We start from the raw sequence: 140,051 nt of genomic DNA, 5'->3' as shown, positions 1-140,051 counted from the left end.
CAATTTTCCATGAAGCTTTGGCCATATCTAGTGTTGGTTGAGACCGCCAGGTTAGGAACCAGTGATCTACAGCACATAAAGTAAACAGGAAATAGAAAGTAACACATTCTTGTAAGTCTTAAATGTAGACTAATGTCACATCCCATTGTGATGTGAAGTTGATCAAAGTTATAGAATAATTGTCCTGTCACCAAAAAACATAATGCCAGTTATACAGAATTAATTCAAATTTAAACCCTGACTTCAAACACTAAGACGTATATTTAATACCGTCCAAAGTTTCATTCTCTATAATTTCTTTTATCTAAAAAGACATACTTGTTGAAGAGATATATGCAATTAAAAAAGAAAAACAACAGAAAATATACAGTGTAGATTTGAATACATTTATTGATCATACTTAAACAAATAGAAAAGCACATAATTGCATATTGCATATGCATAAAACTGATTTTTTAAAAACATAGTTATAACATGTAGATTAGTCCTTGTCTTCAGGTTTGTCCTGTGTGTTGCTGCTGTCTTCTGTGTGTGAACACACACTCTGCTGTGTTTTCTCCTCCAGGCTCCTCTTGATAGTCAGCTCTCTCTCAGCCTCCTCAACTTGTGGAGCTTTGGCCTCCTGGATGTGGAGCTTCCCGTCTGGAGCCAGGTAGCAGGTGATGTCTTCAGGGTTCAGGCCTTCAGGCAGATCAAACTCCTGTCTGAACTCCTGGCGTCTGTAAGAGTAGCAGCCTTTCTCGTCCTCCTGCTTCTTCTTTGTCTTCCCGCTGACTCTCAGCTTCCTGCCCACCTGCCTCACAGACAGCTCTTCTGGGGAAAAGCCCTGAGTGTCCAGGGTCAGACCAAAATGTTCTCCCTCTTTCTCCAGCTGGTAGGAAACCGGTTGCACAGCCAAACTGGTTTGGAAAGGCTCCGTCTCCTCCAGGATCTTGTTTTGAAGTTTGTCCATCAGCTCCAGACTGCTGCGGAGCTGCTGAAGGTTTCTCTGCAGTACATCCTGCTGGTGGAGCAGAGGTTTGACCTCTGGCCACAGACTGCGTACAGGCCAGTAGAAGTCCATGAATGGACTGAGGGCAGACTGGAATCCATGAGAGCACAGCATCTTCACTGTGTGTTTAGTGTTGAGTCCTCTTGTTGTCAGATGAAACACTGTTTAAGTGTCTGTTCTCTTCTGTGTTGCTTTCTGTCTCAGCAGTGGGACTGTCCCAGCTTTTATATTCTAACTGGAGGAGCTCCAGAGGCTTCAGGAACTTCCTGTCATTACCACAGCTCTCCACTGGGTGAAGTTGTTATTCTGAGGTGCTGATGTCACTGGATCCTTCATGTTTGATCTAGAAGTTTGATGTTTGAAATAGTCTTACACATATAGTCATTAGCACAAATAAAGCATGTATGTGTTGGGTTCAAATCAACCAATTAAGAAAACATTTAAAAAAATAAAATAGATACAGTTTTTGTAAGAAAATACAACACATGACCCATGATCTGAAGCAGTAGTTCCCAGCCTTTTTCCTTCAGTGACCTGTTTTCTATCATTGAGTAAACTGACGACTCCTGATTGAGTGACAATTTTATTGATATTATATATTAAACTGAATGCGCAACAATAACAGTACAGAAGAACGGATAACCTCTACAAATAATCCAAACAGTGAAGTGGATAGTGAACTTCTCCCTGATGCTTGGTCATTGTTTTATTAGCTCTTTTCCTGTTTCAACTGCAGGGCGAGGCTGGCAGAGTGAGGGGTCTGTAGCTTGTGTTCTAGTTTCCACTATGTCCTTATCCTGTGTGATTTTATTACAGTTCTTTTACAGAAATTAACGAAATGCTGAAATATAGGCTTACTGTATGTTTTAAAAAGAAAGAAAAGTTTTGTTACATGCCTTACAATCAAGAATGCCTCGCAATTTTCCATGAAGCTTTGGCCATATCTAGTGTTGGTTGAGACCGCCAGGTTAGGAACCAGTGATCTACAGCACATAAAGTAAACAGGAAATAGAAAGTAACACATTCTTGTAAGTCTTAAATGTAGACTAATGTCACATCCCATTGTGATGTGAAGTTGATCAAAGTTATAGAATAATTGTCCTGTCACCAAAAACATAATGCCAGTGATACAGAATTAATTCAAATTTAAACCCTGACTTCAAACACTAAGAAGTGTATTTAATACCCTTCAAAGTTTCATTCTCTATCATTTCTTTTATCTAAAAAGACGTACTTGTTGAAAAAATATATGCAATTAAAAAAGAAAAAACAACAGAAAGTATACAGTGTAGATTTTAATACATTTATTGATCATACTTAAACAAATAGAAAAGCACATAATTGCATATTGCATATGCATAAAACTGATTTTTTTAAAACATAGTTATAACATGTAGATTAGTCCTTGTCTTCAGGTTTGTCCTGTGTGTTGCTGCTGTCTTCTGTGTGTGAACACACACTCTGCTGTGTTTTCTCCTCCAGGCTCCTCTTGATAGTCAGCTCTCTCTCAGCCTCCTCAACTTGTGGAGCTTTGGCCTCCTGGATGTGGAGCTTCCCGTCTGGAGCCAGGTAGCAGGTGATGTCTTCAGGGTTCAGGCCTTCAGGCAGATCAAACTCCTGTCTGAACTCCTGGCGTCTGTAAGAGTAGCAGCCTTTCTCACCCTCCTGCTTCTTCTCTGTCTTCCCGCTGACTCTCAGCTTCCTGCCCACCTGCCTCACAGACAGCTCTTCTGGGGAAAAGCCCTGAGTGTCCAGGGTCAGACCAAAATGCTCTCCCTCTTTCTCCAGCTGGTAGGAGACCGGTTGCACAGCCAAACTGGTTTGGAAAGGCTCCGTCTCCTCCAGGATCTTGTTTTGAAGTTTGTCCATCAGCTCCAGACTGCTGCGGAGCTGCTGAAGGTTTCTCTGCAGTACATCCTGCTGGTGGAGCAGAGGTTTGACCTCTGGCCACAGACTGCGTACAGGCCAGTAGAAGTCCATGAATGGACTGAGGGCAGACTGGAATCCATGAGAGCACAGCATCTTCACTGTGTGTTTAGTGTTGAGTCCTCTTGTTGTCAGATGAAACACTGTTAAAGTGTCTGTTCTCTTCTGTGTTGCTTTCTGTCTCAGCAGTGGGACTGTCCCAGCTTTTATATTCTAACTGGAGGAGCTCCAGAGGCTTCAGGAACTTTCTGTCATTACCACAGCTCTCCACTGGGTGGAGTTGTTAATCTGAGGTGCTGATGTCACTGGATCCTTCATGTTTGATCTAGAAGTTTGATGTTTGAAATAGTCTTATGCAGATATTCATCAGTACAAATAAAGTATGCATGCGCTGTGTTCAGGTTAACAATTTGACAATAGAACTTTTCTTTTAATATAAGATGTTACCCTATCTTATCTGTCATATCATTTTTCAAAATATTATCCATTCATCTCATTTGCTAATCTACATGTCACATTCTCTCTCTCTCTCTCTATCTGTCTTTTTGTTTTTTATTTTACAATAAGGTTACATTTTAAATATTCAGAAGAACTACACAGTTCCAAAATTGGTTTTAAATGTCAGAGACAAAGATAAAGGGTAGATAGAGAGAAGATATAAGGTCAATGTTTTTGACTAGATGAAACACGTAAAACAGCAATTTACAGAATGTAGGAAACTACAAAAGGATATCAGTGAATAATCTTCTGATAGAAACATTTTTTTTCTTCTGTCTATCATAGATCCACTGATTAGAATGGAAAATAATACCACAGTCAACCAACCACTTGTTACTTCTGAGGGAAAACTGGAATCTTTTTCATGGGATGTTTTTTAGTTTTGAGTTTCTCAGATGAAACAACACAATGTTCCTTAATATCTCATCATCAGACTGTCCAAACTTTTCGTGCTCTTATGCAAATACTGTAGTTTTTGTCTGATCCTCTCCACTAGATGGCAGCATCTCCTTCCATAAGCATTCATCAACAAACTGATGCCCAAAACCCAGCAACTTACCTGCTATCTCAGCATTTTGCCACTAGTTGTCATCTTAGTTTAAAAAAAAGGCTCCCTTAATTTACCAATACACGAAGAAAGAAACTGCACCGTACATTGCTACCTTTGATTTTACAGTAATAATGTGTTAGTTTCTTACTAACACATTAATCTGGATGCATAACACTAATAGAATAACACTTGTTTTATGGTTTACACAGTAGAGTCACTCTCAATTAATTTTCCATTGTTTTGTAAGATTGTAGACCCAACATGCAATAACTGTGAACTGAATATCATTGCATTCACTTAATAATAGTTGTTCACACCGTTCTTCTACATTTTTTCTTCACTTATTTATTTTATCCAGAGAGTGTATGGAAAAGATTGATATGGATGACTGGGCTGAGAAGTAGGGCAACATCAACACAGGAGGCAGGATTTAAACCCACAGACTTCTTTTCAACATATAAGATCTTTCAAAAAAAAAATAAATAAAGAGAAAAAAAAACAGATGATGAAACCTGGACTGGCAAACACAGCGCTTTGCTGCTCTGGGATATTGTGTCAAGGCTGGTGTCAATATTTTTGACACATAAAGAGAATATATGAGTTTTTTGAGGGGGAAGAGATTCATTTTTTTGTTGTTAGGCGTTCACCTTTGGATGAACTCCCCAAAGTGAAGGCAAGATAGAAGTGAGGCGCAGGTGGAGGAGGAGGAAGAGGAGGAGGAGAACGAAAGGTAAGGAAAATAGAGGAAGGATGAGGAGGAGGACGAGGAGGAGAAAGCAAGACTCCACTTCATGTAAATCATCTGCATTGTTCTCCTAATGCTGCTTGTATGCACAGAAACACACATATATTGAAGGAGCACACACACACACACACACACACACACACACACACACACACACACACACACACACACACACACACACACACACACAAAGAGAATCTCAAGCACAAAGTCTCACTTCCTTGTTCCTGTCTTAGTTTGTCCCTCATAGAGATGGTTTTTAATGCGCCATAATCCCCCTCTTTCCCCTGAACACATAAAAGAGATATCCTTCTATCTGTGTAAGTGGTTCTGACGGCCACCAGCTCATCACAAACACACAACGCACACATAGACGCACGTACAGCCGCCAGCTCATCAACATGCAGTTATTCCTTTGGCTCTGGATCGCAGGCTGTTAATTGGCTGCCAAGCAGAATGTGTGTGTTTCCCTATGTGTGTGTGTGTGTGTGTTTGTGTCTGTACTGCAGAGCCGGGGGTTGCTTAGAAATTCCCGTCACGTCTCCGAGCCTCGATTAAGACGTTGCTCTAGTTTTGAACAGACAGACATGTGGGGAGGAGGGGTAGTAGAGGTGGAGTAGGGGGAGAGGATGCAGCAGGGGGGGGAGAAAGATGAGAGAACGCCAGAGGAGTGGGAAGAGAGAAAGAGAGGTGATGAGGCGGGACTCGGCAAAGGAGAAAAAAAAAAGTGAAGGGCGAGTGAGAGAGAGGTAGTGAAATGCTGCAGTGGTCCTGGAACTGATAACTCTCCTGTACTGCTTTCCTTATCTGCATTATAGAGTTGCAAAGGAGGAGGTGTTATTTCAGGCATCTACTGTGGAGTTCCAGTAGGAAGAGTCATTTGGCATTGGTGTACTTCCAAAGCTTGGAAAGGTGCGAAACTCTTCGCGTTGAATCTTCTGTACAGAAATAGGAACACAATATCTGGTTCTCTGATAGAAAATCAACTTTACAAGTGTGTCTGCACAATGTGTGCACCACTAATAATATTTAGAAACCTGGTAAAAGAGTCCGGTACATTGGTACACTTTTAGGTTTTGGGTCAATTTTGGACATGTAGTCCAAACAAGTCCCAAGTAATTTTTTAATGGGCAAGTCTTTTCAACTGACGTTATGTCAAGTCAAGTCAAGTCCTTAGTTAAGGCAAGTCCGACGTCAAGTCACTCCCTTAGTACCTGTATAATAATGGTATTATAGAATGATATTTAATAGAATGTGTATTGTAATTGTTGATTTAGTAAAATAAACCTTTTTAAACAAACAAGTAGTTTTATTAAAGATGATTTATTTTGTAGTTTAGACTGGCTCCATAGAGCATGTTGTTTTCCAAAGAGCTTGACTGACAACCAATCATGCCAATGCTATTCCCAGTGTGTGCTTGCACACATGACACATTATTTTCAGTATCATATATTTGACATTTAAAATGAAAACATAAAACGAACACAGACAAACAAAGTCATTTGCGTCATCATGCCTCACAAGTGAAGTCAAGTCAATGCGTTGAGTCTCAAGTCATTTTGGATGGAATGGGCTTAGAAGTTTGGATGTGGAATGACTGTTCCTTTTCATCTTTCTACCCACAGCTAATGTTGGTATGTTTTAACCATAACTACCGGTGTTCCCAGACCTTAACCAAGTGGTCATTGTTGTAACCATGACAATTAAGCCTTTTAACTCTAAAGAAGTAGTCATTATAACCTCCATAAGTACAACCAAGTTGTTTATGTGTCTAAACCCAACCAAACCTTTTACATTTCTCCCACCTATCGCACCTTACCCAATTTGACCATAGCATTTGAGATAATAAAAACTATTTTAAACAATACATTTTGTTGTTTACTCCAAAGGACTTGTTGCGTATGACAGATTGCAAAACACCAGCAGCCTTTGTGACATGAGTCAGCGTGCATGCTTACAGAATCATGTAAGCCTGCACATGTTGGACAAATGGACGTCATCTCATGTCAGAATGTGTCAGTGTCCAAATTCCCAGCGGCAGCATGCACTAACTCTCCAAACTGATCATATTCAATCCCCAGTATGACATAATCCAGCAACTGTGCCATGACTACTTCTTCTGTTTGTATGGCAGATTTTGCGTGTGCAGCAGGTGTCAAATGACTCAATGAATCATGGATATTGTCATTTTTACAGTCATATATCATTGAAAATATTAAACCAGATGCATTGTCTTTAAATTATCCAGTATATCCCTGTGTTTATATGTTGAGGAATATTGAGGATTTAAAAAAACAACAACAAGTGCTTTCAGAACCAGCAGCTTCTCCCACTCTGCAACTCTACAGTATAAGGGACAAAATGACAAAATAAAAAAAAAGTTAAAGAAGATATGAGGAAAACTATGACAAGCTTGGTATGACAATATATTAGAAAAAATAAGAAAAAGTGAGCAAAATAACTACACAAAAATAGACACACACACACAGTGGCATGGAGCGAGCAGGATGATAATTTGAAGGTTATAGATTCTGAACTTTCGGTGTATGCCCTAATGAAGCCATGAGAGACCATTCAATGTTTCTGGGTCACACACACGCATCGAGTCACACAATACACTCTCTCAACTGAATGCGCACACTGTACACACATACACATCTACAGATTTCACTGCAGATCTGCTGTTATGTAATCATGCCAGATACAGAGAGACGGACAGAGAGAGAGAGAGAGAGAGAGAGAGAGAGAGAGAGAATGGAAGAGAGGGGACAGTCACCCCAGCCTAATCAGCCACCAGCCGACACACACACACACACACACACACACACATGCTTTTCACAGCTGTCTGTCAGACACTGACTGCAGCCATGTTGCTCTTTCCCAGCTGCAGCATCCATACGGCTTGTTTTGGTTTGTTGTTGACAAGTCATCATCAGTATAAATATTTTGATTTCAACTAGAACGTCTTTATTATTTATGCCTACTCACATGGTGACAGTAGACAACAGCGGCTCACGAGTTCAGCACATGCAGTTCCTTAACCAATGATGTTAAAACTGGTCATTAGTGTGGAATCAGAAATCAAATAATACTATCTTACCTAACTGGCCCCATGTTACATTTTTTACTTTCTGTTCTCCACTTAAAGGTCAGAGAACAGGGTTAATTTTAAAAAGCCGATAATTATATATATATATATATATATATATAGATATATATATAGATATTATATTATATATATATATATCTATATATATTTTTTTTTGTGAATGCTTTTGTGTTTTCTTTGGTGATCTTTCTTTTTTTTATATATATATTATTAAAAGTGACCCTGTACTTTTGTGTACTCTCCCCCTCCCTGTGAAAGGTTGTGTGTGCAAGTGTGAAGGACTGTGATCTAAGTGATCTCAAGGTGCTATCATGTTTGTTTGATGGAGGATAATTAAATAGGTAATAGAAACCAGCCTGCTCTCATCACTATCGATTCATTTGCAGCACACACACACACACACATGCGCAGGCACACGTACACATGAACACACACAAGCCCGATACTCTAAAGCCCCTGGTCTCTAAGAAGAGATGTCTGATACTCCCACATCAGCTATCAACAACCTTTCATGTTTTAATGGGTTTGTTTAACCTAATCCCCATTAGCCCCCATCCTTTAGCCCCACACCCACAGATTCCTCAGTGTAGCAGCCCAAATCCATGCGCCCAGTCCTTCACTGAAAAGTGTTTGTTTGATGAAAATGGAGCAAATAATCCTACAGAAGACCGATCCTCCATCGCCAGCATTCTCTTTTCTCTTGATCCATGAAGCAAAGCTGAACCGCAGAGGTGATCAGAACTCAAAGGGGGGTACACATCTTGAAATTTCACTACAATCATTCTAAATAATAAGAATGTTGCCGTAAGTCTTGTACAACAAAGCCAAATTTGGAATCTCACAAATGTGAATGAAAATTGTTGTGAGTGTGTCTTGGCGAGAGCAGACTAAACTCCAAGGTCCTCATTGCATCATCATCACCGTGGTGATGGAAGCAGAATTTATTGCTAGTGAATATTTTTTGGAGGCATTCCCTATAATGAGACTAGATGATTATTTGTATTAAGATAAAATTAAGAGTGAAGTAGCAGTATTTTAAAAAAATGACTTAACAGCACAAAAAACAAAAACAAATAAATCAATTTCAATTCTCTCCCATCCTGCTGTGGTGGCCACAGATGTTTCAGTGTCAAATATGTTAACACCTTGACACAAAATTGTCTCCATGGATTGACAGCACTGTCCAAGTGATTAAGATAAACAGACCAATTTTGTGATAATGTTTAAGAACAGCTTCAAACTGTCACAGCCATAAAGCAATTTGGGTTTTGATATTTGATATTTACATTTTTACATATACTCTGTGTGTGAAATTTCGTTTCTGTGCTAAAAAATAAAGTGCCTGTTGTGTTTTTCTTTTCCAAGTGCATCATTTCATTGAACACGAGCATCATAAACCGCAGCATGTTTCGCTGCTCCATGTGCGCCTTTGTTCCCTACATGTGTGTGCCTTTGTTCTCCGTAATGTGTTTTGTTTGTCTATGTATCTGTATGACAATGATTAGCTATGATGGATGCTAGTGACCCAATAATTGTGACAAGGACACAACATTAACAGTGAAGCGGGGACAATGGCAGTGCAGCTGCGTGGCCACTGCATTATTCAGACGGGATGGATGGATGGAGAGAAGGGGAAGGGGAGAAAATGGGCGGTGGGAACAAGAAGGGGACAGGAAGAAAGGATGAGGCGAGGGAAGGAAGGTGGGGATGGGAACGAGGCGATGTATGGAGCAATTTATGAATAGAGTGGTGGAGGGAGGGAGGGACCGCAGATGGACGTACAGTACAGATGGACGGTTGTAATGTGGGAGGAGAATAGGCGGATGGGATTGGGGATCAAGTGACAAAAAGAAAGGTGAAGTGGATGTGTCTGCAAGGGTGGTACATCATGTGAGTGATATCACCTGGGAACGAGTAAAACGTGTCATTTAACTGTAAAGCTTTAGATAAAAATCTATGAATTGTGCAGGGAAATTCATGAAGTTCATTATACAATATATCTAGAATACAGGAGATTCATTTTGTAAAGGTATACAAGGCTTAATCTACTTTCTAAATGTCACCATTTAGAGTTAAGAAAATCATTAATTTTATTCATGGGATACAAAAACACAGTGAATGTGAATTTTCTAACCATATCCTTAAACCAAACAGAATCAGCTGATAATTTACTTCAGTGTCGTGGCAATTTTATAGTGACAGGATCTGAGAAAAATACATATTTGTGGCTAAAATATAGTGAACTCACTTTTCAAATAATGAATATTTATGCCATTAACTTTCAAAATATATGTATTCTAATTTGTGTCATTGTCATGGAATAAGCTGCAGCAACTGTAGCAACTAATCATTTGACCTAATCACCACCGGTTGGCCAGCACGCGCACATTTCCAAGCCCCCACCCGTGCTGCCATAGGAACTATTAATGGAAACACCATGGGGACACATAGATAAAGCCTCTCATTGCCTGAGTACTGATCTGTAATCACCGCTGTCTTTTAACAAGAAACAAGACAAACTGGCCCCTGAGGACTGTTTTTTTGATCCTCAAGCAGTATCTGTCCACTCAATCTGTGCAAGAAACATTTGATCCACGTTTAAAATCTCATTTTTATATCGCTGTAGACTTAGAATTCAAATGTTTCGTCCCCTCTATAAAGAACCCAAAAGAGACTGACCTTCAGTGTCTGAGTAGGGTTTCATTATTTGAATAATTAATCATGTGGAGTCAAACTTACTTGTGAAAATGGTTAAAACTTACTTATTTGTGCTTTTGTTGATAGAGGATCAGATTAGGATGCTCCGGAGGTTCGGCATTGCCGTTCCTGTATTTGGTCCTATCATAGTCTATTTTAAGTTTTGTTTCTATGTTAAAATTTGTTCCGTCTTGCCTTTGGTGTCAGCGAGCTGATAAAATATGCATGGTTTGGACTTTTCACCTTTCCGATTTTTATTCCTTGTATAAATCAAAGGAAAATGGAGCCTTTTATGGTTGGAGCTCATCCATGTTTGATGTGCAGCCAGGAGGGAGACCTAGATAATAGAAGCTATCAGAGACATACAGCACTCTGTGTGTGTGCATGTGTGTGTGTGTGTGTGTGCGTCTGTGCAGTGTGGTTTCTTTCAGATTCTGTTTCATTCCCTGGCATTAATGGACTTGAATGTATTACGACATACACTTTCCGAAGGTCTGACACTGAGCTAAACGGGTTCACACATGCACACACACGCACACACATACACATGCTCATAAACATACATATATATATGGCTCTATTTAATACCCATACTAAAAATTTGACTGTAGTACAATGCAACAACATGAGCTAGTATCAGGCGTATAAGGTCAAGCAGTTAGAAATTTCATTTTCTTCTATTTCAGACAAATGTTAAAGCAGATAGACATTTAAATTGTGGGAAATGTTTTCATCTTAAACTTATACATCATTGATTCAGTCCTTACCCATTCAAATCATCCATTCAAAGTAATTCAAACATTCATTGATTTTTCTGCCAGGGAAAGTACAAAATAAGAAGAAAACCCCTCTAGGGGCCTATCACTGAGGGGAAAGCATAAAGCGATCACAAAGTACAGCAAATGATTCATCATCAGCTGTGAATGATAACTGATCATCTGCTGGAAAGAAACTTCACTCATATCTCTATCCGCGCATTATGTTGTAGTCCTCGGCAGCTTGCTCTTGCTGTGGGACAAAATCAATAATCGTTTTAGAAACATGACTTAATAATGACTTATTACACACTGTAGTGAGCACTACTGTTGAAGCAAGGTCAGACTGGGCAACCATTTTTCGGAAGATTTATGTTCATATGCAACTATTTTTGATTAGCCACATGCGTTTTTGCCACCAGGAGTATTTTTTTAATGAACAACAACACACCACAAACAGTTTTATTTCATTACAATATCTTGAGGCAACTCAGACATTGTTAAGGTTGTTAAAGTATTTGTCTTTTATCTTTAGGCAAGCAGCCCATGGCAACATTAGCTGCTGGCCTACCAGCATATTACACCTGAATCCTGGATGGAAATGTTGGCGGTTGAGCTACATTGTCAGAAATGTGATCCTTTGATCCTCAAAAAACAAAACCATCCATCTTGAGTTGGTGAGAATGTTATCAGAGCACAATGCTAAATCAGTGGATCTTCATGTCAAGCCATTTTATTTGCCCATGTTTTAAAATAGTTGTCACAGACATTTCTGCTGTCATCCCCAAAGAATGCTGTCCAAAGCATTAAAATAAAATGCTTGAAAACTCCACAGACGTCACAGTTACAGTTTTTTATACAGCTATTTCTCCAGTAGAGAGTAATTACAATAAAATGTACCTTCTCTGAAATGCTGTGGTGGCAGACACTGAGATATAGATATCTCAAAACTCATAGACTTCACACTGAAAACATCTGCGTGGCTATATACCACAAGGGATATGTATTTTTTTTTTTATGATTTGGGTGAACCAGCTTGCAAAAGTCAGAGCTTAGTTGAAGTATAAAATGAAACACGACCCCTGACCTCATGTGTTAAAGTGTACGCCCAACCCCCTTCACACATTCACCCTACATGAGTGTCACACTGGCCAACGAACGTACCTCACAATTCAGATTAAATACATGGAACTCCATGGAGACGTGGTTGAACTGACAGCCACTTCATTACACATATATGATGCATGACACATGTGTGATACTGAGCAAGATACTTGCAAATGTGCAACAGACATGCAGGGAGATTGACTGCGAAAGAACATTGTTACATGCTCAAATAGAACACACAACACGCACATCCACGCACACACACTTTTTATTGAAATACAATATCCAGGTGATGCATTACAGTCATTAGTGTGTCTATGCAGAGCAAGGTGAATATTAAGACAAATGGGGTGTTTCTCGCAGACACCAAAGACATTCTCGCAGCTATTAACTGCAGTTTATAGATATCTGAGGAAAACCACAAATTTTCATCATGCACAACAGAAAGTAGTGGTCCTGGTTTCCATCATAACTACATAAAATTGCATTTTCATGTCAAAAGTACAGAATGGCTGCTTTACATTTTTTGTGCTCTATTGTGAGCTTAATCATCCTCTTTACCGACACTTTCAGGGATCAAAACACTTGTTATTTACTGATTTGATTTGAAGTTAACTGAATTACATTCAACTGATTGGATTATAATGAACTGAAATGAACCTAATTACACTCCCCCAACCACATTTAATCGGACCGATGAATTGAATGAATGAATTAAACATGTTTATGTAGATTTTTCAATCCACCAAATGACAAAGCTCAACAGATTAACCACTTAAACTGTAAAAAAAACAACCCCCCCATAAAAAAAAAAACAATATACAATATACAAGAGACAAAACTGAAATGTTGTGACTTGTTCAAACTGTGAGAAACATCTGGCCATGCTCACCATGCAGCATGCTTAACCCAGTCAGAATTATGAGTACATACACTGTGCAAGAATCACAGAGACGGATCACACAAGGTTATGTGGAAGCAGCAGTGTTGCAGTTCAATCTGAGAGGAGAACAAAACCACCTTTAATGAAGCCTCCAGTCCATGTATTTGTAGGTGCTACATTCCTCTCCTTACATGGGGAAACTGAATATCCTGTATCCATTATAACACCAACTGGCCACAATGCAGCACTTACATTGCTTCTATTTATTTATTGTACATTACCCATCCATTGTGCACCTGTACAGCAAAATAGAAAAAAAATTAAAGAAATTGTGCTCAATTTGTAACATGCTTTCCCTGACACTGTTCCACACACACATTTTGTACTCTTGCACAGTGCATGCACACTTTTACCCATGCATGGTGAGGCTGATTATGGAGAATGTATGGCAAGCAGACGCTGTGGAGGATAATTCCCTTCCAGCTCTCAGTGGGTAATGTCAAAATAATTATCAGACCAGACAGCTCAGTGGGCAGGCACCTCTTCATTATGTAGCAAGGTTGAAGGGGCTAACAGCCACCAAATGTGGCAGTGCACCATACAAGGTTTGACTTGAAACTCTTCAAATCTTTTTTCACCTCTGTCCCTTTTTGTTTTTGCTGCTCTTCTTTTGCACGACCCTTTCATACTCACAAGGGAGGGACAGCCATACGGCCTCATCTTTCTGTCGTCTTGTGAAGTGTTCGCAGCATGAATTCATTTATTAATTAGTTGCCTTTTGTTAGATGAAACACTGAGCTAAAAGTATGTTATTTGCATATCAAACATCTGCATATGCAAAATTGGTTGTGGGAGGTTTTAATATTTCAAATAGAGATGATTCTTTAAATATATCTTGAATAAGATGTCAGACATTACATTATTTTTTTTATATAATTTTTGGAGCTGCTTCTGAAATACATATACGGACCAAGTAATGAGGTCAATGACTAGAAGAGGTTGCAAAAATCCTGTTTTAAAGTAAAGTAGATAAAGCTTTATGTTCTTGGTTGAGGAAAAATGGACTGACTGGATGATGAAATGGAAATATAATTGCATACGTTCCTGCATATGTTTCACTTTTCATTACTGGTCTGACTATAAGATGAGCAGAGTTTATTGATTTATTTGACAGACCTGACATATTAGCAATAATTACGACATATTTTTTCTTTGCATCACAGCAGTCATTGCAGATGATTTCATCACTTAACATGGAAATGAGTTTGTGAGCATTCAACAGAATCGGGAATGTAATTGCGTCGGATAAAGATGCTTGATAGTTTTCATGGAGAAAATAGGAACAAAGAGTGTGTGCCCAGCCAAGTCAGTTAAAATCTGTGTGTGTGTGTGTGTGTGTGTGCCAGAGTGACAGACCTCATTAGACCAGAGAAATAGCAAGCACATGTGTGTGTGTGTACAAGGTATTTGTAGTTGTTATAAATATATTACCGCCATGGTCTCAGGTTAACTGCACTTTCATCTCACCTTGACTGACCTACCCCACACATATATGGCTCCACATACACAAACTTAAACACACACACACACAGCCATTGCACCAAAGGGACTTCACATTAGGGACATTTCTGCTTGTATGATTGACTGCTTCGAATAAAGGACCTTGGAAAAACATCTGGGCAAGTGACAAATACCTCCCTCTGGCTGCCGTTGTATGAAGGAGACAGATACTGTGGGTGTGTGTGAGAGAGAGAGAGACAGAGAGAGAGAGCCAATGTGTGTGTTGAATTATCTCCAGCACTACACAAAGACCTGCCAGACTGCTACTGCTGTCAAGGTTTCCGTGTGTGTGTATCTCAATGTGTGTCCTTGCCAACCACTTGACATCACACAGCCCTCTCATGGCGGGTTTCTCGGATCAGTAGCAGAATGGATAAGGCTATTTACCAGCAGCTTATTTGGTCCGGGTCAGACCTCCTGTAACGGTTTAATGGGTGTTGAGGGTGGCTGCTACATGAAGGCGAGTGGCCTTATCTGGCCATATGCACCTTGAGCTTGCATCTGCATGAGAAATGATTTTTAAAAAAATTACATTTTGACAACTAGGAGGCCATGACCTGGACATGTGAAGAAATTGTGTTTTCTTATTAAATTTTATAAGTGGAAATTTGAATTTATATCAAGGACAGTATCATCTCCTCAAACCTACTCGTAGTAGAACTCTTTTTAATGCTGACAGATTGAAAATGGACTGTTCTGTCTCTATATTACACTGAGAAGCTTTTTAATTTAACATTGAAATAATTATATGCTTCAGAGAGCATGTAATGTAAACACTGTCTAAACAATGCAGGGATTTCAAGACCCAATTATGCAAAATAAATAAATCAATTTGAGTTTTTTTTTAGCGAGTTACACTTAGTAAATTTCTTCATAAGCTGATTTGTAGGTGAAAAAAAAAATCACATATGTATTGTAATTTTGTATAGGCAAGGGAATTGTTCACTTTCACAGCAATCTGCACAACAGGCAATCATGGTCACACTAACAGCGGCACACAAATAAGTACTACTTCACCTTGGATGAGGATGATTCCTTTCTGGAAAAAAAAACAATATAACTGTGAGGTGACTGTAACCCCATAAAGCTTAGACTTTCCCTGCAAGTTTCTGCATTTTTAAAAGGCTAGGTCAAGTCTGCTTTAAAATGGCACTGCCATTTTAAATATTCAGCCCACTATAAAAATCTGCACCTGCACCAGCTTTTGACTGCAAAGTACTCCCAGAGCCCATTTCCTGCAGACTCTGATGATAATGTTTTTTTTTTTTACTTTAGATAAACAAACTGAGTAAAATGCCATAAGCAACCCACTTACATCAAACGTCAATCACAAAAACAGTATGTATGCACACACTGTGCAAACTCCTACTAGAGAAATGTATTCATGTAACCCACCTACGTGCCTAGATTCTGTCATACTTACACACAAAAAACCCCCTCATAGAATCACAGACACCCACACAATCACGCCTAAACTGACAGTTAAGGTTCTGCTGAAGGTCATTCATAATGATTAAAGAGGCATCTCTGCAATGATTTTCAAATGACCCTCGGGACGCCTCGACCACTGACACCTCTTCAATAGAAAATTACTTTATCGTGCCCTGGGATACCTGACTTTAGACTGAGACAGTGACGGTCTAATAGACAGCCAGACAGTTAAGCGTGCCACACTGGGACAGAGCTGTAAAAGGCAAACAGAAAAAATGAGACAGGAAGACCTAATCGTCACAAATTGAATGTCATGCAGATATGGAGATGTACAAGCATGTAGCAGTCACGCCGACAGAGCTGGTCGAAACAGAGAGGCAGGTACGTGAAGACATGCATACGTACAGAGAGACAGCCAGGGTCGCCCAAAGCGAGAAACCCGTCCATCCATCCAAGAACAATCCCAGTCAGCACCAGTGGGAATATTGCCCCAATGCAATCCTAACATGCATGTGTGCATGTGTGTGTGAGTATGTGTGCGAACACACACACACACACACACCCTGCAGCTCTTTTCTTCAAGCCGCTGATACAGAGGTTTTGGTAATAGCTGTGCTGATGGTGTGATGGCTAATTTCACCTTCACACACTTTATATGTGTAGGTGTGTGTGTGTGTGTAGTAATCACCTTGAGCCATGCAGGCAGTGGATTCCCAAGAGATCAGCTAGGTTTGATTCGACATCATAACACACATGTACACACACACGCACACACACACAGCCATTTGGTGCTAATATTTACATATAAACTACAGTACTGATCGTCACCTTCACACATGATTCAAGGTTATCACAAATGAAAAGAAGTGTGAATTAGGGATTTTTTTTATGTATTCCAAAAGGAGATTAACCAAATCACGTTCTATTGTAAAACCATAAGAATGATAATGACCATTCACCAAAATTCTGTAGAATGCTAGATAGTCTTGTATAAAGTGCTAATTGTGAGCATGGCTTTCACATATTTGGCTCTTTTGTTAGAGAGGGTTCACACAAGAACATGAGCTGCTGACTTCAGCAGACACATCTGACAGACACACCATTGCCAGGTCTTGCATCATCAGATTTTTCATTTTACAGAATCTCACATTCTTTATCACCATAACCCAGGGATGAACTGTATTCTACTGGATTCTGTTGTCAGCCACGATGCACCACTGACAATAACCTTTCATCAAACAACTCAACACAGATGGGACTGTGTTATTTATGGTGACTTCCTTTAATTTGGAAATATTTGATTTGCTTCCCAGATTAAGAACTGTCTGTGTTCATTTATCCATAAGACTCCATCCATCCCTCCCTGTCTCTGTCTACATAAAGGCTGCTAACTGGCTCCCTTGTTACCCTTACAATTGGTATCTCAACCAATAAACCATGTCTAATTGCATTGCTGGGAAACATCTTTCGGCAATTACATTGTTTGGCTAAAATACAGTATCTCATTACATAGAATCCAGCAAGGGATACAAACACAGACAGAACTTGATCACAACTCCTAACAAAGTATATTACAAAATAAAGTTCACAGTGTGTAGGTTGGTATAACTGGTTAATATAGACAGCAAGCCATAAAACATTTCATCACTAATTGAAACATGTTCAATTCATCATGCATGCATGGCTTTGCCACACAGAACATTGGTAAACATGCAGAACTAAGAATTACTGTATTACTGTTTTATTGTGCTCACAGCTCACAGTGCATGCAGCAGAATGTTTGCCGTCTTAGTTCAGTGTGTTACAAATTTTTGATGACACTCCATCTTATAGTTGTTGAGATATTTCAGTTTGGACCAAACTGCTGGACCAGCCAACCGACAGGCGAGATAGAGCCTGGAGGCATGCTGCTAGCGTGGATAAATATGTGATGTAGTCAATACTTTTGTTCAAAACATATCAGTAGGACACAAGAGCACAGATTGTTACTGTTCTGTTAACCTAAGCACTGCTAGTGCTGTTGACATACACATACAGCAAAGCAACAATTAATACACCCCTTCGTGTGGATGTGATGTGTCACACAGTGGCATTAGCTGTAAGGCTATAATGCAACGAAAGCCACTCAGAGACATTTTTAAAATGTTTTATTGCAAAAATATAGAATTTGATAACACACTACAAAAACATCAGCACAAACATAATACATGACAGTCTCAAAGACAAACCAATAGCACATCAATAGCTAAGTATTTTTACTGTGCTTTTCAAAGAATCACAAAACAGTTAGTCAGTTGTTTAAAACCTTATGTGTGAGTTACCGATAGCATGATCATTGGCGTTGACCTGGGGTACATCGAATAACCGCATACCCGCTTGTGTATGTTGACACTTTGAGTGAAAGATACACATTTTCCCCAAAGACCAAATGTGTCATGACCCAATAAATGTACCTATATTCCACTTCCTGAGAAGTTAAATATACAGTAATTAAGTGGGCAGAGGCCATTGGTAACGAAAGCATTTGCATTTGAAGGTTTACTTTTAGCATAAATCTCAATGTTGCTCAACACACAAACAATGGTCTTTGATACCCTTATACCGGTTGAAAATATTTCCACTTGCAGGATCGTTTGATACCTCACATGCCTCATTGGTGGTTGCCATGACAAAGATGTCACCTATAGATGTGAAATTAATCCAAGCTTATTCCAAGAATCCTTGCAACCATAAACAAGAGTCTTGACATACACAGTTTTGTGCCTTTAACTTTTTAACCAGTGCAGTTGCTCATTGTCTGGAACCAATGAATAAACTGAAAGAAATTTCACACCGTCAAAGTATTGGAAATGCTCGAACAGCTTGTCAAAAGTATTAAAATTGTCCAAGGAACACATTAGAACTGTTACTATCAGGACCTTGGCCCATACACAACCCCACCCACTTTCTTCTTTATTTCTGAGGTTTCCAAAGACACCAACACAATGTTTTCCATCATGTCATCATTATAAAGTGTCTCAGAACCAATAAAATATCAGTGTATTATTTTATGGTTGTTATATGCCCACCCATTTGTGTATGCAAATATGATTTTTTTTGCTATTAATATCAGGTATTGCTTTTGTACGTTTGCTAGAATTCAGTCAAACGTCTTATTCAACAGTTTATGCAGTGCTTTTATTACAGAGCCAATGCAAACAAATGCCAATGTCTATGAACGTAAGAACTCTGCAATGGAAATTTGTTGATTCAGATGTTATATCAAATGTGTTATGTAACTTAATTTGACACTAAACAATTGGCTCCTGCATAAACACTTCACTGCATGGTTGATAGAGTCCCAGCTGACAGTCATTGTAGAGTAACAACACATCAATAAATCTAGTTTCTGCTGGTTTGCTGTGCTCTGTTTCTTCCTGCTAAATGAGAATTGCTTGATAAGAGACATCCAGGATAAAATCATGTCATTGCAAAAGTGCTGAGAATAAATCACTTGAATTAATGGATACATTTTGTGCAGCAACGCATATCAACTAAACTGTATATTTATTGTTGTTTGCAATGACAACAAATCAATACCTGTTCTCACACTTTTGTACTTAGCTGTGGTAAAATGCCACAAACACTGAGACAAAATGTCTGGCTGAAGTTTGTTGACATCAAGGGCTAGTGCTATTGACCTTTGTACAAAATCATATCATCCGCTCACTGTCCTAAAAGATTTCTGTCAAACCCTGTGCTTATGTTCGGAAGGTGTATCGTTGTGCCGTACACAAGAAAATGGTGCTCTACTGTACATCAATGATGCTTTAGCTTTCCATATACTGTATATATATTATATATATAGCTTTGATTTGTTTTGAAAAATATTACCAATGCTTTGTGCTCAACTGTCAAATATTACACCATGGGAAGCATTGAGAATATGAAGTGATATAAACAGCATCAGGGAACACAGTAATTATAGTAATTATATAGTAAATAATGAAGAGAAACTTTAACACTAAAAAGTCAGTCAACTATAGACATTTTAGTCAAACAAAAGGGAAACAGATTTTTCATAAAGTGCAAATTAAATTAGTTCCAACATACACATATCAATGTCTGACATTCTTCTTATTGCCTGTAGATATTGTTGGCAAAAAGTAAATACATAGAAAGTTTGGGCACAATTGGGGTATAGCATTTTGGCGGGGGAGGAAATAATGGTGCTTGAAAGATGAGAGGCACTTATAAGGGTGTACTATTCACAAATTGTTCATGCCCCAGGCATAAGTTTTAAGTTGAAAATCAGGTTGAAAAGGGCGGTTGTAAAAAGCCAATACCATGAAACTTGGGCAGGATCAAAACATTGTGAAACTTCATCAAACGGCTATTATATTCATATGACTGAGGATGTTTTAATCGAAAACATGCTGGGTGGTAAATTAAAAGCACCCAACACAATTACTTTCACTGTACATGCCTTATACTGCAATATAAAAGTTGTACCACATTACTGATGCAGTCCCCTGCTAAATTAAAGATCTACATAGTCACAATAGTCTACATAGAGTATATACAGTATGTTTTATAGCTAAAGAGTTGGTTGCATTTTGAAAATAAGAATAATTCCTGCTTAAATAAAATAAAATGTATATTGTGGTTTAAAAAAGTACAAAACCAAAAATCGTTTGAAAATGTTGCTAAATTGCTACTGTTCCACACCAATAAAACTGCAATATGGTATATTAATGTATACGCTGGAGATAAACCTCCAAAGTGATAAATGTAGACTAAAGAGACTATGCAGATGTTTATCTTTCAAGCAAACTTTCACTCTGGTAGAACATTTCGACTTTTGAAAACACATATGCATATAGAATAACACTTGTGATCTTTGCACACTCACATTCTTTTAGGAAATCAGTCAAGAAGTATGATCTTGATCTTGACAGCAGGTGGAAAATCTTAAATGCCACAAGTGAGGTGGCTTTCTACCACCGATGAGGGCTTTGACTTCTCTAGAACTCAAAGGGAGGTCTGAGTGTCCAAGTGTTTTCTAAAAGTGAAATACCCCTTTAAAACCTTACATTCTTCTTATGTGCTTTTCTATGCTTTTCATACAGTCAAGTGTTACCACCTCTTATAAAACTAGCTTTACAATCTCATTTCATTCCCACCCTTACGCCAAAACACTAGCAGTACACTGTGTATAACCAAGAAAAATATTAGCATGTCATCTGCAAAGAGGGTGTACAGGTATATACTGTCAGAACTCAGTCTCTGTTTAGGTGAATACAGCTGCGAAAAGGGTCAAGTTTTAGCAATAAAGCACTGAGTAGCAACATACCATACCAAAGAGAAGTAAAGAAAGGGCTTGATCATTGACATCATTGTATACCTTGAAACCATACCAGAAGCTCATAATATCAATCCCTGTGCACACTTCTGTATTTTAGAGACAACAGATTATTTATTGCTGTCTCATTTAGGGCCACTGAAAATATTTCTAGGTTTTGCATCAAAACTTGAAATTAAACACAAATCACCAACAACATAACATGAATATCTGATAATTCTGCATACCCTTTAGGGCACTCTTATGTGAGGACACGTGCTGGTTGCCCCCACCTGACAGTGGCCCAGGTCTAAGTAGCAGGAATGCTGATTTAGAATATTTGTCACTATTTACTAATGTGTACTACTCTGAAATGCTTGATCAATACCAATTGTCCACATGATGGTAGACAGAAGAACAATGCTCCCTGCTTTAAATATATAATACATTATATACATGAAAGACATGTAGGCAGAGCTGCTCAGTAGTCCAAGAGAGAGTATTATGACAAAACACAAACTGTCTACATTATTTTTGCTCATTTCTTTTTAAACAAGTATAAATAAATAAATGATTATCAAGTTGATCAATATTGCCTCCTTATTTTCAGCAGTCCTGTAAGAGTGAGGTTTATTGTGGTGTGGCAGACGTGGTGGAGAGAGACTGTGGTGAACTGAATAGATTGCTGAGGGTTTTCTTCGGTACCTGAAGGTTGTGAAGGTAGTGAAGGCTCCATGAAAATCTGAGTGCACTCTTGAGTGAAGGCTGCATTGGGATCCTAGTAGAGATGCCATTAGAATCTGAACAAAGGTGCCATTAGACGATCAGTAAACAGTCCCACCAGAATCTGGGTGATCCTTTCCGTGAGAATCTGAGTGGCAGTTTCATTATTACATGAACAAGTGTTCCATCAGGATCAACTGAACTTTCGATACATTTCCATGGATGAAATTTCCATTGGATTGAATGTCCTGGCTCAATCCTACTGGAAATGCCTTGGAAGATGGTGTGACATTTCCATTGAGACCTGTGTGACTGTTCCATTTGAGTGTCTGATGTAGAGCCTATGTGAGGGTTCATCTGTGTGAAGGATCCATTAGTGACTGAGCAAAGGTTCCAGTAGAGTCTCAGTAGATAGGTCTGCTAGACTCTGAGTGAAGCTGTGTGACGGATTTGAATGTCTGATTTTGTTGCTAGAAATGAAGGTTCCCGAGACTCTGGGTGACAGTTTCACTAAAACATGGATGTATCCAGTATATGAAAGATGAGAGAAAGCTGAATCTCTTACACAATCTGTAGCTTCATTCAGAAGCTAGTTTTAAGGAGCAGAATGGTTCTATTACCACATTCTATCCCAATTTGAGAGCATTTACATGTCAAAGACAAAAGGTCGATGCTGCAACTGAGCATTGTGTTCTGTGTAGGGCTATACATTCAGCCAGAAAAACAGGTATAGAGAACTCCATTGCCTAAAGCCTTTTATCTTTCGCACTTTTCTTTTGTAGGTTCAATAAGATTAGAACCCAGAAGCTTAATGCTGCTATACAGTATGTACTATTGTCTTGCAATGCTTAGAAGATAATGAAGTATATGATGCTGAATATGAGTCTGGACCTTCTGTGAGCTGTACAGCTGGATTACAACTGCAGCCCTGTTGCATGAAGACCTGCCAAATGGTCTACAACAAAATCAAACAACTAAACTCAAAGCACATCAGCATGGCAAAGCTTGAATAAAACGAATGAAGATTTTGCACTTGGTCCATTATTACATGTTCATCCTGCCTGAGAATGGTGTTCAGTTCAATAACTTGTGATGGAACTGTAATTTTAGAGAAAATCAGTCAGTTCAGATCTTCTGGGTTCAGATCACCTGAGACAGGCTGAAAAAAGTTCAATTTGAGCCTGCTGCATGAAACATCCCATATTTGTGATACAGCCAAAAAGTGCTGGGTGCTCTCAAAGCCAGATCTGCAGTCAGTGTCATTTTTGATCTGAGAGAATCCAAACAGTGCAGAGATATTAGAATCTCCAAGATTCAAACAAATGGAATAATTAGAATGAAAAGTCTTCACTTGAGTCCAGTTCAGTTGATCTCACCATCATTTTCCCTTCATCAGCTCAGCTCAGTTCAGTTTGGTTTTAGTGCTGCAATGTCAAATATCCCCAATGACAACACAAGCAAACTCCACACACAAGAACCACAAAAATGTGGATCCTCCAGTTTAGATCCATAAACACTGGGTGTCCTTGTCTGTAGAAAGTGCTTAGCCGCTCTAGGTCCAACAGCAAATCTGAGTATTTTCATCACAAACTAGGTCCATATATTGTGTGTATGTTTATATGTGTGTGTGTGCATGTGTGCGTGTGTGACTGTACATATATGCATCAGATGTTTACAGTAGAGTTGGTGTTCATATGGACTCTCATCTCCTGAATGCTAGTGATGATTTTTTTCTGATGTCCAGCCAGGTTCACTCCTACTCTTCGCAAATCCCTGAAAAATACCATGGAAATAACAGGCACTTACTCATCACGCATTCTGCTGACAGATAAACAAATGTATGATACAAGCGATAACAAATAATTCCACTTAATTTTTCTTAAGGTTTCCTATAAAAGTGTTATATGTAATGTTTGAGACAACTAGCATTTTGAAGCCATTTTCATTTAGCAGTGTTGTTGAAAGTAAGAGATCAACATATAATATCCTCTCAATGCTCAGATACTGCAAATACCCTGATTAAAGCAATTACACAAATATTACTATTATAACACTGATATGACAGCTTCTGGATGGTCTCTAGGTTATGCATTCATAAGTCATATTGATCTTTTATGCAACTATGTCCGTCTTTACTGAAGCTCTCAGTTCTATAAAGGACGCTGCCTTTTCAGAACTTTTTCACAGACTTGCAACCTTGTAATAGATCCTGCATTCTAATTTTGCTTTGACCTTCACAGCACAATTGTTACAATGTTCATTGCTTCTTTAACTAAAAAATACATTTTAAAATTTTAAAAAGGATCAGCCAAAGTTTGTCGATTGTCCAAAATAATATAATTGAATATTTTAAATATAACTATACATGCATAGCTATAAAATATCTGCATGGCTACATGTCCCAGTACTTGTTTATGTATGTATGTGCACAAGTGTTACTTACTCTGACGTCATCTGAGACACTGTCTCCAGTGAAGAGTAACCCCCTTCCATGAAGAGCTCAGTGTAACGACCCATCTTGATAGAGTCAAGCCACTCCCCTACGGTCTGGCTCCGAGAGCTGCAGCCACTTTCTACACTGGCATGCTCCACTAACAGGTTTGAAACCCTGATAGATAGATGAAGATACAACAAACGAAAGAGTAAGACAGTAAGTCAATAAAAGCACAAGATTATGGATGTATTATTTCAGACCGTATCCATTGTCGCAATGTAGTAAAAGTAGATTTTATGTGTACCAGCCCTGCTTTACACATCATTATCATGAATATTAAGGACAATCATTTTGGAGCTAAGGGCTAAGCTCTAAAGTCATGACAGTTACCACTGAGGTGTCATAACACTAGTTATGCACCATCAGGCAAAGTTGAAATGCTGTCCACTAAAAACTCTTTGTTATTCAGCTCACTCTTCACGCTCACAAACAGATCTCCCCATGCTATCAAACAGAAATGTTCATGCTACCTAACAATATTCTCCACGCTGTCACTAGGATTATCATGTGGAGCAAGGACTTGTTGGCGTCTCTTTAATCTTGCTAACTATCATATGTTATTGCATGGGCTGTTAGATATGGCATTGATTTATTTATGAGTGTTTCTATGTGTGTGCGATTTGTGAGTATGTGCTTGAAAAAGAGACAGCAGGGCAAAAGATCTCACATTATTTCATTATCTCTGCAAAGGAAATGAGGTAGTCTGACTAAATGCCTGCTTCAAAGCACTTAGAGCCGTTTCACGCCATTATAGACTAATGCAATGCATATGCATAGCGGGAAAATACTAATTGAATGTTCAAATGTTAGGATAATCAAAAGATACCCCACTGAAATACAATTCACACTAATGCGTAGTTTGAAGAAAGTCAAGTTACTTTCATTTATTTCTCTCCTCTTCTTTGCCAGCATGGCGCAGTTAGTGACTATGTCCATCCTGATTAAATTATGCAGCCACACAAGACTTCAATAGACACTCTATTTACATTTCATCTGAATGATGATGAGTCTATTAGCTTGCAGCGCTGTGTTTAATTCACTTAAGAATGAATAGGTCAATTAAAACAAAAGAAAAAAAAAGCAATCCCTTCTTGAAAAAATAAATACAAAATTACATTTGGCAGTCTTTTACTAGGAGTAGGCAAAATAACTCACTCCTGTTGTGTTGAATACATTCACTTTTTTTTTTTTTTAACAAGAATGCTCAAATAAAAAAGATATTCATATATCAGTGTAACGTTGGCCTTCTACTGGTCCAGTGTATAAGATTTACAGAGCTCAATTTACAGAATATTGCAGAAATTGAATATACTATGCATAACTATGTTTTCATTGGTATATAATCACCTAAAGATAAGAATCTGCCGTGTTTTTACAGTATCCTGGGATGGACAAACTAAACACTGGCTCTAGGTAGTTCATGTTTTATTTTGAAGTTTGTGATAACATAACATGTTAAGATGGCCCACATGTATCCAAGCAACTGTTATCATTTTTTAAAAAAACGTATCAAATTAAAATATGTTGTTGGGTTTTGGTGTGAATCATACCTGTGTGAAGAGTTAACCAATTTTTTTAATGAGCTGGGGTTGCGAATGAGTTTGTCTAGTAGGCAGACAATCTCATCAAACTTGGGACGGTTGCTGCGTTCTCGCTGCCAACAGTCCATCATTAGGTGGTACAGAGCCTCAGGGCAGTCCATAGGACCCGGCAACCTATAGCTCTCCTCTACTGCCTTTATTACCTGCAGACAGACAGGGCAATGGAGAGAGACGGATAGAGGTTAGTTTCATAAAAAGCCATGAAGTGCATGGTGCAATATGTCAGGACAGTTCAAATGATCTTCTATAAATTACTCTCCTTCATTAGGTTGGTCATTTGGTTAGCTGAAAAAAGGAGTGAGATGAAGTGAGAAAATAACACCCAGTTTATGCTGGCAGTACAAAATGTTTGGAGACCTACCGTATGAATGTCAACTTTCCTGTTAACTTTCAACTTTAGCTTTATTGTCCCCAGGAGGAAATTAACTTGCAGCAAGATAAAGCACAGACACACGCAAAACATACACTAAAGCCTACAAGCTCAGTCACACCAAACCTCCAGGCATCATCATTCCAGCTGCCGTTTGTTTAAAACAAGATCTCCCTTACCCAGCAATATTTTATGGAAGACTGATCGTCAGCTGATTCGTCGTGAGTATTTAATACTATGATGGATTGGGGGCAAAACAATTTCCCTCCTATTAGACCTGGCCTTTGGTAATCTGACTTTAAGCTGTGCAGTCACTGAATCTTAGTTAATGTTTAAAACATGGTTTGTTCAAGAGATTCTGTGACACAATTTCGTCTGCACGGTGAGCAACATCGACCGATCTGCTGACTAGGTGTATTTTAAGACAGATTAATGAGGTAATACGATGATGCAACATACACCACAAGATTGGGAATCTGTTCTATCACCATTTTACCCTTTAATGAGGAAGATGACAACGACAGAAAGGTTAGTAGGATGGAAAATAAGAGAACCTTTCCTGCATGGACAAATCCTAAAGAAGACTATGAATCATTCCCAGGGTACGGCGAGGTCAAAACTTTTTTGATACCTGAACATGTAATATGTTTCTCACATCAGGTTCACGACAAACTTCAGCAGAAGTAATGTTATTTCCAATCTGAGTTTTCACGAGCATGATCCAGAATCTTGATATTTGCTCCAGGGAAGCTCTTGCTCTCTATCTGACCCTACGTTCAAAGCTTGATAAAGTCAGCAAGCAAAAACCAACCCGCTGTGAGGAGCAACACTGTTTATTTGATATGCTATAGAAGCTCAGTTAATCATTTCCACAAATAAAAAGAAGCAGCACTGTATCACAGAAATGTTTTTATTTTTTTGGGGAGAGGGGGTGAAATCTAGTCAGATGAATAATAAATAAACCTGGCTAGCTCTGTTAGACCCTGCAGTGGAAAGCAGGCTGTAGTTCTCAGCCTAGTTCTGCCAATGCAAGACACTGGAGGGAATTGATTCGTCGAGTTCATGACAACCTTAACTTGTGTCAAATTCACACAAAAGACAGACGTGATAGCAGTCCAATACACACGCGGGGCGTGAAGGCGCACGTAAGACGAACGAAACCAAAGCGCAATAGAGAAGCACAGCATTGAATCGCTGCTGCACACCAAGAGGGAGAAGAACTACACACAGCCGGCTGGCAGAGAGGAGAGATCAGAGGACAGAAATGAGAGGCTGAGATGGGAGAAAGAAAGAGAAGGCAGACGAGAGAGAGAGAGGCAAGAAAGAATACAGAAAGAGCATTGCATTCTCGAAAGACAAAGGAGAGGACGAAAGAAAGGACCGAGGAGGAAAGGGGGTAGAAATGGGAAACAGAAGGAGAGCAGCTTTGAGAAAGAGAATGTGAGAGCCTGCGCCTCCTTGCGCAGATCAGAGAAAATCCAGCATAACGCTTTCAATTAAACATCAAACGTCTTCTCCTCTCATCCTCCTTTCCTCTCTTCCCTCTCTCTAGACTTCTGTAAGACAGACAGCCTAATAACCAAAAGGAGGAAGGAGGGGTCTGAATCAAGGGATGAAGAGGTCACTGGAGGGGCTGTGCGTGCATATGATGCGTCTGTGTGTGTGTGTGTGTGTGTGTCTGTGGGTGGGAAGCGATGTAGGGCATGTGTGTGGTGACTGAATTGAACGCTACGTTCTAGCTCATGGCCATGTGACAAGATTGCACTTCTCATCATTAAAATGAACTCTTGAGCCTCACTATCATGTAGTAGGTGCTACCCTCTCCTTGCCTTTCCATCAGCCTCTTCTTCAATGACTCACATTTCTTGCTCCCCTCTTCTCACTGATGAACAGAGACATGCAGGTCCATCTAGGTACTTCAACACAGCTAACTCCAAAGCCCCTCATTTACAATTCACACACACACGCACACACACGCAAAGATCATGAATGATGCTGCAATAGGAAAATGAATTGATGCATTTTGTTCACAAGTGATCTAAGAATCTTCATCATTAATGGGTGATATATAGATAGCCTGAGTGTACAGCCTGCAATTTTCCCTGCCACATTTTTCTGCTTAGTGCTGCACCTCCTTGAGTATTCACCTGTTTCACTCTTTTGCTTACGCACCCCTTTCTCGACACCACGCAATGTCTCTCTCTGTGTTTCCATTATAGCCATTCATTCTCATTGTCCACACTTTACAGTAATAGATTTATAATAATAGGTTCCCCACACAACCCTCCCTATTTCAACCCACATTCAGCCCCCTGGCGTCTCACCTACACGTCTTTTTTTTTCCCCCCGTCGATGTCTCTATTGCTGTCTTTCTTATGCACAAATTCCCAAGGAACAATGCTGTCGTGCTAACATTTACTACTCTCCTGGAAGTAAATACTTACTGCATGTAAGCTGAAACGACACACCAAAAAAAAATATCTGTGATTTTAAGCCATTATAAGAACATTTTATGTTGCAAAATCCAAAGCAAATATGAATAAGATAGAGAAGGACCTGAGATTTAAAAATTTCATTCTTGATTTTGGAAACAGCAGTTGAGAAAAAACTGCTGTGACAACTGCTTAACTGCAGGTTCCAAACATCTTAAAGCAGAAGTGACATTTTGGAAAAATACGCTTATTCACTTCCTGGTGGACAGTTAGATGAGAGGGGTCGACAGCACAGATCATATCTGTCAACAGCTAACTTGGTTTTGTCAAGTGGTAACAAATGCACCTCGGAAAGTCACTAATTAACATGTTACACCATGTGTAAAATGCCACACAGGCAGACTCTACCTGCTGAAAAAGAATACGATACAATACCAGGAAAAGGTCCAGAACAACTACTAGGTGAACTTTGTGGTGAGATAGTTTTCTCAGTTGTCCTAGATATTTCATGGCTGTTGTACAATCCTTCTTTCTTTGAATGCACCACCCTAAAGGCGAAACAAATAATTCCACTTGGTGGTTGAATTGTGGTGTGAGTATTTTGAAATAAGATAATCAAATACATCCAACATTCACATCATGATTTTCACAACAACATCCCATCAAACTTACATCTTGATTTGACATCTCCCAGTACGGCCTCTCTCCGTATGACATCACCTCCCACATGACAATACCGTAACTCCACACGTCGCTGGCTGAGGTGAATTTCCTGTAAGCAATCGCCTCTGGAGCCGTCCAGCGAATAGGAATCTTCCCACCCTGTGACAACAGATAAAGCAAATATCTCAGCTTCCCATCTGTTATCTGCAATAATATTATTTACACTGAGAACAGCTCAGTGCCACACGTGTACAAATGACCTTCTGGTGCATAAATACAGCTGCAGTCATTTAAAGTTCTTTGTTACACTAAGATGGAAACCAAGAACAGACCTTAATTGAGACACTTCTGCCACATGTGGTCCGACCCACAATTTCACTAATGAGTACCAATTTAGGAACACATTCATGACACCAAGTTTCACTTTCTTTTACAAATCCCTATCGTAACTGTTGGGGGGGGCCCTAGATTCCCCTACTTGTTTCCCTCATCTTCATTATCGCGCTTTCATTGGGAAGACGGAAAAGTTCACAGGATGGCTGCTGAGTTCCAGAGGAAAATGTGTTTTTGGCTGATGAGTAGTGAAATTAGCTTGATGCAGTATTGATGAACACAGCAGCGGGATATCTCAGGGTCTGATTATTTGAAGGGTGTGAATTATGTTATTCTCGCTTGCTCTGTCAGGGAAAGAGAGCCAGAACGAGAGAGAGAGAGAGCAAGAAGAGATGTAGCCTGGCACCGAGAGGTGAGTGACAGGATATTTGGCGCTAAGGCAGCAAGTCTCAGTACTAATTGAGTGTTGCGGAGACTGAGCTCAGTACTAATTGGCCCTCCTCCTGCAGGAAGCAGCCCGTCTCTGGCTGACAGGATGCCACTCAGCCTGGGACACACGGCTCAATTTAAAACCTGCTGCTGCCGTCTGTGTGTGTGTGTGTGTGTGTGTGTGTCTAAATACAAGTGTGTATCCAGTTTGAGCGAGACTCTTGTGAGTTTTTCCACTTAATTCAAAGTTTGATATACCACAATCGCAGCGCACACACAGAGATACACACCGGATTAAATATAATTGTCCTCAAAGACACAACTGTGTGCCCTCTGTGGCACTGTGTTTATCCTTCCTCTTTCTCTTTCACACTGAAATAATTAGCTGATTAAATTGATTATTAGCTCAGCAGAAAATTGACAACAATAGATTGTTTAAGTTGTTTAATAAGCATAAATGTCAGAATGACCTAATTTACTGATTTAATATGTTGTAATATCATTACAAATTGTCAAATATATCTATGAGACCTGGACTCGTCAGCCAAACCAAGACTCTGGGAAATTGTGACTAGCATTTTAAAACTGATTAATTAAAAATGTAATCTAAAGACTAATCGACAATGAAAATAATAATTAATTGCATCCCTATCACTAATATCCCTATGTATACAAACATGCACAGTCTTACCCGTGTGGTGTATGCAGCCTCTGGGTCATCTTCCAGGACTCGGGACAGGCCGAAATCAGACACTTTACACACAAGGTTACTGTTGACCAGGATGTTACGAGCAGCAAGATCACGGTGGACATAGCCCATGTCGGACAGATATCTGCATTTATCAACACAAAATAAGGGATTGAACCTGTGCCCTGATGAGTTCGGTACTGTATTGTGTGTTTGTGTGGACTTGTTTAATATACCTCATGCCAGACGCAATTCCACGCAGCATGCCAACCAGCTGGATTACAGTGAACTGACCGTCATTTTTCTAAAGAAAAGAAGAAACAAAGAGGACGAAATGTTTAAAATCAGATTAAATGTAAAACAATTCGGTTAATTGCCTGCCAGTAACCCCAGCATGAACACTGCTGGCCCAGGGTGCCCTGTATGTATTTTCCGTTACGTAGCACATAGTAAGTGTCTATGCTGCATTATAATACTGCATTATAAAGTTCTCGAATTAATGCATGAAAGAGGCAACTGAATGAAACAATGTAGTTCAATGCTGATTGTTTTCCCTGCAAAACTGAGTCAATAAAGAAAGGCGAGAGCGAGAGAAAAGAGGACATGTATGACCTCTGCATTGAAAAATGATAGCCAAGCATTCAGTTAATGGCTGCTAAAAGCCACACAGCCAATGATAGCCACAAAACCAATTACAGTAACTTACAACAACTCTGCACGTCCGACATTAATAACTATTGGAGCCTCCTGTCATTTCCACTTCTCATTCCCGGAAATGTAAATCTATAATAACCACCACCATATACCACCATTGCACCTTCAAGTCATTCCTCCTACATGTACCCACATGTGTTCTTGTCAGTAGCTCTCATGCTCTATGGACAAACCAGAACCAAGATTAAAGATTTCTCTATTCCTGCCCGGAGCTCATTGCTACCCTGCTGCCCAAAGTCACACCATGTTTTATGAAATCAGTCTCTGCTACAGACACCAGCTGAGCCGTGTCTCCGTTGAGCATGTCACGGCCATTTTTTTTTCTTTCAAGCCCTGATTTAACTTTCTCTTGGGGGACCTTCAAATCTCCATACCCCAAAATTAATAATTAGCTCTTTCAATAAGCGAGGCAAAGAACTTTTTGCCAAGGACAGAATGTGTTTTCTCTTTGCCATTGCATGCTAGTTGGGGGAAAGTTGCTTAAAAAAGCTTAATACTCCATCTGCTTGTTTCATCTTAGTTATTCTATGTATTTACTTACGGAAAATGTATTGAATGAACAATGTCAGAAGAAGCATTGCACTTATTTAGCATTGGACTTCTACAATGTTGTTGGGCTCATTCCTTTTTTTATTTTTTTTATTCCTTTCATATTGTAATCAAGTGTCTTAGCTGACTAAACTTATACACAAAAATGTAAGCACTAAGTGCTGAAAAAACATTACCACTGAACATAATCCAGGTGTTTGCAGAATTGTTTAACATTAACATTAATTTCACCCGGTGACAGGGGTGTTCCAGAAACACCATGTGCACAGTTGTCTTTGTGGTATAAACAGCTACCAATGAAAGGAAAAGTTTGGCTATACTTCATGCTAAAGGAGACGGTGGCTTTCATACAAAACCTAGAAAAACAGTTAATTCTCTTTTCCTGTGGAAATGTGGGAATCTTTCCCTCCTGTGGAAACCATAAGTTTCCTTGTGTTCCCAATGACAGCTCTCATTGTTGGTTTAAGCCTCAGCTCCTTCCAATCCAAATATAAACTGCCCATCTACAGCAGAACATCACACTTACATGTGAAATGAGATGTTAAGCCAAAGATGTGAGTTATGAGCCTCAGAGTGCATTGTCCGTAGCTGTGACACTTAATCCAGGAGCCGGTCCAGCCTCTGCCTTTCTCATGGCCATGTCATTTATACTGGCCTCAGTACACCAGCCATCCATGTAATTACTTCACAGGGTTGTCTGCGCTGCTCCGCCTGCTGGGTCCCCAGCTACTCTGCCTCTCCTTTGCCATCCTGGATTACTCCCAAAGGCATACACGGCAGTCACGTCAGCAGTTTCCAGTGACCACAGCCCCGTAAAACACTCTTTTGTCTCACAGCATCCTCCCATTTCACACAGTCAGGATTAGAGAACAGCTTGTTCAGGTAAAGGTCTTTTCCAGTCTGTATAGCCTTAACAAGCACACCTACTCCTCCAAACATCACCATGTTATCCGTTCCCAAATTTCCATAATTGCTGTTCTAAAGTATGCCTTTATCATCTTTCAATTGTTTGACCTCATTTCACTCATCTCCCCATTAGCCATCTGCTGTAGGAGTTTACCCCTTTTTCCATGCAGGATTTAAGCCTCATTCGCCAACTGAGCATCTTGCCATTGTAACCAATGAGTAGACTGAAGTGCTCTGGAGAGAGATCACTCAATTCAGAGATTTGCCAGCCTGCCTCTTCATTATTGTTCACCTTCTACACTCAGTGAAGTCCAAATTGTCTAGACAGTGCAGACATGACTCCAGCCTTGAGTGCTCAGAAGTCTTTCATATTTTCTGGCAAAGTGATCCGTCTCACGTCGGGGTTAGTAAACATTTCAAAATGTGTAGAACAAAATCTGACATTCACAACTGGACTCCTTTCAGAATCATTTATTGTTGATCTCCTAAATGTTTTATTGTATGTACTGAGAAATAATACTCACACCAACCTGAACACACAACTGAATAACTCTGTCAGCGTAACCTTGGCTTGCCTTGGCTAAGATTTCACACAAACATTCAGAACTTTCACATATTCTTCTTCTTCTCCAGTTAACTTCTGCTTGAATGTGTAGAATGACGAGGTACTCAATTGGAATAATGATAGCTTCAGTGGACATGTTCTCATTTCACCCCACAGATGATGTATCGTCATAGCGAGTAGCTCTGATAAATACATTTTTCATTCCAGAAGATTAAATGTTTTTACACCTCTGTGATAATTGGCCTCACAATCTAGTGTATCACCAAGTAGTGTCTTACCAACCCTGCCTGTTCAGATCAGTACACTGATCTGTGCCTTAGAGTACTCTTTTAATATCCCCCAAATATACTGCTAGATCAAGTCTTTTCAATTGATTCTTGAGAATCTGTGGTGGTTTTCCTTCCTTCTTTGCCATTCCCTTGCTTATTTTTACTCCCTACTGTCCTACTTTTCCTCTTCTTTATCTACAATCCAATTCCTATCATTTTCATCATACTCTTTCACATACTCTTCCTTCTCATCGCTTTATAATCAATTTACTGCCCTATCCCTAGAGTTTCAATAACTCCACTTTTAGCCATCCCTCCCCCCTCTGTCCTACCTTGAGGAAAGTGTCCAGTGATCCATTCTCCATGTACTCAGTGATGATCATCACTGGTTTGCCTGCAAAAGCAAAACATGAAAACAAACATCACTACAATAACAATAGTAGAAGGGAAAGATAAGAAGTTGAGCCAGAAGTCTAATGTTAGATATGAAGTAGAGCTGCAACTAATGATTTAATTTCTAATCTTTATTATCTGTCATTCTCTCCATTAATTGATTTTGGTCCATAAAATGTCAGAAAATGGTGAAATCTGTCATAGAGGACTAATGAAAACAGAAAATATTCACATGTGAGAAGCTGAAATCAGAAAGTTTGGACATTTTCTCTTAGATAAACAACTGTAGGAGTAGAACCAATTAAGTTTTAGGCTTAACAAACCAAATACAGAATATCACAAAATGTATACTTTGGACATTCCAAGTCTCATCTTGTTCGACCAACATAATTATAGTTCGAGTTCGTGTTATAGTATAGTTTTAGATTCAAAATATGCAACCACTTATCGTGAACTATTTAAGTTTGAGAAAAAAAAACATTAAGTCAATGTTTGGATTTGACTAAATCTAAGTGTGAGCCCTTGAGATGAATTTGTTCCAAAACCTAAAATTAGACTTTTCAACACTGTGTAAATATCATAACATGATACATAAACATAATAAAGGGGAGATAATGAGTTTGGTGTGTGTAATAATCATGAATAATGAACATGACTGATGCTTTCCAGATCCTTCTGTATCAGATACTCAGAATATTAGAGCTTTCTGAAACATATTAAATTTCATTTTATTGTTATGCCTGTTATGTTTATTGTTATGTTACACTCAGTCAGAAAGAGGTCATTTGAAGAGTGCAACTCTTAAGTACAAGTGAGTTTGATAAACCACAGTTGAAGCTGTCAAAGCACATCTGAAGTACAGCTGAGTGTGACGGATGTTGAAAACCCCTGACAAAGTACAGCTTATCGACTGAAGAGATCAGAGCAGAGTCTGACAAGTAAACTTGAACTTGACAAATTGAGTTTAAGTTCAACTATCATACAACCGTTCCCCCAGTGAGATAAAATGTGACATATTGTATGTTAAAAATCATACAGGGCTTAAACCAACATGTGAAACAAGTGTGTACAATCTGACTAGAAGCAGACAACATGCTGATGACTCACTCTTGGTGACCACTCCTTCCAGACGGATGATGTTTGGATGGTTAAACTGGCCCATGATTGATGCCTCCCACAAGAAGTCGCGTCTCTGCTGCTCTGTGTAACCTGCTTTTAAGGTCTTAATGGCAACCTGTATCTCTCTTTTCCCGGGCAGCCTGAGCGGTCCACTGCACACCTCGCCAAACTCCCCTGAGGCAAAGACACAGACCTTGACATTTCAGCCCACCTAGATCTGCAAGAGTCTTGTCAAATGGTGAAACAAACCTTTCATCGCAACGTAAAGCTAAAAGTTTACTTAACACTGTTATGTTAAGTTATGCACTTCTTTAAAAAAAATGAATAACAAAAATTTAGGTTCTATAATTAATCAGTTCTCAATTGAAGCTCGCAAGAAAACAGTAGAAATACAATACATAAGTACAGATTCAGTTAGAAAAAAAAAAAGTCAGCAGCAGACAAAACTGGTTTAATTGACTCTTAAATAATGAAAATATGACACGCTATCATAGAGGTAATGACAAAATAGTTAAATTCTGTACATGAAAAAATGGGCTAGACTTAGACAGAGTGTAAAATACTTCAGCAAGAAAAAAAAATGTCAGCAGCAGACAAAACTGGTTTAATTGACTCTTAAATAATGAAAATATGACACACTATCATAGAGGTAATGACAAAATAGGTAAATTCTATACATGAAAAAATGGGCTAGACTTGGACAGAGTGTAAAATACTTTGTGAAATCAAGCTGGTACAGGATAGGATCACTACATGCTTGACTGAACAGGTTCAGGATGAACAATAATGCATTCTGTGATAAATTTTTCTGGCCAAATGAGCCCCAAAACGACGCTCAGAATAAAAAATCAGTGCATCTGTAGCACACACACACACACACACACACACACACACACATATAGAGACAGGCACTCCAAGTTGACTCACCAGCTCCAATGATCCTCTCTATGGAGATGAACGAGACGTCAATTTCCTGGGTAAATTCATGCACCGCCTGGTTAGGATCTTCATAGGTGAGGGGGTCAATGTAGGTACGCACCCCTGGGAACTTTACTGCAGACACACAGGCATGACATTACCATTTAGATGTCATTTAGCATTATTAACATATATGCAGGGTTTTAATGCATACATACATAATGTAAGAACACATGAGTGGTCCTACTCTATACCTGAAAATGCTGCCAAATCATCAATGCTAGGTGGTAGCTTGACTTGTGAATTTCTCTTATAGAAAAATGTGATATGTTTGATCCATATTTCCTACCTCAACATTCTTTGTAGGTTTTTTATTGTTGTGATGTGATTTAGTATGTGCCCTGAACTCCCTGAACCCTTTATGGTTGTTCTACCTTTAAAAAAAACATGTCTCTGACAAAAAGTACTCACTAAAACATCAAATCTAAAAAAAATACAATGACTCACAACTTGAATAATCCCCAGATCATTGCATTCATTCAGTCTCCTCTTGTGGGAATGATGAGTAATTAACGCTCACTTTGAAATGTTTTATTTTATGGTATGAATCAATATGACACACATGCTGGCACTGTGGTATTTTCCCCTGACTTCTCTGGAGCTGATGTACCCGTCACGGTCAGCTCTGATGCCAACAGATGGATAAGCTAGATACAATGCCAAAAATGTGGCCAAATATATTAAGCTGTCACGGCCTATAAATCATCACAGTTTTGTGTATCCTCTGCCAACATGGCTGCCATGAAGCTGGTTTGTAGCAGTGTCATTCAAAGAATTGCTTCTAGTCCAAAACATTGTCAAATCAACAGAAACACACAAGCGTGGCCCTACAGCAATGAACAAACTCATGTAGGCATGACCGCTCTCTGAACCCTCTACTGTACATGTAGTGTAAACTTTGGATGAACTTGCCCACGCACACAGACACAAATACAGAAAACTAATTTGGGCTTTTTTTAACTTACTGTGACCATTGTGAAAGTGCATCTTCTCCTCTTCAGGATCCTGCTTTGCTTTGCTGTAACCACACCGTCTGAGAGGAAGGAGACACAAACACATCAAAATCAGTGTCATGCCACACTATTGTTATGTCCAAGCTCAGACTAGTGTTTTCTGCCATTGCAGAAAACCTTATAATTACACTTATTTAACTGACAGATGACGACGATGATTTACAAGGGGTAGACAGTACAATGGGAACATCTCATCGACCGTAATTAATTAAATCAATATTGCTAAAAAAGGTGGATGCTTTTAATCAGCACCCTTATTAGCATTGCCTTTATTTAATGACACATTAGAAATCCAGTTTCATAGATGAATTGCATCTGCTGTTCAGTGTCAGCTTGTATATTTCCAGCAGCATCATTTAACAGTGATTTTACACTGATGATGTTACCAAATTCTCCAATTTCTAAAAAGGTAAGAATTTTAAGTAGCACAAATTCCTAACTCGCATTTTATTTACTATATATCTAAAAGAGCAAGCAGTGACATTTACGTTCAGAAAGAAGAAAGAGTAACAGGCAGAGATCATCAGTAATTATACCACAAAATAGCCCAGACACAGAAAAGCAAATCTTGGCCAACACGATCGAAGCACTTGGATTGAAGTGCCACATAAGCTTTTTATTTCCTCATAGGATCTGCTAACTTACATTTTACGGTTTTCAAAAAATATTGCTGAAAATGCTGAAAACGACCACCCTTTTAGACATAAGCAAAGGACTGCAGTTTTCAAAAAATATAATTTTCCAAGAAAGCACTTGTCGACAGATCAACTCTGACTTCTGGCAGAGTCTTGTGCTTTTTCTTTAAAGGTCAGATACAAAATAAAGATTTTTGGTCAAGTCGCACCCCCCAGAAAAACAGAACACAGAGAAATTCTCTTTCTTTCTTTCTTTCTTTCTTTCTTTCTTTCTTTCTTTCTTTCTTTCTTTCTTTCTTTCTTTCTTTCTTTCTTTCTTTCTTTCTTTCTTGTCCCTGAATTTTTCTGTATCTTTATCATATCCTTTTCTCTTATATCAATGTGTCAAAGCATGTCAATATTTGGACAAGCAGTATCAGACAGGACCGAGACACCCTCAAACTGGTATATTTTTTTAAGGTAAACAGATTAATTCACTTTACTGCATCTGTAAAAACCAGAACCAACAAAATGTTTTTTCTTTTTTTTTTGTCTTGTTCTTGAAGACAAAAAACAAAATGCATGAACACATCAACAACACAAACAGGGGTCACGTCCAACTCTTTCCCAACATCTCTCTGTAGGGCACCCAGGCTTGGCTGCAGGGGTTTGGTATGTGCAGCTGGATAGTCTGGGGGAGGGGAGTCAGTGTGTGTATGTGTGTGTGTGTGTGTGTGTGTGTTTTGTACATGTGTGAGTGCCTGATGCCTAAGGGTGTTTAGTTTGCCGGATCCGTTGAGTCAAGGGGTTTGAGCACGCTCAATGCCCAGCCTGCCCTCCAAACTTCCTGCATGTCTGCGTCTGTGAGTGTGTGCGTGAGTGTTAACCCATGCACACGTGCATCAGTGCCTGTGTGTGTGTCTACACATGTGTGCTGCGTCTGGACTTCTACGCCTGTGTGTGCAGTCTGGAGGGTCATGCAGGAGGAGGAGAGGGGGTGCGGTATACAGTGGATAGGGGGGGTGGGTTGCGGTGCCTGTGTCCCAAATCCATCACCGGAAAATTTGGCATTCTTCCCTCTCTCCTCCCCCACACGAAAGCCGTGCAATCCTCGATCTTCATCCCTGTTCAGCTAAACCAAAATCCCCACTGTGCCTTTCTGATTTGCTTTTTAAGCCTCAAAACATCACCAGTGCTCCTGCAGTCTATTCATCGGATCACTTTGTCAGTGTCTTTGTGAAAATAAACGATTAAATTGATGACCTAATAGTTAAAAGGCATGGAAAGATCGATGGACGAAGGAGCAACAAAATGTTTGTATGGACGAAAAAAAAAAGTGAATGAACAGATCCACAGACGGATGTAAGCTCAATAATACAAATGCAAACGCTGGCAATTAACTGGTAATTAACTTTATATAATTATATACATATCACAGAGAAATGTGGTTAAGGGGAGACACTGCAGGTGAATAGGTTAAAATCAGTTTTCTGAAAACTGTATGTTAAAATTAGACATCGTCTGAAGCAAATATTTCTTTATTTGAGTCTGTAGATTTCTCCTAAATTCACCAAAGTGCCTTGTGCCTTCATGCACTTTTTTCGAGTAGTCTGAAACAAGAAATGTTATAGCAAAAACAGCCTGAAATTGTTACATAAGCAGTGCTTAAAAACAGTGTTTTTGCCAGTAGTGTGTCGCAATCAAGTGATTTCACCGTTAATCACGGTTTAAGACATCATGGTTTTGTATCCGTAAAGGCTCAGCTACACAGTGTTTATGTGACTTAAAATCAGTGAAGTAGTGAATTAAGAGTTGACCTTTCAGTGCAACATAAACCAATGCCAACAAAGCAGACAAAGGAGAATTGCAACTGCTCACTAAAACGGCATGTAATCCCCTCGAGGGCATAAGACCTTCATGAGAGTTCTCAGCGTCCTTTTGTTTCATTTTTTACTAAAACCAAGACCAAACTATAAACGCTTATGCTATTTTATGAATCTATAGTGTGTAAAAAGATCCCATGACAATTTAAATGAAAGGAATTCATATAATCATGAAACCGGGAAACTGGGATTTTTCCTCAGACTATAATCACACCATCCAATTCTCTAATCTCTAATCTCTTTCACCCGTACTAGTGTCTCACCTCAAGGGGAAAAAAAATGTTTGCTGAACAATAAAGTGTTTAAGGGACTTTCATGGACATAAAATCACAGGAGTACAAGAATTTGTCTTCTCAGCACTTGTATGTTTACTCAGGTGATGCTGTGCTTTGTGTGTGTTAGGAAGCTTCCTTTGGTAAATACAGTATTTGCATTTGTGTATGTTGTGTGTGTGAAAAAGATATCAGGAAATTGGTTATACCAATTACAAGACAAGGTTAAGTGAAGGTCATACGAGCCTGGGGGACAGATACAACATCAACATGATTATGGTGTAGAATATATGGAGCACAGAGTGCTGAATGCTAATGTGTAACAGCAAAGCTGTGTCACCAGCCTCCAATGGCAATCCACTGGCTGACCATGAGGCTCTAACCTGAAAAGCAACCCTTAATCCTGGTATTACAAAACTCAAACCTAAAGCCATCTACAGTATCTAATCCCATAATGCTGCTCAACAGCACAGACATATCCGGGTCAGAAATTAGATTTGACATTTGTCATTTATGTTAGTCAGCAATAGGTCAGCGAGAGGACAACGGGGTGCTTTCATATTTCCGCAGATACAGTACATGACTGGTGCGCTTTACAGACTCATAATAACTGTATTCAGAAATAAAAAATAAAATCTCAGTTTTACATTCTGAGTAGCTTCTTCCTTTAGAATTTTTATAAACAAAATGTTTCCGTAATAAACTATGTCAGGATGTCGTGTCTTTGTAAAAATGTAGTTTGTCATTAAACCCCTGAAGTAAGAAATGTCAGTAATAATATCACTTACTCCAAACTGGCACAATTTTCACATAAGTTTCTTCCATAAATTCCCATCACATGGGCAGAAGCAAAAAATGTGATTGCTAGTTCTCCCTTTATAAGTCTCTTCATAAATTATGTTATCATTAAATGGTCCTAATATAGCAATATATTTATTACCAAGTATACCTGCACAAAATCTGAATTTTTACCTGATGTCAGCACTCTTTAATGTGCTGCTATCTACAGAGGAAAAGATTTGTGTGCACATGCAGCATGCACCTGCATACATATGAATGGTCAATGCTTTTGTCTGTGTCCTTTCCGCTGTGTATTTAAGTCTTACCGTCCACTGAGCAGGAATCCAGCAACTACTGCCAATAGGACCAGAGCCAACGTGATGGCCACCACCACAATCGAAGCTTGAGCACGCTCACTTGTAGCTGTTACTGCCGAAGAAAAGGTGGGATTAGGCAGGCACAAAAAACACACCTGGCATCTGCTGTTGCAGGTGTGAGTCACACGCATGTTAAACTTTATTGTTCTGTCATGCTCTCTCTCTCGGGTGTACTCACAGTAAGGGCTGGTCTGAAATTCAAAACGTCGGCTGAATGCGCCATAACCTGCCGAGGTCCTGGCTCGCACCTGTAATGTATCACATCCAAATATATCGCATCTACAGCAAACATCACATCAAATATTCATGTTCATATCACATCACATGCTTGTATACTTTCTTGTTTTGTCCACACATTATGATTCATCAATGCTTTTTTTTTTGACCCATGTCTGACCTGGAAGATGTAGACTGAAGAGGGTTTCAGGCCTTCCACTGCCATCTCAGTCTCTTTGGATTTTATAATGGTGTAACTGGAGTCCTGCTCCTGCAGTAGGAGAAAGGGAGAGAGACTGGATAATGTAGTTAACTCACGTTCCTTACGTATATTTTTGTAGCCTCGCTGATTATTTGTTGTCGCAGTAATTACTCTGACAGATTGTGCATGCGTGCGTCGGCCTGCCTGCACCTTTCTTTTTTTTTTTCCGCTCACTTCTTCTGTTCATTTTTATGGCTGAGCCACCTGTGGTATGCCTGAGTGCGTGTGTGTGTGTGTGTGTGTAAGTGCATGTGTGGAAGGATCAGTTTCCAAACTGTAACCACATCAGGTTTAAACAAAGCTAAATGCCCCCTCCATTAGCCCCGAAGCCATTAGCCAACCACTGACCACAAACCCTGCTCTGCTCTCCTGTGTACCTTTATTCTGACCTTCCGAGAAAAGAAGACATCAGAGGATGAAAAAGAGAAAAGAAGAAGGGCGCTGAAACAATGATCTGAATACAAGCATCAAATTGCAGTCTCTATCAAAGTCCAGCTTTAAAAAAAAAACACAGCTTTAGTGCTGTCACATGAAAGTCTTTTTGAGATAAACGTTCTCTCAGTGTCCACTTCAAAAAAATACTGAATTTATATTCAGCTGTGTCTCTGAGGACTAATTTGAACAATGTTGGTAGATAGGTTTCTGCAAATATAACATTAAAAATATGTGGGGCTGTTAAGAGACAAAAATCCATTGATGATTGTGGTTATTTTAACGTCATCAAATTCTCAAATGTATAAAATATAGATTTTCTCAAGTTTTAAAAAGCCCAAGTTCACTTTCTGCTAGATAACTTTATAGAAGTATGTCCCTGTTTGAGATCAATGCAAAGATGCTTGTATATGATTAAATTAATTTGGGTTCAGGTGAAAATATAATTGACAAAATAAATAAATAAACACCTTAAAATTTTGTTCAGTCTGTGCCACATTTAAAATATACTTTCTGATAAGTTTCATATGCAGCAATTTATTTCAAGTTAGGTGGTAATTAAGACAATTTCCCCAAGAGACCAGTTATGATATTCACAAATCACACAGCTAAATTATCTCTTGCTACACAGAATGCAGTTTGTCAATACATGTGATACATTGTGTATCAAATACACACAGGCATAAGAGTGCATGCAAAATCAATACCTCTCTGGTATTAATACCTCAAAGGCCACAGGTGGCCTAAAGCAGACAGAGACACATAGCTTTGTATAAAGAGCAAAGAAAAGAATAATTTTCTTACCTTTTCAAAATACTTGATTTCATATTCCAGGATGATGCCGTTGGGACGATCAGGCTCCGCCCAAGAAAGGGAGATGCTGCTCTTCCCAGTAAGACCTTTTCTCACCACACTCACTGGGGAGGGTGCTGCACACACACAAAGATATAAAGACATGGTGGAATTTCAAGCACATTCATTTGCTTGAGTTGTAAAATCAGTTTAATATGCTGCAACCCAGCGCATCTCTTTAATTCCACTATTTAACATGACTGACATAACATCCCTAATAAACGGTGATTAAACACAAGTGAAATGTTGTAAAATCTGTTGGGTACCATCAGCATCTATAAGACAGTCCTCACACCCTTTGATGTTTACATGCGCAGAGCTCATTGTAATGCCTGTTGGGACTGTTGAACGTTATGAAATATTTAACTTGAAGATGAAACATCAGAGAACAAAAATCACTTTAAAAAAAAAGAACAAGCGTGATTTTAAAAGATGGTGATTGAAGTGTTTCGCATATTAGAATTCACACAGTAATTCACACCTGCCATTGCTGTGGTGTTATTTTTGTCATGCTGTGTGAAGAAAAAGAAAGAAAAATGAAAAATGCCATTTTTTTCCCCCCCATCATATTTTCCCCAGAGTTTCTTTTTTGGAATTCAAGTTTGTTAGTTACCAAAGTTCCTCTCAGGTTATTTGGCACCTGTCCGTTGAGCTGTAACTCAACCACTGATATTATTTCTGGTTCCAAAGCAGCTCTGCCTCCGACAAAAAAAAAGAAGGAAGTTTGCTATCTGGAAACAAGAAAACAAGGTACACCTGTGCCTCATTAAGCTATCCTTTTATATCTTGCTGTTCAGTAGATTCTAGGAGAGGAGCCCATGGCGTCAACTATGACTCCACACATCTGGCACAGAGCCTTAGTGTACTAAGTTTGGCAGTCGGCAAAGAATGCTAGACACATTTTTGAATAGTTCTAATGAATTGACAAAGTAGAAAGTCTACAAGTGATACATATTAGTGCTTTATGTCTCAAACGCTCCAACACTATCACAGGAGAAAACTTTCTTTGATGCTATGATGATTTTCTTTCTGTTTGTTTTCTTGATTTTCCGTTTTTTTCTTCTTCTTTTTTTTCTGATGAAGTCAAGTGAGTGAGAGTTCGCATCAGTCATCGAACCATCCTGTTGTAACCTGACCTGTTGCCCCATCTCTCAGAGGGACAGTTGGAGAGTCTCTGACACATAAAGAGCTTTTCACCAGGCAAAATGCTCCCTCAGGCAACATCCTGATAGTGTGTGTGCGCGCGTGTGTGTGTGTATGTGTGTGTGCGCACGTGCATGTGTGTGTGTGTGTGTAAGCCTCTACTGCAAATGCTAAACACCGTTTAGGTTTCAATAGCCTCAGCAGAACTCCACAGGGAATAAATCATCGCTATAAACACAGTAACAGTATCCTGAGTGGATGGTCACACAGAAGTGTTATCTGCAACATCTTAAAAGCCTGAAACCAGAAACCGAATCACACACACTCAGTGCTTAAATGGTATAAATGCTGGGACACAATGATGAGAGAGAGGGCTTCTTTTCCCAGCAGCTTAACAGGTAACAATACACCCCAAATCTAAGTATAAATCCTCCAAAAATGGGTTCAGTTTACCATGCTATATTTAATCAAAAGTTGAATGGAAGGTGCACATAGTGCGACAGCCTAAGGTATACATACTTGATTTTGGGATATATACATAAACCTAATGTTAGGTATATAGAAATATAGCCAATACATATTTGAACTACGGCTGAAGGTAATAAATATTATTTGCGTTTGGTTAATCTGTTAAATGTCAAATTTCCGAGAGCCTAAAATGAAGTCTTCATTTTGATCCTTTTGTCCGATCAAGCCTATTTTTAAAAAAATAAAAATAAATAAAGATATATTTTGGCCTTTTTAAAGCTTTTATTGGACAGAGACAGCTGAAGAAGTGACAGGAATGTGGGGAGAGAGAGATGGGGAATGACATGCAGCAAAGTCGGATTTCAACCCTGGGCTGCTGCAGCAAGGACTGAGCCTTCGTACATGGGGCGGATGCTCTACCAACTGAGCTAACCAACACCCCGATCAAGTCTAAAACCCAAATGTATTCTCCTTACAGTGCTAAAAAAAACATAATGTACATACGCATTTCTGTGCACAACAAATCTTGGTCGCTAACCTTCCCTTTTCACCAAATGTCAAACGGCACAGATGCACAGTGTCCATAAAATGGACGATTTTAGAGAACAGAAGCACTGTTCTGCACAATGTGACACTTTTTAGAGCCATGACTGAGCGAGTGTGACCAAACAAAACACGTGTTTTCAAAATCTGACATCGAGAAACACCAATGCAGAGAGAGAATGGGAGGTGATGGAAGAGAGGGAAGACAAGCAAGTGGGTTGATAAAAATGGAAAAAAAAAAGGGAGAGATACTGATACTGAGACACTGTGAAAGGGTGAAGACAGAGCCCCAGCAACACTTTCAATTTAGCAACAGGGAAGACGGTGGAATCACACTTCCTGATTTAAACACTTCCAGTACATGTTAGATCTGCTAATGAGCACCTACAGTACGGTTAGACAGACCACAAATAAATATGAACTTCGGGGCATTTTGCTCATATTTTCCAAATCTGTGATGCCATTTTCTACTTTTCCATCATTCTGAAGCCGTGAAACATTTTACTTCATGAAGAGAAAGGTTAAAAAAGGTTATAAAAAGCTATTCAGTGTACGTGTGCAGCCCTCCAGTGTAACAACTCTGGCCTTAGATAAGAGCAACGTTATCACAGTGCAGAACATACGCCTCTCAGACCGCTATCTGTCTGAGGCATCACCAAAATCAATACAGACCTTCAACTATCTGGTTTATTATCCTTTAACTACCCTTAGAGAATGACAGAAAGAGCGATCCAGCGACACAATGAGAGATAGATAGCAGACAGAGAGAGAGATGGCTTTCTTAAGATTGTAAAAGTAGCAAGTACCTTCTCTCATCTATTTTGTTTGCAACCTAACCCCCTGCCTACCTGCTTTATCTCATGCCTCTCTTATTTTTTCATACATTTGAAACAGCAACAGTCATTCGGTAGTTTAGAACCGATCCATCATGCAACATATTTCATTCCAATCAGACCTTTAAGCATTTCAGTCATTCAAGAATTCATAAAAGTCGTAACATGACTACTGAAAGCACAAGGTGCCTTCTTGGCCTAGGGGTTTGCAACATTCACTAATGAACACCTGTTCCAACAAACATAAAACGGCAAGTCTAAAGCGTTTTTTTTTTTTCCTGAGAAGGTCTCTGTGGATCTCCAAAAAGGACATTTTGTGACTACAAATCAACCCATCGTAACCTGAGTCAAAAATACTCAAATTTGCAGTTTGTTTGTTGCAGTACTGGTATCATCTTCATTTTCACAGACACATTTATTTTACAATTCAATTGCAATACAACATGTGTGCATGTTTACTGAAGGGCTGCGATGTAGCAAGGTGAAAAAAAAAGCAAAACATGGAATGAGAGAAGTTTATCCTCTCCTATTCCAAGTTCATTTCAGTTTCAGTGCAAACACTCCACTACTGGCCCCACTACTTTTATATATTCCCAAAAGTGAGACATATGGGCAGAGCACCAGGCTGTGCACTATTTTTTATTTTTTTGACCACCCACAAGGTAATGTATCACGATTCATTTGATTAATAGCCTACAAGAGCAAAAACAATATATGGGGACATTTAGTTTGCAGTTACCACACTGTGCTCTCACACTGTGAACAACATGAAAAACAAACGGACAGAAATAAAGACGTAATAGAGCTGAACTTCAACAGAAACTGATTTAATGTGCATATAAAGCTTATTGGCTGACAAAAAGGTACCATTTTCTGTCTGTGATTATTGAGAATTAATAGCCAATTAGATTTCAAAGCTTCTTTTTTTATGATTTACTCCTTAGGGGAGAATGAATATGTTGATTACTGCCATTAAAGCCTTCCTAGTTTCATATACAAATATAACTAAATATCTGAAATATAGACATTTGGAAACTCCACTAGGCTTCAGGAATATCTTGTAATCAGTTTGATGGTGTATTTTTCTTTTTAAATTAATTTCTACAATTAAAGAGTGCTTGCTAGTTGCCTTATCAAAGTTGTGTACGGGTGTAAAAGGCAACTTCAAAGCAGTGCAAAATATATGACTGCAAATATATGTGTTTTTGAATTTATCGAAGCAGTTAACGCACAGCCTTTCCTTTTCCACTCTTCTCTCCTCCTTACCACCTTTCCAGCCAGTTTGTCCCCTCTACCTCTTCATCCGTCCTGTTGTTCTATTCTTCTCATTCCACCTTCCCTCATGCCTTTCACCTCACGAGTACCAACACTTTATTATTCAGCAGGGCTTCACAGGGACACTGTGAAATCACCTATTTCACGGATCCCTTATCGAGTGTGACACTTCCCACACATCAAACGGCAGATCCTCTGACTCTTTCTCTCAGTCTCTGTCTGTATGAGTCTCCCTGTCGCCCCCGCCTTTCAATACTTTTGTCTCAGTGCCTTGTCTTTGACTTTTCTACCCTCACAAGCAGAAGCACAACACACAAAACCAGATGTTTACAATGCTGATCAAAGTCCTCATTGTGCAATTACATCTGTGATACAGAGGCGAGGCAGGATCAAAGTGTGTTAAACTGTGCATTACAATTACTGCTTCAGGATTAAAATGATTGCTCTGAATACTTCACACAAAGACCTTGTGGTTGTATCCAAACCTTGCAGCAGTGATGTAGAAACGACATAACTTTCGGATGTGGTTAAAGGTGCAGCAGAACCTCTGCCAACATCTGTCACTCGTGCTGGGCATGGACAAAGGTGGAGTACACATCCAACTTTTTATATCTTTTTATATTTGTTGTATTCCTGAGGTTAAACTTCCTTGTATTGCACAACTAGAAAGTATTATTTTCCCTCTTTCTTGTTCTGTTAATTGTCACATTTACCTTATGTAAACCTTATGTACCTTCTGTTAATTGAACTGATTAGTACTAGATAAAATATTTAGTCTTGCACTATTCTACAGCATTTACTTGGCAACATATCATATTTACTGTAGAGTTAATTGTAAACTGTTCATCTGTACATTTAAAGCACTTGCATGTGAGCACACGTTTGCGCATATGTTCTGCAATCTGTTTTCCAGATATTTGGAACAGAACTATTGGTACAGCTGCTCAAAAATGAGTTTATTATCCTGTGAATCTTTTTATTTATTTTTGTCCTTATTGATGCATTAGTTCCTGCAACAACCCGACTTACCAATAGATCATAACATTTTTATTAAATCGCTATTATTTTCTCCAAGAAGAAAATGTGTTAGTTTTGAATCACAGTCCATATTGAGCATTTCCCACCTTTATTCAGCCATTTGGCATCATCACAAGCGCAACGGCAGGCGGTTATAATTAGTTAGAGACAAATGTGAAGTTGTTAGGCATTTCTCATTTAATTTAGTTGAAGAGAAAATAGCTTTTTGCATTCATTAAATACACTTTGATAGATTTTATTTTTATTTTAGATTAATGTTACATCTGTATATATTCCTTATTTTATGTACGTAGTCTACCACTATTTTTAATATATATGTGTGTATGTATGTATGTGTGTATGTATATGTGCTGGCTTATTGGCCTGATTAGCAAATTTATCTAATTTGAACAGAAATAAAAACACGCCTGTGCCACATTCATGCCAAAGAGCAGCACATTTTATCTGTCTGTGACTCTGCCAGCCATGTGTAATCTAATGTAATCCCTAATCTCCATTTGGTCCAGTGACTGGCTAACTTTAATCCAACTACAACTCCAATGTGAGTTCTGCAGTCTGGTGTAATCCACTCAGTCTGCTGACAGCCACAGTGACAACACTGGACAGGATCGTCAATACTCTTAACTGTCAGGCAACCGTCTGTCTGTCTGTCTGTCTCTCTCTTCCTGTCTTTCTCTTCTACACATAAACACACTTTGCATGCATCCATTCTACTACTATTACTACTTCTTCTTCTTCTTTCTACTATATTACCAGACTACTATTGAACCATCTGTTCAACACCGGGAGCAAACATACTCCTTCAAAACATTTTTTTGTCCCTACAGATGGAAGCCTTGGAAAGGAGAGCATTAATCTTATATTTCCACGTTTCACTGTGTGCTACCCATTTCATTACAAGCAAATAAAATAAACTACACAAGCACATACCTCCCGTAAACATTAAAATGGGTTCCCCAAGCAGAAGTGAATTTTAATCTCCATTTAAAAAGGAAAACCATCAAAGCCTCTAATATTTACAGCTATGGGGAGTAGTTGGATTCTTTCATTGTCCAATATTAGAGTGGTCTTTTATGTTTGGCCAATGTGCTGCTCACTTTAGTGTTGTTGGTTTAGTGCTCAAGCATACTTTATAATTACACAGATTTTCTAAGCTGCTCTGGCACCGCAGATAATGAAATATTCCCAGCAGCTACAAGTGCAAAACATTATACCAGCTGAAATGCTCTTTTTTGCTCAGAGTATATTAATAATAGTACTTCCCAGCATAAATTTAACATGGAAACTTGCAAGTCATCGGGCTGATTCATCATTCTTGATAGGCGTGCAGAATAACACCTGCTACTACACAAGAAACCCCATACACAAACAGCCTGCAAATCAAGAGCTTTCATTACGCTACTGATTCCTGCAATCCTTGTTGATGAAATGTACAGCCTAATTGAGGGGACCAAGCTGCTTTTTCAATGACAAATTTGGATGCAAAAAGCAAAAAGCAAAAAGCTTTCCACTGTGCCACGTTCCCTCATTCACCGCAGGGATGGTGCAAGAAGGGAAATTAATACAGCGACAGATTTGTTGGACAAATACTGTGATAATTTGATCATCTGGTGTCTTTGTTATCAAACCCAGATATTTGTGCCAGGAATCTGACACATAGGTTGGTCTGTGGCAGACTCGATAATGGAGAGAAAAGAGTCACGACAAAATGGTGATTATATCTGTTGGGAAATTCAGACCAGGATTGAAAACTTGGAGGGAGGGGGTTTGTGATTGGAAAAAAATCAAGTATTGACAGTTGTTGACAGATCTGGTGCAACATACCTGCCTGATTGGTTGTCACATTAAGTGACACATACTGCTTTGCATGGTCTTTGGCCAGCTCTGAAACCCCGTTGACAGCCTCCAGCAGGAAACTGTAGTTGGTGTGTGACTGTAGGTCGGCCACCATCACCGAGGTGTTTGACAGGCCAACACGGCGTGGCAAAAAACGTACATTGGGGCCACATTCTTCCAAGCCCCTTCCATCTGGCAAGACCCGTCTGCACAGGATGTTGTACCGCACATCCTTTCTGCCACCTGTTTCCATGGGGACGGACCACTCCAGGAAGACGCTGGTCTCATTGACATTGGAGATGGCGTTACGTGGAGCAGAGGGAGGGCCTGAGAGAGTTGGAATGAGGTTAAAAAAAGAAAATGAAATACATCCAGTAACAACAGCATTTTAATGAACAAAAGTTGTAGTAAAATGGATGTGCAAATGTTAAGATGCTATATCCTTACGTGTGCAGGCCATATTGGGAGGGTCAGAGTCAATCTTGTAGTATCCCTCCTCACAACTGCAAGCAGTGGCTCCTGTCTGCCTGGCGACGCTGTGGGGTGGACATTTACTGCAGGCTAAAGACTCCAGCAGCGAACGGTAAAACCCCACTTTGCAGACTGTAAGAGAAGGAAGAGGGGGGGTGGATACCACAGGGTGTTTGGAGTTGGATAAAGAAGAGATGAGATGATAAGAGTAGACATACAAATCGGAAAGGGAAGGGGGTCATGGGGAGAGAGGTAGAAAAAAAAAAGTGGGGGAGAGAAAAAGCAGGACAGCATGGTTAGTTCCTTTGAAAAAAAAAAAAGGAGGTCAGCATCAAAACGGTAGAAAAATTTCCCTGGGTGGTTGTGGTTGTTTTGAGGTTCCTCATCAGAGATACTACTGTAGTTACAGAGTTGAAGTTAAAAGCAGCATTTGTCACCTAGTTTTTGTTTTCTTTGTTCCTTTGGAAGTCTCGATTTCTTCTTAAATGCCTCTTGGGAATTATTTATTTTATTCAACTTGTGCAACCCCGCTCTCTTCTTCATGTTTTATTATCTTAACTAAAAAAAAAAAACTTAAAAAAAGAAGTTTTTATCCTACTGTGTCAGGGCTTTCCCTTTAAATCATAGTCGCAATTCACTTCAGTGATTTGTGACCAGCACCCAATTAAGAATTTACTCTTGCATCTGCTGCACAATATTGTACAACCAAGCCCCATATGTTAAACATATATAAACAAATACAACAAGTACGGGAACAGACATCATCTCTCTTCTTCCCACACAAACACACAGTCAAATGGTTGATCTAAGTGGGGCAGGTAGACAGCAGGGTGACACACTCAGAATGTTAACACGCAAGAATACATCAACAACCTCTGTCGCCATGGCTTCGCCCCCAAGCCAACCAATCACTGACTTATCACAGCATCATTTTCTTGCCAGGTTTTGCTGTTGCACCAAGACAGATACAAATAGACACGTGCAATACAGGATGAAATACTAATGGGATAGATGGATAGATTACTGTGTCTGGTTTCATTTATTGTTGATGAGACGAGGGCAGAGGTGAGGATGTCAGAGAGAGCCGTATAGGACAAAAGAGGACAAAAGAGAGGAAATGTTGTTTGTCCCCTAAGGTAAGGAGCCATTGTTTTCACCCATTGTTTCTCAATGTGCCTGTTGTGAAGCCCATTCAGGCTTTAACTGCGATTAAGAACTACATAATTAAACTCCAGGTAGGAGGACAGGAGGATAAAGAATAGGAGAGGAGGAAATACGGGAAAGTAAAAAGGAAAAGACAAAAAAGGGAAGAGAGGAGAGGAGCAGAGGGAAAGCCAAGTTTACGAGGGGAGATAGAGAGAGAAAAGAGGAGACAAAGGAGGAGTAGAGGGGAAGATCCGTGTGTGTGTGTGTGTGCGTGTCAGACATTAGGCGGCAGTGGCTCTGATTCCCCTTGACGGAACCTTGGTCCATTGTCATGGAACATTAGGCCTGAAAAATTCTCCCTCTGCCCTGGATCGCTCTTGTGTCTCACCTCTGCCTCACACATGCGCGCACACACACACACACACACACAGACAACTTTGTCTTTGTGGTATTGTAAGGACACCAGACAAGAACATGCATACTGGGAACCACCATTTATGGAGAGATGTACAAGACTGAAAAAAGCAGGAAGCCATTAATAAAATGTATTTGGCATATAGGATGCCACACATACCCGAATCATGAGTTCAAAACATTGCTTTTAAGGCATTCATGAAACTGGCCTAGTTTTGAATGAGCACATAGTAATCCATTTGATAATTCATGCTCAACAGAGCACAGACAGTAACGTATGCCTTTAGGGGTTTATTTTATTCAGATGTGAGGAGATGCTTTATCTTTGCTGTCCTTGGACTTTTCACTTGTTTTAAGAGAGATAAATGCAAAAAAAGAGACCATACGTGTTGTAGTGATGTTACTCATATATGTAGAGAGAGAGAGAGAGAGAGGATGGGTATAGCATTCAGGGCAGTAGGACACACCTGATCCTTTGTCTGCTTCAGCCCGTTGCCACACACACACACACACACACACACACACACACACACGCGTGCGCAGACACACATTTATGGTTGCATACAGATTTATTGCCATCGTCTGGTGTCTAGCTCTCCTTGACTTCATCCTCCAAACCCCCATGGCCAAATCAATAAAAATGGGGTGGCAGCTCATTTCACATATACAGACACACAGGCACACATGCACAGGGTGAAGTGGAATGAAGAGGACGAGACAAGGAGTACAAAAAATAATAAAAACCCCTTTGAGCGGTTAATAATTTGAGATAGCATGTTCAAATTTTTTGCCAGCGTAACTATGATTATTTTTAGGGTTTTTTTTGTTGCTGAGCTCTCACCGCCTGGTGTGTCTGTGCTGCACTCCTGAAAGATCACCTGTCAATCAAACAGCATGCTGTGGGCACAGTGTGCTACTATGGTGGCTCCATACATGGATTTCCTGTTGATTGAGTTTTGAATTTCTTAAGGAGATTTTTTTTGGCCTCAGCGGCTGTGAGCTTTCAGTGTTAAGAAATGTTTTTCTATTTATTCCACACACAACAGATAATACTCACTATATTAGTTATAAGATTCTTATAACAATGAAATAGCAAAGACATAAACTTTACTACTGTAAAAATTAAAAAATAAACTGCATTTGTTTGCTGCAAAACAGCCAGACAGAGACAGATATTTGCTGATAATGTGCCAAAGATTAGAAGATGCGTTTTGATTAAATTAAAATAATGCATTTATTTCCCTTGGAAGTTGCAAATTATTATGAGAATGAAATAAACATCGGGCAATTAAAATGTGCAAATTGGTGTGAAAAAAGAAATCCATTGCGTGCCACTTTAATGCAAGTCAATTTCAGTTGACTAATAAGCACCAACAGTGTGGATGTTAAGGTATTTATTATCATCAAATCCAGCTCATTTCCATCATAGGATAAATGGATTATCCATGCTGTACAGAAAACATGAACACAGGGCATGTGCGGAAATAAACTGAAAGTATGTATCATCATACATGACATGAGTGCAAATGACTACACGATTATATCATGCTCCATTTTGGACAGTTTTTTATGCAATTATGTGTCTATGGATTTACCACACACAGGAAAGAAGGCATGGAGGTCAGGGCGGCCAGCTGAAGGCTGACACTGGGATAAAATGATTAAAATGCCACAGAGAGTGAATAAGAGCATGTACAGTATGTTTATGTGGAATCTGAGAGCAAAACACAGCTGAAGGGTAGTCTTAAAGTCCATGCTGTGGCTGGCTGGACCGGAAAAACATGGATTAAATGTCATCTAAATGGAAACTGGACGACTGTAAATACGACTTAGTAATTACTGGTTTCATTTAAACTGTGCAGAGCATTGACTACTAGTCAAATGGAGGTTTTTGCTACAGATGGCAGACCTATGTAACCACACATCATAATTAGTATAATCCACATACAATAATTTGGGGAAAAAAAAGATAAAAAAAAGATACATTTTGACCATTTATTGTTTATTTTAGCCATGCTACTAATAAACATTGCTTTATCAATGCAACTTTTCATAGAGCCATGGTGTCTAAATTTTTAGTGTGCAATGACTTTGCTCCTGACCCAATACCTGGAAAACCTATGACATTTTACCAGCTGCTACTTGGTTCTTCAATAGCGAAATGCTAACACACTTAATCAAGAAGTGGTTTACATGGTTAACATGTTAGTGTTATTACTGCAAGTAGGTTAGCATGTTGACAACCCTAATGGAAGTGTGGATGAGCTCTTGCTTAAACAATTAACTTACCCTTTCCCCCCAATAAACAAAAAGATTCTGATTAAATATTAAGAAAATATTGTCAAATATGACCTGAAGGAGATGTGATAGATGAGTTTGACTGATTTAAAATATTCAAGGCTTTAGATTTTTGGTAAAATGTGAAATATATGTAAATATTTGCAATGGACAATATATCTGTCAAATAAAGTATATAGTGCCATACTCTTTGAAATGACCGGTACCGTACCTCAACTTTCAATTCCACACTTCCATTTACTTCATTTATCATTAGCGGAAATATTAAATATTTATATTCCTTTGGTAAAGATAAAAAAAAAAAAAAAAAATTTCAGTAACCATTTTCTTTATTTAATTTTACTTTAATTTAATTTCACCTCTTCATTCCTTATCTTATTAGATGTCCTTCAGTGGAATGTCAGGCAGGCTGTTAGATCTTTAGATCAGGTGCTTCACTTGCTTAATTGTCTTGAAGGGACACACCCACTTGCACATACATCTTTATATCCGAACACGAACACACACACGAACACACACACGAACACACACACAAACACACACACGAACACACACACGAACACACACACACACACTTCCTGTGGTGAGATTAGTTATGGTCAGGGCTGGCTGACTGAAATGGCTCATTCCTCATTGTGAATGCAATCTGAATATACAGCAATGGTGGTATTAGTGTGTTTGTATGAGTGTGTGTGGGTGTGCTGCCCTTGGGCAAGCTGTCTCTCTGATGCCACGCAGCTCTTAAATGCACATCACAAAGGGTAATAGGTAATTAATATGCAATACACACGAATGTGCCTGCATGCATTTGTGTGTACGCGCTGTGTGTGTGAGGTTAATGCGTAATTAATATGCATCGCACACTGGCGTCCCAGGCAATTAAGGATCCAGCGGTGTCCGTTGATGCTTCTTAACGAGCGTCCTCTTTAATTGGAAACATTTCATTGTAAACATGTTGATTTATATGACTGCCTGTCGTTTGGTGGGATTAGAGGGAGTAAGCGATTAAGGCAGAGGGAGAGAGACAAACTCAGAGGGGGAAGGGGGTATGAATCAGAAGTTAAAAGTTAAGGGCCCCATACTGTGTATCAACACAACATTGGATTTAAATTCATTTATGGGGCATAGGCACATTATGGATCCAAATATTAAAATACATTCCTAAAACAGAATTATTGAGATACACAAAGAAATATAAAAATCACAAGATTAAGACTCACATTCTGAAAACTGACTGACTAATGGCTAACTAGTGTGTGAACTAGGCTTTAGGTTGTAACACTAGAGAATGGAAAATGGTCTGCAGTGATGGACAAGGGACCTCAAGACTTGTATAGATAAACAAAAGTTGCAATACTACAATGTAAAAACACATTACAAGTCAAATCAAAACCATTATATCTGTTGTTGGGTTGTCCGAGCGATAGTAATTCTACATGCAAAGCTTGTCGTAGGGTATGCGTGGAAAATCTGCCTCTGCACCGTAACTGCAACTGTAGTTGTCCAACAAATGTGGAGTGGAGTAGAAGGATAAAGCATGATAAAATGAACTAAAATGGATCCAAGGAAAGTACAGGTAACTCAGATTTGTACCTCATCACACTACTTTAGTAACTGTACATACTATAGCTACATTCCACTCCTGAATATTAAACACAACTCAACTTCACAAACAAGACAAAATAATAATAACAAAAAAGCCAAATGGCGCCCATTATTTGTAGCATGAAACATCCACTTTTATTTCCATCTTTCCTGTCACTCTTCCTACTGTACCCGGATTCAGCAAGATTGACATAAAAGTAAACTTTTACAGAAGAAACACAAAAATGGTAAAGCTGAACGTTAATACAATGCCTATGTTGTTAACAGATACTATTGTGAACTAATAAACCAGGCAAGGAAACAGTAAATATCCTGTTCCTGTGTTTGTCCCACAGCGAGCTACTGGCCTAAGGAACATAAACACTGAGTGTGTGTGTATGTGTGCATGAATGAGGGTGTCATACCTTCAGGAATTATTGTTGCATTACTGTGTTTGTGTGCCTGCCTCTGCGTGTGCACATGTGTATGTGACAAAGCACACTCATATTTGCGAATGCTTGTGTGTGAACACAAACAAAGCCAGATGATAATACCATAATAATATACAATCAAGTCAATGGGGGTTTCCTGTCTGTTGGATGGCAGAGAAGGTCATTGTTCAGCATCCATTTATTCTCACAATCAGGCTACAAGCAGAAACCGAGAGGTCGAGCAGGTCACGATATCTTTCAAACATAAACCAATTTATCGCCCGAGTCAAAGTCTGGTAGGGGAAATTCAAAATTAGCAATACATCATAATGATGAATCAAGTGTCAGGTTATGCTGACCAGATGTGTTGGAAAATAATTCACCCACGTGAATGACAGTGACGCCAGACCACATATTATATTACTCTTTCAGCATTTAGCAGACACTCATTCACTTGAAAAAATGACAATGAACCAACAACTGCGAACACAAATTGCAGACACCCACAGATTCGGCGTACAGGGATTAGAGCTCAATACCATTACAATACTCCTGAGACGTGAATTCTGCAGACATACATGCAAAATATATGTGCATGAAATTGGTTGTGAATTGTTTAACATTGCTTTGGACCCATTTAAATCCAAGTATGCTGAATATTTGCGTTCCTGTCGGTACATTTATGTGTACACATACACACACATATGTAAATGCACATGCCATGAGTGGACAAGCCCTACCTTTATTGAAGATGCATGCTGATGTACTACTATATGTACTTTGATTACATTCCCAAGAAAAAACTATTTTGAGACATCTGTATTAAAATTGTATAGTCAGGATGCTTGGATATCTTTTCACAATGGCTGTATGTCCAAGTTTACCTAAGGCAGCACAGGATAACATTGTTAGAGTGTGTAAAGGTATAGGCCTACAGCTTCTTCCTCAAGGGAGATATGTATATATGCACAGTTTTGCTCATTTCAATATCTGCAGAAATAAAGACGGCACTGAGATACAAACTGCTCCATAAAATCTAATCTCATATTTACCGGTGTGCAGATATTTCAGACTTCACCCCTTTATAGATTACTAGACAAAGTGCAAGAAAAAAATAAATAAAAAAATGTGTAACTGCTACAAAAAGGTTTCATAAACTGCATAGTTTGGAAAACTTGTCACCTAACCAACAGTAAATGCATCAGAGGTGTCCATAACTACCAGTCTAACCCATCCTACAAGCCACTGCTGAGAGGGACTCTGGAGACAACCAGGCTTTCATGGAAAGAAGCTGGCTCTGCTGAATGAAGCATTTTATTAATATTTCACCAACTGCAGGAATGTGTGTGTGCTTGTGTGTGTGTGTGTGTATGTGTGTGCTCTTCTTTGTAAGGACACTGTGTTTCTTAAAGAGGTGTTTGAGGGTTTTAGGGGCCGGGTTAGAATTTGGTTTAGGTTAAGGTTAGGTCAAATGAGTTCAGGCACCTAGTTGTGTCTGGGGTTAGGAGGCAAGCAATGCGCTGTGTCAATCAGGCCCCTCACAAGTTTAGAAAAAACGTGAATGTGTGAGTACGTCAGCAGGGGGAAGGATAAAAGGCATGGAGCACTTCTGGGAAACTCAGTTTACCCAACAAGCACTCAGGAAGCACTTTAGTTGTCATGACAGCATCACCAAGTTGAGATGATGGGGTGATGGAGAGGGGCTGGGCATAAAGATGGAGGAAAGAGGGAGAGAGATTCAGGAGGAGAATATAGAGTGAGACAGTGCAGTGAAAAAAGAAGCCACTGGCGGCTTCCAATTGAACGTGATCTAAAAAGATGAATGGCGATGCTTTCCGCAATAAATTCATATTTCAGGAGATGACTGAATCAAAAAGGCTTCCTGCTACTTGCAGATCTTTGCTCTATCATTCACCATGCTGTTATGTCTCTTGAGCGATTCATGGATGATAGAACCTCTATATTTGTAAAGGTTACTGAATAACGGTTATCTCAAATGATAAAAGATTTTAAAAAAGACACATTGAAATAGATACAGGGAAGGACTTGAGCTCTGATTCCAAATCTAGCATCCACGTGCTTAGGCTGTCCTTTTGCATTCATGGGAGTGGGGCATGCAATAATTTTAAAATACAGTGGTCCCTCGATTATCGCGGGGGATACGTTCTAAAAATAACCCGCAATAAACGAAAGCGAAGTAAGTTTTACAATTATTCTATATGTTTTAAGGCCGTAAAACCCCTAAACATACACTTTTATACAGCTTTTTACACGCATTTTGTACAGTACTCCCTTAATTAATCAGGACGCAGAACACAATGCGCCTTCATACTGTACAGTACGCTGTAAAAAAAAGCATTCAAAATTACACTGAAAAAAATCTGCGAAACAGCGAGTCTGCGAAAAGTGAACCGCGATATAGCGAGGGACGACTGTATACAGGATTTATGAGCAATTTATTTGAATTTTTGTGAAAATAATCTGATTTCTTCTGGTTTAACACAAAGATAAAAATAATTCATGCACTAACAAAATGCTATAAATAAAGTGACCCAAAGCAAGAAGGTGTTGGAACTCAGATCCTTATCGACACACATGGCTAATCATACTGAAGTAGCAGATGCCACCATGACCATGTGTGTATCTCTGTGTTATGCAAGTGACTGTAATACCCTTGTCACCACACCATCAACCACAAGCCCCACACTGAAAGTGTGAGCCGCTTGTTCGCTATCCCATAATTCCCTTGAGGGTGAAGGCAGAAAGCTTCCTCACATTACTACGACAGTGAGACAGTTTCTGATGGCAGCACCACCACCATGACCAGATCGAGTTTGACATATGCTGCAGTGACGTCTGACAGGCAGGCAAACATAGAGGAACATCAGGGGAGCCCTGGCACTGAAACAAAGTATTGTCAAGGGAAATCCGGCTCTACCCATGACACACTTAGATGACTCTTGCTGAATGAAATGCTCTGCGGTTTTATTATTCTACCAGTAAGCGCCACTTCATCATTTCATGCAATTCTTTTAATTGATGATACCAACAGTCGCCCTCGTTTTCATTTGTATTCCTCATCTGCCGTCATCGTTTTTCTTCTCTGCCTACTCCTACCCTCCCCCAACTTCGCCTTTTCTCTTCTCCCGACTTAGCTGCCCATCTCTTATACCTCCAAGTCTTTTTTCTTCTGTCACATGAATTCAGTGCGGCCTGAATCTCGACATCACAAAGCTGTCAATCCCAGGATCTATTCAGCCTTTATTTCATCTTCCCAACGTGGTATTCAGCTCTCATCCTATCGCTCCAATGTTCTAGTCAGCCCTTTTTCCATCTTTCCAACATCCAATTTAGCCCATAGTACATTATTCCAAGATTAAATCCTGTCCTTCTTCCATCATTGCAGTAGGTCACTGAGCTCATTGTCTATCATTACAACATTTTACTCAGCTCATGCCATTATTCCATCATTCCAACTTTTTTACTATATGGTTCACTTTATTAAGTGCAAACATCGTTGGCAATATGTGCTGTATTTCTTTGAACATGGAACCTAGGAAGAATTAAAGGTCTGGTGTGTTAGATTTAGGGAGCTTGATTTACAGAATATGGAATAATGGAATATAAAATGCATAACTGCTTCTTTTCATTACTGTGTAATCACCAGAAAAAATATCAAATCATTGAATTGAGTGTGTTTACAGCAACAGAATACTTAAAAGTCTGATGAAAACTTGAATACTCATGTTCATGTGTTTGCACAGGCAACCATCGCATTGTGGTTCCAGAAACCTTAAGCTCTTCTGCCAGTTTTGAGAAAATTAAGTAGTATCAAGCGTGTGCCATAGCCACAGTGCTTGTGTGTTTCCAACTCAATTTGATTAGTAGTTTATTAAATTAAAAAAAATATTGATTGACAAAAATACAACAATGATGCAATTGTACTGAAATCAAGTTAAAGTTTGTCTGTAGTGTTGTTGTCCTCAACTTCTATTACTGGTGATGGAGAAGAAAATCCAGCAGGTTTAGGGTTAGCAGCATTAAAAAAACTTCATTGACCAAAAATAATAGATGGGCATAAATAACCACATAACCACATGTCCCATGTTAACATGATACCAGAATATGATTCAAACCTTGCAGCACTCCATTCAGATATTTTTCCATAAACCCAACATACAATTGAAACATTATTCCAATGTTCCATTCGGTCATTATTCTCATAGTACTTCAAGCATTCATTCAGCCCAAGTCACATCTGCGAAGCTGTACTCAATCTGCAATCCCCCCCTTCCTTCTCATCTATCTCTTCATCCATCTGCCCACTTCCATCCTAAGATATTCTTCCTCGATCGCTATCACCACTGAAACAACACTCATCCATCTCTCCGTCTCTCTGCCCTCACACCCTGTGGTGAGAAATCTTCAATTTATCTTGTGTCCCCTTGTTTTTCCATCACTTCTCCTCTCTGTAACACTTCTATCTATCCATCCATCCATGGATGTACTCTTCTCCTCCCCACATTCCCTCTCTTCAGCCTGAAAGTGCTGCAGGCTATCACCAATTATCTCAGCTAAAGTTGTGTCTACATCTCACACAAACACAATACAATATCTTTAGATGTCATCCGGCACATCATCATCTCTGGAATAATAAGACTGGATCACCACATGCTTTGTACGTAAATACATTTACTTTCTATCTTTCTCTTTCACTCCGAGCGAAAGTGACAATAAAGTGATCAGAGGTTGGACAATATGACAAACCCAAGAATGCTTTTCTGTACAGATACTTTTGAGAGAGATGTTTGTGTGTGTGTGGGGCTGGGCTGGGCTGGGCTGATGGAGAAAGATGGACAGATCTACACAAGCGAGTGAGTGCTAGTGTAGGTGGCAGCAATAAAGAGGAAGAGAGGAATAATGGATGGAGAGGCAATAAATGGCAGGCAGTCACAAAAAGATAAAGTAAGAAATAAAAAGAGAAAGAAACAGGATGGGAGAAAGATGGGGAAATGAGAAACTGGAGGTACAGACAGCAAGAAAAAGGCATAAGACAGAAAGAACTGAGCAACAAAAAGAGGGGAGGAAAAAGACAAAGAGCTGTCCATAACGAGTTCTGTCCTACATTCACAAAGGCTGCGTTAAATCATGCTCTACTAGGCAGCACACTCAGCCAATGCGGCCAGGACACACACACTTACATATTTTGTCTCATATGCACACATTGTACCTGCAGACCCAGTGATTCCCAGTCTAACGTATGACGAGCACGCTTAAAGCACTTACTGAAAAAGCTGGACAGGTTATAAAATAAAATTGGGTTATTATAACAATGCTGCGCATCTTTTTAAAACAGCTCTACCCTTTTTGAAAATCCACTGACATTCAATGAGAGGCCAAAACAGGCATAACAGAGTGGAAATTAAACCACTACACCCAGTGCAGGTTTTCAAATCCAGATCAGCAGATGTTCAGAATTTCCACATCTGAAAAGGCAACCAGGCAACGTCTCAAAAACAGAATTCAACACTTCACACACTGATGAGAGTGCCCGAAATGCACATGAAAAGTGTTTACAGTGAACACATATGGTAACAAAGCCCTGCCATGTTTCTGTCTGTAGCCCTTCTCAAAGGCTGTCAGTCTCATCTGCATGAAATTATAAGGGAAAAAAAACATAATCTTATAGCTTCATTAATTAAAGGGGGTGTGTGTTCTACTCTTGACAACTTACTTACATTTTTTTTTTTTTGCACATATGGACCACGATAAAAAAAGCAAAAAAAAAAAAAAAAAAGCTTTTTTTCTAAAACATTTAACCAATGGCATAGAATTTGCATATCACACTAATTCATCTTCCTGGAAAGCAAAACACTGAAACTCATTAAAATGAAAATCAGTTAAACCGTCTGCAACATTAAAAGTGTTCTCTGTTGCAACAGGCCATGAAGCGTACCGACAGCTTTTTGCAATACATGATGGCAAGGTCAGAGTTTATCACAGTGTCATGAAAATAACACCTTCACACCTCTTTGTGTATAGCAGTACAAAGGGAATGCCACTTTTTGGTTGTCTCTTTTAAGCTGAGTCTACACCAGAAAAAGTTTTTTTTTTTTTTTTGATGTATCATAAAACAGAAATATGGTTTTAATCTTCACTGCTGTCCACACCAGCTCCATAGAGTCAGAGACATCTCCTCTGTCACATGCTTAGTCTTTTTAACTATGGAAAAAGGGAATTTCAAATTAATGATATAGGGTTCTAAACCTTGTGAATAACAGTATTTAGCAACATGTTATCTGCTCAGTTGGAAAACTGTTTCCCCCCATGCTGCTTCTGGTTTCAGCTGTATTAGAACACATGCATATGCACACTATGCTGACTGTTGATAATGTATCCACATTTCACAGAGAAACTATGCAAAATATTGCTCATGAAAGTATACATTTCAATTTCTATTTCCCCTCTATACAATAGGATTGTGTGCTTGATTTAATACTTTTTAAAGTGCTACTAAAATGACAACTACACCACAGTGTAGATAAACCAAAGTATCGCACACGCTGACATGATGCTTAGCACCATCTAGACATTTTCCTTTGAAAATCATATTCTTAAGAATACCAAAACTAAGAGTCTAAAGCCACGCGAACAGCTCTGTGAGGCTGAATGTACAGACACTTTGAACTGAAGTTCATTGAAGTTTCACATTCACAATGGCAATAATACCAAGCCAAAGTTTATCAGGTATAATGGTTACCATGGTCACCATCTTTTTTCTTTTCTTTTTTGTAGCATGATAGCATACTAATATTTGCTAATGAGCAGTAAACAGGTACACTGCAATTAAGACTGATGGGACTGTCATCAGCTTTGCAGGAATTTGGCCATCAACCAAAACACTAACCAGATGGCGGCACTAGATCAGACATTATGGTATCACCTAAGCTTTGCTATCTATCATGTCAGAGACATGAATATTTTTATGGAATAAGATGATGATCCATTTGGTAAAACATCTCAGTCTGAGTCACAAATGTCAACCATGGTGGCGCTAGTGGAAAAGTCTGAGAGTGATCATCAAAGATCACCAAAGCCATTCAGATACACCCATTGGGGAATATTAATGTCTGCACCAAATTCAAAGCCAATCCAACTTGCTGAGATATATCATTCTGGGCCAAAGTGGTGGTTGGTCCGACCAACTAGCTGAGCGACAGTTGGTCTGTAAGTCGCCAACTCTAGAGCCATGCTGTGAGCATGCTACAAACTGGAGAAACTGTAGTTTACAGTATTTTTGTGCATAATTGGCAACAACTAAAGCACAATGAAAACTATCTGCACATTGCCATCAATGCACTAAAATACAAGTTTAAGAGGCAAGGATTAAAAAATTGATTTATATGACTGCATGGCACAAAAAGTCAGAGGACTGCATTATTTTTCAATGAAACAATCCTCATATGTAGTTTAAATACGAATATTCTGTGCAATTCTTTCAAAGTTCACACATTTTCATTCGCCCATACCCATTCTGAGAACGTTATTCAGTGTAGTGATGCTCTCATGTATAGTGCATAGCATCCTCAGAGACATTCCCTCTCTAAACTGCAAAAATGTAATTGATCTTTTCTAAAACTCATGACTACGGTTATTACGCAACACTGATATACACAGTACAGAATGAGCTTATATATTACTGCAGCACACGAGAATGACTTTTTTTTTAGCCTTGTCAGCCACAGATCTGTAGCAGTCTGTAAGACCGTACAGTCTGTGGCAGTAAGACTCCAGACAGGCCAGTGGCATACTGACAGTTATTTCCTAATGATCTCTCCACAGAGACTCCATGTCTGACGACGTTAAGCTAGCTAGCTGCACACTTTGTTACACAGCTACTAAGCTCTAACATTTGATTATAATGAACGGATCGTAGCTAAGAGAGGTGCTGGGTTCGAAAAGGCCAGGGTCTACTGTTGGATCTTCTGGTGGGATTGTGTGAGGACTTCAATAGAAAGTCAGATACACTGCTGTGCACACTACCTATTCCATTAAAGCCAGTTCCCATTGTATGCAGTTCTTCGAGCTTCTTCAATAGGAATAATATATCTTATCTAGTGTATTATGCACACATACACATGTGCAAAATAGAAAAGAAAAACAAAGTACATCTCTGCGTGTATTGTTCAAGAGTTGGCTGTTTGTAGCTGAGCATTAGAGAGAAATCTTTTAGTTCAGCACTTGAGACTGACACTCGATCAGTATGTGAAGAGATGAAACACTCAAAGCTACCAAATAATCACATTTCAAATTTCTGTGCCACCCAGCTTCAGGCCACTACAATAACTGTTCTCTGGAATTTTCTTGAAATTTCACCATGCCATTCAGAGCTGCTCTTGGTTGCACAAGTAGAGTCTAGTGTGCAAGTCTGAAAAATTGAGTAATTTAAAAGACAGCACAGAGGAAGATTGAAGAGGAGTGAAGGAGAGAAAAATAGAGAGGCCCTGGGCGCCCGTGGAAATGGCAGTTAAGGTCGGCGATGGGAATGTTTGGGCTCGAAAGCCAGAGCAGAACAGCAGCAGCATGAGAGCAGCAAAGTGCTGCGGGGCTCGGGGGAATACCTTCCAACTGAACTAGGGAGAAACAGACACGCACTCACACAGTGAGAAACACTTTTAGTAAAAGAATAAAACAGGTCTGCGCACACAATACTAAAAACAAACATGTGCATGGATATAAAAATAAACAAACAGGGAGAAGACAGCAACCAAAGGAAACACACACACACACACACACACGCGTTTGCACTCACAAAGGAATGACTAAAAATGTGAAGAATGATTCATAAAGGTAAAAGCAGCAAACTCTAAAAATAATTAGTGAAGCACTTTTGCTTGATAAATGACTTGGACTAATTACTGATTATGACTGATGATTATTGCAGGCAAATTTTTAATCAATTCATTAATTAATCAACTAATTGTTTCAGCACTACTCCACACACATGCTTTCCCTGCTTACCGTGACAGGATCCGTTGATTTCCTCAAAGCCTGTCTGGCACACACACTTCCCAATGGGCACCAGCCATTCTCCCTCTGTGCTGCAATGCATCCTGGGAGGCTCATACAGAGGGAGGGAGTTATTGACGCAGTGGCCCACTACCTCCACCAGCTGCGAGGCCTCTGAGCCCGGGATGGTGTCGGAGAACTCAGCCAAACTCTTAACCAGAAACGGGCAGCGTTTGTAGAAAACACGCACAGAGACTAAGGCAATGCAGGCCCCCAGATCCTGAAATGCCAAGTAGAAGCCTTTTCGGGTCAAGGGACCTAAATCGCGGACTTCTGTGTTGAGCTTCATCACACGGTCCCCCAGGTCCAGCTCAGTGAAGCTCTCATCAGCTGCTATGGTGTCAATTTTGATGTATCTGCTCTCTTTCATCACCCTGTCTTCTTCCTCCGTCATCCCTGTTCCATCTCTCATCTGCCCTTCCTCCATTTCATCCTCATCCTCATCCCCATCTGTTTCATAGTAATACATGTTAAACGTCTCCTTGCAGGTTCCGACCCCCCCAGGCAGGCTGTTGCAGTCTCTCAGGGTGAACTTCAGCTCGATGAAGACCCGCTGGGCGCCCTCAGTCAGGATCCAGTTTGTGTGGAGCCAGTTGTTCTGGTTTTGCTCCATGACCCGGCACACTTGGTAGGTGTGGATGGGAGCGTAGTCCTCGTCTACTTCCCCAATCTCCTCCCACTGATATGGAGAAAAGAGGGAGATTAATGAAGAGAGGGCACAAAAGAGGGGGAAAGATAAAACAAAAACAGGACACAGAAGTAGAGCTGGGTACCTCATTTCTTTTTTGGTCCTGACCAAGCAATAAAATCATTTTTAAATCAATAAAAAACATATGTTTTGATCAATATTTTGTGTCAAGTTGTTGATTTCTTCAGTAAGTATCCATGTAATAAGTGAAATAATGTACAGCAAGAGGGAAATGTTAATGTTGATTGTTAAACCAAAGAATGGCTGTACATTATCCCTTACTTATATAAAACCTAATCTGAAGACTAGTTAGTAACTGTCAGATAAGTAAAACTGAGTGCCATGTACAATACTTATCTATACTTTAGTTAGACAAAGTTCTTTAAAGTACAGCTGCTCAGACAACATTTAACATTTGTAAACATTAGCTCCTTATATTAAAAGAAGGTTTTGTAGAAAAACGTGCTTAAAGTGCACAGTAAGTATTAAAAATACAGTTTTGGTATTATTGTCACAACTACCCTAGTTTCCGAAAATACCAAAAGATGTGCAAAGAATTGAGAACCATGAAGATGTTGTAAGAATGAACTACAAGCAATGCCTTTTTGAAAGGCTTAACAGTGGCTAGGAAATTATAAAGCGTGTGTGCGCGCATGTGTGTGTAGCTAGGTATAGATAGCAGAATAATCCTCATCCCTTCCACCTCATTTCCTCCCATTGCAACAGGCAGAAAAGAATGAGATAGTATTATGGGCTATATATGCATTTATCCTGAATGAGGGGTGGAGAGAAAAGAATTAGACGTGCACTTACAGGTGTGTTCTTCGGTGCATACTGTATATCCATATCTATATGTGTGTGTATCCATTCGTGCTTGTGTGTGTGCGTGTGTGCATATATGTAAATGATTCTGTCAGTGTTCAAGCTTGTGTGAGTGTGAGCGTCTGCATCCATGCCTGTGTGTGTGTGTCAGACAGCAGCATTAATTCCCTCTGCAGGTCTCCTGGGACGTGGCTATTATCTGCATCACTAGCACTCTCCCATGGCTAATACAGGCGCTTCATCATGTCACAGTAATATGGCCAGAGGGACCAGACTATGATCTGGTGTTATAGCTTAATAGCCCATATTAATCAATCCTTGCTGTTGCCGTTGTATACAACCTCCTGTCTTTTGTCTTTTCTCTCTCTTCGCTCTGTATTGTTCTCCATCTGTCTTTTTTTTACACCCGTCCCTGCTTTAGTCTGCCTCTTCTCTTTCCTGGTTATAATCATTCAGTTTCTTATGCTTTTGTGAATGAATGAAGGCACTGTCAAGCTCTTATACATGATGTGTGTTGTTAAATGCACATGCTTCAGTGCTGATATGCTTGTAATGTATGTGTGTGTATTCTTGAACTTGTATCTTTGAGAAGACAAACTTCAGTTTTAGACTTTCCGAGTTGTCAAGTGTCACTGTAGATGCATAGATAGTTGTGTGTGTGTGCTTATGTGTGACTGAGTTTCCAGTCAGTCCCAGTGCAGACATTAAGCCTCTTACTGGTTAGATCACACAGATCCACCAGCCTGTTCTGAGCTTTACACAGCTTAACACACACACACACACACACACACACACACACACACACAGTTTAACATGTTTCTGCATGGAACTTAATGGGTTCAGTATTTGCGTATAAAGTGTGGTTGTCATTGTTACCGATGGAAGCCCCCACCCACTCTGCAGCTCTAATGTAGTGACAGTGTTCTCTAATGTAAATGGAACAGGACTACTTGCTGAAGATAAATCTTCAAACTGAGCCATCAACTAACGAGTTAACATGAGCCATTTGCAAGTAAATAACCTAAGCACTGAAACACACACCAATTAAAGTTAGCATGAGTTAACACCTTTGCTTTAAAATGGGTTCCATGAAATTTTATCCTTTCCTGACACAATGTATTCCCTTTTAAAAACAGGATTCTTGGGGCATGAAATCATACCTCTTAAGTATAAAACAAACTGTTTTATACTTAAGAGAAAAGGATTTAGCTCAAGTTCCCATTTCGTGGAATCTTAAAAGACTGCTATACATGGTATTAGGTGGGGTAGGGGCCTCTGAGGTCAAACACAAAGCTTGGTGCACAGACCAACATACTAACATGGCTGAATGAGGACCACCCATGTTTGTGTGAGGCACTGTAGAAACAATAGCATGCACTAACATGGTACGTTTTAAAACGAGTGTGTTTCTAAGCTCAATTTACAGTACATCCATTTCTGCTTTGACTCTTTGTCTATCAATGATTCTGTACAGCAATTCACCATCCATTTGTTGTGAATGTGACACTGAAATCCTGAATGTACCCATCTTACTTTCACACAACCTCTTCTTAATAAGTCAGTTCAACCAAATGCCAAGAAAAAAAAGCTATTTTACACTAGGGTTAGTTGTATTTAATCATACCAATGCATTCAGATTGACCCACTGAAGTTTTCATATATCCACTCCTGCTGTTTCTTAAACCAATATCACAGTTTCTCAGAATCACGCACAGTTTGTTGTGGGTAGTTTCTATAGAAGTTGTTGAGTGCAAAGCATGTGAATTTCCCTAAGTAAGCAGGACATTGCTTCTTGAAAGAACATTTGATATATTTCTTTCAAGATGTGAACAATGAACGCAGTTCCATTTGTTCATATTATATTAGGGTGGCAGAAGAGGTTTTAAAAGGAAAATCTCTCAATGTCTTGACACATAAAACAAAAAAACTGTCTGCAATGTTGTTACAGTTTGGGTGAATTGATGCTTTAACAATAGTGAACAGATTGAAGGCAAGGATCTAGCAATAAATACAGAGGTGGGTAAACTGCAGTTTCCACTTAACTGATATAGATGATCTGAAAATGGGTAAAGTAAACTGTCATTTTTTCACAGTTTATTTATTATTAAATTGTATTTCTTATTCAATTTATTTATTTATCTACCCTCCCTATATGCCCTTCATTGAGACTTTTTGGTCATTAATGGTCCCAATAATCAGAACTTATGAATTTCAGAGAGAATTTCTCAGGCAGCTCTAACCTATCTTTCACCCCTGCATGGTTTATCCTCAACTTCTTGACCTCTCTCCCAACACTGAAGAGTCCCTATAGGTATCCTTCGAGCTCTTCATTAGTGTGTGTGCTTGTTTTCTAATCTGTGTGTGTGTGTGTGTGTGTGTGAGTGTGTGCTCATGTGACATCCGTCAGCAGACCCCCTGTGGCTGTGCTGAGTGCCCTCCTGGCTATAAGTCTATAAAGCTGTCTCCAACTTATTATTACTGCCCATTACCGCTGACCGTCATGACGGCGTAATAGAAATGTCCCTCTCACTCCTTAACCATACAAGCCCCCCCTCCACCCCCCACTCCCGACTCCATCTCATTCTCTACAGAATCCCTCTTTCATGTGCCTCATCTCTCTGCCTTTTCATTTCATTTATGTCTATCATCATTTTCCCTCTATGTGTCCTCTATTCTTCCTTTAATTATCCAATCTTAAATCTAACCCAAAAACACTGCTTGACCACTCCCCCCCCAATCTCACCTCCCCCCCTCCACTTTGCAGATTCTGACTTCCCGTTTTCTTCCTTGTCCCCAATTCTTGCTTCTCTCCTCCTTCCTACCCTCCTGTCACACCTTTGCACACTAATCTCCACCATACTCTTATCTTGCTCCTCTTCTTCTGTCCCTTTAACCAGCCATCTTCCCTCCTTCATGATACTGTAATTTGCTATGGGAAAAAAGAGGATCTGCTGAATAGAGTATGAGCTGCAGCAGCACAAATCTCAAGCAAACACTGCTCAAACTGTGCCGTTCCCCCTCCTCTTCCTTATTAGGGACAGAAAGTTTAGGACCCTAAGGCATCAAGCTGTCATGAGTGAGTGTCTGTGCCTGACCACCACCCAGAGTTTTCATCATCATTTTATCTAAAGGCTGTCAGACATTACTTACTTATTTATTTTACGTTAAAATAATACATATTGTAATACACTGGACCAAATCCAACAGTTTTTCATTATTACTATACATGGATGTAGCTGTTGTCAGTGATAAAAGATGTTAAAAACTTTTCTATTTTCACGTGCTTATGGCTGAGCTCTTTTAAAGAATTTTTAATCATAATCCAGTGATTCGTTTATTGTTTTAAATTGTTTTCAAATTTGCTATTTTAATGATTTTAAATGACATTCTGATGTTTTTAATTCAATTTTCTTCTCTTTTTAATTTTTTATTTCTATTGCTATTGCTTGTCTTAATGTCAAATGTTTTTCCTTGCCTCTGTAAAGCACTATGAATTGACTTGTGTACGAATTGTGCTATACAAATAAACTTGCCTTGCCTTGCCTTACTGCTTATTGAAATTACAGGACAAGGTTTGAGTTTAAATATTCATAATTGAAAAATTGCAATGTTGTTGGCAGAAACATCGCGAATAGAACTGCAATGATATATTAATGATATATTACAGACCAAACAATCACTGGATTCATTCAGAAAATAATTAGCAGATTGATTAATAATAAATAATCATGAGTTGTAGCCATAATTGCAATGAAATGTTTTCTAAAAATACTTCAGTCTACTCAACAAATGTGGTTCTGTTTTTAATAATCATATAGTTTTATAGATTAAGACAGAACAAAGCACCCCTTGTTTTCAGAGCTTGACCTACTGTAAAAGATACTCAACATTTACTTGACTAAACTAACTGACTGTGTGTAACCGCTGTATGTGGATTTAATTGATAGATATGTCTTAAGGAAATTATATAGTTACAAAGAAAAAAAGGTCAAACTGTAGGAATAAAATTGCTTGACAATGTTGTCTTGCGCTGGCGAGCAGGTAGCAGCCGTGGGCGATTTAGTTAGTCACACAATTTACAGATAAAACCCAGAATCTCCTTTTTCCTTTCACATCGACAACTCGATTGGTTGAAGAGTAGGTAGAATTTCAGTCAACCAATATTTTCTTCTGTGTTTCAATGGTTTTTTGTGTTTGTGAATGTTTTAACAGAAGAATTGAGGTAACATAAGGTGAAAATACATGTTTTATCAGTAAGCCTTTGTCAGTGCTTTAAGTCCATCTTCTGGCTGGCTCAGTGGACTTTTCTTTTTCGGACTAATGTTCGGATAAGGACAGAGAAAAATGGGTCTTGGATTTGCCTGACTAGCACCCATCCATTTAATGGCACCTTTCTTCCTGACTCTTCTTGCTTTGTTCTTGTCCCTTTAAAATGCTTGAAGAAGCAGTAGATAAAAGCATCCAACAAATGGCACATGATCAGTGGCTTACACAACCTATGAACAAACATGTCTTGAATCCAGTGGGAAGAGAAACTAATGGAAATATCTGATTACAAAGAATTGACAGCCAAGAAACCAAAATGTCTTTTTCCCCATCACCTTTGTTGAACAGTATAACGATGCAAACTTTCATTAACCAAATAAAATTCCAAATATGACATTTTAAAATACCAGTGTCTCCATCTCTATCCAAGTGTCATCTAACTACAGAGCAAATGTAGAGCTAAAAGTAACTCTCTTGAACTTTGGTGGATGTTTAATTCTTAATCATCCAGTTTTCTGTGTCAGCAAAACAACTTATGAATAATGTCCTACATTAAATCTCGACACAAGCGCAAATGAATTGCAAATCAAGTCTACAACAATTTCACTCCATTCTTCTGTCTCTATCGTAAACCCTCATCAACTTCATCTGCTCTGCTGCTGTCATCAACGCACAATGAGACACAGAAAGTAACAATTTCATTTCAGAGATACTTGAAATGCCACAAACGTTCTCTTCTCCAATTTATCATTTATCTGCTTTCCAGACTGCATAAGGACTTGTATCCAGGAGGACTTGTATTCTGGAGGTCACAGATAGGCTGGTTTCTTCCAAATTCTCTCTCATACTATTTTCCATCTCAGGCTGTTACTGTCTGACTGTCCTGTAGCTCTCCATCTCTCCTCAATTCTCTCCACCTCTGTCTTACATCACACCTTTCTCCACATGGCCAGATTAACTTGCTGGGAGGGGGGCTGAAGGCAAAAATGACTTTGGTCTCCTGCAAGCTACAATATCTTTGAGACAGACTTCCAAACTACAGTTAAAAAAAAGGCACTTCTGAATGTCTTTATAATTGGAGTTCATATTGGGCTGTGTAAACAGAAGAGAAGACATCTCAAATCTAAACACTTAAGTTCAAGGAGCTTGTCATAGATGAAAAGAGAAGGGGTTTCAGTGACAACTTGAGCTCTTAAACCAAAATACTCATGTTTTACAAGCTACAGTCTTCACTTTCAAGCTACTGTGTCAGTGTCCCGCTGTTCATTGAAATGTGTCATAATATGTCAAGGTCTTCCATTAATTTTCAAAATACTTATTTTACACCATCTCCTTTTTGCTTGAATGCAAGTTTCAAAAACGTGTAAAGCCCACTGAAGCTTTGGAAAAAGGAAAGCTGCGCAGAAAAGATGGTGAGATAAAAAAGACAAGCGGATGACAAGAATAAGAAAATGAAATGAAATCAGTGTTTAAGGACAAGGAAGTATGGCAGGGACAGAAAAGAGAGATGTGCCAAAAAAAAAAAAAAAACTGAAGGAGAGGAGAGATGATGATGGGGATGGAGGGGGGAGAGGAGAAAATGAGGGATGAAACAAACCATCTGGAGCAAAAAAAAAAAGACCCTTTGTGTTTCCTCAATGTCTTACTTAACCATGGAAGACTGTTGTTGCCAAGTGTAAATGTGTGTTTGTGTGTGCGAACATGCAACATTATGCTGCGGATTGGGTTCTGTTGTATAAATACCGAACAGGATAGGAATTATAATAGCCAACAACGATAACGTCTGTTATTTAAAATGCCAAACAGGGAGTAAATTATTTCTTTTCTCAGACATGTTTATCATTTCAGTGTCAGACAAGTTTTGATAGAAAAAAAAAAGACATTTTAAAATCACCTTAAACTGCAGCTGAATAAAAACATAATGGCTAACATGTCATTATGAGAGCCTTACTTTGTCTTATCACGTCTTTTATTTTCTCTCCCTTCTGTCTACGCCGAATGTGGTTATTTATGCATTGTAGACACGACACGCCATAATCACATCTTCATTAATATGATTGCCCATACGGCTGCTTTTGTCAGCATTATCTCTCCCATCTACATACAGCCATAGAGTGGGCCATGATTTGAATACCCAGAGCTGAGAAAACACTATGGTCAGCACTATTGGTCCGGCATGTGTAACTGCATATTTGCCAACACTAGTTGTGACTGTGAAAGATTTTCCATGTGGATCAAATGGATGCATAAATGAATTCCTGTTTAAACCAACCATAGCACTATCAATCCCCCAGAGGTTAGGAAATTTTATTTTTCCCAAGGAAAGGAACTATGAACTATTGTCTCACAAGTGCATGTAGTGTTGAAACTCCAGAATACATCAACACATTTTTTAAATGCCATTTCTTATTCATTAAAATACACTATACAATACAATGAAATAACAATATTCCAACTCTAGCGAGTCTTTCCCAAATTAGTCTTCACCCTGGGAAATGGAAATTCAATTCCTGGCTTGAGAATGATATATTCCATGGTGACTTTCAGTATCTTATTCATGAATTCAATTTACTCTGATAATGAACTGAGAGTTCTTGAAAATTAAATGACCTTTAACCTTGATTAAACAAATGAAGAGGCTGGTCTTGAGGGTAAAATAATAAAGTTAGGTATCTTTCATTATACATAGAAAGTGGGTTTCTAACCTAAACTATGTAAACTGTGCTAACAAACAATAGGTGATCATTTGTTTTACATTACTCTCTCTTGTTATCACATCATTACAGATGGGTGAGTGGGTTTAATGAATCTTCAGAAACACAGATATTTGAACTTCATAGCCTTGATGTGTTTTTGTGTCATAAGGTACATTAACTGTGTCAATTAAAATAAAAAAAACGAGAAAAGAGAAACCATGTACCTCCAAAAAGACAAACAATCAAGGGACATTATCATCAATGACAACTTTAGGTGTAACCGCAACAGAAGCAGTAAATGTACAGTATTTGTCAAATTTGATTTGTATTTCTGCTAAATTAACCAACAATTGAAAGAGTATGATGATACTCACCCCATTCTTAGGATAGGCCACCCATCCGAGGTCTCCCATCACAGAGCGAGAATCCAGCAGGTTCACTGTTAAAGAGTAAAAACACAGAGAGTCTTAAACATAGACAAACATGAAATCAGAAGAAAAGAGATGTTAATCTCCTCACCCTGCAACCTGGCTTCTAACACTCCCATTCACAATCTGTTCTGTGACCATAGATAAAACCATTTACAGTCTCTATAGGTACTGAGGTAGTCAAATCATTACAGATGCATCACAAATGCTGCTTGCTGCATAGATTCAAATATGAGCTTTGAGAATTGACATCTTAATCATGAACTCAGGATTAAAAAAGAACTTCCAATGTGTCAACATGAGGTAAATTGACTTCAAATCTGTCTGGAGTTAATCAGCCTGATTCTTCGGACGGGTACTAACAACAATCTGGAAGAAATGGGTTGGCAGAATAAGGAGCACTTTCCGTTTGTATAATATAATACACTATTATTAAATGAATAGCAGGATTTTTTGTGCATAGTAGTTCAAAGAGTCACTAATAAGTCAAAGTTGATAAAACACTTGGCATGGCCTAGAGCATTGCGCTAAGTGGCTATTATCCATTTACACTTTTTAGTGGAGCTGCACTTTTGTAAATCTTGTTGACCAAAAACTGATGCTCGAATATACTGGAACAGTGCTCTCAGCTCAAACTGATCCTTTAAAATGCTCAGTCGAAAGCTGTCAAGTGCAATTACCTGACCACTGCACCTCTCAAAACATGTTTCCATCTCCTCTTGTGCAGCACTAGTGACAGCGAAGCTGTGTAAGTTCTGTCTTATCTTCCAAATACTTCTACAACAGCCGCAAATGTTCTTGTCATCTCACAAAAAGGCAACTGTGAGCTCACAGAGGAGTTTTTGGACACATTTGGAAGCACTTCACAAAAATCAATATAGTGAACAGGTCATCAGGCCGCAACGTTTTCTTTGGTGGCTCTGTGGCTTTGGCACAGAAGAAACAGTTGGCAATAAAGGTATAACATGGACCTTATCTTATAGCCTGTTCATGCTTCAACAAAATCTTACATAAAATTAAACATTTCAGGGCACAATTTTCACGGACACTGACTACAGTAAATCACACTAATGAACATATGGTGTGCTTCATTTTAGGCTGTCTTACAACAACTTCAGAACTTGACTGAGATTGTCATGACATGACACATGCGCAATCATAAACTTGACTCAAGATTTGTCAGAACGGAGTTCAGTTTCCTTTATCTCATCCATCATAACCTTTGGCTTGTTTTGTGTCTGACACAGTGTGCACTCAAACAATAAAAGAGAAAGTCCAACTGAACGATCCACTGTCAAGGTTTTTGTCTCCATGAAATGGTACCAGTAAGTGCTCGACATTCAAGCATTTGAGCACTACTAATTGAAAGTGGGAAAGTAGGCTCTGTTACATGCTTTTCTAAGAAATCGCCCTATCCAAGTTTCACCAGAATAGTAGGTGATCAACTACAAGGTGTTCATTTGTAAACTTCCCCTTTGTTGCATGCTTCAAATCACATTATACATCCACTGTGACTTTTACAAGGATAAAAATGTAATGAGTGCTGTAAAATAAAAATTCAAGCCGATGATTAGACCTCCATTTGTTGCTGGAGAGAGACTGCTGGGTTCAGTTTGTCTGTGCCTACATCACCTACAGGAAACCCACAAGTCATTCAATCTAGCTCTGTTCAGCAACTTGTTCATACGAATTATAAGCTGCATTCTGCAATCGACCACTCCTGGTTTCCTCTAATGGTTCCTCTTAATAACAATTTAAACTGCAGTTAACAGCTTTCTTCCTAACTTGGTTCATTGGGTTGACACATCCTGGGATAAACTGTGAGCTCACTCGCAAAAAAGAAACTAACCAAACAAAAAATATGCAAATTCAAAATATTTTAGATGCAAACATCTGCAACATCTATGCAAATTACTAGTACTGTCTTTGGAAAGGTCAGATTAATGCAATAGATTCTGGAATTAGATACGTCAATTATTTCCAGGGAGTGACAAATTAAAATAATGTGTTAGTGCAAAACACAAAGGTTGATGGACTTCACATTGTTCGAGGTTTACAGAGAAGCCAGGTTGGTAAAAATTAAAATATCTTGCTGACTTAACCGTGCAAGATTTCCTTATATAACATTAAGACAAAGCAAACACTGTATGTACAGTAACAGCTTCAATCAACCATCAGTGAGTCTCATAAATACAATCTATGTCCTAAACCAGCTGTTGAGTACAACATTTCCAGTCACATGTCCTATGATAAGCTGTGTTATAAAACAGCCGATCCTGATATGAGGCCCGTCCCAGTGTCAACAAAAGAGACATCCCCAGTGAGAAGGTGGAGTAAGCAGAACAAAATATGAAGCAAGAGCTAGTTCAGTAACCGAGACACACTCGCACTGCAACCCCTCCTAACACACACACACACACACACACACAACTCTAGTCTTACTGTCTCCACTGCTCTGCAGAGAATAATAAAAAATGTCCTTAGGAGGCGATTAGACAACTAATTAGGCCATAAAGAAGAGATAAGTGATGCTGAACTAGATCATAAAGGGATACGTTACCTCTTTCACTCTCTCACTCTCTCCAAGGATCAAACCACCTAACAAGTTAGAGCTCAGCCATGACAATGATCTACAGAACTTATTATTAAAAGTCATCACCAGTGAATGAATGGTGTGATTTAAAGCCTTGTAGTGACATTACTTCAAGGATACTTAGAGTAAGTGGATTTTCAGCATGGAGAATACTGAAAAATTCTCCTTGAAATGACAACTGAATATTTGATCTGAGGGGCACCAGGCAGCCTGGGTATTTATTTTCAATTCAATACTTAACATTATTGAAGGCGATAGGTTTAAGTGCCAACTTGACCCTCTGTGATCAATAATACATACAAGTATAAAACTTGTAAATTCCTGAACACATTTGTCTTTTTCGTCATTTTTTACTGTCTGTACTTCATGATGTTTGATTATAGCATTTACATTTTCGCTTGGATCATGCTGGGCTTAATGGTCTGCCTTCTCTCTCTCTCTCTCTCACACTCACACACACACACACACACACACACACACACACACACACGGCAAACATGTGCTTCTTTCAAGCCATTTACTACAATTAACCCAAATCCACCATCCTCGTTTGATCAACACCATTACCAACAAAAAGCAAAGTGATGGGTTTTTAAACTCCCTAAAGCATAGACTCACACACATGAGATTGTTCACGTTACTCAGACATTATTATTAAGCGAACACAATAACAATCTCCAAAACAGATGTGAGGCATCTGGTGCTACATCGAGATGTTCTCATATATTCAACAATTTAAATAAGAATGGATTAGCTTCATGAGAGGGAATTAATCAAGGTGGCACAGCGTGTACAGTGTTTCTCAGTATCATTCATCAGTGGTGGAGCCTCACTGCAGGATAACTGTCCTCACTGTTAGAGAAATGTTAATATAATTAAGGCGGTGTCAAGACTTTTCTCTGTTCACTTGTTCCTCCCCCAATCAATTTGAGGTACAAACTTGGCATATAAATGCGAAGGAAAGGTGAACTTTAATTTGAAAAACAGCCTGTTGTGTAATGTGAGGACACATCAGAAGATCAGCATGCAGCCTGGGAGGATTGTACTTTCAAATTAAGACAGAGACGGGGAAGTGGACAAAGTCCCTAATGATTCCTCAAAGATGTCTAAAGCGAGCTGAGAAATTGTTTAATTTTACTTTTTCAATTACAAGAAGTTAGCCCAATGAGAGAATAGCGGTTATTTTAATTATGGGCTTCACCCTCCTCTATCATTATGCATGATGACCCATTGCAAAGCAAATATGTGCCAAATTAATCTAAAGTTTGTGTTGAACGGCTGTCTCTGGCTTCTTAATGTTTAACCATTTCAGTGGATGTGTTTTGTTAAGTAGGAGTTTTTTTTTTTCAGTCAAAGTTGACAGAAAGCACAGACTGCACAGGTTTTAAACAATGTGCAACACAAAGGACAGGGTGATAAATGAAGACAACAGCAAACAAAAAAAAGTGCTTTTGATAACTTCTTACAAACACATACTTATGATTCCATCTGTCACTGATATACGACTCTCACAGCCTGGACTTGTTTTAAATTGACACTGGTGTTAACAGCAGCAAACAGCATGACTAACAGTATATTTAAAAAATAAAATACTCCTTCACTTCTTTTGTGGAACTTGCACACAGTTTGCACCAGTATATAAATATATAAAATGTATAAAACACAAATGTCCAAACGGCTCCTGTGGTAATTGAATTCAGAGGACAGTGAATACAAAGAGGTAACCTGGATTTTCTAGATGAACTTTAACTCTTTTTTCTGTATTGTCCGTGGATGCCCTGCTAGCAGTGCCTCATGGTCACACATTGGGAACCACCTTTGTGAATCTAAACTTTGACCAAATAAATCTGCCATGTGAAGAATACGCAGGTTGATGAATTTGCTCTCTTTCCCGGATAATGCTGTCTAATAGCCCCAAACAATGGCATTCATCCCCGAGCTATTAAAATGCTGCTCAGTCTGCGCACAATAGCGTGGGAACAAGATGTGACTCACTGTTTCGCACATTTTACTTATATTTTTTTTTAAAGCCACTTGGTAAATGTCTATAAATAGCAGGGTTGAGTTCAGATGAAAATTGATTAGTCTGAAACGGAGTGAACGTACATGGAAATGTTTCATTTTGCCAAATTACGAGTGCCAAATGAAACTGTAATGTTTGCAAGATAAGAAAGATCACTGCAAGCGACTGCTATCTGAAGTCATTGACTGTAAGGCAGGTTAACAGGATTCAGAGGTTAAAGGGATTCAAGGCGCATCTTTCAAGACAGACTGATAGATTAATCCTGAAATAATCTTAAACTGGCATCATGAGAAATATCGAAGCAAAATCCCTAAAGTTCCCATCGTCACAGTAAGAGTAATTCTTAATTTGATATATGTATATGTTTTATTTATTCTGAAATATGATGAAGTGCTTGCTAAGGTCAACGTCAACTCAACAGTGTGCGCACCTCACACGCTGCACAGGACCACGTTTAAGATCAATACAGTGATTTGTGCAGCGCACTGTGCGTCTGTCCTCAAAGGACTGGTTATCTGGTGAGACGCATGTTCTGTTCAAAGGTCCTTTTCTTTTCAACCTTTACAGTTTCGGAAGTCACAGTGATTACAAACGTGGGGAACATAAATGTCATAAATAATACCAGCTCAAATTTAAATTATAGGCGACCTCCTTTTCAGTCAAACGACGTCGGAACCCTATAGTCAGCCTAGAAGAGACCGATGGTCTGGGGCATCAGAGGCACAAGGCAGACCTTTACCCGGTCGGACTTGTCAGTCCCAATTAAATGCCCAGTTGTTCCAATCAGCGGTGACATAAACCCTTAAGTGTCCCTGTACATGTTTTACCTTCATTTGCGGGGATGCACCACGCTCCGAGCAATGCCAGACTCCAAACCCACGTCCATGCCACCAGCCGAATGCCACAACTCCACCAGCGAGCTTGCATGGCGCATCCAAAAAAAAAAATCACAACCAGCAGGAGGGGGGTTAGGGGGGGGAGATTTTTTTTTTTCCTAAACAACAGCAGTTTCGGTCAGCATAAAACGGGACGCCGTAATGAAACCATCTGTATCGTTATGCGACCGCTCAAAGAGAAGGGAGCTCATACTATGCGGCTGGTGGAGGAAGGTACTGAGGAGCCGTGTGCGCTCTGGGTTTGGGGAGGCGGGCAGCGAGCCGAGGGGGGCGGAGTGAAGCGCAAGTCTCTCCAATCACAGAACTTCCACAGGTGAACCCCACTGCTGCGGGACTCGTTTCTTCAACTGATAATAGATTACTCCTCACTCATTACCACTTGCGTAGCCTATGAAACGTGTTTTTTTTTATTGTACGTTGCATTTCTGTATGATTATTATAAACAGCCAGCTATCTAACCACCATGTATTACACTTTGTATACTGATTCTGTTACATGCAGCCGAAATGGATTGGAAGAAATGAAAGAAATTGACATAATTTGACTTTTGACTGTTTATTGAACGTAACAGTTTACAATCAACAGCTACTAAGATTTGTTTAAAGGAGATTATCTACCACTGGGTTTAATTTGGAGTTTAATATTTCATCAGTAATTGGATCACTTAAATAATTCCCCCATATCATGTCACCTCCATCCTGGGAGCATTATAAGCTTGACTGTGAATGCAAAAACCAATTCCCCTGTAGGGAGCAATAACATGTCATATTAGGGGTAATAAGACTGTACAGAAAGAGATGAGAATATGTGTGTAAAGCTGCGAATTGCTCCATAGCATACCACGCAATAAAATGTAAGAGGTAAAAAAAGAAGTGAAGCAACATGACACAATAATAAAAAATAATGTTTTCATACTGAAGCATTTTCTGTCTCCCTGTTTCTTTTTTTTTTTTTTTTTACAGTTTGTAAAGCTTGTTTGTAGAGCTTTATGGACAACCTCAGGCTACATGACAGCTCAGTGTGTGGAGTTTTAGATGTAGTCTTGACTCACAGTCAAATTTTCACCTATATATGATATCTTTTGTCTTTTGTAAATATTTTGGGGGCATTTTTGCAGTGATAAAAGATATACAGACAGGAAACAAGAGGGAAGAGAGAGCATGCAACAAATGTCCCTGGCCAGAATTTAAAACATGGACTGGTGTTATGCATATTAAAGAGTGGTGATGCAGATTTGGTTTCTCCTGGTTCAGATTATAAACAGTCTCTGCTTCTAGGGGATCTGGTCAGTTGTTAGAGCTCATGTGAAGACTTTTTTATTATTTTTTTCTAAAATACATTTTTGATGGTGCTTTGTGTCTTTGTGTCTCTTCCTTCAAGAAACCCTTCACATTATTTCACTTGTAAAAGTAATTCACTTTGTAATAGGTGGAACAACTAGACTTTTTTTTTGTCTCCGCACTTTTAGGTGTTATGGTAATAAAGTGGTGACGTCTAAGCCAGGTATTACGGTAACAGAACTTCAATAATGTCCAATACCTGCACATCCCAACAACATGATGCAGTGTAACCTAATGATCTAAGTTCATTATCATTCTTAGTACTCATCTCGAAAGTGTCACTGACCGCGGATCAGCGGGGAAGTTTTACTCTATCACACCTTACGTCACTCACCTGAGCACACCTTTGAGGACGCTAGCAGTCAGCCTGATACTTATGACGTCATTTGTCGTTAGGTAAATTTGTAAATTATATTAAGATGTTTGTTTTCAAACGTCCTCGGACAGAAGAGGAGTCATGTGTTGCATAACAACTTGTCAAAGCGTCAAATGGTGAGTTTGCATGTATTTTTAAATAACAGGGTCGATTTGGAAACTGCTGTGCTTTTGTGTGGCCTCAGTCACCATGTCACCCTCTCTCACTGTGGTCGTCGTAGTATCATATTTGATCTGCTGTTGATGTCTTTTGACTCTTAAACCGCTGTGGTGTGCAGACTAACATGCTGCAGTGTTTCGTGGTGTTCTGTGTGTCAGATTTGCCTTGACCCCACTCTGGTTTGTATTGATCTCCTCACCTACTGTATCTGCTGCAGAGATCCACCTGTTGTGCTCTGTGAACTGCCTCTCTCTCTGTCTGTTTGTGTGTGTGTGTGTGTGTGTGTGGATTGTGTGCCGTTTGAAGTTGTTGGGTGGTTATGCTGTTGTGTGTGTGTGTGTGTGTGTGTGTGTGTGTGTGTGTGTGTTCACATTGAAATTCTGACATCGATTTGAGCCCCACTACTGTATGGATTATAACTGCACCATAGTTTAACCAAAAACACCCTCTACTGCTGCTACTCATTTCTTTAGGCAAGGCCAAAACTATATTCAAAACTCTCTCTGGCACAACAGAAATAATTTTAACTTGCACATATTTGTCTGTTACACTAGTGGCATTTATTCAGATTTCAGGATTTACTATGTCACACATATGTCACTCACATGGGGGATGCTATCAGTATGCAATTCCATGGTTTTGAATGTGTTCCTTTGGTCAGAGGCTTATCAGGGTCCGCTGATTCATTGCACTAGGTCAAACTTGAACCGTCTAGACAGAAACGTAAAAAAACAGTGACAGTTTTGTCTTAAATGTGCCTGCAAAGGCTCTTTAATAAGTATCTCAGAACAGTGTAAGTGCAAGTGTGAACATGTATTAAGTATACACCTCCATCAGAAACACCAACTCTTCACACTGTAGCTGCGAATAACACTTTGCTCTTTGTTTGCTTTCTTGGTTAAATATATGTTGAAGTAAAACATTCTCGCAGTTCCTTTCTCCTCCAGTACACTCAGAGCTGTAACGCCGTGTTGTTATCATCATGATTCTTAAGTGTGTTGAACAAATTCAATTTATAGGGTCGTGAAACTATAAGATGTAGATGATTCAGTAGTAGCATCTTAATTCTCTTCAGTCTTCCTTTTTTTATTGAGTTTCTTTCAATTTTCTTCCTGTAACCTAATCATTTAGAAAAGTGCACACACTAATATATCCCTTTTTCCGCTTTCTCTTTAGGCTTTTCTCTCTGTCTTTATTTGTCATTTTCTAATTCTCCCAGTCTCTTTCTTTCTATTTTTTCAGCCTCACTTTCGCTCTCCATGGTGCAATTAGATTCTTTGATCACTAAGGGATTCAGGGTGATATTCCTGTGGCTTACCCTACCGACACCTCCCACGCTCCTTGTGCACACACACATACACGTACAGGCACACATATATTCATGTAATGTTTAATTCCTCCTTTAGCCAAGCTAGAAACACACATTTGGATCTTCAAAGACCCCACTGTGACCTTCCTTGTCAACCCCATAGACACACAAATCCTAACCATTTCCTATGTTCGTTACAAATTTTAACATCTTCAAATCACAAATGCTGGCTATTTTTTTTTTCTTCAGTAAGTGATAAACATGGCTTGCCAAGCAGAACCGTAACTGTAGGTGTAATGCCAGGGTGGTGATGGTGGTGTATTGTAGACGTGTAGGGGTCTGATCAGCACTGACAGCGGGTGTGGAGGTGGTTCTGGGATGCCAGAAACCGTTGTTGTCTCCTGGAGGTGTCGTCGGCTTAATTCTATAAAATGTCTGCGGAGGAAAGTGCAAGAAAAAGTCCACCCCCGAATCTCAAACCAGCCCCCTAACCATCAGTGATGTATCCTCTAATTTTGTTGTTTGGGGATGTCCTTTTGTGTTCCTTTGGGTGTTTGTGAGATGAGTGAATGATGTAATGTCAATTTAGAGTATTTCCAGGTCTGGTTGTTTGGTCTTGAATTATTTGGAAATTTGCTTTGAAGGAAGGTTATAGAAGAAGGCTGGAAAGAACTCACCTGAGTAGTTGATGCAGGATGTGATACAGATCAGAAACCCCATCCCTCACATCCATATGCCTTTGTTTCACATTAGCCAGTCCCATTTAGGAGGAAACAGAATTCATTGTGTCACATCTTTAACATCTGTCCATGTATCAGAAACATTCTGATCATACATCTATCAAATATCCTCTCCCGATTAGTTTTTTTTTTCCTTCCTGTGGAAACTGTGTTGTCATAGTTAACTTCTTGGTTAAACCTAACAGGTTGTTATGGCTGTTACATTCAGTTCCATTTTAATTCATTTTTATTTATATAGCATCAAATCATAACAGAAGTTTTCTCATCACACTTTACATACAGAACAATTTTAGACCATGCTATTTGTAATTATTTCCAGATACCCACCAACACATTACTGACATGTTTATGGCTACTCACAGACCTCCACATTATTACTTATTGTTTTGTTGTATATATCCTTTTGTAATCACCACTGAAGGTTTCCATAGTCACAGTAGCAGTAAGGTTTGTGATTAACATCATACACTATTAGATATGCAACAAGCTGAAATATCAAGATATTGTAACATGTCAAAATGGGTATGGACTGAGCATTGTGAACCATTTTTGTCTTTTCTCTGTTGGTAAAATGTTTCTGTGTGAGTTTTTTTTTTCCACTACAGGACATAGCACCATATTAAAGCATTTTCCAAAACCACTGGTTTGGTGCAATCAGATGTGATGTTACCTTGGGGGCTGAACAGATCGGTCAGCTGTGATTTTGTGTCTGCCCACTCATGACAGGAGGGGAAGCAATAGGAAAGCAAGGTCATCTGAGCGCACACATACGCACACACACACATTCGCACAGGGAGTACCTTGTTGGCAGTAAAGACACCTTTGTCTGTTGCAGAAGTAGGAAGTCAAAACTGAGTCGGTCCTCCAACTGAGAAGATCTTGGAACACATGAGCACACACACTCACACAGGGCAGTGTGTAATGCAGCATTATTGACATTTGCTTAAAACGTACAATTCTTGTTTACTGAAATGTAATTCTACATTGCAAACACTTTACTGGCAAAAAATACAAACAAAATATGAGAAAATAATTATTGTTTTTCAATATAACAAGCACAAAAGGTGATTTTATAAAACCATGACATTTCCCAGGTATTGTGTTTGTTGATTCCTCTGTGAAAAGGCAAAAGTTATGGGGGTGTGATGGTGAACTGAAATAATCTAATCTTCTGATTGGTCAGACCACACAACCCTGAGGAGAAATAGGCTTTGAGATATAGTTAAGGAAGTCCGTCCACATACACAAGTACACACTGCACCCCCATTCCCGAAATAATCAGCTTTGGGGCTTGACCAGCTGGCTTCTATTGCAAGGAACTTTGGGATTTTCCACAGTGCCATGGCAATATGTGGTGAGACACTGAAACACATTAAGTCTCCAGAGCAAATGACTCAGATGCTTCCAGATGCTCTTTCATCTGAAGCTATGAAACCTTCAATATGGTGGGTTTACACTGTAAAAAAAAAAAAAAAAAAAAGTGCTTCATTTTATTAATCATGCCTCCGTTACTTCTTAATTTGGTGGGTATGATGACTTTTTTTTTTCATGAAAGCAGCTATCAGCTTTGAGCCTGAATGAATTATATTTGAGTGGCAGACAAAAACATTTACAAACCTGATTTGAGGCGTCCCAGTGGTGAGAGATGTTTTTAAGGTAGACTTTTTGGCACGTCATAGCAGGAAAAGCATGTGATTAATTACTTGCATGAATGATGGCTGCATTCCATTTAGGTGTCCCAGTTCCAAGGGCCTGCTATTGTGCATACTGCCTCACTGGCATGGCTTAGTGGAGCTTTTAAATGAGGGGGAAAAAAAGCCATCATTTATGTTGTAAGTGGCATCTTCAGAACAAGTAAAATAGCTACTGTGGAAAAAGAAATAATGGCAGTGTTTACAGATTGATGCACCTGCAAATCCTACTTACTGGTCAGGTCGACTGTTCATTGAGGAGACATGAGGTGATCTGATATAGTGTGAACCTCATTATCTGTCAGATGTCAACTCCCTGTCAGTCTATAATAACTCTGCAGCAAGAATGAGGCTGAGGGTGTTAGAGCAAAACCTGTACAACCCCACGCTATCAGAAAGTGACAATTAAGTTGTACATCTCTCAGTGTTTGTGGCCGCCACAAGAGGACTCCTATGCAGGTAGAAATAAAGGATTAAACAAATTCCATCTTCCTTCCATCATCTTGCTGCAATTAAAATAACCTGCATCTACTTTGATAGTTTAGTAACTAGCTACTTGACAAGTTATCAGCCCTCTAACAAAGTTCTGCATTTCAGATTCTCTGGCCCCTATTTGACCCCGAAACATCGAGCACTTGTTTTGGGCTTAGAAAGAAGTAAAGCACACAAAAATACACACACAAACGCACACACACACACACACACTCTGACATGCACATACACACACATACACAACCCCGTGGGTATCGTTAAGCCCTGCTTAGCAGCTCAGTGAGGCTGGCAGGCAGTGCTGCTGATATTCTCTCTCTATTTTGGCTGCTCCCCTCTGCATGCTGCTCCAAATCCTACTGCTCTCTTTTCACACATTTTATCTCCCAACTCAGGACCTACAGAATATATACTTTATATGAAAGAGAGTGTGGAGGGGCCTTGGGATAACTTATTCTAAGTGTAGTCTTTGGTTAAAAAAAAAAAAAAAATGCCTGAGGAGTTATAGAATAAATGCTCAGAAACAGTGCTTTGATTTACATCCCTTTAAAAGAAAGAAACAGTTCCGTCTTATAGTTTTATTAAGTGTAATGCAGTATATCATATGGTTGACATTGAAATGACAAGCATGTAAATCATCCATGTTTAAACAGCAGACAAGAATATGAGCTATATCTACTAAAAAATCCATTCCATCCAAATTTAGCACAAATTTGAACTGAACACGGGTTTCCATTCAATACTGTCATATGATAATTAGGAGTTAAAAAAACAACTGGCTAATTCTCCAGTCGGTGCCATTAAATCATTGCAGGAGAAGAGGGTGCAACATGACGTTGTAATTAAACAAGCAAACCAGGGAAACCTTGTTAGGAAAAAATAAAGAACACATGACAGAAATATGGCATTTATGTTTGTTTAATATATACAGATGGAAACCGACCTTCAGATTTTGTTTCTTTTGTTATTTCATTTCATTCTATATTATTCAGAACAAAAAACAATTATTTTTTGTTTCTGACATTTTTTAATCCGGTTCTCAGTTTCACTTATTACAGCAGTGAGAAAAATGTGAGGTTATAGTACAATAGATTATATAACGCACTAAAAGTAAAGGACATTCAGTGAATGGTTGTGAGTACAGGTCCTCAAGAGCAATCACTTCCATAGTGGATGTGTGGGATGAAAATGATGCTGAATGTTGTTTGGTGGAAAGAAAAAAAAAAAAAACTGGAAACAAAACTTTGACGTCCTGAGCTGAATATGAATTGTTGCAATCACAAAAACAACAGATTTTATATTTGGTCCTTTTACATACAGTAGCTGATGGACAAGTGGGATCAAACCGATCCTACTGGAGATGCTTCTGAGGGTCCATTGCTCGATATTTGCCATGTAGAAACTCCTCAGAGTAAAATTGTTGACTTGTCAAGCATGCTCTTGTGACATGTTGGGATGCATAAACAATGCTTCGGCTTACCCTCAGGTTCAGGCAGTTCCATTGACAATTCAGACGGTGTCTGTGGTTTGATTACACAGAAGTCAACTTGGAGGAGAGATGAGTATGCCCCTGAATTCAGACTAGCCCATAATTCACGGCTGTCATTTTGGAGTTATATAACCCCCCCCCCCCACCCCCAAACACTTTGGCATCTTTTTCTATCGATTGCCTCCATTTCCCACAGGCATGCCCCGCTCCCCCATCCTTTTTATCTGTTTCATCCTTTTTGTCTTCTCCAATCTGCCCCCCCTCCTCCCCCCTCCCTCTTCTCAGCCAGCCTTCCCCCACAATCCATCCATGCACTTTTCTGTCACTTTGCCTTTCTCTCCCCCAGCTTTTTCTCCAGTAAGGCATACAGTACATTATTTCCCTCTCTCTCTCTCTCTCTTCTCGATTTAGCTCCTTTTCTAACCTATTCTCATCTGCCCCGAGGCTGTATCTACATTGGATTTGAACTGTTTTTACTTTTATTTCTCACTTACTAATTCTCAATTAGTGATTGTATTGCTCCAAGGATTTCATTGCCACCAAACCTCTATGTTTCTGCAAAATGTGTTTAGAATTGATACGGAAAAAAAAGACCGTATAAGGATTATTCAATTTATTGGCCTTTTTTTTTTTTTTTTTTTACACTTGGAGGACATTCCTCAACGTTTGAGCCGTTTTGCCGTCATAAGTATAGAGATGCACGCAACCACAGACGTATACAGACATGAGCTCTCTCATCTCTAAAGCTCTGTATTCCCTCTTCCTACATGAGCTCTCTCATCTCTAAAGCTCTGTATTCCCTCTTCCTATTAACCTACAACTAGCTGGCTACACACACACACCCTGGGGCTCCAGAGCAGTCCAATCAATTGTTTGTCCAGTTCAGTGGTGTTGGCAAAATGCTGGCATCTATTTTTCTTTGTCCCGTTTCTGTCCATCTGTTATCCATCCATCTTACTATCTTGGGCAAGCAAATCACCTTTGCATCAGAATATAATCTACACAATTTTATATAGAAAAATATTACACACGTTTATGCCTCTCCAGGTGCAGTGACAAACAGAAAACGGCTGATTTGTGCATTGTTGTGCAACCATTCATGTAAAATTCAAAACTATACAAAATGCATGAGATGCATTATTGTAACAGCCGTTTGCTTGTTTTCAGTACACTTACTGTTATTTCAAATATTAAAACAAAATAAAAGACATATTTCATGACATTTCTGACATAACAGTAGCATCAATAGCATTGATCCGAATCTGACCCACATGACACAGTGAGATATAGTTAGACCTCTCACTAACACTGCCCTCACCAGCAGAGTAACTGCCTGGTTTCCTATTTAAACGCAGAGTGGGTTCATTGACCAATTAAATGTCAATATCCTGATGATTTATATCAATATATTCCCTGCAGTTACTGTCAGTCACATGTAATGTGTGTTCATGTTCTTGAACACGTACAGGATTCATATGTATATGTATTTACCTCCTCCTAGTGCAATATATACCAACCCCCCGCCTACACATGCACGCATGCTGCTTAATTTGAACGTTGCATGTGAAAACGAATGGGTCCCTATAGAGCAATAATAGAATAGATGCTCTGTGTGTGTGTGTGTGTGTGTGTGTGTGTGTGTGTGTGTGTGTGTGTGTGCGTGTGTAGATGGGTATAAGGGAGGGAGAGTATGGAGAATAAACATATATCATTCCAGGTGCACATAAGGGAGGTAGTCATATTGTTGTGTATAGTGTTGTGTACACTACTGCTGGTACTGTGTGTGTGTTTTATTGTGTATGTGAAAAAATTAGTCTTGAGTTGGGGTGAGGGGAGTTTATGGGAACCACAGTGTTGCTGAACAGCTGTCACTGCCAGTTGAGCAAGATGTCACACATTCAAACCACCCACCTATTACGCTCTATTTTTACAATCCAGAGACTCATTCTACATTTATCACCCGAACCCTAATTACTCCAAATGGAAGCCCCACCTTCTATCATAAGCCAAAGGCTTTCTCACAGACACCCAAATCTCTTATAATATTATGCTAATGCATGTGTTATAAAGACATCTTGTTTACTTGCCTCAATTGCAAAAGACACAGGAAACAAAAGCAACACAATTACCTATTGTTGTGCTCGTATTAGATACATATCTAGATGCATCTCCCATCCAGCAGACTAGATGAGATGGAAATCTTTATTACAAAAGTATTATTGGGAAACAACATGAATCTAGCAGGCTATTATGGTAAAGTATTAGCCATCGTTAAAAAGAAATGATTTTAATGTAATCAAAAACAATGGATCAGCTATTGAGTATTAATAGTTGATGTTGAAACAAGCTTGTGTAACCACTTCTTGTGTAACCAGCTGCCATCAAGAAAATAAGTAGGAACATATGAGCTTTTTCTCTTTAATTTGAGCCATTTTTACATGAAATTATTTTTTTAATTAATTAATTTTTGGATTACAGCCTCAATTTTTATATTTGAAGGCAGAAGCTCGCCTCTACTGCTCACTAGAGCCCGACCGATATGGGATTTTTAAGGACGATACTGCTGAAAATATTTGGTGATTTAAAAATCTGATGTGTATATATATTTTATATATATCATCATTTGTATTATTATTAAACAAGACAAAGGTCACTCCTAATGTTTTTTTTTTGTGTGTGTAATAGTTACTCCATATTGAGCTACCTTCATAATTTAAAGGGTGTCCACTTGCTTATCCCTTTACCTGCACTCTTTTATTTCTATCCGTCAAGCTACAAACAATTTTCAATCATCATTTGCTGCCTGCCTTCTAAAATCTACTACTTAGTGATGCACTAAATCCATTATGTGACTTGTTAATGCTGCGGCTGAACGACAGTCAGCAACGCACATTTACGTCATTGGATTTCACACACGTCTAAAATAAAAGCAAACTTTTATGCACAAGCTGTTTGATACTTTTTCTCTGTGTCTAAATGTTCACTCCTCGCATGCCTAACTTACGTTTTACAATGTCTGTAACTACAGATATGCTAGTTATAAATACATTAATCATTACTTTACTTAGGCAGAATAAGTTTGTTGTGGTTTCCAAGCTCATTAACATTAGCGGTCTTCCACTGATAGTCATGGCATTAGCTATCTTTGTCGTTAGCTAAAGTCTATGATAAGCCATAATTTAGCATGATCTCAGTTGTGGATAACTCGTTCGCTCTGCCCGTCTCTGGCTGGATCAGCTGGTTGTAGGGTTTGTGGCGTTCTAAACAGTGTTGCCAACAGGGACATTGTAGAGTACCCCCTTGGTGGACAAATTATGCAGCAGCAACACATATAACATGGTTGAAGGGTGTTTCATCTGTTTTTTAAAATATTAATTTATCTGCTGTTATAAATGCCCATACCCATAGTTTGTAAAATGCCTAATATCAGCCGATAATATCGGCCTGTCGATAAATCGGTCGGGCTCTACTGCTCACTGTTCATTGTTCAAAGTGGAGCGCTACCTGTTTTTACTAGTGTGTCCGGCATGAGATCCTTTTCATTGTGGGAGCAAGCACTTTTCAAAAATGATCATGAAATGTTATTTTGAGATGTTGAGCTTATTTTCTAACACCAGGCTTTATTAAATCTACAGCGAGGACAGGCAGAAGACTTGGAAGAGGAAGAGGGTGATGACAGAACATTTACAATCTGCAATGGTTTGGGAGGTCTCAGCCAGGAGGCGGAATAATGAGCAGAAAATTGGGCTTGTTGGGCTTGTTGGGCAGAGGGTCACCAAATCACATCTTGAATTGTCTGGTACAGATAGTCTGGAGAGAAAAAGTGAACGAGACAGGAAATTAAACTGAAACTGTCCGCCAGTGACCAGCTACTTGAACATAATACTGACATAGTTTTGTTTAGTTTTTTTTTTCATTTTTGAGAATAAATGTATATGTAAATGTATAGAATAAACATTTGATTGTGATTATGTATGTTAAATATAAAACAAACTAAAAACAAAACAAAAAGAAATTGCATAAGACAAAGAGTCTTACAGAAAAAAACAACAACTAAATAATAAACCCATGAAATTTCCCTCAATAGACAAATTTTCCAAGTGAGATGGACGTGCTGTTCATGTCAGGCAGAGAGCCTCCTGAGTACAACAGACTACAATTTGCTACAGTCTGGGATTTTACTGTGGTCTTATATCCAGGATTGTCTGTCGTTTCCACAAGGGACCCCTATTTTTCAGTACCTTGCAAAATTGATTCATCACGCCATTGTATAGCAAAAATGTGCCAGTAATTAAGGCCACCATAGCCCAGGTCAGGGGCTATCTTTTTCAGCAGATTCACTTCTTCTATTGCCTTTGAAACGATTTCTTTCTCCTTTCATGTATGGTTTCATGTACTGAGCTCTTTTGCCTTGCAGTTTTATTATTTCAACCTGCCTTACGTTGCCAAAAATAAGACGGATATCTAGCTCAGCACTTCACCTCACTGAGCATGGTTATTTCACTCGATTTGATTAAGTAATGTGAAAATATCCAATCTGTTCTTGTTTTCTCTCTCTCTCTCTTTTTTTTTAACACCATGAAAAAGCATTTGTTTTATCTTCGTAGTAGTGGTATGATGCGAGTTTAAAGGGGGGGCATATATACTGTGCTGTTGTTGCTGCCTGATGCCCGCAGACACAGATGGTTCTGTGACTATATGCCGCCTGCCAGGAGAGAACAGTTACAGCTGGTAGACACTGCAGAAGCTCTCTAATAACAGCTTGTCTATGGGCTCACTGGATGCTCACAGCGAATCACTGAAAAATTAAGCCTGTTGTGCTCAATAGGTCATTAAGTAATAGGTCATTACTTTTACATTTGCATCTTTCGGCATTTGGCTGCTTAACAATGAGATGAACAAAATGTTAAACAGAGAGTTTTGGTTATATTGAAGGGGAGGATTGGCATAGAGAACACTAGATACCATTTAAGCTTTATGCTTACAATTGTTCAGTGGAAAACAATGAAACCCATTGCTTCATATAGCTGGTTTATTGCCCATGCCAAGGATTCCTGAAGGTCAACAAGGTAATTTTTTTTTCATGTTTCAGATGTTGTTTATTTGCCATATGCCATAACACATCACATTACCAATATTTTATGTTAAATGAAGCTACTCGGGATGCAAAACTAATTTTTACTTAAAAAGCTGACGTTACGATGGTATCTCGTCTCATCAGACCTCATCATTTACCTGCCAGGGGAGCAGCGGCACAGCTGGCGACACTGCAGTGGTGCTGGGTGAACAGCTTGCAGACAGACATATAGGACAGCAATGAAAAGAGACATAAAAAGACCTTATGGCTTTATGTTTCTTTCATGTGCTTGGAGATACTGTGGCCAGAAATGCTGAAACCACTGATGTTGGTCAAAACCTTTGTTTACCCATATGAGATGAATTTTTAAGGAAGGCTTGGTGAATATAACAGCTGAACACTGCACATACTGTAGCAACTTAATTGTTAGTAGTTACGTAGCCTAAAGAAAAACAAACATATTGAACTAATTATCGGAGCTCATTAATCTAAAAAGACAAAAAAAAAAAAAAAAAAAACGAAAGCTCACTGACCTACATCTACTTTTTGGAAAGGTAGCTGAGAGGTTTTTTCTTACCTTACTTTGTGCAGTGATGCAGTGCAGTGCAGTTTGTAGCACTATTATCAACAGTATTAGACATGCAATGGGACTTGAACAGTGCATTAAAAAAAATAATGTTTCAAAGCTACTAGAGTACAGGTTCCTCTCTCAGCTTATTCCAATCCCCTCGATGTAACCTCTGCAGGGATCTGTGCTTGCTATTTGACTAATTCTGGTATAAAAGAGCTGCATGATGAGCTCGCCTACCAATTTACTATCTAATATTTTCATAATAAATAACAAAAACAACAAAGAAATAAACAAAGAAATTGCTGTTGTGTTAGTATGTGTGTGTTCCCTGAACAGGATAAGCGGTTTAGAAAATGGATGGATGGATGGATGGATGGACAGGGGTTCATGTTCATGTCCTGGCATACATTGGACAGTTGACAAAAACACTGAGCACATCAGACTCATTGTAGACCCTAATGTCGAGCAATGGAAATTTCCATTTTGTACTAACTTCCCACAAGTGGAGAAAAGAAGAGGATTAAGTGCCTCATCAACAATTCACATACCAGCTTGGACCATCTGATGTAGCCTTCCGTGACAAATGTGTTCTGTACTGCTACTCCAAATTGTTTTATTATGCAGAAACCTATCTTCTGTGCTGTTTCTGTAGCACAAAGGGTTGTTGGACAGGTAAAGGATCTTTAATCAATATTATAAACTGTGACAACTGATGTTGTCAGTAATAATAATCTGTCATTATTGTATTAATCCAAAATTTAAAACCATGTAAATGAACATATAGAGTAGTTTATACTGCAGGAGGAGCTTGAGCACTTTTCATACATGATATACAGTTTTTTTTTTCTTTACCTTGGTGTGTACCTGTATAGCTGCATGAATTTCAGTGCCTATATGCCTTTTAGTCTTTGAGGATACATTTACAGCAGCATAACAGTAGCTTTGTGTCTTTGCATGTGTCAGTGACAGTCACATGTTGTTTATCCTGGTGATACGCTGTCCAAAATGTGCAAATCTTGATGTAGTTGAGCCTAAGTGGTCCATCTGCTTGCAGACTGGCCAGAATGTTGATAGCTGAACACTGTGCACTTTTACCAAGCATTTCAAAGGGCTCTATTCTCCTATTTCTTTTATATCACAGTCCAAACAGCTCTTCAATTATTACCAATTATCAGGTCTCATGTGGCTAATCTAAATTCATCAAAGACGGGCATCCATAAATCTGATTAGGAATCATATAAAAAGCTGCTCCTTATAACTTCAGATCTGTTCTCATAACTGTCTCTTGTGACTTTTATTGCCTGAGTGTGAAAAGGCGCTGCTGACAAAGCAGCATGAATTATTATGATGCAGGTGTGCCAAAAATATAGAAGTGTAGAAAGGTTCAATATCGAGATATTCAACGACGTTAATCCTCAATATCTTTTCATCAGTTTTCACCAGATGTTTTGTGCAGTGCTGGATTAGGCTGACTGATGTTGCTCAGATATTTATTTTTCTTCATAATCTGATATTGAGGCCTCGATAAAGTGATGAGCTGAAGTTAGGAATCATGTCAAAATGTGCATGCAAATTGGCCCAGCAAGCTTTTAATGAATAGATTTTTTTTTAGTATCAATCAGACTCCCACTCAGCATGAAAGATAGTGCAGACCACAGGTAACAAGTAACATCTGCAGCATCCTGTTGCAGCGTTGAAGCCTGTGAGCCTCCACAGGAAGTAGAGCCAAATCTGGCTTTTCTTGTACCTCATGTCATTCAGATGCAAGGTATTTATATGAATGAACCACCTCGACATCTTCCCCCTGGATGGATATAGGGATCTGAGGAGGCTTAGTCCGGTGAAGGTCCAGTTCAGCTCAATCAGCTTCAATCAGCTCCTCTGTCGTGCTAATGTTCAGCTGCAGGTAGTGCACCAACCAACTAAGTCATCAACCAGGCCTCTGTATTCCTTCTTCTACACCCCAAAATTGTGTCAACAGAGAACTGAGTCAGAGTTGAAGTCAGCGATGTATATAACCCAAGGAGTTTTTAAGAGTCAAGAGTTTTCTAATTATAGATACTTCAGACCAAGTTTACACAAAGTTTGACCAAGTTAGACCCAAGGCATTCCTGACTTGTATTGTCCCACTTAGGTTCTATTTTTACTCTTCTTCTTTACTATTATTTTGTTTTAGGAAATGGTATTCTATGTTTTATCATTTGTTCAATTCAGGTACATGGGTAAAATATGTTTTTTTGACTAGCTAAAATGTAGATATATTTTGCTATATTTTAAGAATATGATGAATATAATGTCAGTATAAATCATTACAATTCAATTGAATACATTAAAAGAAGAACGGCAGACCATTTCAAACAACGTCTGGTACAAGCCATGTCCACCTTGGGGATAATTATGAATACAGATAGGAGAGACACACAGTAGTAGCTTCTGCTAGTCTACAAGTTTCTTGTATAGCTTCAGTCTCTTCAGTCACCTATTTTTTAATCAGTGCACTATTCATTTCTATTATTGAATCTGTTTCATGGCCTTTAGCATGGCCCAATGCCTAATTAAAAAGGTTATGTATTCATGTTCAGTGTAGCCCCATTCATTTTCCAGACAGATATAATACAGACCCTAACCCATCCTACATTTTATTGGATTTTAAAATACTGCATTACATGAGTGCAGTCTGTAACTGTAAATAAATGAATCACGCTATATTCAGTTGCACTCTCTTTGCCCCTCGCTCTTTCATATACATATACACCAGCAAACATGAGGAGAGGAAAATTAAAACTTCAAAGGAGTAAAAACATGCATAGAAAATAGAGGGAAGCCCTCTTCTGTGGAATATAACCCCCTGATGGTTACTAGTTAGTTGCAACACTATAACAGCTTTGTTAGGTGTTTCTGTGTTTATTTATGTGTTTTGCATCTGTGTGGTTTAGTAAGAGTATAGTTCACAATCTGATAATGTAAGGTATGTGCCCATATTCCTTTACCAGCATATGTGCATGAACTTCAGTGCCTTTGCCTTTTTGTGTATGTGAATACATTTTCAGCTGCATAATTTTGAGTATGTGTGTTTGTGTGCATGTCTGACAGCCTTAATGCTGTTTATCCTGGTGATGCAGCTTTCTCCAGTTTGGGCAATGAGACTTTTTTTTACCAGAGGATCACAGACAGGCCTTGTCCCTAACAATACACATTCTCATCTCCATAATCCCTCCATTCCTAATGGAAGGAGAGGGAGAGAGACTGAGCATTGAAGACAGCAAGAGAGGGAGATGGGGGGGGGAGAGAGAGGCAAAGAGGAAGGAGAAATAGTAGGAAAGGAAATGGAAGGCAGTGAAAATGAGGAGGGTGATGGGGAAAGGAATGGATGAGATGGATTAGATAAAGCAAGAGATGGAGATTAGGAGCCAAAACGAAACATATTGGGAGGGAAAGGACGAAGAGAAGATAAGTGGGGAGATGAAGAAAAAAGAGAAAAGGCAACCTAGTTATGGGGTCAAAAGAGATAAAAAGATGTAGGGGAAAAATGGGACAGAACATGGTTGGTGATGGCGACATGTAGAGCAGGAAAATAGGAAGAGAAACAGATTTCATTTTCCTGACTCATTTTCAAAAGAGGGAAGAGATACAGAACAGTGATGTACAGAGATGGAGAGAAGAAGGGAAAAAAAAAGTCACTGTTGGTGACAGTTTTATTAAAGGTGATGGTAATATACACACACACACATGCAGAAACACAGCGCCAGACAGGGAATACTGTTGCACAGGAAGTGTGATGTCAGTTGACCTCAATATAAACAAAGAGCCACCAGAGTCACACACCGACACACACATACTGTATTCACACACACACACACACACACACACACACACCCCTCCGGGGCATTTGGCACAGCCCGTGCTTCAAATTGCAAACAGCCTGATACAGGAAACATCTAATTACGATTTGTGTGCAGCGACACACGCATTCATTAACACACACTATGTGACACATGCACACTGCATAGTGCACATGCTTCATTGACACACACAGAAAGATATAAAGAGAGGTATTTCTGATGACTGAGTCATCATTTTGGATGCTACATGAAGTTTTCTCTGAGGGGGTGTCAACCTACTTCTACACAAGGAAAAGGGGGAAAAACCTACTGGAAACAGAGAGAGAGAGAGATAATAAAGACAGAGAAACCAAGCAGATTATGGACTCCAAACTGTCAGCTGAATCCTAAACCATAACCAAACAGCCATAGGCATAAAGCGTGAGTGATTATTCAAAGTAACTGTGCAGTGGTATTAAGACATCAACTTTTTTTTTTTTTTACTACATCAATCAGTTCACTCAAAGTTGACATGAATTGCTTAGATATAAACAAGAATTTGCTTCCTAGTCCTTGGATGGACTGCCAACACGTCTTTACTCCTCCAATGAACGACGTCTGGCTCTGCCAACCGTATGCTGAGGGCAGCCCAAACTTTTCTCGTCTGTCCAATTGGTGGAACACACTACCAGTTCCTACCAGAGCAAGGGAATCCCTCTCTACCATCAAAAAAAACAAACTCTTGAAGACCCAGATCTTCAGAGTTCCTCCTCTACTAGCAGTACCAGCAACTGGACATGCTCAATCTATCCCCCTTCTAGAACTGTGACAGTACTTATTGCTGTCCTTTCCCTATTTGTAAGTCGCTTTGATAAAGCATCAGCTAAATGACTAAATTTAAATATAAGAGTTTTCTATTTATAAGCAAAATGTGATACTTTGGTAAACCTAAATCTTTTATACAGTCTGTAATGGATTAAAGGCAAATCCACATGAAATCTATACCTCTAATTTCTGTGTGGTTGTCAGTTTATTCAAAATTGAAGAAGTGAAATGAATTTTTGGTGTATAGATTTATTGAGCTGATCCTAAGAATCAGGATCAGAGCCGATGTGTGCACATTTTAATCCTCTGGGGTCCTAGAAAATGCCCACGATTGCAAAAGCAATTGATAGGGCAAAGATGGGACCCCCGAGGTTTAATGCATTGATCAAAGCCTGTTTCCTTTCTGTACTTTGCTGTGTTTTGTCCACCTCAGCCTTCTATGGTTGTAGCGCTGTAGTGACCTTTATAACACCTTGCTCTACAATGTGTGTACTTTCATACATCAAAGTGAAAAAATTATTTGGTCGCACCAGGGAATCTGCTCAGTCACCCATGGCAATGATATATGCGGTTCTGATGCTAATTTAATGCTTATTAGCAGAGCACAGTGTAGAGAACAGTTTTTTTTCACAAGTAACTTCATAAACAAAATTAAACTTGTCTGTTTAAAATGCTCTCTCCAAGTTGGATTCATAAACTTCAAAATTTTGAACCAGGATGTCCAGTATTTCAATCAAGTAGCTCATAAAACATGGGATATATGAGTAGGCTACAGCCTTGTAATAAGTAAAGGTAACTATCAGAATAGACTCGATGGGAAATACACAATATTAAAGGCCAAACGGATTGAAGCTGTTCAGCCTGAATTAGTGACATCTTTTAAATCAATGTGCTTAAAAATAATGTTTTTTATTTATTTTATCATTATTATGACTCTCAGATGGCAAGACAAAAGTGTACATCCACAGGGTCTCCTCCATTACTCCTTAGTGATTAAATATAGCATCCTCTAACTAAAGCACAATAAAAGGAAGCACGTGTGTGAATGCACAAATCTATTTAAACTAAACTGATTGAGGCCAGGAATAAACCCTCCTTTACATAGCGTATTACATTAGAGCTGTTTTCTCACTGTCAAGTGCAAGACATGCCCTGCTGGGGTAAGACCCTGCAGCAGTCAGAGGTTGGAGGACAGCCAACTCTATTTTACAGCCCATGTAATTACTGTAAGTTACATTTGTGGTGCATTTGTTATTGGTAATATAAAACACATTTCTGACTTGTAGACTGGTGAGCTAACTAGATGAACATACTACTGCAAAAATAATATAACTAATGTGTATATCTCAGACAATGAGGATTCCCATAAATTTCCATAACTGTCAGTGTTGTATCATTTTCACCTCTTAATTTAAACAGAGTTGTTATTTTTCTGCTTTTTGCACATCTTGACAAAATACAAAGAACAACAAAAGAGTGGACATCCAAACTTAAAAAGAAGACCTCACCACCATTAAGTGTCACTATTGATCTTTAAAGGGGCAGTGTCTCCAGCTATTGATTTTAAACAGGCTCGCTGGATCCTCTAAAGTTTCAGTTGAGTGCAAATCCGAGGGTTTTAAGTAAACTATGGGAGAAACAGCACTTCTAAAATGGAATTAGACAGTTAGGGTCAAGTGAAGGTTGAAGTTTTACCCGTCACCTTAGGTGCCCTCTGTCTCTCTGTTAGACCTTTCTAACAATTCACGACCCCCTGTGACTCTGTATTGTATTGTAAGATTGTTTTTTGACTATATGATATCCAATTATACCATAAAAGACTGAGGAAAGTGCTTTTTTGGAAAAAAATCGGCCGGGAACCGACTGCTATGACTTTTCTAAGCGTTTTACCAAATGGTTTGCAGATAAATCGCCAAAAACCACGGCAAAAATTGAGGCCGCAAATGTCACTCTACAGACATGATTACCACTCATGAGGCCGCAAATGTCACTCTACAGACATGATTACCACTCAAAACGTATGAAAATTCGAGGCGGTCGCAGACATAACACTGCTGAAGCTGTATTTTTTATAGTTTTGGGGTGTTGCTGACACAAAGATGTGCCAGCAACACGTATCTACTGCCCAATCTACTCCCATGTTAATTTGAGAAGAGAAATGTCCAAAAGGACCAGGGAGCACCTGCTTTTCTCTAACTCCCGAGGCCAAAGTTTATACAATTTTCGCCTGAAAATCGTCAAGGAAATTGTCCACGTGATGAGGATGCTGATGGTCATTTCGGCTTTTGGTTTGTGGCACACCTTTTTTGGCATTTTTGGCCACCTTCGAGGGGCTTCATTTAGAGATTTTCTGTGTGTCTCAGGGGGAGAGACACAGAGTGCATGTGCGCACCTGTGCCTAATTACTCTGGCCTGCAGCTGACCCTGGTCTTTCAAAATAAGAGTCCCTTCAAAATAAAAGACTTTGTAAAACTCTCTAACAGACAAAAACCACACAAGGCACACGACAAACACACACCCTCTCTCTCTCTCTCACCACACACACACACCACACACACACACACACACACACACACACACACAACACACACACACACACACAAACAAACAAACAAACAAACAAACAAACAAACAAACAAACACAAGACAAAAGTCTTTCAAAATAAGAGCCCATTAAAAAGGCATTGATGACGCAGCTTGTTGTATTAATACTGAATTTGCATGGGGGTGACAGGGCCAGAGTCAGGCGCACTCAAAATTTCTTTAGAAATTTTTCTAGTCTAGGTTTTTTGTTGCCTTTAGTTGCCTTTATGAGAACTACATTGTGTTAAACACTGCATGATTTTTCACCATATAATGATTGTTTTAAGAAAACTATCATTTTAAAATGTAATGCAAGGTTGCTACAGTTTTGCTATATACATATTTGTTTTTTTTCACTTTACTGAAAGCTTCAAAGATTATTTAATTGCCCAGGCATATTGATCATAGCGATTCTTTTTTTGCTGTGCTGTAATGGGATTAGGATTCAGAGGAGCCATCAGACAGTCTGAGAACTGCTTACTTTGAGGGCTATTACATGTAACTTACACTGTAATATGAGAGACAAACACAGTGCTCTTTCCTTAATGCTTCACTGCGTCTCAGACATGCATTATTATTAAATGTTTGAGAAAAACAGAAACATTAAAATGCAGACTGGAGGACTATCTGCATATGACTGTACAACATGAGCGCATATTTGTGCCAGTTACATACATGCATTCAAAATACGAGACAGTGCATACAATAATGAGCTTAAAGACAAATGCGCATACATTTATGCAACTGAAATGAAAAAGAGATGGAAAGAGAAGTAAACTGATATATAAAGGAGGATCAATCAGGAAGCTTTTGCAAACCACAGAAATATGCTCCTGGGATAACAATGCTGCGGACTCTTACTAAGCAAATTTTGGTGAGCTGAAAAACACAAAATAAATGATGTAATCTATCTAAGTGAGGAGAAACAAAAAAACAATGATGTAATGACCATGCACTTAGTAAATGAGCTTTGTCTGTGTTCCAATAAGTGGAAAAAACTCTCCTTTTGAAACGAGTTGTTCTCGGACAAGTTTGAGGACACTTTTTGTTCATGTGATACATGATACAGCGGAAATGGCATTACCACTTCTACTTTTGACTTTTGCTTACTTTTGACACCTAACCCTCCAGAATGATGCCAGTGATCTGTTAGAAAACAACACCATGGAGTGGATATATGTAGGTACATGTTATGTACTAACTGTAACTGTGATGTCACAGAATAGACATGATTTAAGACAGTTAGGTGAGGCCAAATGTCATGATTTGTTTTCATCCAAAAAAAAGGCAAAGGTCAAACAAAGAAGGCACAGAATCAAAGTCCAGGAAATCAAGCAGGGGTTCAGACAGGTAGCTTTAGAAACAGGAACTGGAAACAAGAATGCTTTGTAAATGCAAAAGACATTCTGGCACAGAACTAGTGGAAGTGGGCTGGTATGTACGCTACTGAGGTGGGGCAGCATTGCTCAGGAGGAATAGAACCTGACTAGTTCGATACCCGGCTCCTACAGAGAGAGTGTGCTTGAGCAGGATACTGAACCCCTTGCACGGCAGCCTCTGGCATCAGTGTGTGAATGGGTGAATGCTAGCATGTGTTGTAAAGAGCTTTGAGTGGTTGCTATACTAGAAAAGCACTATATAAATACAGTCCATTTACCATTTACTGAGGGAATCGGCGGGATTGCAAAGCAGGTCAGGAGCAGAGGGGAGAGTGGTTGGGTCTGAAATGAGAGTTAGTGACAGGGAAAAACCAGGCTGAATGAATGAATGAATGATCAGCAAGGAGCCATGACACTAATCTTCACGCAGGATGTGAAACAAGAGGTGGGGTGGGTGGTGTTAAAATGCCACTGCCAGGAAATGTTCTCAAAGAGAAATTTAATTTCAAGTAATGTTCATCATGTTTGTATGCATATAAGTTTAAGTAAAAGTAAACCTTTTTTTTACTAACTTTAGTCTATTCTTTGGTGTGATTTTGCTAAGAATATTTGACATTTGAGGAACTCTCCATCAGTGATATTTTTTTTTTTTTTACACTTTGTTTTTCAGCTTACTGGCATGGCTGTATGGAGGCAGTTGCCAAGATGCTTAGCCTTGTTCCAACTCTATTTGTGGTCACCTTGTCCTGCCCTACACTCACACCTCTTCCAAGAGTGTTTTGTGTGGGTGTGTGTATGTATGTACGTATGTATTTTGTGTGTGCACATGTGTTTGTGTGTGTCTGTGTGTGTGTGTGTGTACCACGGTAGTGTGTCATTGTCACAATTCAGCATTCTATTTTTTCTGCTCTCAGCTCCCGTAGGAATACTGTCCCCCATACGCTAACACCCACCACTCCACCTACTGATACACACAGACTAAGATAGACACACATACACACACAGACACCCATGCATGCAGGCTCACAAATGCTCTATCTCAGTCAAAAAGTCATTGGAATTCAGACCATGTTCTGTATTTTGGGGTCGTGACTTTCTACTGTGTACATGGCCCAGAGCTATATAACAGTGTGGAGAGTGCACACTCTCTCTGTGATCTCTCTCTCTCTCTCTTTCTGCCTGTCTGTCTGCCTCTCTCTCTCTCTCTCTCTCTCTCTCTCTCAAACACACACATAGCTGCTGAATGATGTTTGAATCCTGATCTTTTTGCTCCCAGCACCAGACCAAAGAGAAGTGGTCCAAACTTTTTTGTCTCCACATCCCCAACCTCTCAAACTAGAGAATTACGTCTGTCTCTTTCCTTGTTTACATCTTCACTTCTCTCTCTCTCTCTTTCTTGCTGTCTTTCTTTCTTTCAGGTTTTGGCAGCATTTGTCACAGTTGCAAAGGAGAGAACTATTTTGTACCAAACAGATGTTTCGAAACGAGCCTTGCAAAGCACCGCTTGGGAAGTAAAACTAAAACACAATTGCCTAGAGGAGAATGATACCAAATTAAGAATAATAATAAAACTTTCATTGTTATGTGAAGATTGATTCTCAGCTATAGATTACATGGAAGAATCTGCAGGGAAACCATTTGTCTCCCTACCAGGCAGCAGCTTGAACAAATGTATTCTCCTCTCGCTTTGGTAAAACAAAGGACCAATGATAAACTTCTTTGACTTTGCTGCAGACTCCTCCCTCCACTGCCTGATAGAGATGTCTATCACATAGACTAGACGTAACCCCCTTTGCCTCTTTTAAGCTCTCTCTCTCTCTCTCTCTCTCTCTCTCTCTCTCTCTCTCTCTCTCTCTCCCCCTCTCATCCCCCATTCCTCTTTCTCATGCCTTTAATCTCCCAATTTCCATCTTTTTTTTTTCTCCCTCTGTGGTGAACTTGAAGCGACTCTGCGGCGTGTTCCCCCCTCGTTCAATTGTATTTCAGTAAATCCAAATCCTGTAGTCTCTCTCTTCTTCTTTTCCTCTCACCTCCTCATCCTGACACCCTCTCTGTCTTCATCCTTTTCGTCACCCTCTTTCTCACTCAGCCCTTCATTCCTTCCCCCCCCCCTCTCTGCCTGTTTCTCACTCTGTCCTAGTTTCCACAGCCTGCGTTATGAATTATGTGCAACTAGCTTGCCTCATGAAAGAATCATCTTGGCCGATGAATAATAGATGTTGAGGAGAATAGAAGTGTAGGTTACAAACTGTGTTTACCCTCACTGCCTCATCTACTGCCTTATTAATTGCATCATAGTTAAACAACTGACTGACTGGCTCATTTTGCGACATGCTAGTTAAAAACAGGCAGCTGCTCCGGTCCTAAATCTGCCATAGATGGGAAGTACAAGTATACTGGGTCACTGCCTCACACTGCTTTATTGATTTCATCATACTGTTGAAACTGTCGCCTGCAGTTGAAAAAGCATTATGTCAGACAAACCTGACCTTCCTCACAATCTTACTCATTTCACAGTTACCAAATTAAAAACAGTCTTTCAAAACAATATAATTCAAACACTCTTTGCGGTTCTGTTCAGCATACTTAAAAGACTCACTGTTCACTGACTTGTTAAGAGCTGTCATCCGCCTTCTTGTGTCCTTTGTAATTGAATTCTTTGAGTGATATAGGTAGTGCAGGTAGAGCAGGTTGTCCACTGATCACAGGCTTGTCAGTCCGACCACCACCTCCTTCCAGCTGCACGGTTTGGCCAGCAGCTTGCATGGCAGCTCCTGAGATTTGTGCATGAATAGATCGCTATATAAATGCTGTCAATTCACTGAATGTGTAATTATGTGGCTCATTCCTCTTGATTACCTGCCTATAACTTGAGCAGTCATGCATCTTTTGAGCACTTATTCCTGCAAGAGAAGACATTAAGTCAACCATACGATAAAAGAACATCCAATGCCAACAAAAATTCTTGATATGATATCAACATGGTAGCAGTTGTGGTTATGACAGAAAATCCATGATTTAGGTATGTTGATGGTTCAGATGTGACACAACAAATGTACTGAACAACAATACTGGACATAAATTTTAGGTAGGGAATCGTCCAATATGGATGTAAGGGTAATGGGCTGCTGGTTGTGTTATCACTGTACTGATTGCTCTTGTCAGTTTTGTCATTGTGTGACAGAGGGTAAAACATATTCCTGCAGAATGAATAAGGATGCAATCTTCTGAGTCAGTACTGAATCTAATCAATGCAGAACCAGAGAGTCCATGAATTCCTCTTCTTTGGCAAAATCTAGAGCCTATAATACCCAGGATGTCTTGTTTTTTTGGGGGAATTAACTTGTTATGCTTGTAGTGTCTAATGTAGCCTCGATCCATCAGCCTCAAGCAGAAGAACAGCTGAAGAACAGCTTACAAAGATGTGACAACCTCACTTCTTTCTACACACCCACATAATTTCTTTCATTTTCAAGCTTCAGTCTTCAGCCTCAACAGACACAAACACCCAGAAACTACGAATTTTATGCAACTCCCTTTTAGGGCCACAAGTTTTTATACAACCTTCTTTCACATGAGATGATGCGATGAGATGAGATGAGATTTAATTTATTGTCATTACACATGTATAAATACAAGGCAACAAAATGCAGTAAGAAAATATACGAAGGAAAAAGAAAAGGGATACAACATGGGGGTAGGAGAGGAGAAAAAAAGAACAACCCCCAGCCTGTGCTCCTTAACAGGAGTACACTCTTTAATATGTAAAGTCTGTCGAGTTCAACTCTAATCTCACAGTCCTACAACCTACCAATTATGAGAGCTGGAAGTCCTACCCCAGAACACAGATGAACACAAAATGATGAACAAAAATATGTACTCAAGATGCATCTGTGCAGGCTGTAATGTTTCAGTTTCCAAACCTGTATGACTTCTATTACACCACTTCTGTAAAATGTGGGCAAAAGAGGAAAATAATTAGCTTTGATGCCTTACGAGTTAATTAGCCGACTATACCATGATGAGATAACAAGCTAGCATGAAAAAGAAAGAACGTCATTCGTCATTTATTTGCTGTTGTTAAAAAAAAAAAAAAAAAAAGCACAGAAAAATCTGACAAAAAAGACATCTGAGAAGAATGAATACATTTGCATGCAATTAGCATTTCTGTTCACAGCTGCTATTATATAATGTCTATGAAACTCAATAATCATCACTTGTATCAAGCACGTCACCTGTAATCTAGGTTAAAAGACACGGTGCTAGACATCAACGACATGTTCCATGTTTTCCAATATATCGCTAATGCTATTATGCATTTGTCATACAGTTTGTGTTCAATATTCTCCACTGAACATCTCAAGGATTCTTACATTCTGTAACACAGAGAAAACAGAGTTTTATTGGAAAAAAAAAACATGTTAAAATGGTGATGTATATATCCTGTGTATGCTCTGAGACTGGCTGGCATCAAGCAAGGAGAAAGAGAGCCAGGGGTAGATGGAGTTGTGTGGTAATTATAGATCAAGAGGATGGTAATTCTACTGAGTCTCTATCCCTATAGGGTGGGGGGAAGAGGAGGGTGAGAAAGGAAGAGAGAGCAGAGAGAGAGAGAGAGAGAGAGAGAGAGAGAAGGGAAAGAAAGAATAGGGGAAAAGAAGAGGGACAGAAAGGAGGGTGAAACGGAGAAGAAGAGGATCAGAAGGAGGAAAGAAAGTGGGAGAAAATGAGAAGATGGGGAAAGAGAGAAGAGGAAGTGAGAAAAATGGAGAGAGGAAAGATGTGAGAGAGGATTTCAAATTTAAATGTATTTATTTGTGTGATATCTAACAGCTTTTTTAGGTAGTAAATTAAAAATACATTAGAAAACAACAACACAGATATAAATGTCTTTTATAATAACTTTAAATTTTGAGTAGTACTGTAAGATCCGCAGTGTACCAGATAGCTGCTGGTGTGAAACAGTGATGAAGTAATGCTTTGTGTTTATAATAGACAGAGAAGATGAAAACAGTAATGTGCAGGTGTTCAATGGACCATGTTTGTACTGTGCCAGCACACACCTTGTAATTATCCGAGTTTGTCAAAAGCACACCAGTTGCACTGTTACCTTTTGTCAAGAATACTGCTATTGTCCCAAGTTATAAAGTCACAATACAAAGACTACACCATAAATCCACCAAGGGATCACATGATAGTCAGATTCACCCACTAGAAGGGACCTTTGGTCAATGTTCTTTGAGGAACACAAGGGTCCCTTAACACCCACGGTCTGTATTAGATCAGTTTCATTAAACTAACTTGTGACTCCTTTCAGGACTAGTGGTGTCAGTTAAATTAATTAATGGCAGAAAGCACTACAAAAGAACATGCTGTGTCCTTCATGGTCACAGAACAAGCACTGATAATGCAGTTTTACAAAGACGTTTATTGAAGTTGAACAATGAGACAGAGTCAGGCTCATGTGGCCATTCACTCCGCTACAGTACAACCTCTCCAACCTCTCTTGGGAGTTCCAATTCATCTTATTCATGCATTCACTCTATGTGTCCCAGCTATCTTCCCATTAATTCATTGGCCTCTTTCTCATTTTCTGTTTTGCTTGTCATGCAGGCAACACAGTTAGTGTGATGGAGTCTTCACCAAAATTCACCATAATAAATCCTGCACATCCTAAATTCATGTGTGGCAAAGCATCCTCTTGTTGAAGTGAGTTGTATCCTAAATGTCATGATTACACTTTTCTGCCTTTCAAGATAGTTGGGGGTTGAGGGTTGTGGTTTTATATATCAATTACACAAAAAAAATAAAAAATTGGGATGTGTTAATAAATGATTTTTTTTTCTGTTTGGTGGATGTGGAAAATAGATACTGAGATATTAAGAAAGGTTAATTATTACACACATGCCACACACATGCCCAAGCCCAACACACACACACACACATTACAAAAAAGAAAAAAAAGGGTGTAAATTCTGAAAAGAAGTGCAAAATAACCGCAAACACAATTATGGGGCTGTGAAGTGCAGGTGAGAAAAAACAAGAAAATGTGATCAATTCACAGGATTGATTAATAGTCATTACAATGCAATGCCCTATATAGTCCCACAGTGGCTCAAGAGGGAATTTTGCGTATCTTAGTGTCAAGACAAGAAATAATCATTAATACAGCTGGTTTTAAAAATAACGCAGATTAATCGGGCTGCATCCACTAGTGCTGGCCTGGCCAACCCGTGGCTCCCGAGCCTCACGCGGCTCTTTAACTAGTTTCATGCGGCTCTTCAGGAGCTTTCACATGACATGCGTCAAATATGCTTGGCTGGCGTTGCCATTCAGTCCCCCTACGGCTAGATGGCACGCTGACCAGGTAAGCCTGTTTTAGTGACGTCAAACACGCGACAAGAGAATCTTTGGCGCGACATCATTTGCGTTGTAAACAATTTCCGTCAAAAAAGCACAGCCAAACGAAAATATGAAGAAGAACACAGGACGTTTTTGACAGAGTGGGAGAGTTTATATATATATATTTTTTTGTTGGCAAGCCGATCTGCCTTATATGTCACGCAGCATTAGCGCATTTCAAAGCTTCAAATCTTCAGCGTCACTTCAGCTTACTCCATCCTAACATCGAACAGGAATTTCCAAAAGGGACTGAACTTCGCAAGCACAAGTTGGTCGCTTTGAAAAGTCAGGCAGAAAAGCAGATGCAGTTTTTCCAAAAAATTACGAAACACTCGGAGACCGTAACGCTTGCATCATATCAACTGGCTTGGAACATAGCACGGGCTAAAAAGCCATACAACGAAGGGGACTTCATTAAAAAATGCACACAATGTTAACTGTTGAAAATAACTGATATTATGATGTTGGTGTGGTTATTTTCATTAAATCTGGCTGAGCAGAGGTCTGTGTGTGCGTGCGTGTGCATGCATACATGATTAAGGAATGGGATGATGCCCATGTGTATGATGTGGCTCTTTGCAGTAACACAGAAAAAAAAGGGGCTCTTAGTCTCTGACTAGTTGGCCACCCCTGCACTAGTGGAATTAGGAAACGTCAGCCCACTCTCCAGCACAGTAGGTGGCAGTAATGCTCGTTACGGTCCGCCATTAAATAAACGAAGAAGAATCAGGTGTCGTGGTACCTGCTGGTGCCACCTTTGAGTGGAAAAACGCTCTGCCCACACCTGCTTTGTAAACATGATGGAGGCAGATGAGAAGCAACACCCGATGCTAGTGTTAGCGGCCAACCTCGACCAGACATTTAGATGCAAACTGGTAAAATCTACTAGCGACTGATTAACGAACTGCCTCCCTAAGTGGACTGCAGGTCAGTGTCAGTGTTAGAGGACAGGCAGAGGTTTTACAGCATCCTCTGAGCTTACTTAACTGATGTCAAAGAGACTGTTACTGTGCTGTCAGGTTAAGGTTAGAGGTTTGTCCTGAGATGCTCATGAACATGAACAGTGAAAACTTTTTTTTTTTAGTTTTTCATATAGAATTATTGAACTTACATGTTTAAAATGTCTATTTTTTAATGATTTATTCAGCTACTGAATACAGTTTGATTTGAAATGTGTTTTAATATGTTTGGATGCTTTACACAGAAACAATATGTGCGATTAATTAATTTAAAAGAGCCTATAATTAATTAGATACATTTTTTTAATCGCTTGACAGCCCTAATTTTATAGTATATTTTAAACACTCTTTCTGTTCCAACTGTTTCAATTAATTGAAATTGTTTCATGGCAGCACTTTTTCCTATCCAGAATGTCTGAAACTACCGACTTCTGCAGAGCAGCGCATGTGTCTAGAAAGTAATATCCAACTTTTCCAAACTGAATTAATTTGCAGCTTTTATGACTCACTGTCTTGAGACATTGGTTCCACCACAGACAGATTGTCATAGTCAATGCCGTCAGCTTCACTGTTTCAGTGACTTTGGGTAACAGGAGGTTCAGACACCTGCTGGTGTTGGCTGAATGACTGAGCTCAGTCTGCCGTCCTACTAAGCCCTAGGATAAAAATCTTATTTTGAGCTTTATGATCGCATTCAACGTGTGCTTTCCTTTTGTACAAGAAAAAGAAGAAAGAAAGTTGAAGAAATAAATTGTCCAGGCAAAACGACAGCACGTGAGAAGGAGATTGGGGTGTCCATCATGGCAGATCTGAACAAGACAGAAATGGACAGGTGAGAATTGGAGACAGATATTATATATATATACTATATAAAGGTATAGAAAGGATGAAAAAGGAATTAAGAGTGGTAGAGGTGAGTGACAGTGAAACAGATGGAAAAAGAAATGAGAGAACATAGTGATACAGAGGGAAAGACAAAGAAGTAAAAGAGAGACAAAACAACAAAAGCAATATAGGTGGAGAAAGAGAAATGAGCCTCCTTGCTCTCTTGTCTCTTTAAGCTGAGATATCTCAATATTGACACAGCAAGCTGCACACAGTAGCGTCTCCTTGGTTGGAGTCAGGAGGATACAAGCACAGGCTGCATCCACACTTAAAAGCTCCAACACCTCACTGATGTTTCTATCCCCCCAAGGATCGACATCAGGACAAAGTCCTGCTCTTCTCCAAACGGAATATCAAAAGATTTTCTTCTGTGGCCTGAATGTAAATATTAGATTACCTCTCCTTGTTGGAGGCAAGCAAAGTCACAGAAAGATACATGTCACTTTTTCATTTTTTAACTTTCAGTTGCAAAAATCTGACTTTCTGAACATCAGTGTTGGGGGATGAACTGCAATATTAAAAAAGGGGAGTGTGGCCTCACGTTTAAATAAAACTACCATAAATATATTTTATGAAGTATACCTTTTGTGTGTAGATGTTCTAGTTTTGTTAAACTCCATTTCAGTTGTAATTAGCGTACCGAAGTACTTCGGAGCATATGTTCAACTTTCACAAATGGTGTCAATCATTCAAACACAACCACACAGAACTTTCATTTTGAGTAGATTTTGGTGGCACCTGTAGACAAAAGTAAAACTGTTTCTGAGAAAGAAGACTCCATTCCCAAGCAAAAAAAAATCTCCTGCTTCTTTTAACTGGGTAACGTAGCCTACTAATCACTCGTCTGATTTTGTGGGGATCCAGTGACAGGCTTAAAGGATAACTATATAGAAATGTCTTATCTGTTGTCTCCTTTGTTTAAAGGAGCATGTAAGCATTGCTTACTGTACCTGGGTCATTGAGGCATAGGTATTAAATTGAGACTAACTGAGAACAAACAACAGTACGGCTACATGAGAAAAGCATCGGCCAATTTGTAATGTGTAAAAGTCACCGTGTCCCGCAGAAAACTGCCTCGGTCTCGTCCGATTATGTGATGAAATTTTAAGCAACCCACATCATTATAACAAACAACAGTAATGTGGTAGTAGGTAGTGTCTTTAGCAACTTGCGATATTTTTACAGAAAAGTCGACACGACCCAGGCAGTCCTCTCTGCTGAACCTCCAGCGACTACCACCTGGAAAGCAGCATCAGTTTTTCAGCAGTGAGAGCCGGGTAAGTCCCACTGTCTATCAATGGTGATTATTTGAATAGGAGAAAACTCAAAATGTCTTTGTCACTTTTCACTATGAACAGTGGGTCAGGATCTCACTCATGGCATCTTATGGCTTCCATAAGATCATAAACGCTGCAAAAAAAAAGATGTGTATTTCCTGCTCCTGATGACAACTTAAATCTGTCTTAAATAGAAAGCTCAGGACTTTATTCTCTGTGTTTTCAGGCACTGGGAAACATTTTAAAATGACAGGCACTCCTTGGTGATATAAATATAAAACCGGCACTCTGGGTGCTTTGGGGTCTAGTGGGTAAAAGGAAAAAAGATTCTTTTTACAGTAGAAAAAATACAAAATGAATGTTTTACTATCATAAATCAAATAGGCAAAACATGAGCTGATGCAGCTCAGAAAGTTTGAATCCTGTGTATGTCTGTTAGTCTGACTTTATGAAGGACAAAGTAAAGCACAGTATACTGAAAATAAATAATGGCGTCATTGCAAAACTATTTTGTCTAGACCTACTAGTCCTGATCAAACACCTGTTCACTTATTGCTACCAGCAGCTTATTTTCTTCATCACCTTCCTACTCCCTCTTCACTTCTCCCCTTTGACTGGTCAATGCATCACCTCTAATCCAATGGCTTCATTAAATGATAAAGAATGGCTTTAATGAGCACCCCTGTACATTCACAGAGAGGTGAGAAAGAAACGGTGCCCACAAGTGCAGAAGAAGACAAATGGGTAGAAAGATGAAGAAAGTGTAATGAGCGGGTCAGAGGGAGAGAAAGAGATGAGAGAAGAGAGGAACAGCTGTTATGAGAACAGTTTTGAGATGGTAAACAGGAGTAAAAATATAATGATATAGAAGTCATAGTCCATCCATCAAAATATAATTTTAACATTGATTAAAAATGTGCTGTTAATACTTTGAAGTACATTTAAAGACTGCAAAAAGTCTGCGTACTCAGTGACTCTGACTTAATTTATGTCTAAGCATCGAGCTCATAAAGGTCTGCAGACGTCAATCCACGCTTGATGTCCCCCCAGCTAGACCATGAAATACCCCAATAGTCTGGATCTAAAGTGATAACACACTCATTAATATAAATCCAATTCTCATTGTCGATACTAATTAGTAAAGTTTGACAGAACTGTTGAGTGCTTCAAACTTGAACAAGGTAAAGTATTTCTGTGGTTTTAAGTTTGTTGAATTGGGTGTGTTGCCATATACTGTATATGTATTTGTACCATAAAATATACACTCCAAAGGAGTACGAGGAGTTGAAAGACACATCAGGACTTGTCCATAGAGGAGGTGGTACTCTTGATACGTCCTACAGGGAGGGCCACACTGCTGTTTCCTCAGACTAGCTGCCTATATAAGGAGCTCGTATATGGGGTATTTGGTAAATTGAACCTGGTGGCCCTAGAGTTGTTGTGGGAGTTGTGATATTATTACAGAGAAACCTCTTGAAGCTATCTCTGGGCTCCTTAGAAATTTATGAAGGGCTTCATAGACAGTTCCATTCATGACAATAAACTGAGTGACAACGGGAAGAGGCTCAAGGAAAATCCATCTGGTGAGATTATTCTTTGTGGTCCAGACCTGATATCAACATCCAAAGAGGTGATTCAGCTTTAGTTTGAAGAGTCAAAGCTTGACTTGGCATGAGTGGCCATTTATGGGGACAGTTGTTTGTGATTTCTACCTTTCACAGGATATAAACAGAATCAGGAGGATTTTAGGGAATTCAGAGCAAGTGATTGGTGCCATGGTACAGTAACAATTGTACCGTCCACATAAAATGTAAATGTAAGTAATTAGAAAAATGGGATAAAACCAAGTGTATTAAGTGTAGTTTATCAGCTATTCAAAAGGATGTTTGCCACTCTCTTCAGTCCTTTTATTAATACCTTTTGTACTTTTTGAATTTATATATACTTTAACTGTTGTGTGTGCCCTCTCATCTCTCTGATTCTCTGCTGCGCTGAGATGCCCACTTAAACCCTTTCAGCCTGAAGACCCGCTGCATCAACAGTTCCCACGCCAACCATTCACGCACACATTCCCATGTGGGAGCCACGCTCTCTTCCTCTCGCTTACACGTGTCATTTTTCCTCTATCCTCTATTCTCTTTGCCTTCTTTGTTGGGGGTAGGAGTGATGGGAAGGTCTTGAAAGATCAGGACAGGATATGAAAGGACAAACGGTGCTTATTAATAAAACATGTCCAACAGTCAAATCAGATTCAGTGACGATGGGCAGGAAACACAGCGGTGCGCTGGATGACAGAGCAGCTGGCCTGAGGTAACTCCTGTGGCCGCCATGTTTGCGTGCAAACTTCCACTTAGTGTTCATGTTCACAGCAGTGTAAACGCACAGGCTGGGGCAGTGTGTGTGTGTGTTAATGTGTGGGTTAGTATGGGCGTTTGTTACGCTGTGTGTATGCAGGGCCTCATATTTTATTGACGTATACTCCTCAGAGGGCGGCTAAAGCTGGCACTGTGTGCGCCTTCAGAGAGCTGTGTGTTTTGGCTGAGGGGAACTGTAGCAATCACACACAGATAAAAACATCACAATACAGAGAACAAGGATACCTCAACACAGGAACAGAGCGGTGGAAGAGGGCTAGAACGAAGTGGTGAGGGTGTACACACACACACACACACACACACACACACACACACACACAGGCACATGCAAAGGATGGATCTGCAAGCTTGTGTGCGAATACGTGATTTAAGAGGGATGCTGTTGTAGAAAGATGTACACAGTACGGGCATGCATATACACGCACGCAAGCCACACATAATCAGAGATGCAAACGCGCATGTACTTACCCACAGGGGAGAGTATCTTCCTTTTAAAGAGATGCAAGCGCACGGACACTCAGTTTTTATGGATGAGCATGGACACAATATATAGAATTAATACCCTTTGTGTATGAGGCTTCTTCTGGTTGCATGCACAGGAAGTTACATCTCTCCTCTCTCCTCTACACTCCACTAACATCTGTGATAGCAGCTGGGTGTAGATTCTGTCCTGAAATAGCTGCCTAATATAATCACAGCTAATAGCATTATACTTCACACTATTTACATACTGCCTGAATATATTATCTCCCATCCTCTCTCTAAACCTCCTACACCTGTGCTCGCTACGTCCTTTTCTATATCTGCACCTCACATCCACTTCTGTCCGTTCTACCTCACTCGCTCCTTTATTTGTTACTGTTCCACCCTTCTCACTCTCTGTCTTTTCCCCAATGTTTTGAGCAGCAAAAAGGCATGGGAGAAAATCTGAATTAATTCCATAAGATCAGTCAGTCCACTCATTAATGTTTGCTGTCTCTTCCTCGTTTTAGACACAACTGCACACATGTGCGGAGATGCACAAACCCACAGTGTGGAGATACCTGACTCTCTCAGCAGCGTTATGAAGCTGTCATCGGCAAAACGCAACCTGTAGGTAATCAGGGTCACAGGACAGAGGGTGGGAGTACCTTTGTGTCAGTTAGTGTCCTTGTCACCTTACATAAGGAAGCAGTTATTGATGTCTCCATACAGAGAGAAAACGCGCACAGAGAGCATAGCATTATATGAACCAGTGGGAAACTCTTTCTGTGTTCAAGAAAAACATGAAAAACTCCAATGGAAGAACACTAGGGCCTTCTAATGGCTTCAGACTCAGTGTTGACATAGTTCTGATATATTATTTGTATTTTCTTTGTGAATTTTTGATGTTGAAAAGCCTGAATATTTAAACAACAAAGGTAGCCGCAAGAAGTGATTTTTAAAGCAATTTTTGTCATGTTTTTTGATGACAGTTTATTCTTTTTAATAATGTCAATACTCTGTGTGGATGGCTAAATGCTGCCAGTTACAACCCCAAATTTATTATGATTATTAAATAGTAATTATCATTTAAATACGTGGGTAAATTGTTAGGGAATTAATCTTACAAACAACTTTTAATAAATGTCTACTTGACTACTCTGTGTCACTTCAATTCAGCAAAAATAATAAAACACTTATTATCCAATGATAAGATTAGCAATTTATGAAAACACTTAATTGCAATTATTTCTTTTTTATTCTGAGGAAGTGTCCTGAGGTGACTTATGTATTAATTCATATTAGTTCAGTTAGAAGAATAGTTGGTAGTCAGGTTAGAGATGCCAAAAAAGTCACCAAAACATATGACTTTGTAAAAGTCCATTTTGGAAATGTTTATTCTTGTACCCATGGTGATGAAGCACCTCCGTTAACAAGGAAATAGTCTCAACTCAACCACAATGATTTTCTAACCTCATTACATATTTTAATTGATACTTATTTTACCCATGATCTTTCCCTTAACCCAACCAAGTCATTTATGTGCCTCAAAAACTGACCAGAGCTTAACAACAGTGGTGTTGCATGATGAAACAGATTTATTTTAGTGATTTGCAAGGTTTTACAAGGCTGAAACAAATAGCTTTCATCCTGCTGATAGTGACGATGGGTTGGTCTCATATCGGCATCATCTGGAATAGGGAAGTAAGCACTCAGAATCTTTTTTTTCAATCCAATCAGTTGAGGGCACATTTGTAGTGCAATCATCTGGCAGCTGTCTTAAGAGGCAGCACTTTCCTCGTTTCATGGAGTAAAATTAGGTGATGCAACCATAAACTGAATAACCAAGCATGAGAGTGACAAGATATTTCCATGTTCTTCTAAACAATGGCTGTAAAATTACTCTCATTCCGCCTCAGTGTTTGTCATTTTCACATGAGAATGCAAGACAGATGCAGGGTGGATAAATAATGAGAACCTTAACAATAGCATCCATTGTAGGAAAGCAGCAAGATCCAGCTCTGCTGTCAAATCATCTGCTATGATAAATAATATCTTCATTAATCATAATAATCGCTTTACCGCCTGAGACAAACAGGGCAGCTGGTAGGCCAGAGATGAGCAAGCCTGACCAATAGGAGATGTTTATACTGAAGAGACCAGGGAACAGCCAATCCTCAACTGTAATTATTCTCAATAGAAGCCTCATCTCTCAGCACCATGACCCGACCTCCATCTTGACACTGGGTGTGTTATTGTGTGCGTGTTTGTGATAGGGAGAGAGAGTGTGTAACATGTGAGAGTTGCAGCACAAGAGATGGATTTGGAAAATGACATGAATGGATGAGGCATGAATGGAGGTCCCAGGGTGTGAGAGAGACATGACACCTCATTATTCAGGTCTGGCTGTGTGTATCCGTGTGTGTATATGTGTGTGTGTGTGTGTGTGTGTGTGTGTGTGTGTGTGTTGTTCAAGTTAGGATTGAGGGCAGGGGGTTCAGGGATGCCAGATGTCTCTTGAATTCAACAGAAACACACAAGCACACCCACGAACCCCCTGGCCAACATGTTTGTTCACATACTGATCTTCTCCATGATTCCTAAATGTCGTTGCATGGTTCGCATGATGCTCACAGCTGCTCTTTTTGGCATCTCAATTTTCTGCCTATGGAAACATCTTGAAACACGAGCCTCTTGCAGCATATGTACACTATATCTTGTAGCAGTATGTAGTGTGTACATGTAATCCACCAAATCTCAATTTTCTACTTGACACCAGAAGAAAACTTCTTCTGTTTGCTGTTCAGATAAGTATTAAAATGTGTTGCTGATTTAAATGTATTACACTGCATGATAATAAAACCTGTTTATGCTTGCAGAGACAGGTGTGAAACCATCTGGGTTTGTCAAAAAATATTAGCTTCATGTCAGTTGGCAAGCAGAGCTGCTCGGAATCTTAAGAGCATTTGTGCTACTTCCAGGTCGAATCACTGGAAAGGACTGAGGTTGGGAAAGTTAGCTGGGAATAACTGGAATTTGCGTCGTGTTTCACATTCCTCCAGTAGGTTTTGTTTGGGGCTGGGCTGTCTTGATGATGTGCACTTATATGTCGGCACAAAAGTGACTACAACGACCGTTAACACTTTGCATAGTGCTCCATCTGGTGCAGAGTTGCATTTAATGAAAAGACCTGAAGTTGCAGTGTGGATGGAGACATTTGCTTGCAGTAACATTTAAACTTGTGTAAGCTTTATTTGTATGAATGTTGAGGTAACATTCTTTTTATACATGGTCCTCAGACAATCTGGAGCATCTGTATCCATATCAATATACCGGGTTAATCAATAATTGACTTCAGTTACACCGCTTCCTGGACATTTTGACACCACTTGACCCTTTTGTCTGAGCTTTGTTCTACTTTTAGATTAAAAATGGCAGCTTTTGCACACCTGAGAGAAGTCAGAGTGACGGGTGTTGAGAAGCCTGACATTTCATGAAAATAGATTTAAAAAAAAGAAACTTTATTCAAAATGTAATTTTTTTTCCCATCATCTATGTGGAACACTCCAAAAACTAGATATTTTTGAAAGGAGTGATTTCAGAAAAGGCAGCAGGGAAGGATCAGCTTGTGAGTGAGATGCATCAGACAAGTCTGTGCCTCTGAAATCTGAAAATGAAGATTTTGTTAGACAAAAAACATTGTCCTGTTGATAGTGGCATTAGATCGGAAAATGCTTATATGTGCTGTTCTGAAGACAGACATTGTGTTTTGTTGTTTAACTTGGATGGCTTGTCGGCTTCCTCAGTTGTCTCAGTTGTTGATTGGTTCCACCTTAATGTCTAAGGGGTCATCAAATTTATCCATCTTCAACCTTATTTCCACATATTTCTGGTTACGGTATATTACTTTGAAATTTTGACTTGTTTGCTGCCTTACCAGGAGTTGATGATGGGTTGATGTTCAGTATCTGTGAAGAGTGAAGAGACTGATCCGAGCTTGTTGCAGGGGCTACAGGTAGAAGAATGACCAACAGGAAGGCCTACATTCAGAACTGGTTTTACAGTCACGGGGGCTAATGCTAAGCTAGCTGTTAATGGTTAATAAATACCTCAGAATAGTGTCTCATTTTCTATTTCCTCACATGTTAAATAGAGAAGATCAAATTTAGGTACACAGCATTTCTTAGATGTCTAGAGGCACATCTGATTGCCGAGTACAGTAATGTAACAAATTACTTTTGCTGTTGAGTAATCAGTTAAAATAACCTATGTAATGTAAAGTTACTTGTAACACGTTGCATAAAATTCATGTACATAAGTAGCTAACTCTTGACTCATCAACCACACCAGGAAAATAATGATCAGTGAACCTCATTTAAAGTAAATGTAGATCTTTTTGTCTGGTCTGGTGATGAAATATACTCAGTTCCTCAGTTATGTTTTTCCAGTTGAGCAAACCAGATCACCTACAAGCATAGCAGTTGAGCCGACTTGATCCATTATTAATGAGTCAGCAGCTCAATCAGCATTGGATCAATTAACGGTTCTGTTTTTACTGTATAGCAGGCAGTCCACGACCAAGCTGGTAAATATACCCCAGAGAGAGATCAAGAAAGGGTGTGATGGATGGAAAAAGACAAGGGTGAAAGGAAGACATTTTACATTTCATTGGCACTGCTTTTTTTTTTTTTTTTTTTTTTCAAATGATTTATACCTGGTTGCCAAGAAACTCTTTGCTGTCACAAGTCGGTAGGATCAATGTCCTTAACATAAACACATCCGTACTTACACGTAAATGCAATTGTACATGCATGCGCCTGCACAGATCATTTCAAATAAATGACATAAGACACCTTCTTTCGTATAAATAAGTCTTAAGTCTCTCCTAAGTGTGAAATAATTAGTGAGCCTAAACAAAGTGTGCAGAGAGTGCAGTGTTTCAGTGCCCTCTGCAGGCTCATAAAAACACAGAGATGAAAAATTAGTAACTTTTAAATGAACAATAAAAATAATTTCTGATATGGTATACCGTAGTTTATATGCAGTATTAGGCTTTGTGATACTGTATATAATTTAGATTTTTCAACGGAAATCTTCATTAAAGATGGGGGGATGGAGAGCGAAGACTCTGAGGAGTGATCAAAGACTTCCACACACACTCACACACACATAATGTCCCCGTCCCTTTATTCCTCTGAGTCACATCAGCTTGCCAGCTTTGTCTGCTACACATCTCACCGTATGCCCTGCCATCTGGGGACGTTTTCTTTCCCTTTGTTTCATCCCTCGGTTCTCCCTCTCCCTGCCTCTATATCTCTATCTATTTTTGTTTCATCCCCCAACTTCCTCTGTTTCTCTACCCTCGTCTCCTCATTTCCTGTCATCTGAGAGTGTGAACTGTGAATTTCCTCCACAGTATGTTGTGCTCGGTCTCAGGTGAGTGCTGTCTCCTTCTGTGGGCTTGGCAGTTACCTATAAGTTCTCCCTTTACTTGACTTTGTATCGCTCTCCACGTCTCCCTCGAGGAACATGTTAATTGCTTCTGGACACTGATCATTGTTCATTAATTTGGCTTGTATTCACCACAGCAGATGCTCATTCACTCATTCACTGTTGGCCGTTTGCTTTTGCTCGTCTTTTGTTTTTGTTTTTCTTGCAATTAACTCCACAGACAGTATTCTAAAATATTCATTTATATCTCAACAAGACAAGGTTGTCATGTCAAGGAAATGAACTAATGAAACATTTTCTTTTACTTATGCTAATTATGCTGTAATCTAAAGAAAATAAGCTTGTTATGTTTGAATTGTGGTATATCTTATTAGTGTACAAGGGGTGTTTTAAAACTTGAACAGTCATGAGGTATCTGTCACTGTGGTACTGAGCAGTCACCAGTTCCTACATAAAATATTAATTATTTTCACCACTAAAAAAAATGCCTCTCTTTCACACTTACGACAAATTAATGGACTTTTGTGCTACTTTTCATAACATGGAGTGTCCATAGTTGATGTCATGCTTCGTCTTGGGCCTTTTGTCTCTGTACACAATGCCATCATTCCACGATGACCTGAGAGGGGTTTCCTAGACGACAGCAGACTTGGATAATGATGACAGATGATGGTGTGGTTACATTGGTCACATTGTGGTGTGGTTGTCAGGGTGATGAGTCTACAGATCAACATATTTAATGGCATTATACACAGTGTGTTATTAAATGCTGGGCTTGGAAAAGAGAGATCCACATGCTGGTTACTGATTACTGTAACACAAGAGTAATTTTTGTCACTCATGTCAAAGGTGAGTCTATCAGTCTACAGGCCATGTCATGAATACAGTGTATTTGATAGCATGTTGTACATTTATGAAAGATATTCATGGTCCTCGGGCCAAAATATCAAGTTTGCACATCTCATAATGTAAAAGGCAGATTGCCATTAACTTTCATGAGCTCATTCATGCTTCCGAAGGGAATAACCACTTTTTTTTTTTTTAACTCCATGGCTGAAGTTAGCATTTAAATTAAAATCAGATGAAGTAATCAAGGTGAGAATGTGATGGTCTACAGCTTCAGGGAAGTAGACTACAAAACCTAAAATCTCTAAAATGGGTCATATGGAGCTGATAACCAACATGTAACATATTCTTTGTGTTTCTGTGGTTTCATTTATTTATGTCTTCCTTTTTTGTTGACAAGATACTGACATGGTATTTAGAAGTATTTAATTTCCGTTGATTCTAATCAGACATGTTTAGAACAACCCCAAAAACTCAGAAATAACTGGAACACTTGAAAATACAATACAATGCAAAACAGTCATGCATTAAGTCTTACGTTTATGAAATTTGTAGTCAAGTTTTGTTGACACAGAACACACAATAGAAAGCATTTCTGTTAAAAAGCTAGGTTAGAGCCTCTGTGAGTCTTAGACACAGGGCTTTGAGCTGAATGCTAGGGTCAGATAACATGCTCATGTTAAGCAGGTACAATATAATACTTACCATATTCACCATCTTAAGACAAGGACAAATTGAAGATGACGTTGATGGGGATTTCCCTAGTAGACCTGATGATTGTGTTGGAGGGAAAGTAACAAGATTGCCAGTTTTCTGCAATTCATCCATGATCAATTTTTTTCTGCTGCCCTTTTAAATCAATTTATGGGGGGAATGTAGCTCTCAAAGTGCCAGAATGTGATTACATGTAAGTTCCATGTCAAGTAATGTCACTACTGCAAATATTATTGCATTTATGCAGAAACTCAGAAAACCCAGATTATCCTGCAGAAACAACCTATGGACGTTTGACTGAAATTACAAATGCAACAGCTTTGATGGAGCTAGACAGCATGACCGCTCTGTAGGCCTATTTATGATTTCACTTTATAAACAATCTGTGTGCAATAGGTAACCTGTTTGCTGAATAGGAAAAAAAAAACAATGAATGAAGCTAATCTTTGATCAAATGCAGAAAATGTAGCTATTTAAGAGAGTCAAAGAAAAGGACCCTACATCCTTAAGGTTCTTGGACAACTTCAAAAGCGGATGTTTGAACCCAAAAGTTTAAGAGTTGGCAATGGTTTGATACTGAATGTGAATGTCTGTAGGTGAAGTTCAGCTCCAGTGGGTTTTGGTCCAATTAACCTCTGTGTGCAACAGTTCCACCACGGTCAGTGGTCAATGACCTGTAGTAAAAATGGACATACGGCATTTTAAAGGTACTAACAGTGTGTCACATCCCAGCAAAAGGATCTGAAAAGTCTGAAACTAAACTCATATGCAGTGAAGAAAACTTTGTTCACTGTTAATGATATTCAATGAAGATTTCTTTATTTCTGGGTCAACTCCATTAAGGGTTCAGACTGACGGGCTCATCAACTGATGATGAAACCATGGTCTGATTAGTGCATTCATGTCCAGGTAGAATACATTATATTACAGCGGTATATGGATCTGAGTGACCCCAGTAGTCATTAATGTCCTGATACCCAAAGGGTTGGATTTCTCTTCCTGTGCCTCCTACCATCCTTTCAGCCACTGCGCGATCCCCTACTCCCAATCACGTTGTCCATCAGTAAAGGCATAATTATCTTCTAACCCCTCAGGATATTCGGACAGATGAACAGGTAGGAACATCATATTGAAAGTATATTAATAGGTAGATATTATAACAGGTTTTATTCATGTATTATGCATTGCAGTCTCCAGAGCTCACCTATGTCTCAGTCTCATATCCCATGTCCCCAGGCTCATGACGAATGCCCTGTTTTCTTTCTTCTTCAGACATGGTTGGAAGATCTTCAATGTTGTAAAGTAGAGAGACAGATGTATAAAGGTCTAAAGGTATACATTTCCTCAATTCTTGCAATATGCCTATGTATGCAAAACACTCTGTTAATTGAGTAATAATTGGTCTGTTTAATCACATATGCGCACACAGACACACACACTCACAGAGCTAAAAAGAAGGAAATAGTGGCTCAAATGTCACTCATCCAGATGGAGCTCTTCACTGGGGCTTTTAACTGTCACTTGAAACCATAAACACATGGACACACACACACACACACACACAGAAACACACATCACCAACGCACAGCCAAAGAGAATATCAGAGGCCATAATGACAGTCATCTTGCATTCAGATATCTGTGGTGTCCAAGTAAATTTTCTTTCCAAATGTTGGTTATTTGGCAGTTTCACTGTTTGAATATAATGTAACCAGCTGTAAAACTGACAGCTAATAGCTAAGATCAGCAATAAAAAGTTTTATTTTAGATTACAGAACATAGCACATTTATGTCAAAGGAGTGAAGATACAGTATTGCTATGTGTATAATCTGCCAAATTGGGGTTGTGATAGAAATGCAGGTGCATGCACTGTGTTCACAGCATTTGGTGAACAGTATGCTAGTCCTGCTTGACTAAACTGCAAGGCCATTTTCTACGGCCCTACACGCCCACACAGGTGTCTTCAGTTATGGCTGACTAGACCTCTGCCCAGGTTGAAATTGGCTGGAGTGGTGCTCCTAATGATCAGATAAAAAACAATGAAAGTGAACGTTCTTTTCAGGACTGTATGGGTGTGTACACCAATTGACTTTACACATTCAAATCTAATATGCAATTTCTGTGTTGACACCATTTCAAAATGACATACACACATTAAAAGAGACATATTAAGATGTTCACTGAATTAATGACACAATTTTCTGTCAGACCTCTGCCAGCTGGATAGATACAACATCATCTGCTTTATTGTTTGGGGGTTGTGAGTTCAGATTTTGGTAATGGACAATAATTACAGAGCAAGAAGTGGAGCCAGTAAAACTTCTGGAGGCAGTGAAAAGATTTTCTAACAGACCAATATCCCTTCCAATCGATATTTCAAGATGCATGCCTTCAAAGATAAAAAAAAATGACTTGAGCAAATGCATTACCCATAAAAAGGTCGTGTTAAATTTAAATATAATGGAATTATTTTATAACCACTATAACCACTATAAGATGCAATATATACCATACGAAGAGATCTCTTGAGATCATTAACACAGTGATGATCATCGTCCATGCCAGTTGTTCAGGAGATCATCCACTGACCTGCTTTTAACCATAAAATACTAATTAGATCCATTAATTAGTCCAGTCCAGTGAGATTCATAGGAACGAAATGGTCCGTCTAGAGTTTTAGCTATATGTGTCATATATATCTCATTTTAGTCCAGTGTACATTACACTGGGGTTATTTTCTTATAATAAAGGCTAATTATTATGAGAAAGGCCATATAAGTCAAATTAATCTGGCTGTAGCAAAATAAAAAAGAATAGAAAAAAAAATTAATTAAACTTTATTAAACACCCTTCCCCTTTAACAGGATGAGTGTCTGTGTGAATGTAGCCAATATGGACAAAGAGGTTAGTTGGCAATGGAAACGGTTAACACCAACAGTAACACTACTTTTAAATACTTGTCCAAAACATGACCAAATTGTGCACTGAATAAAGTCATAACAATAACTCGACAAGACAAAAGACCACATGTGAGAGTCAGGGAGTTGAGAGACACTCCAGAGCTGAACATGTATGTTTTAAACCAACATCGATAATTCATTTGATTACGATTTGCAAAACATGTCTTAATGTTTGATTTAGATAGAGAAGGGTTGTCTATTTCTGATCAACAGAACAGCAGGAAGGTTGGTGGGTTTGGACACTATTTGGTTTTCTCTCTTATGAACTCAAAACCTCTACACACAGTGATGCCACATGTAGTTTAACTTAAGTAAAGAACACAATTTGAAACATACATCTTTATATTTTATATTGTACAATTATTGGGCCGGGGCCTGAGGGGGAGGTCATTAAATTATATGCAACTAGCTCCCTCTTCTGGTAAAAAGCCACATGTTACTGTATTAGTTGTTTTCCTTTTCCAGTGTATTTGTGGAGAGAGCCATATCCTGCACCATTACCACTACATGTTCTATATTGTAACCCCAGTACCTTGTGTGTACTGTTGTCTGTATGACAGTGTCACAGAGGCAAATTCATGTTCATTTATGTGACATGGCAAATTATGGTTCTGATTATTACACCTTTGAGAAGTGCTGTAATAGCAGCTTTCAATTATACCAAGGCCTAACGATAGGTTTTGCTAATTGTAGTTATTTTCTCTTTTATTTATCCTGGAAAAATTGAGTAATGATATGCTAGATGCTCTATCTTCAGCAGTCCCAGCTCCTCATTTACACATTTTCACAGCTGGAAGCTAATAATCATAGGGCAGCCTTTTACAGATTACCACAGTTAGAACATGTGAGTGCCATACAGTATTTTAACCTCCTTGAATCATCAAATTAAATTATCTTAGGAACCGTGTTCTGCCAGAAATTTTAAGTATAATACTGACGATATACTTTTCATGTATTTTTGAATTTCACAATACTTTTTTGCATTATTTACCAAGCATACAATGAAATATTTTTTATCTTTAAATGTAAGCCTTACTTGACAGAACAAATTATTGATAGCCAAGCTTTAAGCACAACTAAGATCTAACAAATCGTGTGCATTTGATGCTGTGATATAACTTTAAGGTAGAACTAAACATTTGTTCCTGTTTGGGGTGGCAGATATATATATCAAAAAGTGAGATGTTCATGCACAGCTTTGTGACCGTAACTTGCCTTTGACATGTTTTCATATTTTGTGTGGGCTGTGTTGTCCCCATACGGAGTATGGAAGCAGAACTATCCAGTCTTTTAATTCCATTGTGACTTTTTATATATATATATATTACTTTTGAATCAAGTCATCTGCTCTTAAGAGGACACTCTATCATTTTTGTTCAAGTATCCCTCTAAGTAGCAGTCCTCTATTACACCTTTGCCTTCTCTGGTGAATTAAATTGACGTATTTCAAGTGACCCTGTCGCCAAGCTTAAAAAAGTATGCTAAATAAATTCAGTTTGTGTCAAAGTATCATGACACTAATTCATTTTTAGCCAATTATGCATCAGTGGAAACAGGATTGTTTTAGCCTGCCTTGCTGTCACTATAATGGGTTTCTTTCTTTCTTTCTTTCTTTCTTTCTTTCTTTCTTTCTTTCTTTCTTTCTTTCTTTCTTTCTTTCTTTCTTTCTTTCTTTCTTTCTTTCTTTCTTTCCTTAAGCTTTCTTTTTTACTATTTTACATATCAGAAGCACAAGGAACTTTTTTCAATATTCACTGATAAGGAGACTTAAATGCATAGACACTATCTTACTAATTTGCATGAGACTGAATGAAGTCCCCAGAGAATATACTGCGACAAATTGCTTCTTAGTTACTCTTGCACTTAGAGTGCCAAAAGTTTCCAAAAGATCTACAGAGCTACTTTGATCCACTTGGTTCAGCTTCAATAATTTTCCCCACTGCGTCTTCTTTTCTTTTTTGCATTTCATAACAAACCAAATACAATCGCACTTAAACTGTACGTGGGATACATTGAAAGAGCTCCACATGAATGTTCAAAAAAAGATTTGAGAAGAACCCTAGGGAAACGAATCAAGGTCTAAAACGTTTTTTCTGGAACCTCCTGCAGCATCCTGGTCAGACTCAGACACTGCATCACATCCGTATAACGATTCAAGGTTATTACCTGAACAATTCATAAAGGGTTTGTGAATGTAATGACGTTCCAACCATCCATTTCTGCTGCATACCCAGGTCCATGGTGGCACCAGACAAAGTTAAACTATGCACCCTTCTTCCTAGTCACATCTTCCAGTTTCACCTGAGGGTTTCAGAGGCATAACCAAGCCAGGTGGGAAATAGAATTCCTCTAGTGCACTTAGGCTCTGTCCTCTGGTCTCCACTTAGTTGAAGGTGCCTGAAATACCTCCACAGGGAGGCATCCAGGAGGCGAATGAATCAGAGGCCCAGACCAACTCATCCTCCTCCACCAGTAGTGAATGCATATCAGCAAGGGGTCAGACACTAAGGCCAGATTCAGACTAAATCCGGTATTACAGGAAAGAGCAGGTTTTCCCATTCATTTGAATGGATGCATTTTGGCTACAGTGGTGCAGGAAACAGGCTATGCAGAAAAAAACAAAAAACAAACACTGCTTTACAGCACACGTTAGGTCAGATTTAACTTTTGGAGAGACAAAACCGACATCACAGTGCAGTAGCCAATCAGATGATCAGACCTGTCAAACTCCTTGATGGTCATCCTGAAATATCACTGGAACTCAGTGCTCTCCAGGTGGAGTTCATGGACTGTATGGTACTGTTGTATTCTGGCTTGGTTTTCTTCATTTACCCATCTTCTATAGTATGTCTGAGTCTGAATCAATGAAATAAAAAAGTTGAATAGTGTTTCATAGTGATTATGTTTAACACAAATGAACACACCTGCAGCATCCACCTTTGTCCCCCTACCCCTTACACAATGGCTCACAAGCCTGTGGCAATTAATCTGAATAGGGCCTAAGAGTTAAGCATCCTTGCAAATCTGTGACTTTGGGAAAAATGCTACTATGACCAGACTGTGGCCTCCTAGAGTCAAGTCTAGGGTACTCATGGGGGCTCTGGTTACATTCAGACTAAAAGGATAATAGACATAGGGCCACTGTCTTGGAGGGCCTGCCATTTCCATGACTAGATATAAGCATTGGGTGCATTTCCATTTGAGTGAAGCCTGGGGTATTGGCATTCTGACCCCAGGCTACAAAAAACAAAATATTAAATGTAACTATTTAATATTGGTTTTAGATGGATCCCTTTTAGTTTAAAGCTTTAACTTTCAGGTTTTCAGGTTCTGCAGCTAAAAGGACAAATAAGTTCTATACAGTCCTGAGCCACTAACTGCTCAATCCTTAGCTTAAGCTGTGACTAACACTTACTTTGATCCTTAATAAAAGCACACATTGTTACAATATAATTCCAAATAACTGGAACATGCCAATTATTTTGATGCATTATGCACCCACATTGCAGTAACAGTTACAGTGGTACCACTGTCTACTGGTATTTGGCTGTGTGAGGTCACTGCAAGTACAAAATGTTCACACACAACATAAGAGTTTTATTCCAACATCTCTTTTCCATTCAACCTATTACTATGTCTATTATATAGAAACATCAGACACTACAATGCAACTGCTCAATTCACCACTAGATGTCAGAACCAGCTAGACTATTAGCCATGCAGTGCAGCCATCAGCCTGGTGTCCAACAGGGACTTCGAGGACTAGCCCCAACTAAGTAATTATTCATGACATCCAATTTCCCTCAAGAAATCAATTTACAACATCCATCCTATTTGGAATATATTTATGTTAATTTTAATGGTAGCTGTGCTTGCCTGGCACAAAACACACATACTAGTTTTGATTACACAATTTATGCATATGAAAATTGTGCATTTGCATGCATTGAAGAGAAGCCCTGGTGGGATTAAATATTGAGGGTTTCACATGTAAGGGATTATGTTGGTCAGTCATAAAGTACACGGTTTGTGGAGAATGTGAAAGCTGAGCTCTGTCACCAGTAGCACAAAGAAAGAAAGAAAGAAAGAAAGAAAGAAAGAAAGAAAGAAAGAAAGAAAGACCTTTTTCTGAAAACATTAAAATATCCTATAACAATCCATTAGACCTACTTTAGAAATGAAACCTCTGAGAACTACAGTATAAGTGATGATACTATTTTAAAGGGAAATCATCATGTTATTATTATAGCAGGTTTCTTGCAGAGAATCACAAGAAGTGGTTGTCATAATTCATTTATAACCGGATAAACAGTAGTGTAACTGACAGTGATGTGCGGGTCCATGTTTGATCGACCTGCACCGACCGACATTTTTAAACTAACCCTCCCGAACCCGGACCGCAGCAAATAATTGTGAAATATTGTAACCAACCCGCATCCTGACCCGCATTTTAAAAAGTAGTCTATACTCTTGATTAACTTCGTAGCGTCATCGGGCTACATAAAACTGGCATTACTGAGTTATTATATTCATTTAAAAGTAGCCTATTAAAATGCGGTTTCTTCGCGCCAGTTATTCAGCCAATAAAATCTGTGTATTTCACAGAAAATTTTGTCTACTACATAAATTACAAAACTTTACTCGGCATCTTCATTTCAAACGACCTGACCGACCGCGACCCGAATATCATTAAAAATATTGTTTGGTGACTTATGGCACCCGCTCAATTTGGATCGACCCGTGCGTCACTGGTAACTGTGTCACTTAACACTAGTTATTTTAAGTTTGCTAACAAATCTGAAAGGGGGAAAGGCTGTGAACATACCAGATTCTCCTTATAAAATATCTGTATGTGAGATGAACCAATCATTTTCTCTTCAGCAAAATTTTAAAGACACTCAGTGTCCTGAACAGGGCAAAAAGGGGTTTGCACTGTGAAAGTTTACCCAGCTTCTGGATGTGTCTGTTAGAGCTCTGCTTTAATTGCAACGCTTAAATGTGACTTTTACATTTCAGTCTATGTGATACTGTTAGGAGCGGGTACTGCAGTTCATTTGGCAGCAATATGTAAAAGGTCGCATGGCATTGCTTTGATAAGCCTTTTTTGGCTGCTCTGCTAAACCTAATGGAATATTCTGTAATTCAGCATGACTTACACTAATAGATACAGTAGTGGTATTTCGACCCGAATTTCAAATACATTTCAGTTTGATTCGATAATTCTTGCCCACATGAACGATACACTCACAAAAAAAACGTCAGAAGAATTTGAAGTGGTTCATCTGTATTTTCTCCAGGGTTGCTGGTCTCCCTGAATGACCCTGTGTTCCAACAAGGAGACACAAAGAATTACACATTTACAAGAACTTTTTCAATGATCCACAGTTACAAGCTCAAAAACACACACACACACACACAGCTACCTCAGTGCAACGATTTCTTCAGAGAGAAGTCAATTCTCATTAGCCACCATGCTAGGTCCATCAGTCACCAACTGGAAATGGGTGCAGAAGCCAAACTGCTTAATCGCTAAACCAGTGTAACAACTGTTTACACAGATGGTAGCAAGCTAGAGTGGTACGACCCTCATGCTTTTCTGAATCACAATATCATTTACTTTTGTATTTGAAATGATTAAAGTCCAAAATGGCATCATCAGTTTTAGAAAATCGAATGCAAAATTTCAACTTCTCATAAACAATGAGGCTTTTTAACCTGTACATGTTATATTAAGGTACACCATTTGTTTTAATTCACCATTTGTTGTAATTGATGCCATCAATCATAGTACAAGAGTCATCATAAGAGATTTCATTCAGGAAAGAAAATGTGTTTTCTTCTTTAATCTCATGCTGTCTTGCTCTTTTTGCAGCCGCTCTGTGTCTTCTGTCTCTCTCAGGTCTTACAGGTCAAGGAGACATTACATTCTCTGACACAGAAAACTTGATGACCTTACTCATTTTATCATAGGAATCAATTCTTCTCAAGCTCCGTGTTCTGCATTTAATCAATCAAACCTGACATATTACAACACCAATCAGCATGTTTCATTTTCTGCCCACCTCTCTTGCATCACACATGTTGTGTGTGTGTATGTGTACACTTTGTAAGGCTCAGCATTTCAAAAAATACTTTTTTACCCTAATTGCATATGCATCATAAAATACACAGTATGTTTGCTGGTGCAAGAGGACACTGATAGCTCAATTTTACATTAAGAAAAATGTCCACTTGTGACACTGCATTGTGTAATATATTAATAAGAGAAATATTACAAGAAAGTGCAAATAAGCTGCTGATTGTGCATCAGATGCCATCCAAGTAGAAGATATAAAACCGTTAAACTACAGAATACTTGCTCAGTGTTAAGAAAGTAGTGAGAAATGTAATTAGTAAGTCTTTACAGTTTCAAATAGTAGGCTTATGTAATTACATTACTTAATTATTCAAAAGCAACAAGTAATTTGTTACATTGCGTTCGTCAGCACAACTCATTAAACAGGTGCGTTTAAACCGCCTCAGTCTGTAATTTCATTACATGTTACTGTAAAAAAGTCATCACATTGCTGCAATACATTAGTAAATAATGTGTTCCTGCTCAACAGCGTTGAGCAGAATCCAATTACATGGGACACAAGAAAACATATGCATATGAGAGAGGGAGCATAACAGAGGAAACAGATGCAGAGGTGAGGTAGACAGAGCTGTAAGGCTCATTCTCCTCGTACACACACGTATACACCCACACTCTTCGAATACAAATAGTGTATAAGTGTGTTTGTTTTCTGACTTCTGCTAATCGTATTTCTATTGACATATTAATATTTAAACAGCACTCTGCTCCTGTCTCAACACTTTTGAGCATCTCAACATTATAAAAAAATGTCAGCTGAGTCAACGGTTTCAATTTCTCACATTTGAGAACATTGGAAATGCAGCACAAGTGTCTCACTGAGGTGATGACACCTCTTGTGGTGAGGATTAACTCCACCACAGTGGAATATGAAACAGGTATTGTTACTGCATGCATTGGTATGTTTGCGTGTGTATGTGGGAGAGAGTCTACTACTTTTAATAAAAATGTGTTTGTGCACATTCGCACAGTCCATACTGGTTTATGAATTTAGTATGCCTCAGTGTGTATGTATGTGTGTATTTTGTAGCTACATGTTGGTTTATTAGTGTTCATAATGTGTGTGTGTGTGTGTGTGTGTGTGCATGGACATTTGTGTTCTAGTTAGTTAGATTATGCCTTTATGTGTGTAGTGTGTGGTGTCAGCATTACTGAAACAGTAATCACATTACTGTGATGCATTCTGCAGTATTATGCAGTGTGGTGTGAGCGTTTGAACAGACGGACATCTTTTCCACTTGTTTACCTTTCTGCTGGCCAGAGGCCGGCTGTTTATTTTTGCTGGTGTTGTGATTCTCTCTTTTTTTCTTTTTTTCCGTCTCACTGTCCACTGAGACAGCAATATGATTCTGTCCTTCTTCCACTTCATCTATCACCTCCTTCTCTCCATCCATTTTTTTTGTATTTTATTATAAATGTTATCATTTTACTATAAATAATGAATGTCCATTTTTATATTTGTACACTGAAGTCTTGATTAAATTCTTGACAAAAAAAAAAAAAAAATCTTAATCAGTTAATACAGTTTGCTTAATTGTCATGGAAATACAGTAGCTCTGTGTGAGATGACAACTGAGCTATCTCAATGACAGCTGTATATTAATATTTGTCAAAGTACTTAATAGACAAGAATTAACTTTCATACTTGAGGGCTTTGTTCCTCTTTTGTCCATAATTCTCAAATGATAGTGTCCTCTTACACCAAAGACATGGGGCAGACCCAGTTGGATCAGAGTCAAATGACATTATACCAAACACTTTTACTGTTTTCTGAGGCATATTCTGAATTCTAATCTCAGTCTCTTCCAATTAAAAGTGAAGAAAAAAAAATCAAATTGTCTCACAAAACGTGCAACAAATGTTTTCATTTTATTTTGATAGGACATTTTCTAGGCAAACAAACATTGGGAAGTAGCCCACGCCTGTTATATTTTAGCATGCGTCTTGTGCAGCTTTGCCAACAGCAATATAATCATTTCTCGTCTCCACTGAAATGAAACTAAATTAACCACTTAGGTAATGAAAAACTATAAAAGAGGCTATTTGTAGGACAGACATGAGGATGTTTGAAAAGTGACATTTCCTTGTACCAGCAGCAGCAGCGTGCTGGGGGGGGGGTCAGGTGTGTTTTCACATGTCCTCAGGCTATTGGATCATGTTTCGTAAAGACAGCTGTGCTTCTCCTATTATGTGGCAGGCAATGCAGTGCACACAAGAGTCACGTTTAAAAAAAAAAAAAGAAATGTTTAGGTTTCTGGTCAGGAATTCTGGTGAGCAGTGGAAGATTCTGACATCACCTTTAGTGTGTTTACCTGCAGTTCAGTCATTTGATTATAATAAACACAAATGAAGCCGTTTCATTTGTCTTTTTCTCAACTGCTTTTTTTCTATTTGTGTTTATTTATTCGTCAGGGATAGTGGAAATGATTCAACATTAATAAAAATGTAAATGTGCCAATGTGGGTTAGCCAAGACTCATTTTCATCTGCAATCCTTTGACAGAATGTTAAAATGGTGTATGCTGCAAAGGTGAAGCATCTGGCATTTTAATTACAGTTGGACATATTACATTTACATTATGTCCACAGTTATTCCTATCTAACCACAATCCCACTTAAAATCAAAGATGGGATGAGGTCAAACAAATACTTACCACCATTCTAAAAACACCCAATGTGAGCTTCATCTAGTCAAAAACCTGATTAGTATGGGATACTTCTGATACACTATAGGCTACTCATTTAAGATATTAACTGGATTACACATACCTACCAGCTCATCTGTCTCTCTTTACCTCAACAAACTTCTCTTCTTCAGACTTTCTCTCTCTCTTTCTGCATTTCTCTTTGCGTCTTTGTCAGTTTCATTCTGTCTCTGATGATTTTCCTCCTCTTCCTCGTTCTTTGTGACAGTCCTTTCTTTGCGCTTCAGCGACTTGTTGAAGTTGGTTGTGATGAGAGATGGTTTATCCATTCCCTACACCCCTCCCCTACTCCCACCCTCTCACTATGTTCTCTCAATTTTAATTGTTTTATTACATAATAACGTCAGTTCCAGTCTGTGCTCCATGTGCCGTCACAATAAATATCCCTGATTACCCTTAAGATGTGTTCACGACGGCATTAAACGGTTTCTGAACTCTTCGCTGTGTCTTCCCTTTTGATCAGTTTGTTTGACCGACTGAGAATAATGCTATTTGAACTGCGGCGAGACTGAAAATGTCGCAAGAGAATTATTAAAACAACATCAAAGTGCTGTGTTTGGAAAAAAGAACATAATGTGAGTCAGCTATAGGAAACCACACCAAAACTCAAGCATTTATAAAGTTTTGCAAATAGGAGGTAAGGACTTGTTGGATAGTTTTTAATTAGGTATTTTGTACGATCTATGCAGATACATGGTTTGCAAATTGCAGTCACATCAGCAGAGGAATCAAAAAGAGTGTTGTCTACGTACACATACTGTACAGTGTTTGAAAGATGCAGCCTCATAATTGGACCCAATGATACCAAAACAGATCAAATGAATCATAAAATGAGTATGTTTTTAATTATTTGTTTAGAATTACATTTTGTTCTTATTAATTTGCTGTTTCTAGGCAAACCATTTTGAGCACTACAATTACAATACGACCCAATGTGTATTTTCATAACCATGGTGACAATATTTTCATTTGATACTGTTAATGTTAATATTTGTATAAAATATTTACACTGAGGTAAATACAACCCTGCATGACTACAGTTCTCCAAACATACCTACATAAATCTCCATACGACACATGTGGAACAAGTACTTTTAAATCCCAGCCAGGGTAAATATTTAGACAAGGCAGGCTGTGTTATGGATCAAAATCCCCAATAAGGTATGATTACGATTATCAAACCTGTCCAATAAACAAGTTACTTTTGTTTACAATCCCTGATGAATTCGTGATTGGGCAGTCTGACCCTGAGTGAATAAAATATTAAACAAACCGCTGCATGGGATTCACACTCACAGAGTAGACTTTGATGAGCTGTGTGTCTCCACACTGACATACAGATTGTCAATACTGACAATCAAATCACTAAACACCAGCTCAAATGTGTATGTGTGTATTTGTGAGCACATTATTCACGCTGACATAAAGGGCTGCTCGGTTTCCTGTTGACATTCATTTAGCTGCGTGTTTGCAGCTTATCATTTTTAACTCACTCTCCCAGACTGCACACCAACATGCACTCCAGCCATCGACCTCCCATAAGAGACTATAGACTAATTATGTCCACTATGCTTTATGTATTTGTGTTTATGCATTTTTTTTGTAGCATACAGTACATGCATGAGTGGTTTGTGTTGATGTGTATGAGAGGTGATGATGAGGTTGTGTATATGTGTGTGTGTGAGCTTGTGTGTGGCTGTGTAAGTGTGTTTGTTTGGGCTGTGCTATCATTCTTCATTCTGCTGCTCTGCACACCAGTCCACCTGTCAATCCACTGCTGAGGTTCTATTTTCTCCCATGAAGCAATTATCTACAGGCTGGTTCATGTGTTTATTATCTGTGTGTGTGTGCATGTAGGTGTGTGTAAGAGAGAGAGAGAGAGAGAGTTATCAGTAGTAAATGGGAGATAGGGATTTTCTCCTGGCTTTTATTTCCTCTGGGATAAGTCACCTACTTTTTCCCCTTTCTCATGACATCTGCTTCCCTCTTTTGTCCCAAACATCTTCCTTTCTCTTACTCTCCTCACCCCTTCTTCCAATCTACCACCCCTTTTATCCCACCTTTCTCTCACCTCTTTCTCACTTGTCTCTGTCTAAACCTTCTTCTCTCGTCTTCCCACATCCAATCCCTCTTCCCCATCCACCTCCTCTCCGTATCTGCTCTTTCCTCCCCTTCAACTCTCCATCTATCTCCCTCCATCACTTCCTCACTGCCTTTAGGACGATAGAAGCATTGCTTGACCAGAAGGAATCTGGTTTTCAGAGCAGCAGATAGGGTGAAACTTCAGACTTGAAACACTCACGGACATCTGCTTGCTCCTGCACACCCGCCAGATTACACTCATTTTCCTCAATGGATTGCAGTATTTTTCTGTGCTCCCTTTACCCTCTCTGACCCTTATATCTAATTCCTTCCATTCTGTTTTTATCCCTTTCCACACTCTAGCCCTTATCGCACCTCCCAACACTGTCTCTTTGCTCTTCTCTTGTCTTAGGATTGTCAGTGATTTGTCATTTGTCAATCATTTTAGGCAGCTGTTCCACACTGGTAAATAACACACATGCATGGACATACACATACGCGTACATTTTAAACATCCACACACAGATTATACACTTAAATAGATTGCACTGCATTGCACAATATGGCTCAATACAATACAACGGCGCATCCTTGTTGCACACAGCAACAGTGTTTTACTGCACCTCTGCCCATCTGCAAGATTAGCTTTCAATTTACCTAAGGTTCAGTCTGAATTATAGCGTAATTCATAAACGTGAGGGCTCTGCAGTCAGCTATTTGATGATTACCCAAACCAGGATCATTTGTATTCCCGAAGAGAGAGGACTGTTGTCAATATTTTATAGCTCCTTGGAATACTGGAGACCTTATTTGTCAGAAATGAATAGTTAAAAAAAAAAAAAAGTAGGATTATCAAATGAATTACTAATATTTGTCAATGTGGAGATTGGCCATAATCCTGCAGGGTTAGGACTTGGCATCCCATGTGAAAAATGTGTCATGGCGACAGGTGCTCCATCTCCTCTGCCTCTAGGTCATCTAATTAATCTCTCACTCGCAACTCAGGGGCTGGAGCTTTCAGAGTGTGTATTTGTACACAGAGTGCATCATAACTGGTCACTGAGGTCTGTGTTGTTTCAACAATGTAGCTACACAGTGCAACCTTGTTTGGAGGACAGAAACTGTACATCCTTAATGCACCCCGTTATCCTACGATGCACTGTGCCCTGCGGCAGTCAAGCGTTTAATGAACCATTAGGGCAATTCACATCAACTCATAAAGTTGGGAAATGTTAACTGACCGTGTGGTACTTACCAGGTATTTGCAGGGAAGGTGGTGGTTAATCTCTGGTAAATGTATCACTTCACACAAGATAAATAGGAAAAAAAAAATCTAAATAATTGAAGCTTACTACGCATTTCTTGTGAGCGGAGAAGTTAAATAGCTGTATCCATTATGAATTAGTTTGTGTTTAATTTACAGTTCAACAGACTTTGTAATGATAAACTTGGAAACGTTTGATGTTCCAAGTGAAAGAGGGCTGTGCTAGTGCACTATAGGTCTGCGTGAGGAGGCTCATTTGTGGAACAGCCACAGATTCAGCCCAGCCTCTGGGTCCTTAAAGGATCTCGTCACCTGTCTTACCCATCTGCTCGTCATCTGCCATTAGTCTTTGCAAACATGCTACCTCTGCCTGCCTCCTTTATTTGCCTGTACTGACTGTGTAGACTTTTTTCACTGCACACGTCCTGTCAAATCACAGATAGTAATTATTAATATTAATGATGGCTCCATTCCATTTGAGTGCGAGTCAAGTAAGCCAGCATGAAAAATATCAGAGCCTGGAGAGTGGCCGGAAAGTGAAGCGCCTTTAATGGTGCTGTCATCAGTGTTATTGGTTACACTTGTAGGGCATACCAAAATGTCTGCAGTGAAAAAAACAAAAAAACAATTGACTGGTTAAAACCTGTTTGCTGTCTGGACCTGTTTGTAGGCTGTTACACAACATTTTGAAAAAAAAATCTGCCCCATCATTTGAAATTATGGTACAGAAATTGTGGATTTTTGTGGACGATTAAAACTTTGCTGTAATAATTTCATTACGAGATATACTTTTGTGATTCTTTTTTTTTGTTTGTTTTTTTAGTTGTCCATAGAATTTGACATAAAACAGTTTGATTGTGAAATGTGATAATTTGCACGTACATCTAGATATATAGTAATTTGAGCGCTGAATTTGGACATGTTCCACTCGCCCATCCCATGACCTGTGCACTCCCTATCACTTACTACTGTACAAGTTGATTCATGGATATTTAATCGGCAGTGTAGTTATTCTAATTACATCTTTTGTAATGTGCAGCTTTATAAACTTCTGGCTGGAATGTCAATGTGAATGCTTAACTCTCACTAAGCTGACTTTTGGGAGTCCAGACTTGTTTTTCTGCGTTTTAAAAATCCTTTTCAGTCTGCCCATCTCTGAAAAACTCATATTATTTAAGTATTAGACAAATAGTTCATTTCATTTAAAACCTTACATGCTTAATGTCTAATTATGGCATCTAAAAGCATTTGTGTCATTCACAGTGGTAAATATAGACAATATCCACAGAGGAAATACCCTTTGATACCGTGTGTTGACCCAATTGTACAAAGAGGTTTAGCACTTACTGTTATCTTGTGTCACTATTGCACTTCATCGTACTCCTTATTATCTCTCTTACTTCCCTCTTTCCCCTCACATGTCTGCACATTTAATATCTAAACAGAATGACCAGATTAAGGCTTTTAATTGGCCCGTGGGTGTTTAATGTCAGAGGGCCTCAGCCACACATTAACAGGATTGTAAGGATTAGTGTGTTTTGTGGATTTTGTTCATGGTGAGAGAGAGGTGATATCTATCTATCCTGCCTATATTCTGAGATTAAAACAAGATTCTCTGTCTGAAAACATGTACCGTCATACCTCCTTTAAATCCTATGCAACACACTAACCCTGTGTCTGTGTAAAATAATGAAATATATTTATTTATATAATTAATCCCCCAAAAAATATGGTAAGGATGAGTATTTTCTGCAGTCCAGCTTTGTGCCCACACTAGTAAAAATGTTAAAAAATAATTAGTATTACTTTTCTACATTTTCTCTTTTTAAATGCAAGTGCCCACTGGCAAGCTGAACCCATGGGTGCACACCAAGGACATCCTGATGGTTGACCTGGCCATGTTAATAGCTGAATATATTTATCAAGCAAGTTCTATTTCATGGTGTCCATGGTTAACGGACTGAATTAAATCAATGGTAATATTGAATAATAATAATAATTTATTACCAACCTCAATCATTTATTATTATTTGCAGAGCATATTATAACATGAATGAGGATAAATACCTGTGTATGTGTCACAGGAAACAAATGACAATAATCCCATTAAACACACTGGAGGAATTATAAGGATTAGAGTATAGACAAGGTCACATCGAAGGCCAGGAAAAGCCAGGATCCAATGAACTAAATAAGCAGCGTGTGTGGGAGTGTGCAAGAGTGCCTGTTAGTGTGTGTGCATGTGAAAACGCCTCACAGAAGAAAGCAGAATTATTGATCATAATGCTGCTGATGGAGAAATGGTAATGACCAGATTGAAAACATTGATTGGGTGAGAATGGACTGTCCTTGGACAAGGGAGGCTGTGAGGGACAGTCTGCATCATCTGTCCTCGTCACACTGTGCACGCATGCATGCCACATATAGTATGTTTATGTCAATATGCACACATGCAGCATATGCAGCCAACCGTAGCGAGGATTTCACAAACACTGAGCCCAAAACCCTGCAATGATTTATGATTAACCAGACACCAAAATAGAAACTTGATCTCTTTTCATGTTTTATTTATTCAGTTATTTGTTTAATGATCATTTCATCCATCCTTTAATTTTCCTTAAGCACATATCCTTATCAGGATCATGGGGGGCTGGAGCAAATCCCAGCTGACATTGGGCAAATAAGCATAGGAGTACACCACATTGCAGGACTGACACATAGAGACAAAGACCAATTCATATTCGCATTCACACCTACACCTATTTGGAGTTACTAATTAATCTTATTAAAAGCCCCAGGGGGTTTGAACCAGGAACCTTCCAAGTGACACCATGCCACCCATTGATTTCGTCCAATAAATTTTTTTTTGGGGAATGCCATTTTTGAACCTTCTTCACATTATCAGATAATATAACTTATATAATATAATGTATGTGCACTGTGACAATTTAATAAACCTGACGTCAGATTTGGATTGACTTTGTTATCCTTGGACTTCTTTAAAAAGAAAACTTTTTTTCTGCTTTGTTGGTGTTGGTGCAGGACAAACTGTGAGAGATGGGATGATTTGAGACAGAAGTTGTCAGTATGTGGCATTCGGCTCAGTGCCACAAAGGAACTCAGAGAAAGTTTAATGCCAGTTCAGTACCTCCTGAGATGTCCCAAAAACACATTAGCTCATGTAAATAATAAATCATGCACTATCTGCACAAGGACACCGGTCCACAG

At 39.1% G+C, this 140,051-nt stretch overlaps 3 protein-coding genes across 4 annotated transcripts; all 3 read right to left on the bottom strand.

Moving 5' to 3' along the window:
- Positions 1–395: 395 nt before the first annotated feature.
- On the bottom strand, positions 396–1,183 carry LOC113745749 (heat shock protein 30-like). The gene has a single exon (XM_027278640.1). It carries the CDS (start codon positions 1,103–1,105, stop codon positions 482–484), a length of 624 nt encoding a protein of 207 aa, XP_027134441.1. The 5' UTR covers positions 1,106–1,183; the 3' UTR covers positions 396–481.
- A 1,119-nt stretch (positions 1,184–2,302) lies between these two features.
- Positions 2,303–3,128, bottom strand: LOC104928423 (heat shock protein 30). The gene has a single exon (XM_010742709.3). The coding sequence runs from the start codon at positions 3,011–3,013 to the stop codon at positions 2,390–2,392; it is 624 nt and encodes a 207-aa protein (XP_010741011.3). The 5' UTR covers positions 3,014–3,128; the 3' UTR covers positions 2,303–2,389.
- Positions 3,129–18,383: 15,255 nt separating this feature from the next.
- Positions 18,384–80,765, bottom strand: epha5 (EPH receptor A5). 2 transcript variants are annotated; one of them, XM_019271757.2, is made up of 19 exons: positions 80,392–80,765; positions 74,895–74,959; positions 66,001–66,727; positions 51,083–51,238; positions 50,624–50,962; positions 43,452–43,576; positions 42,135–42,224; positions 41,916–41,985; positions 41,687–41,789; positions 37,764–37,831; positions 36,748–36,873; positions 35,809–35,994; positions 34,641–34,702; positions 31,542–31,609; positions 31,309–31,450; positions 29,865–30,014; positions 26,340–26,533; positions 24,739–24,903; positions 18,384–24,068 (listed from the first exon to the last, which is right to left on the bottom strand). In XM_019271757.2, exons 1-19 carry the CDS (start codon positions 80,489–80,491, stop codon positions 23,960–23,962), a joined length of 3,045 nt encoding a protein of 1,014 aa, XP_019127302.2. In that variant the 5' UTR covers positions 80,492–80,765; the 3' UTR covers positions 18,384–23,959. The 2 variants fall into 2 exon arrangements, with proteins under 2 accessions (XP_019127302.2, XP_027134451.1); XM_027278650.1 differs by lacking the exons at positions 18,384–24,068; positions 24,739–24,903; positions 26,340–26,533; ... (11 more) ...; positions 50,624–50,962; positions 51,083–51,238 and adding an exon at positions 56,832–57,272.
- Positions 80,766–140,051: the final 59,286 nt, after the last annotated feature.

The sequence above is a fragment of the Larimichthys crocea genome, chromosome IV (assembly GCF_000972845.2).
Source record: "Larimichthys crocea isolate SSNF chromosome IV, L_crocea_2.0, whole genome shotgun sequence".
In the NCBI taxonomy this organism is placed as follows: Eukaryota; Metazoa; Chordata; class Actinopteri; family Sciaenidae; genus Larimichthys; species Larimichthys crocea.
This window is presented reverse-complemented; position numbering and strand designations above follow the sequence as displayed.

Bases quoted from the DNA above. Each gene is read 5' to 3' on its own strand.
- LOC113745749 (XM_027278640.1), bottom strand. From the start codon at position 1,105: ATGCTGTGCTCTCATGGATTCCAGTCTGCCCTCAGTCCATTCATGGAC.
- LOC104928423 (XM_010742709.3), bottom strand. From the start codon at position 3,013: ATGCTGTGCTCTCATGGATTCCAGTCTGCCCTCAGTCCATTCATGGAC.
- epha5 (XM_019271757.2), bottom strand. From the start codon at position 80,491: ATGCAAGCTCGCTGGTGGAGTTGTGGCATTCGGCTGGTGGCATGGACG. The intron at 31,610-34,640 runs GTAGGACAGAGG...TCTTTTCTTTAG, and splicing joins CACTGGACACTTTCCTCAAG to AAAAATGACGGTCAGTTCAC. The intron at 24,904-26,339 runs GTATGATTCACA...TCTATCTATCAG, and splicing joins TTGGTTAACTCTTCACACAG to GGTTTCAAACCTGTTAGTGG.